Source organism: Spermophilus citellus, assembly GCF_964194105.1.
Source record: "Spermophilus citellus genome assembly, chromosome: X".
Lineage (NCBI taxonomy): Eukaryota > Metazoa > Chordata > Mammalia > Rodentia > Sciuridae > Spermophilus > Spermophilus citellus.
The window spans coordinates 64,418,383-64,562,561 of NC_138190.1; the positions used below are offsets into that span (position 1 = coordinate 64,418,383).

The 144,179-nt window shown below is 36.3% G+C and overlaps 2 protein-coding genes and 1 pseudogene across 3 annotated transcripts in view; 1 reads left to right on the forward strand and 2 right to left on the reverse strand.

The window, feature by feature from the left end:
- LOC308639703 (toll-like receptor 13) overlaps positions 1 to 3,050 on the reverse strand; it is a 22,131-nt gene extending 19,081 nt beyond the window's left edge. The window contains exon 1 of the mRNA XM_081277964.1: positions 2,944 to 3,050. Within this exon, the coding sequence (XP_081134090.1) occupies positions 2,944 to 2,983 (40 nt within the window). The 5' untranslated portion in view covers positions 2,984 to 3,050. The remainder of the gene's footprint in view (positions 1 to 2,943) is intronic.
- Positions 3,051 to 12,554: 9,504 nt separating this feature from the next.
- LOC308639770 (aldo-keto reductase family 1 member B10-like) lies at positions 12,555 to 13,490 on the forward strand (annotated as a pseudogene). The gene has a single exon. The product of its transcript is annotated as an aldo-keto reductase family 1 member B10-like (transcript).
- A 7,120-nt stretch (positions 13,491 to 20,610) lies between these two features.
- Positions 20,611 to 95,383, reverse strand: ATP7A (ATPase copper transporting alpha). Its single transcript, XM_081278020.1, has 22 exons — positions 95,248 to 95,383; positions 69,335 to 69,824; positions 68,096 to 68,827; positions 59,678 to 59,881; positions 56,237 to 56,400; positions 54,850 to 55,011; positions 53,179 to 53,255; positions 52,750 to 52,975; positions 51,301 to 51,534; positions 49,426 to 49,517; positions 47,531 to 47,658; positions 46,326 to 46,480; positions 45,960 to 46,094; positions 42,212 to 42,406; positions 40,508 to 40,690; positions 38,494 to 38,710; positions 33,395 to 33,541; positions 31,951 to 32,093; positions 27,784 to 27,987; positions 27,145 to 27,262; positions 25,103 to 25,205; positions 20,611 to 24,721 (listed from the first exon to the last, which is right to left on the reverse strand). The coding sequence occupies exons 1-22, from the start codon at positions 95,365 to 95,367 to the stop codon at positions 24,445 to 24,447; spliced, it is 4,506 nt and encodes a 1,501-aa protein (XP_081134146.1). The 5' UTR covers positions 95,368 to 95,383; the 3' UTR covers positions 20,611 to 24,444.
- Positions 95,384 to 144,179: the final 48,796 nt, after the last annotated feature.

The following is a 144,179-nucleotide window of genomic DNA, read 5'->3' on the forward strand; positions in this document are numbered from 1 at the left end:
TTTGTTTGTTTTAACCTTTATATAACCCTCAGCAAATTTCTTGTGTGAGAGTCAGTGATGACCTAGTCACAGGGGGAAGGTCTTGATGACATGGTCAACAAGGTGTGGGTGTGTCATGATTTTGAAATAAGGAGTTTTAATTAACTGTGGGTGGGGAAGATTTGGCACACCAGTTACCACTTTCCAGATTTTTGTCTGTTTTGATAAGGTTCTCTGTGGTCCCCTATATTGTGAGGTCCTCTCTCTAAGTCACCATCCTTCATTTTCCTTCTCCCATCTACTTGCTCATGGCAGACCAGCTACCTAAAAGTTCTCAAATATTAGCATGACTCAAGATCACCTGGAAGACTTGTTACACTATGAATTGCTGGGTTCCACCACGAGAGTTTTAGATTCACTTGGTCTGGAGAGAGGCCCAGGAATTCATCAAGTTCCAAGGTGATGTTGATGCTACTGGTCCCAAGGACCATACTCTGAAGAATTAGCATGACCTATCTGAGTTCAGCCTTAATTTCTAATGATTTGGTCACCTCCTCCTCTTTGTCTTTGCACCAAAGCACTACTGAGGAAATTGGAATTAGCCCCAACCCTCAGTTATCAAATCAATCTCTACTCTTGTGTCAATACAGAAAACAATCAGCTCACAAACCTGTCAAGGTCACCACAGCTAAGCAGACACTCCCCCCACAGACATACCCTTTGCCCCTGTTCTCTGAGGGGCAGGATTGGCCCAGCAGTGAACAGCAATGTTTGACCTCAGGGTTTCACTAGGGCCTAATACAGAGTGCAGCAGCCAAATCAAAATAAGTTTCCCCACAGGTAGTAAGCTTAACTCTGAGAACAGAAGTCTATTCTGGTCACTTTTACAAGGGGTATCAGACCTGAGGGGAACTCCTGAATTTCTTCTCCAAGTTCTATGATCCCTGGGGTTTTACCAGCATCCTTCAAAGGCATTCCTGAAAAGGGCAGAGACTAAGGAATTATGGGAAGCCTAAAATGTGGGAAGGAATCCTGGGGAGGGTTTTTAAAAACAAAGCTTGTAATTCTTACCAAACTTCTGACTCACACTACCAAGGAGTATAATACCCTTTCAAATAACGATCCCCTCACCATCTGTGAAAAAGTTGTCTCAGTTGGAAGCTTGCTAGGACTTCAACCATGAATAGCTTATTTTTTTATAAATTATTCTAGGCTTTGTCTGTGGAACTGATAGGACTGGATGCTTCCATTTCTACCCTTGGAAGTTTCTTTTTATTTTGTTCTGCTTTGAGAGAAAGTCTCACTGTATTGTCCAGGATAGGGTCATAACTCCTGGACTCAGATGATCCTCCTGCTTCAGCCTTCCAAGTAGCTGGGAGATCAGGAAGTGCCATAGCACTCAACTGGAAGTTTCATGACAGTGCTATCATATGAACATTAGGGTGGGATGGGGAAGATGAGAAAAGGAAATAAGCCAGAGTCTGTGCTCTAGTTAGTCTAAGGGGCCTACAGGACTTGCTGCCCAGAAAAGTGCTTCAGAATTGCTTAGAACTTCACAACTTATAGTCCTGCCACATAACTCTCCACCGAGATTTACATAAGAGAACAGGAGACCAGAGAATTATCATAACTTTGCCTTTGCGCTCAGCTAGTAATTGGTATGTATGATTGAGATTTAAATTCAGGCCTTATGCCAGCCGTGGTGGTGCATGCCTATAATCCCAGAAACTTGGAAGGCTGAGGCAGGAGGATTGCAAATTTGAGGCCAACCTCAGCAATTTAGCAAGATCCTGTCTCAAAATTTAAAAAAAAAAAAATTAAAAAGGGCTGGGGATATGGCTCAGTGATAAAGCACCCTGGTACCCAAAAAAAAAAAAAAAAAATCCAGGCAGTATGACAGTATGATCTCAAATCTAGTGCTCTAAGCACCTCAGCAGAGCTGGTGCAAACACAGTTGTAGATGCCTGCACCCCAAAAGCACCCCATGGACCCTGTAATGTGGTCCAGAGTTCTGTCTTGAATTCTGCCCCTTCTTTCTAACTGCTTGTTCCCAGAACATCAGAGGTGTAGTGAAATCCTATCAAGAACCACTGCAGTGGTCAATATGAAAATTAACTCTAAACTTGGATATAGTGTTTTAGAGACTTTATTAGACTGAACATAGAGGTACATGTTTTGTTGTTGTTGTTTTTAGTACCAGGCATTAAACTCAGGGTCACTTAACCACTGAGCCACATCCCAGGCCATTTTTTTAATTAGTTACACATGACAATACAATGATCTTGACATATCATACATTTGAATCATATGGGATATAATTTCTAATTTTTCTGCATGTACAGGTTGCAGAATTACATTGGTCATGCAGTCACGTAGTGACAAAAATCTAAAGGCATTTCCTTCCTTTTCAGACCCTATGGGTTTTTCACAGTTTAGTTTTAGTTTTTATTTTGAGACAGGGTCTTGCTAAGTTGTTTAGGGCCTCATTAAGTTGCTGAGGCCGGCTCAGATTTACAAACCTCCTGCCTAGGCCCTCCAAGTTGTTGGGATTACTGTCATGTACCACCATGCCTGACTGTGGAGGTGCATTTTAAGCACTATAATAATTTGCATAGCAGATTCTGCTCAGTAGTTACTGAAGGACCTATCTGAGGATACATGTGGGGATTCCAAATTCTTAAGTGCTGCTTAAACTATTGGGTTTAGGTGAAAAGATAAAAGCAACAGGGGGCAGGAGCTTGTTGGGTAATATAAAAACAAATGCTAGTTCACCACCATGTAAAGCCACTGTCTATGGCTGAAGTTCTAAAATGAGTTACTTTGAGGAAATAAGTTTTTTTTCATAATCCCTCAGTTTTTAGCAGTGCTATCTACCTCTTGATACTATTCTGGGAAAACAAGGACGTCTTCCCAATCCCCCTTATGTTGCTGGCATGCAATCAAAAGTCAAGGAAAACCACATACCTGTGAGAAGCTCTTTGTACATATCCCCATTGTTCGTCATCCTGTAATCAGATTTTCTCTAAAATAAATGCTTACTCTCTTGGGACTCTTCAAGACCTCAAGATGATTGCTCTAAGCTCTTCAGACATGTGACCAAAATCCAAAGGCATTTCCTTCCTCTTCAGACCCCATGGGTTTTTCACAGGCACTGGGGGAAGTTGCTCAGAAATGCCAAAATCTTTCTTAGCATTGATTACAAAAGCAAACCGGAATTTCTGCTTATCACAAATTCCTCCAGGAGCTCTTGAGTTTGCTTGGTTGGCTCAAGCTTTGTGTCTGGAGCAATTCCACCCAGAAGACCTGGAATTGCATATGTGGATTGGTAGAGAGAAGTCTTTCTCCTCTTTCTTTCTTGGAACTTGTGTGCTTTCTTTCATCAAGATAGAAGAAATAAGACTGGGGATGTGGCTGAAGCGGTAACGCGCTCTCCTGGCATGCGCCGGGGCACTGGGTTCGATTCTCAGCACCACGTAAAAATAAAATAAAGATGTTGTGTCCACCGAAAACTGAAAAATAAATATTAAAAAATTCTCTCTCTCTCTTCTCTCTCTCTCTCTTAAAAAAAAGATAGAAGAAATAAAAGAAAGAACAACAACAAAAAAAGGAGACATAAAGGAAGGACAAGGAAATGTGATTTTAATTTAAAGATCCACATGATTTTCCGGTCCTGTTACTCTCAAATTTCTGGGAAATCTGTAAATCTTAAAGTTCCATAATTTCTCCCACTTATGAAAATTACCTTGTACACTGTTCATTAGCTTAAGCAATAAATAATTGAGCAAAAAATATTTTAAGAAGCCATAATTTAGAGGATTTTCCAACATTATCTACTGATCAAATAATGGAGACCACATCAGCCAAAGAATCATCTTGTGATCACCAGACTGATGTCATTCACACATACTTTCTCATGCCTACACCTCACCAAGTTCCTGTAAAAGAAGAACTTGAGAATCCCCGAAGTGCCTCTCACTCTTGAGATGGCCTCATTCTCTCTTCAATGTGTACTCCTTTTTTTTTACTCTAAAAGGTGTCTCTCCTCGAGATAGGCCTCATTCTCCCTTGAATATGTGTCTACTTTCTTAAAACAAAACAACAGCAAAAAAACAACTCTCTGTGTCTCTGACTGGCATGGGATGAAATTCTTTTCCATCATATATGCCAAGGACCTCTCTTGCCCTGAGTCAAGTTCCCTCATCTTCAAGAACTTCTCTGGACTCTTCCAGTAACAGCCCCAAATGTGGTGAAACCTTGTGACCAGATGGCCTGACTCTGCTTCCTTCCCTTTTGACTTCTTTATTCTACCACAAACTTGGCTTCCTGATTGAAAGGATTTCCCATATTGTCCTGCATTTACTTTGGTATGGGATATAGAATAGATTTTTTTACTCCTAAAATTGTGACCAAGAGAAGCTTTACAAAGAGAATGAATCCTGAAGTCACCACACTATCAAGAACTGATTTGAAGCAATAACTAGAGGGTGGGAAGAAGAAACACCATGAAAGTTGACTTACATGACCAGCCTTTGGCAGAACTGAGAAATTCCTAGGCAGGTCTTGATGATTAAACCTTAGTATTCTAATCTTTTATTATTATTATTATTATTATTATTATTATTATTATTAGTTGTTCAAAACATTACAAAGGTCTTGACATATCATATTTCATACATTTGATTCAAGTGGATTATGAACTCCCATTTTTACCCCGTATACAGTTTGCAGAATCACATTGGTTACACATCCACTGATTTACATATTGCCATACTAGTGTCTGTTGTATTCTGCTGCCTTTCCTATCCTCTACTATCCCCCCTCCCCTCCCCTCTTCTCTCTCTACCCCATCTACTATAATTCATTTCTCTCTCTCGTTTTTTTCCCTTTCCCCTCACTTCCTCTTATATGTAATTTTGTATAACAATGAGGGTCTCCTTCCATTTCCATGCAATTTCCCTTCTCTCTCCCTTTCCCTCCCTCCTCTCATCCCTATTTAATGGTGATCTTCTTCTCATGCTCTTCCTCCCTGCTCTGTTCTTAGTTGTCCTCCTTATATCAAATCTTGTTTTTTAGGGATTGGCTAGCTTCACTTAGCATAATCTGCTCTAGTGCCATCCATTTCCCTGCAAATTCTATGATTTTGTCATTTTTTATTGCTGCATAGTACTCCATTGTGTATAGATGCCACATTTTTTATCCATTCATCTATTGAAGGGCATCTGGGTTGGTTCCACAGTCTAGCTATTGTGAATTGTGCTGCTATGAACATCGATGTGGCAGTATCCCTGTAGCATGCTCTTTTAAGGTCTTCAGGGAATAGTCCGAGAAGGGCAATAGCAGGGTCAAATGGTGGTTCCATTCCCATCTTTCCCAGGAATCTCCAAACTGCTTTCCAAATTGGCCGCACCAATTTGCAGTCCCACCAGCAATGTACAAGTGTACCCTTTTCTCCACATCCTCGCCAGCACTTGTTGTTGTTTGACTTCACAGTGGCTGCCAATCTTACTGGAGTGAGATGGTATCTTAGGGTGGTTTTGATTTGCATTTCTCTGACTGCTAGAGATGGTGAGCATTTTTTCATGTACTTGTTGATTGATTGTATGTCCTCCTCTGAGAAGTGTCTGTTCAGGTCCTTGGCCCATTTGTTGATTGGGTTATTTATTTTCTTATTGTTTAATTTTTTGAGCTCTTTGTATACTCTGGATATTAGGGTTCTATCTGAAGTGTGAGGAGTAAAAATTTGTTCCCAGGACGTAGGCTCCCTATTTACCTCTCTTATTGTTTCTCTTGCTGAGAAAAAACTTTTTAGTTTGAGTAAGTCCCATCTAATCTTCACATATCTCTGAAAGTTTTGGGGGCCCAAATTATCTTCTGCCAGGTGTGTCATGCTCTAGAAACTTGAGGATACACCTTCCTATGATAACTTAGTACACCTCACTATTAAGCCCTGGACCACAAGTAGAGGCATAGTTCAGAAAAAGAGATGGAAGCAGAATCATATATTCTGCAATAACTTTATAAAGGTGAGAAGTTGGACTATCTCTTAAGAAGATCTTTTGTTTGTGGATCTGGAAACATTCCCTACAAGGATTCCTGAAGTTTGTTTCTATGCCTTCTTGATGGGAGGACTCTCTTTTAGCTTTTTCAATACTCCCATACTATGCACACTCTCTTATTTTCTGGTAATAATAACTAATGACAAGGATTATATACATTTATCATGTGTCAGGCATTGTAATAAATACTTTATATGTATCTATTCAGATAACAAAAAACTCTGTGTGATAAATATTATTATTGATCCAGTTTTTACATGAGAAAACTGAGACAGAGAATGATTAAGTGGCCCAAGGTCACTGAGCCAGTAAGAAGCAGAACTGCTATGGTATGCTCTGTTTAGCCAGGATCCCACATGGCTTCTCTTGATCCAATGTATTTTCTGCTGGTGCGCTGGGCAAGTATCCTCTCCTTGGGATCCTGACTCTTGCACAAGGCACTGCCAGCTCTTTCTCTCTTTCTCTCTCTCTCTCTCTCTCTCTCTCTCTCTCTCTCTCTCTCTCTCTCCAGATGCGTTTCTTAAATCAATGCACAACCCCCTTGCACCTCTCCTGAGTATGACAAGAAGCCATCCAATTTTTCAATCTGTCCAATGGAGAAATAACTAGAGGTTACCTGGAGAGAAGGAGAAAAGGAGAAGGGGAAATGACAGATTTAAGATTATTTTGCTTTTGTTACTGTGGTAACTCCTCCGGAGAATAGAAATGAGTATGGGAGGTGGCCTCTTCTTCATTTCTCTCCTAAAGAATCTATAGAGAGTAAAGGGATCATTGCCTGGTCTTTCAACAACAGGGTCAAGGCAAGGGGGGGCACTTAACCACTGAGCCATGTCCCCAACCCATTTTCTTTTCTTTCTTTCTTTCTTTCTTTCTTTCTTTCTTTCTTTCTTTCTTTCTTTCTTTCTTTCTTTTTTTTTTGTTTGTGTGTGGTACTGGGGATTGAACCAAGGGCCTTGTGCATGTGAAGCAAGCACTCTACCAACTGAGCTATATCCCCAGCCTTATTTTTTATTTTGAGACTGGGTCTTGCTAAGTTGTTTAGGGCCTTCCTAAATTGCAGAGACCTGTAATTCCAGTGGCTCAGAAGACTAAGGCAGGAAGATAACAAGTTTAAAGCCAGCCTCAGCAACTTAGCAAGGTCTTGAGCAATTTAGTAAGACCCTGTCTCCAAATAAAAAGTAGAAAGGACTGGGGATGTAGCTCAGTGGTAAAGTGCTCCTGGGTTCAATAAGAAAAACTGTTTTACCATAAATCATGTAATTTAATTTTCTTTTTCAGGGACTATTCACCAAATGGATTTTGCCCATTTCTATACTGAGGTAGTAATTTAAGTTCTTTTTTTAATTTTTAAAATTTTTTTTAATATTTATTTTTTAGGTGTAGTTGGACACAATGCCTTTATTTTATTTACTTGTTTTTATGTGGTGCTGAGATCAAACCCAGGGCCTCACACGTGCTAGGTGAACGCTCTACCGCGGAGCTACAACTCCAGCCCAGTAATTTAAGTCTTAATATAATAAAGATGTTAATTATTTTTATACTTTTATCATATTGCCTGTCCAATAATTTCTGAATGAAATTTCATTCAATAATTTCTGAATGAAATTAACTTAATTGCTTTTTCTTTTGGTTCTTCTTCCACTGCTTTTATGCTTTGAGCATCCATCCTTCTGAGGTCTAGTAAATATTAACTTATATTTCCTCTGAAGTATTTTATGGTTAATATTTTTTCATTTATTTTAATTCATCTGTAAATTTACTGGCGTACAGTGTAAGTTGAGTGTCTAATTTATCCCTGTGTGGTCCCATCTTTATCATATTCTAAATTCTTTTGTATCAAGACTATTTAACCCATACCAAATATCATTCTTTCAATCCTTATATCACATCATTTTGATTACTCTAAGTTTATATAGGGATGTTTTAATATGTAAAATGTGAAGTTCCCTTCACCAATTTATTTCATAATATATAGGATTTGTAATGATATTCTCTCATGTTTAATAACTATCTTTCCTTCTCTGTCAATCTAGATGGGAATGTATCAATTCTGTCAATTATTTTAAAGTACAATCTTTCGTTTTGTTTATTCTTATTTATTTATTTGTTCTATTTCAGTTATGTCATCTTTTTTATTTATTCATTCTACTTACTTTGTATTTGCTTCATTGCTCTTTTTCTAGTTTCTCAATATAGGTCATTAATTTTAAATCTTTCCTCTTTTCTATTAACGTAATTATTTAAGTTAACTAAATTATTTAAAGTTATAGTTTTGCTCTGGCTTTGGCAGCATCCCACAATTTTTGATAAACTGAATTTTCATGATAATTCAGCTCAAAATGTTTTCTGACTTCTCTCATGATTCATTCTTTGATTCATGACCTACATATTTAGGATTTTTCTAGATATCTTATTATTACTGAGTTCTAATTTAACACACTCTAATTCCAATGCTTTTAAATTCCTTTACTCATATGGCCCATAATATAGTTGATCTTGGTGAATGTACTATTAGCACTTGAAAAGAACATGTATGAGGCAGTTGTGGGATACAGTGTTTAAAAATGGTGTAGGGGATTGATGCTGTATACAGATATTACAGAAGATCTGATTGTGTTGTGTGATTCTATCAATTGCTGATAAAAGGGTATTAAAAACTTCCAACTATGCTTGGAAAAAAAAGAAGAAAGGGGAAAGGGAGGAGAGGGGGAGATAAGGAAGAGGAGGAAGAGAAAAAATAATATTGTTTATTAATATTAATATGTTTGCACAGATAACTCTCTGAACTCAACATGGGAAAAACTGAGAAAAGAAAATCAAGAAACCAGTGATGAATAGAAAAGAATGGCTCAAAGACAGAAAATTCATCAGAAAAACTGAAGCTTTGTTGAGACTTATAAAACTAGTTAAAGGAAACAAAAGAAAATAAAAGCCATTTTACTCTACAATCTGAGCTACCAGAGAAAGAGAGGGTACAGTGTAATATTACTAATGACAGCAAAGAGAAGACTTGCTCAATTTCTATTCTGTTTCTACATTGTTGTTTTCTTTTCAGTGCTGGGATTGAACCCAGGGCCTCACAGAGGCTGGGCAAGTGCTTTACCGCCAAGCCACAGCCCTCTACTTGTTCTACCAAAAGGAATATAGTTTTCTTAGAAATAAGGAAATGGAAATGCAATAATTTCGGGGAGAAGAAACAGTTGATCAAAGACAGGAAATGTCCTAATACTTAAATGTGTTAAGTGGCTAATTTGGCAACTGAAGTGTAGAAAGTGGGTAAAATTGAGGGGCTGGAGTTGTGGCTCAGTGGAAGAGCACTTGCCTGGGATATGTGAAACACTGGGTTTGATCCTCAGCACCATATAAAAATAAATAAATAAAAGGTAGGTATTGTGTCTATCCCACAACCCCCCAAAAAGATGTCTTATAATGAAGTTAAGCTCATGAACAACTTGTTAAGCTGTCAATGTAGTGATTTTAGTCTGGGAAAGTTTTTCCCCAAATAAGCTTTTTTTTTTTTTTTTTTTTTTTTTTTTTTTTTTTTTTTTTGGTACTGGGACTTGAACCCAGGGATGCTCTACCACTGAATACACCTTCAGCCCTTTTATTTATTTATTTATTTATTTATTTATTTATTTATTGACAAAGGGTCTTGCTAAGTCGCTTAATTTACTGACACAAAGCTGAAAAACATGGCAAATATATTATGCAATTTAATCCAGATAAATTTAAAAGTCTGAATTTTGTTATTCCACAATTTTGTTTAATTTTTTTAAATTTGTTCTAATTAGTTATACATGACAGTAGAATGCATTTATGTGCTTTGACATATCATACACAAATGAGGTATAATTTCTCATTTTTCTGATTGAACATGTTGTAGAATCACATTGGTCATGCAATCATATATGTACATAGAGTAATAATGTTTCATTCTACAATCCTTGTTATCCCCATATCTCCTCCACTTCCTTCATTCCCCTCGACCTAATCTAAAGTAACTCTAATAACAATATATTCTAGTGAAAATGTGAAATCCAGTGCGACTAATCTTGCTTTTAAATGATTTATTTGGAATATTAGAAGTTAAAATGGGTTTAAGTGTAAATAAGTTGTGGACTTAACAGTTGGATATCAGAATCTCTAAGTAAATTAACAAAATGGGAAATGATGAAAACAGATATTCTCTTGTTCTTGTTAATAATGCAGTCACAGATGGGCTGGGGATGTGGCTCAAGCGGTAGTGCGCTCGCCTGGCATGCGTGCGGCCCGGGTTCGATCCTCAGCACCACATACCAACAAAGATGTTGTGTCTGCCGAGAACTAAAAAATAAATATTAAAAATTCTCTCTCTCTCTCTCTCTCCTCTCTCACTCTCTCTTTAAAAAAAAAATAATGCAGTCACAGATAAAATCACCATACAAAACTCTACATCTTTTACATGAAATGATTGGAAAATACAATGTAAAAATCAACTAATAATTATTAAAAACATAGATATAAGTCCAACAAGAAATATGCAGTACCTATGCAAAAAGATATCCAAACCTTAACTGAAGAAAATTAAAGAAAGTTAAAATAAGTGGGTCAAAATACTATATTCTTGGACAGGAAAGCATAGTGATATAAAGTTCTCAAATTCCTTTAAATTCATTTATTAATTCAAAAAAACATTCAATTTCATCTCCTAACAATTTTTTTATAACAAAGTGATTCTGAAGTTCAGTGGAAATGTAAACTATGAAAAATCGCAATAACATCTTTGAAAGAATATAATTATGAGGGATGTTCTGCTACCAGATATCAACTTATACTTCAAAACTACTGTAATACAAACTGGATTTATTGGCATGGAAATTTAAAAAAATCAATCAGTGGAACATAATAAAGGCTTTGGAAAGAGACTTAGTATATATATGGAAATTTACTGTTTGGTTAAGTGAGTACATTAAATGGGTGGTGAAGGAAGTAAGTTGTGTCTAACTTGTGCCATTCTCTGATCCAGTCCCACCCTAATACACAGTTCAACAAAGGTTTTGACTGCCTTGTTCAGAGCTCCTCATCCCAAGTGTGTGCTGAGTATCTCTTGCTTTGCCCTGGAGCCTCTCTGACTAACCCACAGAAGTCCACCTGACCCTGATACATGTCCATGAAGGGAAACAGGAGCTAATGGATGAATGCTTCACTCTTTTGAGACTTGCATGAATGGTTCTGAGCCAGATGTTGTAAGCAACTGCCACATTGGGTCACTATAGTGGTCACACACTAGATAATGCTTGTCATTCCACAATCTTGCTACTGCAAATAGGTTCACTTTGCTTGATGTTGATAAGCATGTCATAATGTCACCAGATGAATACAACGATGTTCTTAGAAGGGAAAAGGAGATCTCAACTCTGTACTGGCAGGTTTTTGACGTATCCTGCAGAAAGTAATTTCAGAATGTGTTAAAAAAGGCACAAGCAAAAATTTAATCAGAAAAGCAATAGAATATATACTCAAAGGGAGAGGGAGCATGGGCACTGGAAAATGAGATGCATTTTTAGGGTCTCAGGCTTCTTATTTTTTTTAGAGAGAGAGAATTTTTTTTAATATTTATTTTTCAGTTTTTGGTGGACACAACATCTTTTATTTTTATGTGGTGCTGAGGATCAAACCCAGCGCCCCACACATGCCAGGCGAGTGCGCTACTGCTGGAGCCACATCCCCAGCCCAAAGGCTTCTTCTTTTAAAGTAAATTTTGTAAATGGCAAGCATAAGATGTATGTGAGGTGGTGTCAGTCTAATGAGCTTAATACTTTTGATCACGAAGCACATAGCAGGTCACAGTGTTCTGGTTCCTAGAATCTTCAGGTTGATGTTATCTAGTTAATAGTGTTTAGAGTGTGCCCATATTATAAGTTTTAACCATTACTTCTCTCTCTAGGTTTTGTTTAATCAAACTAAAAAAAAAAAAAACATTTTGTAAACTCACAAGGTATAAAGGCACTAGTTATCTGGACTTACAGTACTCTTTTGTGCCCCCAGTACTCTGATTGAATCTGGGGGCACTCTACCAGTGAACCCCAACCAGTTTCATTCTATTTGAGACAAGTTCTCACTAAGTTGCCCAGGGCGGCCTTGAACTTGCAGTTCTTCTGCCTCAGACTCTCAAGTTGCTGGGAGGATTTACAGTACTCTTCAGATTTATTAGATCTTCAGTGGATTCAGGCCTGGAGGAAAACAGGCCTGGAGGTTGAAAGTGAATTCATGGGATTTTTAGATTTAAAGTTACAGTCCCTTTTTCCTTCCCTGCCTCCTTTATATCAATCCTTATCTTACCTCAATAATTTTGAGGGCCACATTTTAAGACAGACTTTACCAACATGGGCTTTTCAGGAAATCAGGCAAGATGTTAAAGAGTATGGCAGTCATATCACATGATAAACACTTGGGAGAATAGGACAAGTTCTGCATAAAAATGACCTGGCATCACACCAGACATCTATTTGCTCTCTCAAAGCCATTTCTGCACCAACCATGGCCACCTTTGTGGAGCTCAGCACCAAAGCCAAGATGCCCATGTTGGGTCTGGGCACCTGGAAGTCTCCCCCAACAAAGTCAAAGAAGCCGTGAAGGTGGCCATTGATGCAGAATATCGCCACATAGACTGTGCCTATGTCTCTCTGAATGAGAATGAGATGGGAGAAGCCATCCAAGAGAAGGTGGTAAAACGGAAGGACCTCTTTATTGTGAGCAAGTTGTGGTGCACCTTCTTTGAGAGGAAGCTTGTGAAGGAAGCCTGTCGGAAGACCCTCAAGGATCTGAAACTGGACTATCTGGATGTCTGTCTTATTCATTGGCCCCAGGAATTTCAGGCTGGGAAGGACTTATTCCCCAAATATGATAAAGGCAACAACCTCATCAGAAAAGTAACATTCTTGGATGCCTGGGAGGTCATGGAGGAGCTGGTGGATGAGGGGTTGGTGAAAGCTCTTGGCATCCTCAACTTCAACCACTTCCAAATTGAAAAGCTCTTGAATAAGCCTGGACTCAAATATAAACCAGTGACTAATCAGGTTGAGTGTCACCCATACCTCACCCAGGAGAAACTGATCTAATACTGCCACTCTAAGGGCAACACTGTCATAGCTTACAGCCCCCTAAGTTCTCCAGATAGACCTTGCACCAAACCAGAAGACCCTTCACTACTGGAGGACCCTAAGATCAAGGAGATTGCTGCAAGGCACAAAAAATCCCGGCCCAGGTTCTGATTCAGTTCCATATCCAGAGGAATGCGGTGGTGATCCCCAAGTCTGTGACATGAGAACATATTGTCGAGAACTTTCAGATTTGACTTCAAATTGAGTGATGAGGAGATGGTAACCTTACTCAGCTTCAACAGCAACTGGAGGATCTGTGTCCTGGCTGACCAGGCTCATTTGCCGGAATACCCCTACAATGCCGATTACTGAAGCTGAATCTCCTGATGAGACACCTGGTGGATTCTTTCTCTTCACTGAAGTGGAATTTTCACTCCCTGAGGCCCATTTTAGCCAAATTTATATGAAATCATATTGTGCCTGATCTTGTCAGAATCTAGGCAAAAACTTTTTTAAAAATTTATTAGTGCATTATAATTGTGCAAAATGGGATTTTTAATGTTCTAATCGTCCATGCACACAACATTAGTTGCTCAATCTCCTTCTCAGAACCTTCTTTCCTTCTCCTCCTCCCTCCCCTTAAGCAAGATTTTATTTAGATCCATATGTTGAACCAGGAAAAGACTTGTCACAGGGAAGTATGACTCAGATGAGCAAATGAATATTTCTTCCACTTATTTGATCTGAACAAATGTTTGTTAAACAACAGGATGCAAAAATAAAAAGAATAAAAAAATAATGAAAGTTTAAAAAAAAGACCTGGCATGTGGAGAGAATTAAAAAAAAAACAGTTTTCAGCCAGATATAGTAGTGCACAACTATAATCCCAGTGACTTGGGAGGCTGAGGCAGGAAGATTGCAAGTTCAAGACCAACTTCAACAACGTAGTGAGGCCCTAAGCAATTTAGTGAGACTTTGTCTCTAATTTAAAAAAAAAATCAAAAAGGGCTGGAAATGTAACTCAGTAGTAGAACATTCCTGGGTTCAATCCCCAGTAACATACACAGAAAAAGCAGTTTTCAAATATTCTTGGAGAAATTACTCTCTTGGTTAAGAGATCAAATTCTACTTAACAAAGTCAAGACTCACAAAAGAGCCAGGTATAATGATGCACAATTGTAATCCCAGTGAACCAGGAAGCTGAAGTAGGAGGATTGCAAGTTTGAGGCCACCTTCAGCAATTTAGTGACACTGTCTCAAAATAAAAAGAGCTGGGAACATAGGTCAGTGGTAAAGCACCTCTGGGTTAAATTCCCAATACAAGAAAGAAAGAAAGAAAGAAAGAAAGAAAGAAAGAAAGAAAGAAAGAAAGGAGGGAAGAAGGGAGGGAGGAAACCATCTACTCATTACATTTATTTTTCTTAAAGAGAGAGAGAGAGAGAGAGAATTTTTTAATATTTACTTAGTTTTTGGCGGACACAACATCTTTGTTTGTATGTGGTGCTGAGGATCGAACCCGGGCCGCACACATGCCAGGTGAGCGCGCTACCGCTTGAGCCACATCTCCAGCCCCCTCATTACATTTATTAACCAAATATTGTGCAGATGAAAGGTACAAGCCTATGACTGGAGCAAAGATCCCTTTCTTTCCAAAAAGAGGTCAATGGAAGGTTCTATGATGTCTCAACACTCATCTCAACCACTAGGCACAGAAGAGAAACACTGAATTTTAATCCGCTTCTACATAGTTTGTTGGATGCTAGCCAATTTGTTTCCTTACAGAAGTTCTTTGGCTTTGTCTCTAAAAGTTGAATTCCTTTTAAAATGATTTTGTGCCCAGAGGTTTGGTTTTGCAATGTTGGGGATGGAATCCAAGGCCTTACCATGCTAAGTGCCTGCTCTACCTCTGAGCTACACTCCCAGCCCCGAGAATTATTTTTTCATATAAAGAGCTACAGCTAAGCCAATGAATTTCAGAGGGTAAAGTTCTCTTCATAGGTTACTGTTTTCAGAGTTAAAAATTAGTCACTGCTTATTTACATGTTCCTAATCAGTCACAGATTAAAAACCACTTCTGTTGAGCACAAATAAATATATGCAAAGGAAAAAAACTGAAAGGAAACATGCCACAATGTTACCCAGTAAGTGGGGAATTACACAGGTGGCTTAATTTTGAAAAAAGAAAAACAATAAAAATTGGGCTGGGGTTGTAGCTCAATGGTAGAGCACTTGCCTAGCATATGTGAGGCGCTGGGTTAGATTCTCAGCACCATATATAAATGAATAAATAAAAAATAAAGGACCATCTACAACCAAAAATCTTTTTAAAAATCACTGGACACTTATTTAAATGTCATATCCAAATATGAAATTCTCCCAACAGCAGCTTAAATAGAATGACCCCTGGATTCTGTCTTTCCCAGAAATTACCTTCTTCTCCCATACTATCTTTCACAAACTTTGATGACAGCCAAAAAACTACAGTCCTCAAGCCCAGGGTGTTAAAGAGAGATATGACTACTCACAGGGTCTCTAGAGCTGCTTGAGAATGCAATGGGCCTTTGGCCGTTTGTAATCAGGGTGACCAGTGGCCTCCTCTAGCATTTATTGTTATTTCTTTTGTTATTTTTTGTACTGGGGATTGAACTCAGTGGCACTTAAGCACTGAACCACATCTCCATCTCTATCCCTTTTTATTTTTTGAGAAAGGATCTCGTTAAGTTGCTCAGGGCCTCACTAAATTGCTGAAGCTGGCTTTGGACTCATGATCCTCCTTGTCTCAGCTTCCCTAGCCACTGGAATTACAGGCATGTGCCACCATGCCCAGCCCATTATTGTTATTTCTAGTCACCAGATTGCGATATTTTACCTAGTCCAGTAGAAACACTCTGGACAGGGCCAACCTGTTATGGGTTTTACTCAATGAGTCACCTTACATCCCTTGTCTTCCTACTACCTTGATTTCTCCATCTATGTCCATTAAAGCTCAATCAGAGAATCAAAACTGCTTTGAGCAATAAGGAATAAAGGATATAAGGGACTCATTATAGGGGTCAGACATTACCCAACTGTGGAAGTTGGTGAGGCACGTGGTGCAGGTTGCCATCTCTGAATCTAGTGTTCAATCTGCAGTGGCTGTAAGTTGGCCAGAATGGCAGTCAAGGAGAAAAGCTGGTTGTTAATGAGAGCAAGGACAAGCTCGAATCTATGAGGATGAATTGAAATCTATGAGGACAACTAGAACACAGGAGAAAAAAACAGAACTCTTATCTCTCTCCTCTCCAGCCTCAATGCTGTGGGTGACCACTGGGAAAATTGCACTTGTTCCTTGTCCTGGCCTTAGAGAAGCTGAAAGCAGAGGTGCAGTGGTAGCTAGGGAGTTGCAGGTGTAGGTGTTGTTCCACACCCACAAAGTGAGCCAGCAGATCAACAACAATATGAACAAGCCACCACAGTGCCCAGAGCGCTGCACTGGCTATTCAAGAGTTAAATCAATGTGTGACTGGTGCTTCACTTATGCCTTCCAAATTTCATGAGAAATGAATTTTTAGCTAATAATAAGCAACCCATACAGGGAAGCGAATTCTGTGAACTATTGTTTCAGTTTACCAAAGTTGGCACAATATCAAGCCATTGGGTCTTTTATGAACCAGGAAATTTGGTTTCCTTTAGCTATAAACTGCAGATTACATGGATTATTGTGAGAACAAGAGATGTCAGAAAGTGTTGCAGATATGGAAAATAAAACCTTGCCCATTTAAACTGAAAAAATGCATTTTTGAAACACTAAATTTATAATTTCAGCCTATTTTCCATGAATTTGAATTTCTTATATCCATCTGCCAATTTGGTATCTCCTCTAGGATACTTAATAGATATATCAGAATTGTGTCTGAGAGTGAACATTTGACCTTTCTCCCTTTTCTGCCTCCAAACCAAACCATTCCTATAGTTTTCTCCATTTTAGTAAATGGCAACCCCAGACTTATTATTTAGGGTGGGGGCAGTACTGGGGATTGAGTCCAGGGATACCATACCACTGAGCTACATCCCAAGCCCTTTTTATTTTTGACAGAGTCTCACTAAATTGGCCTGGAACTTATGATCCTCTTGCCTGGGCCTAGCCTCCTCCCCAGTATTCCCTACATTCTTCTCTCTGCTCATCCCCCACCCCCGTCATTAGTTGCTATAGTTAGCATCTGAAATGTTCCTCAGAGGTTCATGTGTTAAAGTCTTGATTGTTTATTTGGTCTGGGGTATAGCCGGAGAATTTACACTTCTCACAAACTCCCAGGTGATACCAATGCTTGGTGGCCTGGAGACCACCCTGGGAGTAGCAAACATGCCAAGGCATTACCCAGCATGATCTCATACAATAAAACCAAAATGTGATCTGCTGGGAAAATAGTTACTGCCAGTGGTTCCACTTAATAAAGAAAAGAATAATTTATTTTGCTTGGTACAGTGGTGCACACCTGTAATCTCATTCCAGAGGATAAGACAGAAGGATAACAAGTTCAAGGCCAGCCTGGGCAACTTAGTGAGACCCTGTCTCAAAAAAAAAAAAAAAAAAAAAAAGAAACCTAAACTAACCAAAACAAAAAGAGAAAGCTGCTGGGGATGTTGCATAATGGTAGAGTGCCTGTGGGTTCAATCACTGGTATCACTAAATAATAATAAAATAATAATAATAATAATAATAATAATTTAAGTAGAGGGAGAAGGTTCATTGTGACTATTTAAAGCAAGCCCTTTGCCCTAAGATCTTAAATATAAGAACAGACTCTTGGCTTGACTTGTTCTTGGCTATGCCTCAAAACAGGAGTATATTAGTTGAACTGGTGCAAACATGAACAGCGACAATTACAGAGGAAAAGGAAAGGCTATCAGTGCCAAATTTAAGGACCCAAAGAGATATTCTTAATGCTGGGAGCATTTGAGACCAGTAGGCTGCTGTTTTGGTGCTCCTCAAATCATGCCACTCGGGGACCTCATAAAGGCAAAAACAGCTCTCTTCAAAATATGAAATTGGCAATTAAGGCAGCTGCAGACTAATAACTGGCCTACACAACCAAGTGACCATGGATAGTTTGTCTTTCCCTATGCCCAGGCCAAAAAAACAACAACCATTTACCACTGTGTCTTTGGTATTTTGGGAACATCTCCCTCATTATTGTTAAGCCTCACAATTCAGTAAGGTAGGTATTATTGTCTTCATTTTGCCCTTGAAGAAACTGAATTTCAGTCAGGTCAAGTTAACTTGTCCATGTTCACTACTGTAGGCAGAATAATGCCCATGACTTAATCCCTAGAAGCTGTGACTACGTTACCTTTCATGCAAAAAAGACTTTGCAACTGTGATTAAGTATGAACATGGGGAAATTACCCTGGATTATCTTAACAGACCTGATATAATCAATCATTATAAGAAGGAGGCAGGCAGCCAAAGGTAAGAGAGTGTGACAATGGAAATGAGAGGCTGGAGTAACATGATGAAGGGGCCAAGAGTCAAAGAATGCAGACAGCCTTTGGAAGTAGAGAAAGACAAGGACTAAAATCTCCCCTATAGCCTCTCAAAGGAATGCAGCCCTGGTGACATCTTGATTTTTGCCCTGTGATCCATCACAGATTCTGACTTCCAAATTGTAAGATAACTTTGTTTTAATAACCTAAGTTTGTTTTCACTTTACATGCAATAATAGTCACCCACCCAGTTGGTAAGTAGCAGAATTTTTATTTTGCAACTAGGTCTAACAGTCTCCAAAATCAGTGATCTTTCCATCATTATGGGGATGTAGGAGTTTAAAAGAAATCTTAGACGAAAGAGTATAAAGTTAAAAGCTACCAAAACCAAGAACAGCCTAGGAGAGCTGATCCTAGGTCTACTTACCCCAAAATGACCTCTTTTACATGGCCTGATATTTTTCATTTTAGTAGTTATAGTCATTTGGATTGAAAATCACTCTTTTCAGATTATTGAAAATAACTCCGGCAAGCACTAAAGGTCTTTGGCACCTTAGGGTGGATTGCATTAATCTCAGTTTTTCTATACTTGGTGATAATAACTGCAATAAAGAAATGGAATTTTGACTAGGTGAGGAGAAGCAAGGAATTCTGAAGTCTCAGTAGCATTCCAGTTTACAGACATCTTTCGGGGCAGACAGGGTGCTGACTGTGAAAAGCTTAGGGTCACTTGAGGGCAATAGGTACACTATGCCAAAGACTACTCATCGTAATTCAAACTTTTCCAAGTTTTCAGGATTTGGGGCAAGTACTGGGAATTGAAACCAGTGCTCTACCACTGAGATTTCACCCCCAGCTCTTTTTATTTTTTTAAAAAAATTGATACAGGGTGTCCCTAAATTGCTGAGGCTGGCCTTGAAATTGGGATCATCCTGCCTCAGCCTCCCAAGTTGCTGGGATAGTTTTCAGATTTCTTAAACTGTGTGGCATTATATACAAGCAAGTTTATTCAAACCTTGTCTTAAACAGCTTTGCCTTTGAGTTGTATGCAGTGGAGCAATGCCTGTAATCCCAGACTCTCAGGAGGTTGAGGCAGGAGAATGAAAAGTTCAAGGTCAGCCTCAGCAACTTAGAAAGACCCTGTCTCTAAATAAGAAATTTTAAAAGAAGTTGTGGATATAGCTCAGTGGTAGAGCAGCTCTGGATTCAATCTCCAGTACTAAATAAATAAATAAATAAATAAATAGGCTTTCATATCTCAATTGCAATTTATTCCCATGAATAGTTGGACACACCTGTGAAGATAAAGCCATTTAGCAAGTAGGGCTGTTAGGCCCTGGCAAATCTGTGAAAGAGACAGCTCCATTTCTTTCATCTCTATTTGAATTCTAGCAGGGTCTTCAATGCCTTCACCTAGCAAGCATTCCTCAACAGGAAGGTTTTGTGGATCTGGAAAGTTTTGAAATCTTACCAGCTGCAATACTGCAATCACTATACATCCTTCTCTAAGATTAGTTCAGGAAACCAACAAAAAGGAGACCTTTGTCCTATCTATCACCTTGAATAATCCCACAGATTTGGTGAGAAATGGAAATTAATTTCTCAGATAAGTTTGAAACCCTTAACTCAAAGGAGTGTTTGATATGGGACTGTATCTTGGGTAGGATCTTCAAACACACTGTATAAGGTGCCCCAAAAGCAAGAAAAGCTCTTTTGTCTGTTTAGCTCATTTGGGGTAGGTACTCTATTATAGAGACTGTATTAGAGACTACTAAAACCAGGAGAACAATGATTCAATTCTTTGTTTCTCATCCTCACTAAATGATATGGCAGGTTGAGTGGAATCTGAAAGAAAATAGATTTCCTCTCTCCCACTCTTACCAAATGTGTAGTGCTGTCTCCAATCCTGCCACATTGTAGATTAACAGTTGGGGGGGGGGGGCAGACAAACAAACACAAAAACACAAGAGTAATTTGGAACTGCTGGTAGAGAGAGTTGGATGATTTAACAAAAGAGAGACTGACAAAAATACATTTTTACAACACTATAATTATAAAGTTGAAGGCACATCCTTGGCAGAAACAAGATCAACTACATGCTTATGGAAAAACAAAATACTATCTTGACTACAGTAGATGAATATTGCACAACATCGTCCACTGCTGTTTTGGGTATCAAACAATGTTTAACAATATTTAGCAAAACATTTCTTTAACTAAAAACATAAGGTTGAGACGCCTGGTTTTGGCTACAAAAGGAATTTATGATCAATGTCACTAAAGAAGCTCTTTTGACTGAAGAACAAGAATTCATGCTTTGTGCTTTATCTAATTGCTCATACCAGATTGAGGGACTGAAGACAGCGTAAAATAGGCATGAATCCGTATTTTGTGGGGTGAGGGTACTGGGATTTGAACTCAGGGGCACTCAACCACTGAGCCACATCCCCAGCCCTATTTTGCATTTTATTTAGAAACAGGATCTCACTGAGTTGCTTAGTGCCTTGCTGTTGCTGAGCTGGCTTTGAACTTGCAATTGTCCTGTCTCAGCCTCCCTAGCCACTGGGATTACAGGCATGCATCACTGCACCCAGCATATTTTTTAAAATATTTGGTAAAATAATACTTTTTTTAAAAAAATATAGGAAAGAAAACAAACAAAAAAATGCCCCAAAGGGAGTAATAACAGGAATATTTTTATTCTTTTAAAAATAACCAGTAACCAGATGCCTCACCCAAAGAAAATAACAAAATAAAGTAAAATAAATATCCAGAAAAATCATTTTAAAGCAGGATCCACAATCATGGAAAGAAAATCATCTTACACATATTTTGATTTGAAGCTGTGTACAGAAAATGTATTCACGCTTAAATTTTTGGAAACATCTTGTCTACAATACTATTTTAAGCATTCTGTATATCTGAATAAAGTATAATTTTTAAAAAATTAAAGCACAATATAAAATTATTTGTTCACAAAGCATCAGATTTAACATTCTAAAATGTTGATACTAAACTAGGAAAAAATAACATTTCTATTTTCACAACTGACAACCATACTTTTTAAAACTCCAACACTAAATACTCTAGTTGGGTTTTAATCTTTGAAATTCAAAAGGCATCTTTGGATATTTATGTTAAGGTTCCCCATAGCTGAGTCTGCACCAGCACTAGATATCAAAGTGTTCTTGTTATCTTCAGACTGAGGGCATGGTTGCTGAGTGAATACAGAAGAGTGATAAAGAAAATACAAATAAAGAACTTCAAAATATTCAAATGTCGAATTCAAATATAAATCCATTTTCCTTCTGGATGATAATATAGGTGGATGTATATGTGCATGTACATATAAATTTGCATATGTATGTGAATAAATACGTAGATACACACACTTATAAAATTTCTCACTAGTAACTAGTCACTTAGTTACTAACTGAAAGCAATGATTTTGATCCCCTCCATAAATTGCTTCTCTCGCCTGTGAATATAGCATCCTTCTGTAGCTAATAGTTTAAGATTTTAAGAGACTTGTGGCAGAGAATTCAAGTGTGGCTACAGATATCTAAAACAGGACTCTTCCTAAACAGCATGTTTTCTGTTCTTATAGTAAGAATTGAAATTATATCCTGATTACTTCCAGACCATAAGTTATTGCCTTTCACATCCTATGACCTGCATATAGGGCCAAGAGATTGACACACACACACACAATGAAAGTACTAACTGCCTATGTTCAACTGTGTGTGAGGGGAGGGCTTCTTTTTTCAATTTGGCTCCAGAGTAAGAAAAATCTATTATACATTTGTCATACCAACTGTTTCTTATAGAAGAAATGAGTCATGTTATGATGTTCCACTGGAATTATAGAAATGAATATTCAAACTCAAACTGTAAACATGGAAGATGGCATAAGATTGGTCTAAAAAAGAGCCTAAACATACAAACTGATTCATACATTATTAAAATGGGTTGCCTTTCTAGATTAATAGCACCTTAATCAAAAGTTTCTGTTCTATCTTTAAGACGGGTATAGAAATTACATCTTTTCCAAATGTGAAAAGACAGCATGAAATAATGTTGTAAACTGTGTGTATGTGTGTGTGTGTGTGTGTGTGTGTGTGTGTGAGAGAGAGAGAGAGAGAGAGAGAGAGAGAGAGAGAGAGAGAGAGAGAGGATAAAAGAGAAAAGGGATAGAAGAGGAAGAACCTTGTCTCCTACCTGATTTTAGACTCTCATGTATAAAAATGATTTTTCATATTTAGTACTGACCTCAAGGGAAGAAAAAAAAAACCCTAACATTTACTGAGCACAAATCCTATGTGTTGGGTGTTATTCTGGCAAAGGGAACAAAATGTTGAGAATTTACTATGAATCACCTTCATTTACATATTCTGCATCTGAAATCCACCTTGCAATTAACAAGGAAATTTAAATGGTCACGTAAGTACCATATCTCTGACTAGTATATTAGCTCCTGGGTGCTCACTCTGGAATTTCCATGTGACAATAGGAACAATTTCCTAAATTTACCAAGAACACTAACTATATAAGTGCAAATGTTTTGCTGTTGTTTGTTTTTATGGCACCAGAGATTAAACCCAGGGTGCTTTATCATTGAGCTACAACTCCAGCCCTTTTTATTTTTATTTTTTATTTTGAGGCAGGTTCTCATTAAGTTGCTCAGGCTGGCCTCAGACTTGCAATCTTCCTGTCTCAGCCTCCCCAGTCACTGGGATTACAGGCGTGTGCCACCACGCATAGTAAGTGCAAATGTTTTAAACAAGAGAAAAGTATATATTTGGCTAAAAGATATTACAGCCTAGGAAAATTCTAATTTCTATATTACAAATTTACTGTAGTTTTTGGTACAATCAGCTTTTTGTAATAGCATTACTTTAAAGTCATCTTGACAGCCTGTATGAAACAATAAAAGATAATTAAAATCTATTAAATTACATATATCAGCCAAGAAATTGTATATATTAAATATAGTAGTGTTAATCTTTGAAAATATTTTGAATGAAAGAGGCTCAAAATGTTAATTTTCTGAAATGAACAACTTGGAGCTAAGCTCAGCAGGAGTGAATTGAAAGCTAGCACAAAGCTAGGGAGATTGAAGGGAGAAGGTAACATTTCTTACAACAATGGAAAGATGGGAGGCAGGGATTCCTACAGACCCTTAAGGTCTTTTTAGCTACAAAAACTTTTAAAAAGGAACAAGGTATTGGAAAAATTGTCAGTTATTTTTATCAATGAAACAACCACCGAAATTTGGCTAACTTAAAGGAAGATAACGAAAGAAGACATCTTGGAGAATCCAAGAAAGCAACTGCAAAGACAAGGATGCAGGGAGATAAGGGGGAAAGAAAACTACAATAAATAAGGCACATCTATTTTTAAACAGTTTCAACTGTTTCCCTTCTAAAATTAGTGCTTTGAGAGTCATTGCTCCCCAGTAGGGCAGCATTACAGACTCAAAAATATCCTTAAAATCATGCTCTCAAATCTTCAAATTTTTAATTATCCTTTTCTTGCCCACCCCCTCCCCTCTATTTTGGTAAAAAAAAAAAAAATTCTATCATTTTAGCAGCAATTCAGCAACCTCTACTTGTAGGGTTTGTTGTAAACCTCACTGCTCTTCCATATCTATCACTGGATAAAGCAAAAAATGCTGCAAATTAATTTGAAATAAAGCTAGGTTCAGAGCCCATGCCCTGAAACATGCAACTCAAATTGAATCCCTCATGTAAGAAGAGCATGAGACCAACATAAAATCTTTCCACAATATTCTGAAAAGCTAAAGTAATAGCATGAACTCTGTATCAGTGCATAACAATTTCAAATAGCAGTGCTCTCTATTGCCTTTACAATGTGGTGTCTTCATCTTCCCTGAAGTCTGCCACCAGGAGTGAGTGCTTGTCAGGTTCACTAGTAACAACACTGTTTAGGGAACGTCTATCAGACAGTAGTGAGTTTATCGAGGCTCTGCTGTAATTAACAATCCGGTCCAGCAAACCCAGTTTAGGAGAATTTCTTGAAGTGTCATCTATTCCAACATGAATGCTGATTTCTGAAGAACTCTTCTGTCCTATCTGGCTCCGAGAACGCAGTTCATAGTTCTCATAAGTTGGTTTCCTATAACTGGACACATGGAAAAGGATACAAGTTTAAAATAACCAAGTGATGAATAAGGTGCTTGTTACATGAACAAATGAAAGAAGATGTAACTGGTATGAAATGTACAAAGGTTATCACTGCTAGGAAGGTAGCTTGAAATGATCAGAGATTCTATTCTCCGAACCAGATTTTAGCCAGACTAGATTCTATCTCAGTGCTACTGGTTACTGTGCATAAACTACATGAAGTGACAATTACATAGCTAATTATTATTGATTATTATTGCATAATAATTATTATTAAGAATGGCTTGAGTTTATTATTGATCCATGGTCAAGACTGACCATGGATGATAAAAGGTTTGTAAAAAAAAAAAAAAAAGAATGAGCAAACCATTATACTTACAGTTTAAGAAAGAGAGACGAAAGTACCACAGAAACAGATGAAGCAGCCATTGCTGCAGATCCCATCCAAGGTTGCAAAACCAAACCAACAGGCATAAAAACCCCTAGAAAATGAGTTTGGATTACAGTAGGCAGTACTAAACAGATCATCAGTGTGCTTTTTTTTAACATTTTATTTATTTATTTATTTATTTTTAGTTGAGATGGACACAATACGATTTTGTTTGTTTGTTTATTTGTTTAATGTGGTACCTCACCCATGCTAGGCAATTGCTTTACCACTGAGCCACAACCCCAGCCCCCATCAATGCATTTTTCTCTCTCTCTCTCACACACACACACACACACACACACACACACACACACATGATTTCTTTGATATTTCTTTAGCATTTTATCTTCTTTGTGGTAAGGATTTACGTTGTCAATTTTTCTTTTTTTCTTTGTTTTCCAATTTTTCATTAAAATTGCTGTGAACATTCCTGTATGTCTCCTTGTATCCATGTTTGAGACTTTCTCTATGGTACATCCTAGGGGTAAAATTGCTGGGTCATGATAACATAATCCAGCTTTAGGTGGATATTCCTTGGTTCTCTAAAGGAGCTGGACCAATTCACAATTCCAACAGTGTATGGGAGTTCGTGTTCTATAAACTCATCCACACTTGGTTTGACAGACATTTTAATATTTGCTTATATAATGGAGATAAATATAGACTTACTATACTTTAAATTTTTATGTGCTTATCTGGATTTTTCTGCTGTTTCTACAGTGATCATATATTATTTGTATAGTTTTTTAAAAAATCACTTGCTCCATGAATTAATCTTACTGGGCTGAGGTTGTTCTTTTGCTCTTTGACGCTTTAGCATTTGTTATGTCCTTGTTGATAAACAGCTTTGTAATTGTTTTCATGTCATTTTATGACTCAAAACCAGAGAGAATAAGTAGAAATGGATAGCTATTTCTCCTGTCATTACCAACTCCTACCAGGCCTCTAAATTTAGGAGATTCTCAGATGCTTATTAAATGATCCTAAATTATTATTTCTTGGCCACTTACCTTTAATCCATCTCATTTGGTCTCTGAACCTAAAATAACACCTATTGACTATAATAGAGTATCAAGAACTGAAAATTCTGTGTATGCTACAAATCACAACTATACTACTAGACCAAAACTGACACAGAGTAAAAAAGACTGGAAGGAAATATAAAATGCAAACAATGGCTATGTTTGGGTAATGAAATTAAAGTATATTTGTGGCCAGGTATGGGGATACACACCTATAATCCCAGCTACTTAGTAGGCTGAGGAAAGAGGCTCACAAGTTCATGGCCAGCCTCAGCAATTTAGTGAGACCATGTCTCAAAATAAAGAACAAAAGGGGCTGAGGATGTGTAGCTCAGCAGTAGAGCACTAATAAGCATACTCGAGGCCCTGGAGTTCAATTCCCAGCACTGTTAAAAATAAAAAGCAAATTTGTTCTTGGGCTGGGGTTGTGGCTCAGTGGCAGAGTGCTTGCCTCACACATGTGAGGCACTGGGTTCGATTCTTAGCACCACATAAAGATAAATAAACAAAATAACGATATTGTGCCCATGTATAACTAAGAAAATTTTAAAAAGCTTTACAAAAAAAGTAAATCTGTTCTCTTTGGCAGAAAAATAAATGAATGAATAAATAACTGTGTATGTGAATATATGGAAAAAGAGATGACACTATGCAGCAAAATATCAATTTTTAAGCTTAGGTAAAAGGTACACAGATTTTCATTGTATCATTTTTTGATGTTAATGCAGATTTGACAATTTTCAAAATGTAAAGTTGAGAGGAAAAGAAACCTGTCAGAATGCTCATACATTCTTACACTATAAAGACCACCACTGAAAAATGAAAAAAAATATTGGCTTTAACATTACTTCTCACTATGGCAGCAAGTTATATACAAAAACTAAGCTAAAAACTAATAATACTAAATCATCCAATATAATAGGTTTCTAATGACTTTAGTAAAAACAATAATAGTTAAGAGTCACATACCAGCAGCTATGGGAATTCCAACCAGATTATAAATTAGAGCAAAGACAAAATTTATCCGAATCCTCTTGACTGTCTTTCTTGATAAGTCAATACTTGCCACTACATCCAAAAGATCATTCTAAGAACAGAAATATTTATGATGTTAGTGAGAGACTAACTTTACTAGTAACTTTTATATTTGACACTGTGTATACTGACGACTATGTATACCTTACAGTAATAGGTGTATTAACCACAAATCTCAGACACTGCTAAAACTTGAATCAGACTTGGAAGATGTTTTACAGAAAATTTTCCCAGGGTTCTGAAAACACTTTTAGGGTTGTGTGCTGGTATAAGAATTAAATATAATTAAAATAACCTCAACAAATATTTACTGAAGATAACTGTATTATAAATATATTCCTAAATCTTATTCTTCACATTGGAAGCTTAGAATTCTCACTCACATTGCTGCATTGAGAAAGTCAATAGGTAATTGATAAGATTTCCCATACTCCCACCTCAAATACTCATAGTCTTAATAACTAAGAACATGGGAATTAAGGCAGAAATACTGTGTTCAATATATTTTATGACATTATCATTGACCATGTAGGGTAGTTTCATGTTCCTCAGAGGTCAGGCCATTGGACTTACCCTTATCAGAACCACATCAGCTGCTTCAATGGCTACATCTGTGCCTGTGCCAATGGCAATTCCAACATTTGCCATTGCTAGAGCTGGAGAGTCATTGATTCCATCTCCTACCATTGCTACACGTTTCCCCTCCTCTTGAAGTTGCTTCACTTTAGCAACTTTGTGGGAAGGTAGAACTTCAGCAAATACCTTAGTAATGCCAACCTACAGGAGGAAAATAAATTCAATTAATTTCAAGAAATAATACTGAGTACCAAAAGAATAACTGGGTAATAATGAGTCCTCTTTTTTTACACACCAGATGTCTACGTTTTATTTTTTTTTATTTTTTTTATTGATTGTTCAAAACATTACAGAGCTCATGATATATCATCTTTCATACATTTGACTCAATTGGGTTTTGAACTCCCATTTTTACCCCAAATACAGATTGCAGAATCACGTCTGTTACACACTCACATTTTTACATAATGGCATATTAGTGACTGTTGTATTCTGCTACCATTCCTATCCCCTACTATCCCCCCTCCCCTCCCCTCCCCTCCCATCTTCCCTCTCTACCTCCTCTGCTGTTGTTCAATTCTCTCCCCCCTTTTTCCCCTCCCCCTTGCCCCTCACAACCTCTTATAATTTTGTGTATCATTGAAGGTCTCCTACCATTTCCATATGCTTTCCCTTCTCTCTCCCTTTCTCTCCCCCCATTTGTCTTTGTTTACTGTTAGTCTTTTCCTCATGCTCTTCCTTCCTGTTCTGTTCTTAGTTGCTCTCTTTATATCAAAGAAGACATTTGGCATTTGTTTTTTAGGGATTGGCTAGCTTCACTTAGCATAATCTGCTCTAATGCCATCCATTTCCCTGCAAATTCTATGATTTTGTCATTTCTTAGTGCTGCATAATACTCCACTGTGTATAGATGCCACATTTTTTTTTGTCCATTCATCTATTGAAGGGCATCTAGGTTGGTTCCACAGTCTAGCTATTGTGAATTGGGCCGCTATAATCATTGATGTGGCCGTATCCCTATAGTGCACTCTTTTAAGGTCCTCAAGGAATAGTCCGAGAAGGGCGATAGCTGGGTCAAATGGTAGATCCATTCCCAGCTTTCCCAGGAATCTCCATACTGCTTTCCAAATTGGCCTCACCAATTTGCAGTCCCACCAGCAGTGTACAAGTGTACCCTTTTCCCCACATCCCCGCCAACACTTATTGTTGTTTGACTTCATAATGGCTGCCAATCTTACTGGAGTGAGATGGTATCTTAGGGTGGTTTTGATTTTCATTTCTCTGATTGCTAGAGATGGTGAGCATTTTTTCATGTACTTGTTGATTGATTGTATGTCCTCCTCTGAGAAGTGTCTGTTCAGGTTCTTGGCCCATTTGTTGATTGGGTTATTTGTTATCTTATTGTTTAATTTTTTGAGTTCTTTGTATATTCTGGATATTAGGGCTCTATCTGAGGTGTGAGGGGTAAAAATTTGTTCCCAGGATGAAGGCTCTCTATTTACCTCTTTTATTGTTTCTCTTGCTGAGAAAAAACTTTTTAGTTTAAGTAAGTCCCATTTGTTTATTCTTGTTATTAACTCTTGGGCTATGGGCGTCCTATTAAGGAATTTGGAGCCTGACCCCACAATATGTAGATTGTAGCCAACTTTTTCTTCTATCAGACGCAGTGTCTCTGATTTGATATCTAGCTCCTTGATCCATTTTGAGTTAACTTTTGTGCATGGCGAGAGAAAGGGATTCAGTTTCATTTTGTTGCATATGGATTTCCAATTTTCCCAGCACCATTTGTTGAAGATGCTATCCTTCCTCCATTGCATATTTTTAGCCCCTTTATCAAATATAAGATAGTTGTAACTTTGTGGATTAGTCTCTGTGTCCTCTATTCTGTACCATTGGTCCACCTGCCTGTTTTGGTACCAGTACCATGCTTTTTTGTTACTAATGCTTTGTAGTACAGTTTGAACTCTGGTATCGCTATACCTCCAGATTCACACTTCCTGTTTAGAATTGCTTTTGCTATTCTGGGTCTTTTGTTTTTCCATATGCAGATGTCTACATTTTAAATGACTGATAATATTCAGTGATAATATGGGAAGTGAGCATTCTTATATACTGTTGTTGAGTGTGTAATTGGCACTATCTTTTGGGGGGGGGCATTTGGCAACATTTATCCAAGTGTACACATCATTTGGTACAGCAATTCTACATCTAGATGTATTTTGGACAGACTTGTACATGTACAGAGATGTTTATTAATGCCTGTTAAAACAAAAAAAAAAAAAACTTTCAAATTCACCTTAATGTCCATCATTGGGAGAATGGTTAAATAAATTTTGATAAATCCATACCATGGAATTCCATGAAACAATATAGAAAGAATGAAATAACTCACCATCTCTAGCAGTCAGAGAAATGCAAATCAAAACCACCCTAAGATACCATCTCACTCCAGTAAGATTGGCAGCCACTATGAAGTCAAACAACAACAAGTGCTGGCGAGGATGTGGAGAAAAGGGTACACTTGTACATTGCTGGTGGGACTGCAAATTGGTGCGGCCAATTTGGAAAGCAGTTTGGAGATTCCTGGGAAAGCTGGGAATGGAACCACCATTTGACCCTGCTATTGCCCTTCTCGGACTATTCCCTGAAGACCTTAAAAGAGCATGCTACAGGGATACTGCCACATCGATGTTCATAGCAGCACAATTCACGATAGCTAGACTGTGGAACCAACCCAGATGCTCTTCAATAGATGAATGGATAAAAAATGCGGCATCTATACACAATGGAGTACTATGCAGCAATAAAAAATGACAAAATCATAGAATTTGCAGGGAAATGGACGGCACTAGAGCAGATTATGCTTAGTGAAGCTAGCCAATCCCTAAAAAACAAATACCAAATGTCTTCTTTGATATAATGAGAGCAACTATGAACAGAGCAGGGAGGAAGAGCAGGAAGAAACGATTAACATTAAACAGAGACATGAGATGGGAGGGAAAGGGAGAGAAAAGGGAAATTGCATGGAAATGAAGGGAGACCCTCATTGCTATACAAAATTACATATAAGAGGTTGTGAGGGGAATGGGAAAATAAACAAGGAGAGAAATGAATTACAGTAGATGGGGTAGAGAGAGAAGATGGGAGGGGAGGGGAGGGGGGATAGTAGGGGATAGGAAAGGTAGCAGAATACAACAGTTACTAATAGGGCAGTATGTAAAATTGTGGATGTGTAACCGACGTGATTCTGCAATCTGCATTTGGGGTAAAATTGGGAGTTCATAACCCACTTCAATCTAATGTATGAAATATGATATGTCAAGAGCTTTGTAATGTTGTGAACAACCAATAAAAAATATAAAAATAAAAAAAAGAATGAAATAACTTTATATGTTCAGACATGAACAAAGTTCTAAGGAATAGTTATATTTAAAAACCAAACTAGTGAATAATCCTTATAAAATGATCCCACTTGATGTTCAAAATACCAGAATTATACATTTGTATATGAACATATATATGCATTTGTAAGCGGAGGGGTAAAACTAGACATACGAGCAACATTTCAAAGCATGGGAAAAGGGTGACAAACTCTTTACATCCTTCTATATTTTATATAAAATGTATTCATATATTCCTTGTATTATTTATTAGAAAAGGAGAGAAGGTATTCCCAAGTAGAAAAGATTGAAAAATGTTAGAGGTAAGGCACATACAGGGGTCAGCAGAAAAGTGGTATGTCAAAGTGGTGCATTAGGAAATGGTTCCATTAGTGGTGTTTGGGACTGAACAGAAAGGAACCTGTCTGGTGTTATTGCCATATTTCAGGCAAGAGATGATGAGAACCTGGCTTAAGCTGACAGCACTATGAAGAAAAGAGCAACATTTCAAAGGAAGCATCAACAGAAACTGGTGTATAGGGTCACTCAAGCATCCAACGAGCTAAGCAAATACCCTTTTACTTATACTAGGAACACACAAAGCTAAAATCCTTCTAGCATAGCACGCTAATCCTTCTTTAAGGAACCAACTAAATCTATTTGGTGATAATGAAAATAACAGATCATGTGAATTTTTTAGTATCTGAATACAGGAAATAAAATATATATGAATAATTATAAGTTACTACATGCCCACACCCCAACAACTAAGTAAACCAGTTACCTGAGAAGCAATAGATCTAGCTGTTTTACTGTTGTCTCCAGTCATCAGAACTACTTCTAAGCCCATAGATTTCAGAATATGGACAGCCAATTCTGCTTCAGGCTTCACAGTATCAGCAATGGCTATCAAGCCACACAGCTCATCTAATAATAGAAGCAGCAGAAGACAGTTTGGAATATGGTGAAAAGTAGAATAATATTTTGAGAGAGAGAGAGAGAATTTCAATATTTATTTTTTTTTAGTTTTTGGCAGATACAACATCTTTGTTTGTATGTGGTGCTGAGGGTCGAACCTGGGCCGCACGCATGCCAGGCAAGTGCACTACCGCTTGAGCCACATCCCCAGCCGTAGAATAATATTTTAATGTAACATTTCAGAAAGAAATAAATTTTGTAAAGTTGTTCAGGGCTTGACTGAACTCAAGACGTCTCTGAACCCATACAGACTTTATACCACTAACCCTATAATCAACTTTCATATCTGGTTATGAAAACTTCACAAAGTAGTGGTAACCAACAAAGGTAGTAATAGGAAAACAAAAAGAGAGACCTTACTGGATATTAAAATAATCTTTTCCTTTCCTTAAATAGTTATTTGCCAATAGCTATAAACACTTCTTAGCTAATTTAAAAGCAAATGAAACTGACAACTAATACTTTTTTTTTTCTTTTTAGAGCAAAAGGGGTGTGTGAATGGAGCTAAAACTGGCATTTTAATATAGGTAAAAAAAAAATACTGCAAAATACTTATTTTATTCTATTTAAAAGACAAAAGTAAGCCAGGCATGGTGGTGCATGCCTGTAATCCCAGTGGCTCAGGAGGCTGAGTCAGGATTATGAGTTCAAAGCCAGCCTCAGCAACAGTGAGGCTGTTCTATATTTTTACCTACACTGACTTACATCCCCAGCTATTTTGGGTTTTTAAACAAATCCATGATTGGCTTTTATTTATTTAAAACAGGCTAAGAAATAAAATAATAAAAGTTGGCAAATGAAGAGGATTTTTAAAGAGTTTTTCCCTTCTTTTTTATAGTACTGGGCCCTAGCCCAGGAAATTTTAATTACTCAGTAAAAATCATGTTATTTAATGTTTTCACTTTGTATCCAGGGGCCTGGTAAATAACCCACATAGTTCAGAAGTCTCTCAAAAATACACAAGAAAGCACTAGGTATGGTGGCTCACACTTGTAATCCCAGAGACTTGGGATGCTGAGGCAGGAGTATCACAAGTTTGAGGCCAGCCTTAGCAATTTAGCAGGATTCTCAGCAACTTATCAAGATCTGCTCTCAAAATAAAAATAAGGGCTGCAGATGTAGCTCAGTAGTAAGCACCCCTGAGTTGAATCACCAGTAACAAAAACAAAAAGACCTCAAAATACCCCAAACACACATGAAACAACTGAGATTACAACAGTGAATCACAACATACTCATGGAAAACCTTACCGTCAACTGCCACCAATACAGCAGTCCGACCTTTTCTTTCATGTTCAGTCATGGAATCATCTACATCATTATTAATGATGAGACCATTTCTAATCATCCATTCCCGGTTACCAATGAGGACTTTATACTGCTGAGTATTAAAAGTATCTGAAAGTAAGTACAGAAATAACATTTGGTGAGCTCATGTAATCTTTATAGCAACTCTATGAAGCCAGTTCTTCCTGTCTAATCTTGTAGTAACTACAGCATATTTTTGGTAGAATACAACCTGGAATAGCAATTTTCAAATTTTCTGGGAATATATTCTGCTCTTCTATGTCTCTGGGCCTTTGTATATTTTGCTACCTTAACCTGAATATTTTTACCTCCCTACTCCAAATAGTAAACTTCATTGTATTCTTCAAGAGCCAATTCAAATGTCACTTTCTTGGTGAAGCTTTCTGTTTGACCTTCCATAGCAATTCAATTAAGTTCAAAATATTTATTGTGCATCAGTAGCTGAATGTTGGACATAAATATGCCACCATGCTAATGTTTCATTTTAAACTTGTGACCACTAACTTTAAGTGAGCCCTTAGTGCTGTCTTGAAGTTCATCTATATTTCCTTAGGTCATTCATTTTCCATTTCTTCTAGGTGACTATTTTACACCTTCTCCTCTCTTTTCAAATCTCCAACTTCTCCTCTCCCATTCTCATACTAGATGACAACTCTGGCTCCTACTTCAGAAAGAAAATAGAAGCAACTGAAAGACAACTTCCACAAGCTCTCATTATCTAGCCTAGTGATCTGCACCTCCTGTGTCCATATAACTTACCATCCCTTCTATTCTTATAAACTGACTTTGTTCCAAATTTTAAGACCAACCTCTCCATTTGTGCATTAGATCCTCCTCTTTTGCTTATTTCAGAACACCTCTCCAACAATTCTCCCCTCTCCTTTTCTATCTCTGCTGCACATTGTCCTAACTTTAAAAACCCCTCTCAATATCACCTACTGCTTTAGCAACCATATTTCTCTGCCTGTGTACACAGCAAAATTTCTCAAGTGTTCTTTATTGACTGTCTTCAATTCATATTTTCCATTCTTACATGAACCCACTTCAATAAAGTTTTCTAGATTTTTTTTAGTTCTAGATGATACAATACCTTTATTTTATGCAGTGCTGAGGATTAAACCCAGTGCTTCACATGGGCTAGGCAAGTGCTCCACCACTAAGCTACACCCCCAGCCCCTCCAATAAAGTTTTTGCCTCTCCTATTCCAATGAATCATTTACACCCTACACCAGTGACCTTTACTCTAATAAACCTACTGGTTAATTCTCAACTATCATCCTACTTGCCCTATTAGTAGCATTTAACACAGTTGTTTACTCCCTCCTTCTGGAAATGCTTTATTTGCTTGGCTTCTAGAACTCCACATTCTTGGGAATAACTCCTTGTTCAGCACTTTTCAGTCTTTGCTAATCCCTCCTCATCTCCCTGACCTCTTAATTGGTTGTGCATTGGGGTTCAGACTTTAGCACCTCCTTTGTGATTTTATCCAGTTTTGTGTCTTTAAATACTACTCATATCAGCATTGTCCAAAGAACTTTCTATAATTATGGAAATGTTGTGTATCTGCTCTGTTTAATATACTAGCCACTAACACACATATCTGACTATTGAGCTCTGAAATGGGGCTACTAAGATTGAAGAGCTAAATTTTAAATTGAATCTTAATTTAAATAGTCTCATATAACTAGTGGATACTGTACTGGACATCACAGATCTATAAGCAAATGACTCCCAAATTTATACATATGACTCAGGCTATTTCTGACTCCTGTAGCCAGAAATTTTCATTTATACGACATCTCCACTTGAACATTTAATAGGTACTCAAATACATGTACAAAACTAACTTCTGATCATTTCTCCAATACTACCTCTCTTGTGGTCTTGCTCATCTTATTTAAAGGGTAACTCCATTCTTCCAACTGCTTAGGCCACAAACCATAACACAAATTCTGACTCTGGTTTCTCTCCTACCCCAGATATGCAACCTGTGAAAAAAATTTTTCAATTCTTCCTTCACGACACATTTAGAATCAGAACCTAGATGATGGTAACAGCCCAGCAACTCATTTTCCAGCTTCTGCCCTTGCCCCCAACTCTTACCTCCATAGTATATTTTTACCGGAGCATCCAGAGTGACAATGTGAAAACATCAAGTCAGATTCTGTCTCTTCCTCTACTCAAAACCCTTAAATAGCTTCCTAAGAGTAAAAACCAAACTCTTTATTTTTAGTGGTGCTGGGGATTGAACCTAGGGCCTTGTGCATGTGAGGCCAGCACTCTACCAACTGAGCTATATCCCCAGGCCCCAAAACAGTCTTTTCAATGTCCTTACATGATCTAGTCCCATACTACCTCTCTGATCTTGTCTCTTACCCCTTTCCAATTCATTTATTCTGCTCTTGCCATACTGTTCTTGCCACTCCTCAAACAAATCAAGTACACTCCTGACTTAAGGCTTTCATACTTGCTATTCCTCCTCTCTTGAATGCTTATGTCATGAATATTCACATAGCTTTATACCTCAACCCTTTCAGGTATCTGCTCAAACACCACCTTCTCAGTGAGGCCTACCCTGATCAGCCTATATAAAAATGGTACCCATGGGCTGGGGATATAGTTCACTCGGTAGAGTGCTTGCCTCATATGCACAAGGCCCTAGGTTCAATCTCCAGCACCACAAAAAAAAAATGGTACCCACTAATCCCAGCATTCTCCATACCCTTTTCCCCGCTCATTTCCTTCCATAGCACGCTATCTCCATCACACTATATTTTCTGATTTCTTTTCTATTTTCTGTTCTCGTGTGTGTGTGTGTGTGTGTGTGTGTGTGTGTGTGAGAGAGAGAGAGAGAGAGAGAGAGAGAGAGAGACAGAAATAGATTGAATTAGAAATAGAATTGAACCCAGGGCCTTGCACATGTTAAGCACAAGTTCTACCACTGAGCTACACCCCCAGCCCTCTCTGCTGATTCTTTAGTGCCTTGAACAATCTGCTCAACAAAAACTGTTTCCTATGTATCCGTGCTCTTAATTTCAGAAGTCCACAGACAAATAATAAAGAAGTCACAGACTAGTAGAGGGCTGGTGTATAAATAATTATTGTGCAGTCTATCTAGTGCAACAATGGATATTAAGTACAATTATTATTTAAGAAGAACAATTCTCTCTGTCAATATATGTCAGTCAGTGAAGAAAGAAGTGAGCTTGGTCTTGAAAGGTAATTGTAATTTCACCAGGTAAATGCCATTTGTGTGTAAGAATATTACATAGAGGAAATAGTAAATGAAATTATCTAATAATCATGAAATGACACACTGTAAGGAGGAAACTAAGTAGTTAGGTATGGATGGAACATAGAGTACATGTGGAACAATGGAAAAGACAAAATGAGTGACATAGGGAGGCAGGAGACATAGCACACACAGGGAATAGATCTTGAACAAAGTCCAGAGACTCTGACCTAAGGAGAGAAAGAACCATTGAATCTGGGATCCTGGGCTGGGTATATAGCTCAGTTGGTAGAGTGGAGTGCTTGCCTTGAATGCACAAGGTCCTGGGTTCAATCTCGGGCACCACCAAAAAGAAAATTTGGGCTGGGATTTAGCTCAGTTGGTAGAGTGCTTCCCTTGCATGCACAAGGCCCTGTGGTTCAATCCCCAGCAACACACACACACACACACACACACACACACACACACACACACACAATCTGGGATCCTTAACCAAGATCTATGGATGGGCTTCAAGGATACACATGAACCTCTTATAACAAACATATTGTAAAGGATAGATCCATAGCTTTCATTACATTCCTCCAAAAGATTCATAATTCACAAAATAGGTCATAAACCACTATAAAAGAGTCATGGGTCAGAAAATGATATGATCATATCTGCATGTTAGCAAAATCGCTCAGGAATAAATGGGTGGAGAAGTAATGGCACACTTAGATGGATAGAACATGTTTTAGAGGCAGAAAAAAGATCAATGGGAAGCTCAGGAAATAGGCCTTGGCCAAAGATACAGGTTTTATAGTGGTAGTGAAAGCCTGTAAGTAGTAAATAATAGGCACAAATGAGACTGTACAGAGAAAGTATAAAAAATGAGAAAAATAAAAACAAATACATTCCTGAGGATATCCAATATTTGAAAGCAGAAGAAAAGAGGAATTAAAGGAGGATTACAAGATACAGCCAAGGATGTGAGAGAGAATCTAGAGAAAGCAGGGTCATGGAATAAAGGGAGGAAAGAGTGTTAGAGAGGAATAAACATCATCAAATGTCTTAGTGAAGTCACATGGGATGAAGATGAAAAGTGACCACTGAAGAGGGCTCTGAGTGACCTAGAAAATATAGTTTCAGTAGTATGGATGGAATGGAAGCCAGATTACAATGAACTAAGGCATGACTCTGTATTGAATAAGTGAATTCAATGAATGAGCCTACTCATTCTCAAAGCTTAGATACAAAGGAAAGGAAAGAGTCTAGATGGGAATATAGTGATTTTGATGGGAGGAATATTCAAAGATACAGATTTTGGAGTGGTAATGGAAGCCTGTAGACAAGAAGCTACTACAGAAAAAGAGCTGGAAAATGGAGAAGCAATGGAATATGACAGAGAAAGGTAAGTCCCTAAGGAATTAAGAGAGCATAGAATCTAGAGCAAAGATGAAGGAATTTGCTAGGCAAGACAAGGGACATCTCTTCCTATGAAAAAGGAATAATTTGGGCAAAAATAGAAAGAATGCATGCCGAGAACCATAATTTTCTATTTGATAAATAAAATAATTTGCAGTGGGGAATAGTCATAGTGAGAAATAAAAGAAGGATCACAGAAGATCAACTAAAACTAGACCTCACCACCCTATAGTGGTGTCAATGAAAACAGTTGGGAAGTGTTCTTAAGTAAACTGAGTGAAGATAAAGAGAGAATGAAATCATGATGCCAATTTTTGTTTCTTATATAACAGTTCAGGGTTATAAAATCAGCCATTTGTTCATAACTGCACCATTATTCATATTACAAAGAAAATTAGCTTACTTGAGAGCTGAGCATCAATAATCATGGAAGACGAAGTTGATGACTGTTCATTTCTTGCACCAATTTGAACCAGGGATGCATTTTTAATGTTATTTTCCTCTAACTTCCAGTTATTCTTATGTAACAAGCCTTCAATATTGGTGACTTTACAGCTAATACCACAGCCTGGTACGACCTGGAAATCTATGCAGGTACCCAAGGTTTCAGTGTCCAGCTCCTAACAAATAGAAACAGAAGAATTTCCTCTGTTGATCTGATAATCCAAGGTCATCCATTAGCAAGATCCAAGAATACTCCTGGTGAATTCTAAGTATTTTGAACAAAACTGTCATGTATCATTGCCTACTTGATAGTGGATTTTGATAAGAATAAAGAAACAGCATTGAGTATAAAATACAAAGTTACAGGAGAGTCTCAAAATCCTTTGTTTTAATTTTACTGTCTCAAATTTGTAGAAAATATGGAAGCCCTGCTATTCTCTGCCATTTCCAATAGAGAATCACAAGTTAAATTTTTAATTCGCAATCAAGTCAGGTTTTCTATTCAGTGCAGGGCAAAGGGTAACAAAGAACAGTGCCTTTAATTACCAGAGTACACTATCATCTCATTCTGTGTCCTTAGTAAGCCCAAAGAATTCTGGGGGCCACCATTGTTTCCTGGCTCTTTATATCTTCATCCTGTCTTTTGTTTGATTTGAGTGTAAAGAAGCCAGTTAGTAAGAATTAATAAGAGGAAAGAACAAATGAAGAAATGGCAACACCGGTGATAAAATTGTCACATTTTAAGTGTAAAGTGAATGAGAGATAATTAATAAAGAATTTACACAAATCAATGAGAAAAAAAACAGACCTATGGGGAAACAGGCAAAAGATACAGACAGGTTAGAGAAAAACAAATTCAAATGGCCAATAAACATAAAAAGATGTTCAACCTTACTCATAATTAAAGAATGCAAAGCAAAACATCAACAAGTAAATGTTTTTCATGTTAAATTGGAACAAAAATATTGGTAAGAATGTAGGGAAATGAGCAGCCATAATTTTGGGTGCTGGTATAATCTGGTAGAAACTCTTATATGGGCATTGGTAATATTCATCATATAGGTGTTTCTAATATTCATCAAAATTTAATTGCAAGCATCCTTTGATCTAGCAATTGCACTGAGAGGCATTTAACAGAGACGGACTTACAAAAGCTCATGAAGATGTACAGTGTACATTATAAAAGCCAAAAAATCAATCATACAACAGAATAGTCATTAAAAACAATATGATACAGAAAATTCATCTAACCAAATAAAAAGCAAGGTATCAAAGACTGGTCATTGTATGGCCTTTGTATGTAAAGTTTTGAAAAATGATAAATATAAGTAGGTTTGTTTATGCACTAAAAATGGTTAATGAGCCCAATGCAATGGTCTGTATGTATATACTCAGCTACTCAGGGGCCTGAGACAGGAGGAGCACTTGAGCCCAAGAATTAGGAACCAGTCTGGGAATCACAGGGAGACTCCATCTCTTAAAAAAAAAAAAAATGGTTAACAGGTGCACACCTTTGTAAATAAACCCAAAATTATTAACCATGTACTTTAAAAAGATGAATTTTATACTATATGATTTATCTCTTAATAAAATTGTCATTAAAAATGACTGGAGGAGATTAACAACTGTTAAATTTTGGAGAGAGAAATTATAGAAGGGGGAAGGAAATGAGGTTTTCGCTTTTTATTATATAATTCACTGAACTATTTGAATTTTCCTATCATAAATATATATTACTTCTACTTTAATTTTTAATGTAAACAGGGGTTATCTATGTGGTAGGATTATAGTTGAGTTTTGTATTCTTCTTTATATGTGACTGTGTGAAGAAATAAGACATGTATGGTTAAATGAAAAAATACAAGTCTTTTAGCCTCTTATCAACTATATAGCTATACTATAGCCAAACACCAGTCTAGATTTGGCTTGTGTAGTTTCTGCAGGAGATGACTGTAAAAGAGAAAAAACCATACCTGCTTGCAGTATTTGGTTACAGCTGCTCCTATAGGGTGTTCACTGTTACTTTCAGCAGTCCCCACAATGGCTAGGATCTTATTACGTGATATCCTATTACTTTCCACTAGAACCTTTACTTGGTTCACTACTGGGGTTCCATGGGTAATGGTTCCAGTCTTATCGAATACCACTACCTTTACCTGTAAGAAAATTAAAAATACAATGCATCTATGACTTGATAATCCTTAACATCACCTTTCCAGAAATGAGAAAATACTTACTTTGACAAACAGATTACTATTTTGTTTTGTATAGACTGACTTTTGACTTAATTTGACTTCATGGTCTTTGGGAAAACAAAAGGAAAAGAAAAGGAAAAACACTCAACAATTTAATACTGCTAAATGTCTGAGAATACGTGATTAAACAATCAGAGCTAATTGTTAAGGGTTGACTGTTAATAGGTAATTAAGAGGCCTCTGGTGCCTCCAGGGAAAACACAAAGGCTTTCAATACTAATAAATTATAGATCCATTGGGGAAATCTGGGCAGTATACAGATGATTATAAGAAAATAGTTAAGTAATTACGCTGAGATGAGTGCCAGTAAAGACTAGCTGTGTTGCTTTGGCTTGATTTGAGACCTGGGCTGAGAAGAGAAATCTCAGGGAACCAAAGTGGGAAACTCCGCCCACAATGGAAAAGGGAAGAATCTGGAATTCCAGAACACATGCACCCCACTGTAAACCCAAGATAAGAATCTTGAAAAACAATAGCTCAAGGAACAAAGATTAAAGAGAAATGAATATTAAATACAAAGCATGATTCTGGACAAGAAAAAATATAGCTATAAAGGGCATTATTGAGACAATTGAGGAAACTGGAACATGGGTGTAGATAATAGTATTATATCAATATTAATTTCTTGATTTTGATAATTGTACTGTGGTTACATAACGGAGTGTCTTTGTTCTTCAGAAAGGTGCCCATCACCTGCAGCAAAGGTTGTATGGTTCTCTATCCTAGTCCTGCACCTTTAAATTTGGAATTATACCAAAATAAAAACATTTCTGTGAAAATGGCCTGTATTCACTGGCTAGATACAGTTCCAGATTTCTTCTATATTTATTGCATGCATCTGTATATACTTTATATCCTCATATTAGTAGAAATGTGTGTATTTATTTATTTATGAATGAAATGTGGTTTTAATTGAAGTCAAATAGCCTTAATTGAGATTATGAAATCCTAATATGAGACAGATCAGGGACACAATTATATTTCTGAAGTCATGGCTTAGAACTGCCAGCTGGTGGCAGCAAAGGCAAAGAAAGTGCATTGTAAAGGCAAGTGCAAGTTAATGCTGAAGAACATAAACAGGGAGTCACACACAAATGCATTAGAAGCCTGCTCATCTTTGGCAAATTTTCCCAAGTAAATATTTATTCCATCTTCCTGCCCTAAAGACTTGTCTAGACTGAGCTACAGGTTTCCCACATCAGTCTGCTCTAAGAAAATAAATCTGAAGTATTTTTTGAGATCTTCCATAACTAAAGCCAATCTGAAGCAGAACCAAAACACTTTTCTACCTCAACCATCAGAAAAGTCCAAGAAAAAAACTCAGCTTATGAACTACGTGGAAATAATTTAGGACTCTCTTCTCAAGAAGGATGCTATTACAAGTTTGGATGGGGCAATATGTAGTTCTGGGAACTGCCTTACCTTATGAGCCATCTCCAATGGCTCTCCACCTTTGATAAGTATGCCATTTTGAGCACCTACTCCTGTACCCACCATCACAGCAGTTGGAGTGGCCAGTCCCAGTGAACAGGGACATGCAATACACAAAACTGTGATAGAGGCTTGGAAAGCAAAGCGTATTATCGTTTCTGTTCGGGAGATACTTCTATTGTAGCCCTTTAGAAGAAAGGTATAAATTTTGGTTAATTGATTTAAAGCTGTTCAAAAGAAAAGAAACAAAGCTTAGCCCATTTAAATAAGACAACAATGTTAAAGTTACATATCCTACCTAGATACCAACATATATGTTTTGGTTACTAGTAAGAAATTTTTTCTTTCATGAATATAATAGTGACATAACTGATAAATAAGTACTAAACTCAAGATTTCATTTTTTATTACTCCAGCATTACAAACTATGGAGTGAATATAAAAGGAAGACAAAACTCCACTTTTTTTCTTTTTTTTTTCTTCTTCTTCTTTCTTTTTTCTTCCCCATATGAAGACTGAGTGTTCATACTATGAACTTTCAGGAATAGCTATAAACATGGGGCATGATTCTCAATAAATGTGATTCTGAACAAATAGAATTCTAGTCCTCTGCATGCTAAGATCATAAATCTGGGGCTGGGGATATAACTCAGCTGATAGAGTGATTGCCTTACATGCACAAGGCCCTGGGTTCAATTCCCAGCACCACACACACACACACACACACACACACACACATACACACCAAAAAAAAAAAGATCATAAATCTGCCTTTTACACTATTCTTTAAAGACAATGAAAAAACTCACCTGGCATGTCAAGGTATTTAAATCATATTTCAACAAAATTCTTTCAGATGTAACAATGTGAACTGAGCTTATGCCCTAGTTGAGCTCCTAGTAACTCTGAGTGCTCATGTGGGGAAATATGATTAGCAGTTTTAGGCAAAATCTCTGAGGACCCATGGAATTCATGAGAAAAATTCTTGAAGAACACACATTCTAAAATATTTTCCAACAATCTTTTTTTTTAATTTTTTAAGTTGTAGTTGGACACAATACCTTTATTTTATTTATTTATTTTTATGTGGTACTGAGGATGGAACCCATCACCTTGCATGTGCTAGGTGAGCACTCTACCACTGAGCCACAACCCCAGCCCCCTTCCAAAAATCTTACTGTTAATTGTGCACTTAACCAAGATGGATAGCTTAAACAAATATTTTCATATTATGTACATATATGTTATACTAATAAATGATGTACGCATATGATGTACTAATGACTGAAACATGAAATAGATACACAGTTATTATGATTCTATTTTTTTGTTTTGTTTTGGGTTGGTTTTGGTACCAGGGAATGAACTCAGGGGCACTCAGCCACTGAGCCACATCCCCAACCCTTTTTCAGATTTTATTTAGAGACAGGGTCTCCCTGAGTTGCTTAGTGCCTTGCTTTTGCTGAGGCTGGCTTTGAATTCTCAATCCTCCTGCCTCAGCCTCCCAAGCTGCTGGGATTACAGCCATGTGCCACCATGTCCAGCTATTTTTTTTTAATACCAGGGACACTTAACTACTGAGCTATACCCCCAGCCCTTTTTTATTTTGAGACAGGATCTGAGTTGCTCAGGACCTCACTAAGTTGCTTGAGTTCATAAACCTCCTGCCTCAGCCCCCTGAGTTACTTGGGATTTCAGATGTGTGCCCCCACACCTACTTTCTACTTTTTCTTTAACTGAAGGAACAAAAAGTATAAAACAGTGTACAGCATGGCATTTAAAAAAAATAAAACAAAGTAAATCTTTCTTAAAGTGCTAGGGTTTTTACTAAGTTCTTAAATATTCAACCAACAATAGATCTATATAGAAATGAAATTGGAAAAGATTTTTACAGATATCCAGTGTTACGCTTTCATGTATATCATATATGTATGTTTTCACATATGTTATGTTTTAACTAATACTAATTATAATTCTATAGTGTAGGCATTATTATCTCTATTGTATAGCTAAGAAAATGGAAGATTACAGAAGTGATTTAAATTTATATATCTAATTTGAGGCACAGAGCAAGTCTACTTTATCACTTTACAACAACAAACTTTAGAGATCATCTGAAGTTTTTCTAATGTATCTATATAGTCTTTTGTGAAAACAAAATCATGCCAGAAACAAGACTAAGTATAAAATGCAAAAGTTCAATACTTCCTTTTGGAAAAATCACAAAGCATAATGAAAATTTTTTTCCAAAAGAAAATCTTTTATTTTTACATAAAAGCAAGTTTATTCTCATGAGTCTCCCATTCCATCCCCTTAAAGATACAGTAGTTTCCAATTATCTGTGGTTTGAATTATTAGCAGTTTGAGAAAACTGTGGTCCAAAAATATTAGGTGGAACCAGGCATGATGGCACATGCCTATAATCCCAGAGGGAAGGAGGATTACGAGTTCAAAGCCAGCCTCAGCAACTTAAGAACCCCTGGGTCCCCTCCCCAGTACCAAAAAAAAAAAGATTATATATATGAAAATTACAGAATAAATAATTTGTAAGTTTTAAATTGCATGCCATTCTGAGTAGCCTGATGAAATTTCATTCTGTCCCACTGGGATATGAATTATCCCTTTGCTCAGCATATTAATGGTAAATACTACTCACCCATTAGTCACTTAGAGCTTTCTCTCAGTTATCTGAACAACTGTTGAGGTATTGCAGTATTTGTGTTCAAGTAGTCCTTCTTTTTTTAATATTTATTTTTTAGATTTAGGTGGACACAATATCTTTATTTTACATTTATGTGGTGCCGAGGATCAAACCCAGTGTCTCATGCATACTAGGTGAGTGCTCTACCTCTGAGCCACAACCCCAGCCTAAGTAGTCCTTCTTTTATTTAATAATGTCCCCAAAGTTCAACAATATGATGTTGACAATTTGAATATGACAAAGAGATGTCATAAGTGCTTCCTTTAGGTGAAAAGGTAAAAGTTCTTGACAATAACGAAAGAAAAAAATTATGCTCAGGATGCTAAGATCTACTATAAAAATTAATCATCTACTAGTGAAACTGTGAAGGAAGAAAAATAATACAGGCTAAATTAGTTGCATATCAAACTGCAAAGTTATAGTCACAGTACACGATAAGTACTTAGTTAACATAAAAAAGGCATTAAATTTGTGTGTGTATATTATATATATTCACACACACACACGCACACACACACACACATATATATATATATATATAAATGAATGAAAATTATATATATAGTGTTTGGTACTATCTGTGCTCTTTCAGGCATCCACTGAGTAGGGTCTTAGAACATGTTCCCTGGAAAGAAGTAGATACTAGAGTAGTGGTAATTTTTTTTTTTTTTGAACTGGGGATTCAAGATTCAACCCACATCCCCAGCCCTATTTTGTATTTTATTTAGAAAAAGGGTCTCACTGAGTTGCTTAGTGCCTCAGTGTTGCTGAGGCTAGCTTTGAACTCATGATCCTCCTGCCTCAGCCTCCCAAGCTGCTGAGATTATAGGCATGTGCCATCATACCCAGCCAATACCCTTTACCCAATTTATTTTTTCTTTTTGGAGCCAGGCCTTATGCATGCCAGGTAAGCAAGCATTCTACCACTGATCTGTACTCCCAGCCCATACTGGTAATTTTATAAATTATGTCCACATAATTACTTCTGCAAAAGACTCACAAATGGTTTTGCATAATGAGTTGTTCCAAGTCACTTACAGGAAAGTAGGTTTCCACAATTTCAAAATTCAGAAATCCAATTATAATCCATACCAAGAGGGTAGCAATGGAAACAAATACGATAAAAGGAACAAAATAGCCACTGAGTTTGTCTGCAAACTGCTGGATAGGAGCCTAGAATTAAAAATCATAACAATAATAATTATTATTTTATCTCAAAGTCTCCTTTCCTGATACTGAATACAGAAGATTTTTTCAGTAGTTAGCACAGATAGAAATATCTTAATAAACCCCATAATCATTCAACAAAAATAATTAAAGAAAATATAAAATCTTGAACAAGATTTACTTGGAGAAGGCTTTAAGGAAAATACTTTTCTTTTTCTACTGGGGGGGTTAAGCTACCTTTGATGTTTGTGCCTCCTCCACAAGTTTGACAATTTGAGAAAGGGTTGTGTCTGCTCCAACGTGGGTTGCTCGGATAAGTATGGACCCATTCTGGTTAATGGAACCAGCAATCACTGTGCTGCCAGGTTTTTTAGCCACAGGCATTGCCTCCCCTGTAGGAATAGTAAAGACAGATTCAGGCAGCATAGATGATCACTACTTTCAAACATACTACCATTGGTTGACTGCCAAGAAATAAGGAAACTACTGGCATGTATAACTAAAAAGAACAAATTTTTTAAAAAGAAACTAGAGAAGATTCTCCCTTTATGAAATAGATACTGGACAAATGCCTAGGTGAAAGTTGCCTTCCCCTTTTCCTCATGTCAGTTCTAGGACAAACCCAGGGATACAGACTTCAACTGAAAACCCTAATATGTTAGCTCTTGCTAAGAGATACTTTTGGAACTTCACCCTAGTCCTAGATCACTGGTTCTCAACTTGTTCTCAAGGAGCACTTAGAAATGTAGGCAGGAGTTTTTCTTTGCAATAAAAATGACTGGAATGAAAGGGCATGGGAAAATGGACCAAGGTCAGGGACACTAATTTGTACTACAGTGAATAAGACAGTCCCCCTGAACTAAGACTTTTCCCATCCAGATTGGAAAAGGCACCCCTACAGAGCATCAAATTATTTCTCCATGGTCCATAAACTGAGCCCCTTCTGGGACTATCTGGAGAGTTGAGGAGGAAAGAAGTTATTTTAATTCTGCCCCTAATTGGCCTTAATTATCTAAGACCTCTAAAAATACTCTAGGCCTACTCTCTTTTAGAGCAGACCCTGATACAAAAACCTTGTATTTGTAACCCAGATAAGACTTGACCAGTCTTTTGGGCAAGAAGAGAGAACAGATAATTTTCCAGAAAAAAAATTTGCCAAAGCCTATCTGGCTCTAAAGGAGACTAAGACAACTTCCTTTGGTTAGGAATTCGGGTAATTAATAATCTTCAATGAAGAGTCTCCAATAGCATAACTAAAACCACAAAGCAAATCTGAAGAAACTCATTTAACACAATCTTAAAAGTAATTCATATTATCTTTGCTCATAATTCACTTATGTACAGATTCTACAAAAAGTGCTTCATCTTTAGTGCCTATATTCATTAACACTTTGGATTCAGTTCACTTTCATATCACGAGCCTCTAATAAAAGAAACATTACCTGTGATGAGGGACTCATCTACCATAGAATGTCCTTCAATAACTCGACCATCCACTGGAAATTTGCCTCCTGGAACAACTTTAATGATATCTCCACGTTGTACAAGTTCCACATCCACTTGTTCTTCACTGAATGTAAGTTAACATAAAAAGTATCATAACAATATAGTTTTTACCCTGACCTACCCATGTAAGCTTTGTAGCTCATGTCAAGCTTCAGGCTCCATAATTACTACCAACGGAAGCTAAGATCTAAGTCAGAACTACCACATTGGTCTTGCTCACTGTTAGCACAAAATATTTGTTGAATAGTCATTTAATGAATATTTACTAAATATTTGTTGAATAGTCATTTAATAGTGAAAGATTTAAAAATAATGTTATGGGTTCTATTTAACTGAAAAATTTATTGTGCAAATTTGTCTAATAATTTTACGAGTATAAAACTGACAAATACAAAGGAATGGAATCTAATCAAGCCTTTAGCTCTAATTTCCAATTTATAAGTAACATAGGAGTTACAGAATAAGTTAAATGAACCAAGTGTGGAGGCACACACCTGTAATCCTAGTGATTCAGGACTCTGAGGCAAGAGGATTACAAATTTGAAGCTAGCCTCAGCAACTTAGCAAAGCCCTAAGCAACTCAGTAAGACCCTGTCACAAAATAAAAAAGGTGAGAAATGTAGCTCAATGGTAAATCACCCCTGGGTTCAATCTCCAGTACCAAAACAATAAAAATAAACAAGTTAAATGATACCACAAGAAAGCTAAGAGACAAATTTAGATAGTGGAATATTATATAGAACAACTGATGGATGCTTCTTCAACAAGTCAATTATATTGGGGGTGGGGAGAAAGAGAGGAAGGAGATATTCTAGATTAAAAGAAACATAAGATACATGATAGGGATGTATACATGAATCAAAACATCACACTGCATCTCAAATATTTACAAATATTGGGTGTCAATAAAAACTCAAATAATGTTTTTTGGTATCAGGGATTGAACCCAGTGGGGGCTTAACCACTGAGACACATCCCCAGCTATTTAGAGAAGGGTCTCACTGAGTTGCGTGGGGCCTCAATAAGTTGCTGAGACTGGCTTTGAGCCACTGGGATTACAGGAACATGCCACCATGCCTGGCAAAACTCAACTAATTTTTAAAAACTGCAAATGATACAGTGATGTTATTTGAATTCTATTTCAAACAAAGATACTTAAGACATTTTGGAGACAAAAGGAGAAATGTGAATACGGATTGATTATTAGAAGACATTAAGTAGCTGGGCATGATGGTGCACACCTGCAATCCCAGTGACTTAAGAGGCTGAGGCAGGAGGAGAATTGCAAATTCAAGGCCAGTCTCAGCAATTTAATGAGACTCTTATCTCAAAATAAAAACAAATAAAAAGCACTGGGGATATGGCTCAGTGGTAAAGCACCCCTGGGTTCAAAAAAAGAAAACATTAAGGAATCATTGTTTACTTTGATAGATGTAAAATGGAATATGTCCCCCTTTTTAGAAGTATTTATACAGAATTTTAGCAATAAAACAATATGGTTTGGATATGCTGTTTTTGGGAAGTACTGGTGATTGAACCCAGGGGTAATCCACCACTGAGTTACATCTCCAGTCTTTTTTGTTTGTTTGTTTGTTTGTTTTTGAGACAGGGTCTCACTAGGTTGCCCAGGCTGGCCTAAACTTCTACTATAACAACAGAAAGAAAGATAAAATGACTAGATGAAGTAAAGCGTGGCAAAATATGGAAAACTGTTAAGTCTGGGAGATGGATTATGTGGTCTTATGAAACTTTTCTCTCTACTGCCGGGTATATTTGAAAATTTCTGTAAGAAGTTAAAAAAAAGAGAAAGGAAAAGAATGAAGATAAATACCTCAGGAGGATATTTTCAGAGTTAAGAGTTACAATAGTTGCTTCTGTAGCTTGTAGTGAAATCAGCTTTGCAAGAGCCTCTGATGTTTTGCCCTATAAATTAAAACAAATACATTAGCAAATACATTAGCAATGCTAAGAAATAGAATGTTCAGATCTTAATTAAAATTAAGATATAACTTTAACATTTACCAAAAAGTCAGCTTTGGAAATATTAATATGTTCAAACGAGAAAAAAGTTCATATCAAAAATATGAAGTAGGGCTGGGGCTGTAGCTCAGTGACAGAGCACTTGCCTAGTATGCGTGAGGCACTGAGTTTGATCCTCAGCACCACATAAAAATAAATAAATAAAATAAAGGCATTTTGTCCATCTATAACTACAATAAAATATTTAGAAATGAAGCATACAAAATATTGAAAGTATTAAATATATTTTATGAAAAGTATACATTAAAAAGAAAATATTAGGAATTCAATAAATACATTGGAAAAGGACATAATAGGCAAATCATTTAAAAATAAATATAAATATCCACTGCATGGAATAGTGTGTATTACTAATGGAAAAAAAAAATATAAGCTAAAGCAACCCATTAATATCATTTAATGCCTAATAACTTTGCAAAGATTTAGATAAAATGCAATGCTGATTAGGTTGTAGTACACTAGTTCACTGACATACCCTTGACGGCAAAACACTTCTGGCTACAACTTATAGCAAGAAACAGAGAAAGTTTCATGCCCTTTAACCTGGTAATCACATTCTTTATAATTTCAATAAAGATACTAGTTCAAAGGAAATAACTATTAGACATGAATATGTTCAATGCAGAATTATCTAAATTTTTTTAAAAATGGAAACAACCTAATTGTGAACAAAAGCAGAATAGTAAACTAAAGAATGCTGACTTAATATGCTATTATTCAGAAATATTAATAATTGCCAGGTGCGATGATGCACACCTGTAATCCCAGCAGTTGGTAGGCTGAGGCAGGAGGATCACAAGTTCAAAGCTAGCTCAGCAAAAAGGAGGTGCTGAGCAACTCAGTGAGACTCTGTCTCTAAATGAAATAGAAAACAGGGCTGGGGATGTGGCTCAGTGGTTGAGTGCCCGAGTTCAACCCCTGGTATGCCCCATAAAAAAAAAAAAGAAAGAAATATGAAATAATTCTCTAGACTGCAAAAACTGGGGAAAAAACTTTATAGAGTTAAGGATACAAAGTGCTAAATATACATTATGTTTGCAAATCTTAAATAGAAAGGAATTAGAAAGCAACTTAAATTATAACATGGGACCATGGATGAAATTTTTCCATCATTATTTTAAACCATGTGGTTACATCAGTCTTTTAATTAGTAATGTGATATAAATAAGTGTTTCTCAAATATCTCCCTCTTAAAATAACCATGTACATACTTTATTCTATAAATTTGTTAAATCTATTAAAGTACTATTCAACTTAAATATTACCAAAACAAAAATACTTCTTTCATGAAAGGGAATCAGGAGAAAGGGGAGGGAAAACTAAAGGAAGGTAATGGGGAAGTAGATAAATCAGAGTATGTTATTGGCATGTACTTATATGTCACAATGAAACCATTCAAATGCACTAATAAAAAATGTTCAAAGGGGAGGTACTGGGGAATGGAATTAACCAAATTACATTATATGCATATATGAATATGTAACAACAAATCCCATTATTATGTGTAATTATAATGCACCAATAAAAGTAAATTTTAAAAACCAATTTTTCCCAAAACCTACTTATTGCAGTAAATGGTTTACTATATAATAATCAATGTAGAAAATACTGTGGTCATTTATCTGATACCCAGGATTTTAATAAACATCAACCTTTATTACTTTACCTTTGCTATATGTTCCAGCCATCGGCCTAGTGCAATAAACACAAACAACATAGGAGGTGTGTCAAAGAAAGTAATAGGGTTCACTTTGGCTCTCTCATACATTGCAACCAGAAGAATAACCAAAGAGTAGGCAAATGCAATGGTGGTTGCCAGCACAATCAGTACATCCATATTTGCTGTCTTATGCTTCAATGCTTTGTAAGCTTGAATATAGAAGTACCAGCCTCCAAAAAACTGTAATATAGGAATGATAATCATTCAGTATTTAAAAATACCAAAATCCACATGTACACTTCAACAACTTAAAGTATCAATATCTACAATTCCTTTGGCTTTTAACTGATACACAAATATAAGGGAAGATTTTTAAGCTGAGGCAAGTTTATATTTTAGCAGATGTGGATGTAGAAAGAGAGATTCAAATTGCTGTACAAGTCCTTGAGGGCTATCTTTTGTGATCCAATGGATATTTCACATTATAAGGAAAGATAGCTAGTTCTTGGATTTTTCTTTTTGATATTAACAAAACACAACAACAAGGACAAAAATTTACATTTTGGTCAGGATTTTAAAATGTTTTTGTTATACATGTTAAATGTTATAATAACAGTAGAATCTATTTTGATACATTTATATGAGCACGGACTATATCTTATTCTAATTAGGATCCCTAATTAGGATGTAATGTTAGGATTCACTGTGGTGTATTTATATATGTATGTAGTAATATCAGATTCATAAAACTCAACCCCTTCACCTAGTACCATTAGTCATCCTAAGTGGTATTTTACAAGCTATTGGATCTATTGGCTGCATTTGTTGGTAAACATAACTGGAAAGCTCATTTTCATTAGTATGAGAAACATACTAAGATGTTTTTAAAATCATTATTACCTTTTATAAGGATCAAATAAAGGAATAAATTTATTAAATGGAAGTGTTCTATTCCACAAAGTTCATCTCAAGGGCTGGGGTTGTGGCTCAGTGGTAAAGTGATTGCCTAGCACGTGCAAGGCCCTGGGTTTGATCCTCAGCACCACGTAAAAATAAATAAATAAAATAAAGGTATTGTGTCCAACTAAAAAATAAATATATATATATAAAAAGTTTATCTCAAAACAAGGGTTGAAAACATATAGAAAGTAAGAAACCGAAGTGCCAAGGAAAAATAATAAATATAAAGCTATATTCAGAAATAGATATGAATATCAAATCCAAAAATCTGAATTCTTGTTCTCTGCTTTGTCATTAACAACATTCTTAGGAATTAAATGACATCTTTTATGTACTTCAACTAACTATTCAGTTTAAAATTAGTTTTGTAAAACATCCAACATAAAATGATCAGATATCTCACTAATACCTGTTTTGCAATCAGAAATAACTTCCCCGGCCACATTTTGGATATTTTTGCATTACTACCAAATATGCATGCTATATTTCACTTGCCTGTACAGGTACACATAATAAAAAAGACAGCAAATTCATAATGGACAATCCTGGCAGGATCTGGCGCTCCAGGAACATAGAAGAATGAATGTTGATCATTTCCTCATTACTAATGTTCCGATTATGGTGAAGAGTTGTAAGGTGGTGGTCCATAACCATCATATATATCATCAGCCCCATTACAGGAATACAGAAAAATAGGCTCACAAGGAAGGACCGTCTCCATCTTACATGGAAAAAAGTAAGAAAAGAAACATAATTTATTAAGTAACTAATGGTTAAAGATGCTATATACTATAAAGAAATTCAAATTGTAACCTTTCTACCTAGTATAAGGATGACATAAAAACTCATATGCTATCAGGAAGTTAAATTTTCAATGAGAGTCAAAATCTGTTTTTTTTACTGACATCCCAAAAAAGTACTTACTGTCTTATTTCTCGTTTATGGTCTAGGTGACTTGCTGACCGATCCTTCTTGACCAAAGAAGCTTCAAAACCTAAGCTCTAAGGAAATTCATGAGAAAACAATTATTTCACTCAACATATAAATATTATATAGAGAAATTCTAAGCCATGATATTGTTATTTAGAGCAATTCAGTTCAATTACTGAGTGTAAGTCCCTCTGGGAAATATGTAGATTATGTGCTTCCTGATGTTGATTACCTTTGTTTCTAATATTTCATCAAATAAGTTAATATTTCCTTAATTTTAGTTAATGTCTATCTTTCTTCTCTCAAACTAACAATTTAACTCAACTGCAGTTGTCCTCAGTAGAGGTTCTCACTAATAGTTCACAAAAGGGCTGGGGTTGTGGCTTGGCGATAGCGTGCTCCTCTTGCACGTGGGAGTCGCTAGGTTCAATCCTCAGCACCACATAAAAATAAATAAATAAAATTAAAGTATTGTGTCCAATTACAACTAACCAAAAAGTTTTTTAAAAAATAGTTCACAAAAGCTACCACCATACTAAATACATTATTCAAGGCCTCATGTATGCTAGTCTTGATTCTGATTCCATCAGAAATAGAACTTAAATGAAAATCATTTCCCCCAATAAAACAAAGTGTAAAAAGGAAATTACACCTAAGTGAGACTCACATGAGTTTAGATACTAACATACACTATATTTTTAACTGCTAGGAAAACTGTTGCCATCTTACATCTCGGTAGTGTAGTACAGAGAAGAGAGTCAGAGTGATTAGGTTCAAATCCCAGTTATACTTACCAGTTATGGACAAGTAACTTCTCATAACCTGAGTATCCTCACCTCCAAAATTAAGATGGCTATGCTGCTATGGGAATTAGGAATTGAAGCTTTGCAATCTTGCATTATTGAGTACCTTCATGTCAATATGATACCTTTGTGTCATAGGTACTCAATAATTCTAGCTTCACTAAGATGTTAATGGTATTGTTACCTTTACTAATTGGATCTTCTCTGAATTATTAATATACTTCAGATTATTGGAAAATCAATTTTACAGCACACTGAAATTTTTAAAGGACTTTCCATGTATTATTGCTTAAAATTTGCCAAAGAACACAGGATAAATATGGTGCAAAGAAAAGGGCTTGTCTTTTTAATTCTTTTACTTTAACTTAAAAACAGAGTTTTTGCTTTGACCTAACAATGTATCTAACATGATGCTTCATCTGCTTAGTGATTAACAAAAATCTTACTCATAACAAATCTGATTTATTTCCATTTTCTATAGCTTATGGTATACTTAGAGTATAGCTTATGGTATAGCTTATGCCTAACATGTGTGAAGCCCTAAGTTTGATCCCCAGCACCACACACATAAAAAGTCTTCACTTCCATTTTCTAAATATTTTAAGTGAGTTGTAGTTCTAACTTAAGTCTGTTTGTAATTAATAGTGCTTTAAATGTACCTTTGCTTAAATTTTCCTAACAAAGACCAAAGAAAAAAATCAGAAACATTTGCATTAGATTTTGAGATAGAGAGATCTTGTCTGGAATATCCAAAGGGGTCAGATTTTTTTTCATTATCTCTATCTGAAGCAAAACAGATGTAATATACTGAGGTGTTGGTTAAGTAAGTAAGAATACAGAGGTGCAAAGCCTTGGTACTTACTTCAATTGTATGGATAATATCTCTGGGACCAATAATTTCTGGATCATATTTAATATGTGCTTTGTTTGTTGCCAGGGCCACAGAGCAGTAGAAGACCCCTCTGTGTTTTGTGAGAGTAGACTCTATTTTATGTACACAAGAGGCACATGTCATTCCTCTTACCTGTTGAAGAAAAAGCCTTTGTTATTAAGAAATATTCTTTTTCTTCCATTAAATATGAGTTAGTACTTTTAACTAAAAGGACTCTTATGAAAAATCTTATCTGTCCTGTTAGTATGCTTCAGATATTATCATTAGAATATCATTTTTATATTTTATATTAGAATATCATATTTATATTACATGAAACAAAGATATATAGTCCTAACTACTATAGGTTAGATAAAATAGTATTTCATTAAAAATCTATCTCTTCCTGTCCCTACTACTAAGTAATAGAGGATTTGGTATCTCTCATTGTTTCTCATATCTAAATGCCTTGCTTCTCTCTAGATTTTTTTGCATCCTGCTGAAGTATATAGCCTTTAATATTACTTTTAGTGAAAGTTAATAGGTGACTAAAAAGTTTCAACTTTGTGTCTATAAAGATATGGTTTTCTCTACATCTTAAGTTGGGTTATTGTTTAGTTGTGTATTAAAATTTAAATTGAATGGGCAGGATTTTCAGAATGACTATGTGAGGACCTCAGCAAATCCTTTCCTCAAAGAAAAACAATAGGCCAGGCCTATCACAGGTGCACACCTTTAACACTGGCAACCTGGGAGGCTAAGGTAGGAAGATAGCAAGTTTGAGGCCAGCCTGGGCAACTTAGAGGGATTACAGGCATGTGCCACTGTGCCTGGCTGTATTGTTATTCTTTTAAATAGCTGTATTTTGTTCCATAACATGTCTACACTTAATTTATATAGCCATTTCTTATTAAAAGTCATTTAGGTTGGATCTAAATTTTTGTTCTTAAAGTTTTATAACAAATATAACTTTATATATGCTCATATTTCTATAGGAAAGAACCCTAGCAGCTGATTTTCCAGGTTGGAGAACATGATCTTTTTTGGAAAATGACCATTTGAAACCAGTATGCCCTACATCTGTTCTGTAAATTCATTTATAAAATTTAAATCTTTAGTGTATCTGGAATTCATTCTTTACTAGATAGAAATCATGCTACATTAAAAAGTTGATTTTCATTTACTCATTCAAACCTAATTCTTAATGAACATACAACAATTATATTCTATGCTTGAAGACCACCACAAACTCATATTTTATCTTTCCTTTATTTCATTATATATCTTATTTTCCCAGCCTTTATCTTCAGAACTTTTCTATGAACCCTCACCAAGTTTCCCTGGAAATTTTATTAACCATACAAAAAGTCTTACTTACAACAAGTTCCAAAACACCATCCCCTTCATCAGCATTTTCTATCAAAGTGGCACCAAATCCAAGGTCTCGGATGAATTCTGCTATCAATGGTGGTTGTATAACAGTAGGATTATATCTTACTTCTGCCTTGCCAGCCATCAGGGCAACAAGTACAGAATATATTCCTAGGAACATTCATAGAGAGAATAAAACAATAGAGATAATAGTCCTTCTAAAAAAAGTAATGTTATAATTATATTTTTGTATTTTTTCATTTAACTATAAAGGATCAAAGTAAAATTAATTACTTAACTTTATACAAGTCTTGAACCCAAACCAAATAAAACTCTTTGTCCTTCATAAACCTTTTATGGAAAGTTTCAGTTATATACCCATAAGAGAGGAAAAACACAAATAACTTGATGCAAACATCACCCAGATTCTACAATTATCAACACTACTTGGCCAATTTTCTTTTTCTTTTAAGAGACAGGATCTCCCTATGTTGCCCAGACTAGCCTCTAACGCATGGGCACAAGTGATCCTTGGGAAGTAGCTAGGACTACAGGTATGTGCCACCACACCCAGCTTTTATTTATCTATATTACTACTCATGGTATTCCTCGCCCTCTACCTGGATTATGTTGAAGAAAATCCCAGATGTTATATCATTTCATGTGTAAATATTTAAATATGTATTTCTCAAAGATAAAGACCCCAAAGATAATCAAAATAGGGTTGGGGTGTATCTCAGTTGTAGAATGCTTGCTTATCTTGCACAGAGCCCCAGCAACGCAAAATATAAATGAATAACCATAATACCATTTTGCACCTAAAATAATTCTTCATTATCATCAAATACTCAGGAAGTATTCACATTTCTACAAATTGTATTATAACTATTCATTAGTTTAACAGTTTTTTGCTTGAATTGGGATCCAAGTAAGCCCTATGGATTGTAATCGGTAAATTGACTATACTTGTAAACATAAGCATTTTTAGAAGCTAATAAGATAGATTTCTGGAGATAGGAACTTAGACAATCATCACAATTGTAGCAAAGAATCCAAGAATATACCAATGTACATATTGTAATATTATTAAATAATAATCATTTCTTAAAATTCTTCAGTTTCATTGTCTAGCACACACTAAGCTAAAAGTCTCTTATTCTTTGGGGAAAAAAAAGTGTCATACAACTTGCTAACAAAGCAATCAACATGACTGCTGTTTGTTGGTACAAACTTTTGTTAAAATCCATTTCAGGGGCTGGGGATGTGGCTCAAGCGGTAGCACGCTCGCCTGGCATGCGTGCAGCCCAGGTTCGATCCTCAGCACCACATACAAAGATGTTGTGTCTGCCAAAAACTAAAAAATAAATATTAAAAAATTCTCTCTCTCTCTCTCTCTCTCTCTCTCTCTCTCTCTCTCTCTCTCTCTCTCTCTCTTTAAAAAAATCCATTTCACTTATGTAGACTAGCTACTGCTATCACTGCAAGAAGATAATTAACTCCACACAGCAGAATAGCAGCCCTTTCTAGGAATCTGTGGTACTTGGTGGCTATCTGACAGGAAATGGAGCTAATAGTTCATAGGTCAGCTCTGCAGTTTGACAGGAAGGAAAAAAAAATACTGAATATTAATTTAATAATAGTTTCAAGTTTAAAAGTACCTAATATACAAACTCTATGCATTTTGGGCTTTATGGGTACCAAATAATTGAGATGATCAGTTTACAAGAAGAATATCAATAGGAAGAGAAGGGTATACAGAAAGAGGGAAAAAAATCTTTTTGCTTCAGTTGATTGTAATCTATAGCTAAGCAGAAACAGAAAGGAAATACAATTTTTCAATTTCAAAAATGTTGAAACTTATGTTCAGGGGCTGGGGTTGTAGCTCAATGGCAGAGCGTTCATCTAGTATGTGTGAGGCACTGGGTTTGATCCTCAGAACCACATAAAAATAGACAAATACATTCTGTCCATCTACAACTACAAAAAATTAAAAAATATAAATTAAAAATATAAAAATTCAATCACTTATATAGTTAATTTTTAAAAATTCCTCTAACTATAATTGGAACTCTTTCGATTATTTTCTTTTTCTTCTTTTTGGTAGTGGAAATTAAACCCAGAATGAATTTTTTTTTAAAAAAGCACCTGCTCTACAACTGAATTTTACTTTCGCTGACTCTATTCATTTTTAGAAATATAATGCACACTTAATTGAGTAAATGCTAATGCTACTTAGTTTAAGAAAAGTGAATATAGTGACCCAAGCAAGGGTAGCAATATACCTAATTGGGCTAAGAGGTGATAAAGGGTACAGTATATAGTAAATGGAACAAAGTGCTGAATGAATTAAAAAAGTTTTGTAAATGGTACAGGTATTGCTTGTTTCATAAAAAGCCAATTTCTGAATTGCCCCAAAATATTCAGTTCTCTAATTAAACAGGAACCTTGCTAGCTTCTTTTTGTTCATTTGCTTGGCAACCTCCCTCTTTTTTGAAATAATCAAAATAACTTAAGAGTTTACCACATCCAGTTTAAAATCATGGGGGGCTGTAATGAAGGATGCAGACATAACAGAATGCAGATAAGATAGTATTAAACTGAAGATGGCTCTGTATATCATATATTTTGTTGAAATAATGTTTTCACCTTAATACATAGATGTTGTGATTATTACATACACTTGGAGTTATTTACACAATGATGAGGGTAAGTTTACACTCATCCTTATTTCCTTATCCAACCCTTGTGAATGTATGACTGAGATATTTTGTAGGTTAGGACAACCTAAGTACCAAAACTAAGACTTAGATCTCATTAAACATAATACATAATCAATATATAATAACTGTAACATCTGAATGGTTAAGAAGAATCCTGTTATACTGAAAGTCTATAAGTATGAATGTATATAATAAGCTAAAACATCTGAGCATGATTGAATTAAAAAATTGTGGTATAGATGTTCTAAAATTTATAACTTAAAATCTGGACACAATATTAAGCAATTTTGCACAGTTTTACCATAAGCAAAGATCAGATATCAAACTGTTAGAAAAGAACAAATATAGTTTAAAAAAATATTGTTTTTGATCGACTGCTTGATCCAGGTATGGTAACACTGAAACCCTGATGGATTCTAATTTTCAGTTTTAAGCATAGCTTTAACAGAAAATTTGTTTCTTAAAATCCATTGTCGCCATGATTCATAAAGAAAAGTAATCCTGTGTATTTCCTTCTGCTATTTTTTTCTGTAATTGTCATTGACATTAAAATGTAACCATGAGGTAAACGAGATAACACTAACAAAAACTGGCTATTAGGACATCAGGGTGGTTCAGCATATCACTGACAGTATTTATGAAGAATCATAAATGTGGTTACAAAACACATAAGAGAACAAAAGGAAAAGAAAATTAGTATACAAAATATCAAGCATTAAGTGCCTTACCTTCTTCACGCCTTAAATTCCTTTCAATGTTTGCTACACAAGAAGCACAAGTCATGCCGGTAACCTGTATGTAACACTTAGATGAAGTCTTCGCCTCCTCCTTATTATGAACTGGTGTCATTGTCTTATTAAATTCAATAGTTGATGACAAAGGTGGAATTTCTGATGAGGGCTGAGCTATCACTACTAATGGTTCATTTGTATCTAGAAGAAAGGGAAAGATTCTTTTAATTTGTGATATTGATTATTCTCCAACTGCCACCTTGTCACATATTACAATCCACATCCCCAAACACTGCCAACCCATTTATTTAAAACCAAAAAGTCCTACAATCCTCAGCAAATATGTAGTCTTTACACTTTCCCAGCATTAACTTCCAGTTTCAACAGTGCCCAATATACTGTACTGAAAGCTATGCAAATACAGTCTGTCTTTCAGCCAGGTATGGTGGCACATTCCTGTAATTCCAGTAATTTGAGAAACTGAGGCAGGAGATTGTAAATTTGAGGCAGGAATGGGCACCTTAGCAAAATCCTGTTTCAAAAAATATAAAAGGCTGGGAAATGTAACTCGGTGGTAGAGTGCCCCTGGGTTTAATCCCTATCACAAAACGACAACAACAAAACAGTATTTTCAGACTGTGACTGAATCCAGGTAAGTGAAAACATGAAAAGTGAAACCCTGGACAAGGGAAGACTATTAAGTGGAACAAAAAGCAGTTTATAAAACAGCATTGCAATATGATTTCATCTAAAATGTTGTGGGCATATGCATAAGAAAGCATGGAAAGCTATATAACAAATTTAACAGTGACTACTTCTGGAGTGGGGTTAAGGCAGGGATAGAATGAGAGAAGAACAAATTCCCTCTACTGATGCTCCTTATAGTTTGAATTGTTAGCACACATTTAAAATGTCTTTGTGGACAGTATAAGAGGCAAGGAATAAGAAGTAGTCTTCATTTTGCATAAAGGAGTATTCAGAGAATCTCTATATAGAATATTTATAAACCATGGAACAATTGTCATCCCAGAAGCTCCCCTATAGTCTCAGAAAATATGTCCTAGTTTAGCCATTGAGGTATTAATCGCTTCCCCAAAAGGGAAAGATCATTCTAATACATTTCTGCACCTATAAAAATGCCAAAATTTTTCCTCTCCTGTTCATGAAGAAGTGATATGAAAATTTCTACTGACCTATCTAAGTTGTTCTTTCTCCCACTTGGACCAAAAAAAACAATGCAATTCTATTTGGGCTAGTGCACAAAAGAACCCTTGCATGCACAGTTTCCAGGATGTTGAAGAAGAGCATCTTTGGAAGAAACTTTAACAAAAGCCTGATCATTTCCCCAGATTTCTCATATAAGGGGCTGGGGTTGTGGCTAGTAGTAGAGCGCTCGCCCAGCATGTGCAAGGCCCTGGGTTCAATACTCAGCACCACATAAAAATAAATAAATAAATAAAGTTACGGGGTATAATCCATTTATGTATAATATGTCAAAATACACTCTATTGTCACAAATATCTAAAAACATCAAATAAAAAATGCAGATTCTGGTTTTGTACACTGTAGTTGGGACCTGGGATTCTGCACTTCCACCAATCTCCCAGCTGATGGCCATGCGGCCCAATATGGGTACAGCAAAAGACAGTTTCAATAGTAAAGGACCATATTCTTCCCCATTCCTAAACTTGTCAATATTTGATCTTTTTACACACACACACACACACACACACACACACACACACACATTTTACTTATAGTTGGATACAATACCTTTTATTTTTTTAATGTGGTGCTTAGGATCGAACCTAGTGCCTCCAACATGCTAGGCGAGTGCTCTACCACTGAGCCACGACCCCAGCCCCCCCCCCCATATCTAATCTTAAGTGAATCACTTTGGAAAACTATTCATTCATATTATAATAATGTTATTTAGAATACTGAAGGAGAAAGTTTACCAAATAGTACCACCCTTTTTGTTTTATTTGTTTGTTTACACTACTCAGGATTGAAACCAGGGCCTTATCCATGCTAAGAAAGCACAACTGAGACAGATACCCAGCCCTTTAAAAAAATTGAAACAGGCTGGCCTCCAACTGGCAATCTTTCTGTGTCAGCCTCCAGTGTAGCTAGAACTACAGACATGAGCAACTTCACCCAGCTTCACTGTTATCTTAAAGGACTCAAAAAGTAGGCTCCTTCAGCAAAAGGTAATAACTTGGGCTTTGAATAAATCCATTATTCTAATATAGCCAGAAACTTCATTCATTCTCTCATAATTACTACTGAATCTTAATCGTGAACTTAGACAATGAGAAAAAATGGTTTGTAGTGCCCATCACTGTAAGTCTTGTTTCAGAGTCATTTAGTTATTTTAGGTACCAGAGGTAACCTTGAATACCATCTGCAATTTTCACACTCTGGAAGTACAGTATTAAAGTCACGGAGGTGGACCCTTCAGTTACTGAGACATGACTTCTAAATAAAGAGTCATAAAACTGTGACCTTTAGTCCTGTGAGTGTGGCAATCAAATAACAAAAGCTTCTACCTTTCACAAAGACAGTGAAGTACTAAAAGGTCACAATGAACAAATGGTTGATGTATGTCTGTCTTTTTTGGGTGGTGGTGGAGATTGAACCCAGGGCCTCTGTGCATACTAAGGAATCACTCTCCCAACTGAGCTATATCCCCAGCCCCTGGCTGGCTTGTAATTAGCTTTTTTTTTTTTTTTAAAGAGAGAGTGAGAGAGGAGAGAGAGAGAGAGATTTTTTAATATTTATTTATTTATTTTTTTTTAGTTCTCGGCAGACACAACATCTTTTGTTGGTATGTGGTGCTGAGGATCGAACCCGGGCCGCACGCATTCCAGGCGAGCGCGCTACCGCTTGAGCCACATCCCCAGCCCAGTAATTAGCTTTTCTACAACACTTCTTATGCTTAAATAAATTAAAAGGAAAGTTGTTTTTCCTATACTTGAGACAATAATTAGAAATTATTAAAAAATCTGAAGGATTTACAATCCAATACTCAAAAGTGGAAGGGGCTCAGGGTAATGTAACAAATACATAATCTAAAAATGGCTGAAAAACAATGATAAACATCATGTTTGCAATTTACTCTCAAATAGTTCACACACAAAATAATATTCACATATGTATATATGTATATACATAAGTGTATATCAGAGAATGAGAAAACAAAGGTAATGAAATATGAACAACTGGGGATATAAATGAAATTGATAAACAGGATTTCTTTGTACTGTTCTGACAATTTTCTTGTAAGTTTGAAATTATTCAAAAAAAAAATTACAGCCTGGTGCAGTGGCACATGACTGCAATCCCAGTGATTCAAGAGGCTGACATGGGAGGATCACAAATTCAAGGCCAGCTTCAGCAACACAGCAAGAACCTGTTTCCAAATAAAAAGGGGCTAAGGATGTAGCTTAGTGGTAAAGCACCCCTGAGTTCAATCCTCAGTACTGAAAACATAAAAGTTATAAAAGGAAGAAACTTAAGAGTATTTTGTGTGCTTTAATTGGTTAATGAAAACTTCACATATTGCATGTCTTTTTACTTTACTAGAATGACAATAGTGATGGTTGTGATAAAAGGCGTCTCCCATTTTTCTCACAACCTCCTTTAACATTTATGACCCATGCAGGACACAGAAGCAAAAGGCGTTGATCCCTTCATCAGAGAACAAGTCACAGGGGCAGACTCTGAGTAGAGGATTAGCTCTGACACTGATACTCAGAAAATTAAAATGGTTAGCCACAATTGTGGTAGAATCTTGAACTGATTGATCTCTAGCAGAACCACAGGTTGAAGTCATTTGATATCAACCTTTAATCCCAATAACATGGGTCACTGTTGTTGCAACTCTAATTGTTTTAGAGTAACATTCATTGTGCCAGGGTTTTGTTTCATTTTAACCTATCATATCTATTAACATATTTTTATGAGCCCTAACAGATGCAGGCCATATAACCAGTTTCTGATAATTATTTTTTGAATAATTAATTCATAGGGCCCTTGACAGTAATAGGTTGAAATTTTAAAAAATGTTAAAAGTTACTGAGCATGTTGTATTGATGGTTCCCGAGGACTAGCTGGATCTCTATATGGTGTCAGGGACTGAACAAGTACTCTTGAATTCCAATTACTAGTCTGATCAAAATTTCTCCTATTGGGCTAGGGGTCTAGCTCAGTAATAGAGCACTTGCTTACCATGTGTCAGACCCCAGGTTTGAGGAAAAGCATCACCAAAAAAAGAAAGAAAAAAAGAAATTCTGTTGCTCAAGTCCATCTTTGAAAACACCTAAGGAAATTGGGAAGTTGCAGCTCTGCTCTCATTTGTTATACAAGATATCATAAAATGGTGGCTATTTAAATTATATTATTTAATATTATTATTTTGGGTACCAGGGGTTGAACTCAGGGACATTAGACCATTGAGCCACATCCCCAGCCCTTTTTTGTATTTTATTCAAAGACAGGGTCTCACTGAGTTGCTTATCACCTTGCTTTTTGCTGAGGCTGGCTTTGAACTCATGATCCTCCTGCCTTAGCCACCCGAGCTGCTAGATTATAGGTGTGCGCCACCGTGCCTGGCTAATATATTTTTATTGGATTAAATGAAGATTCTGGACTTTGTGTAAATAAGGCTAATATAAATTCAATTCATTTTATTCATAGAGATCAACAGAGCACATTTTTTAGACCAGTGTTCTCAAACTTTAATGTACATAAGAATTACCTGGAGAGCTCATTAAAATGTAGATTTGGGTTCAATAAGTCAGCAGTGGGCTAGAGAGTCTGTATTTCTAACATGCTGCCAAGTGATGCTGATGTTGCTGATCTGTGAACTACACTTCAAGTTGCAAAAATTTAGACTCAAGTAAATAGGAAAAACTTCCTTTTTGAGTCTAGTCTGAAAGTTTATGGGGCCCTTGCTTAATGTAATGACAAATACCAGATCTGAATGTGAAAAATACTTCAGTTTTATATCATATGTGATATAAATTAATTATATTTGGGTTCCTATGTGTAAGATGCAAATGAATATTATAAGCAACTTGTTTTAATAATACTGATATAAACGAAACTTATTTAGGTGGTATTCCTCATCGACAAAATAATACTAAATATATGCCAAAGTATTTTGATTTTATAGAAACTCTGAAAAAAAACAACATTATGAATTATTGAAATGCAAATCAACATAATTTCAAATTCTGTCATTTTGAAAGTTTTTCAAAACTGTAAGTAGTAAAAATAAAAACACTGTAAATGGTAACAGATAAAATTAAATTTTGCTAAAATTAATTTTAGTCATTTTTATGGCTACCTGATATAGTCTCACTTCCAATATATCTATCCAATTTAAATTTTCTTTCTAGTTTCATAATTATTCCCTTTTGCAATTATAGATTCCCTAAATGTTTTTCAGTCTTTTGGTACTGGAGACTCTTTAACTTTAATATTTTGTAAAATTTTCTAATAAGGAATTATGTGTCACATTTTTAGAGCACAGTTATATTATTCATAATAGCTAACAGTAGAAACTCAAATTTCTATTAACTGATGAATGAAGAAATAAATGTGGTATATATCCATACAGTGGAATATTATGAAGTTCTGATATATCCTACAATATGGATGTACCTTGAAAACATTATGCAAAGTAAAACATTCCAGACACACAAAAGGACAAATATTATATGATCCCATTTATATGAGATGGGGGAGGTGGGAGAGAGGGCAGAAGAAGGGTAGATGGACGTGATCAGTGTATGACATATGCATGTATAAAAACATCAGTGAATCTCACAAATCTGAATAATTAATATGTGTTATTAATATGTTAATATAATAGTGATCACAAAGAACAGTGGTCACTAAGGGCTGGGAGGAAGGAAAAATGGGGAGTGCTAATGCGTATAGGATTTCTTTGGGGGATGACAAAAATGTACTAAAATTATATAATGTTGATGCCTGCAAAACTGTGCATATACTAACAGCAAATTAAGTTTGTACTTTCAAAGGGTGAATTGTATGGTATTATGTGAACTACAGGTTGAGTAGCCCTTGTCAGAAATGCTTAGGGTCATTCAACAGATGAATGGATAAAGAAAATGTGGTATATATACACAATGGAATATTACTCAGCCATAAAGAAGAATGAAATTATGGCATTTGCTGGTAAATGGACAGAATTGGAGGATATCATACTAATTGAAATAAGCCAATCTCCAAAAACCAAAAGCCAATGTTCTCTCTGATATGTAGATGCTAACACACAATAAGGGGAGAGGGAAGAACAGAGGTTCATTGGATTAGACAAAGGGGAATGAACGGAAGGGAGGATGGGAATAAGAAAGACAGTAGAATAAATCAGACATAACTTTCCTATGCTCAATATATGGACACATGACCAGCGTAACTGCACATCATGTTTAACCACAAGAATGAGATCCTAATTAGAATACATTATACTCCATATATGTACATTATATCAAATACATTCTACTGTCATGTACAACTAAAACAAAAAACAAAAAAAAATAAATGCTTGAGGTCAGGAGTGTTTTGGATTTTTGAACATTTGCCTAAATGCAATGAAATATATAGAGGATGGGACCCAAATCAAAACATGAAATTCATTTGTGTTTCGTATACATCTTATCTGCAAATCTTGAAAATAATTTTTAAAAATATCTTTGGTCTGCCTATGTTTTGAGAGCAACCCATCACATGTGGTGAAGTGTGGAATTTTCCACTTAATGGCATCATGTTGGCACTCAAAAAGTTTTGAATTTTGGGGCTGGGGCTATAGCTCAGTGGCAAAGCACTTGCCTAGCATTTGTGAGGCATGGGGTTCGGTCCTTAGCACTACATAAAAAAACTAAACAAATAAAGGCGTGCTGTCCATTTACAGCTATCAATTGTTTTAAAAGTTATGAATTTTGCAGCATTTTGTTTTTCTGGAGCATTTTGCATTCTGGATTTTCAGATTAGGGATATTCACTATGTACATGTCAACTTCTAAATGTGAGAATTATATAATTTCTACCATTTGTCATCAATATGAAAATTAAGAATGCTTTTTATTCCTCAGGGTCCTCTCCCACTGACACTTATGTACCATAATAATCTAGGCATGTGTTTACTAAAAGCCTTGATTCAGTCTGAGTGAGCATAAAAAAGGACTATTACTATTTGATATCTTTCATTCTAATCAGAATAGCAAAGGTTAATGACATTGTCTGGAAAACATTTGTATTTGTTTTAGTCATTAAGGCAAGAAATTTCATTAAGTCAATTCTTTAGTTTAATTCAAGGCCAGGTTCAATTCTGGTTCAAAACAACAAGTTCACATAGGCAAATTCCACTGGATATACGTTTTTGTTTCCAGTTAAAAAGTAAGAGCTATCAGGAAATATGAAAAATTTGAAACAGGTCTGGAATCAGTTTAATTTGGATGTCTAAATTTAAAGTCACAGTTTAAATCTTTTTTATTTATTTATACCATTTCTTTTTTAAAATAACATTTGGCTCCCCCATTATATAAATACATGCATACATCATTTTTTTTAAAGAGAGAGTGAGAGAGGAGAGAGAGAGAGAGAGAGAGAGAATTTTTAATATTTATTTTTTAGTTCTTGGCAGACACAACATCTTTGTTGGTATGTGGTGCTGAGGATCGAACCCGGGCCGCACGCATGCCAGGCGAGCGCGCTACCGCTTGAGCCACATCCATACATCATTGATGTAAAAAATGTATAATACACTGGAAAGCACAATGAAAACAAAAAAAAAATCACTCTTATCCTACCAATCAAAGAAAACCACAATTTGGGGGGAACAGGGACTGAAATATAGCAGGTCAGATTCCATGCATGTATGATTTTATTGGGATGAACCCAGCTACTATGTATGATGCTCGTTAAATAAATAAATAAAATATAACCACTATTAAAATTTTGGTTCATGTCCTGTGGAATTTTATTCATTTTTATTCATTACAGAAATGAATTCATATATATTTATTTATAATTTTGATTGCAGTACATATGTGGAATTTTAGCTTTATTTTTCATTTAGCAAAATAGCTCAGACATTTTCCTATAGTATTACTTATCTGTAATACCATCATTTTTTATGGCTTCACAGCATTTCATCACATGGTTATACCATGATTTACTTATTGTTTATAGTTTTTCAAATACTATAAATAATTATCCAAACATCCTTAGGCATCTTTGTATGTGCTGCTGGCTACCTCCCTAGGACTTGTTAGTAAAAAGTGGAATTTCAGTGCCTATAAATCATTTCTCATTGCTGAAAGCCAAATGAAGTGGCAAAATAAAAATAAAAGAACATTAGGGAAGTCAAAGAAAAAGTGATAGTTACCTGATAGGGCGGCATGAAATCCCATGTCTTCTATTGCTTCTCTCAAGGTTTCCGGAGAGGTTAGTAGAGTGTCATACTCAACAGTTCCATTGCTATTTGCAAGGGAGACTCGTATGGATTTTACACCTGCCTTTTTTGATATTACACCTTCAATAGACTGTACACAAGAATTACAAGTCATACCATCAATGTGTATCACAGTTTCTTGAGTCAGAGGCTGGCTAACTATGTTCAAAGGCATCTTTTGAAGGGATGAGCTGGAGGGAGAGGTGGAGGTACTCTCAACTTCACTTGCAATCCTAACTCTATATTGCCCTGGTGAAACAGCTTCTATTGCTTTTCTCAGCATTTCTGGAGTGACTGAGCTTGCATTGTACTTTACAACGGCAGACCTATTCTCTAAAGAAACTACTATGCTGCTTACATATTGGAGTGTAGATAAAGCGCTTTCAATATTTGACACACACGATTTACAATGCATGCCATCTATGATGAAAGTAGCTGTTGTATCATTGGTATATGATGATGATGGACTTCTTTGCTGTGATCCTTCTGGAGATTTCACTGGTGTGTTCTTTAGACGTTCTACATCAATAGCTCCCAATTTAAGGTACTTGGGCTGTTTTTTGATGTATGCTGGAAAGCCTGCAGCTTCGATCTGCTTCTTTATTTCCTCTACTGTGATAAGATGAGGTTGGTAAACAACAGTGGCTTCTTGGTTGTCTAGGGAAACTAGTTAATAAAAAGAAACATGAATATTATTTAAGTCAGTTATTCCTGCACCCCTTCAGAATCAATAATTATTTCTCTCTCATTCTTCTCAACATCTGTTCTTAAAATAATTTTGTTCTTTTCATAAAATGTGATTGACATGAAGTGGAAAGAAATAAAAGATATTATCACTGTTGCTATGGTCTCTAAGTTTCTATAAACCTGCATAGAAATATATTAAAGAGTCCCCCAGGCATGTTGTGGTAAGAACCCTGAACTCCAGGAATCACTACCCCAGCTGCCCTTTCTGCCAAACTAAAGTTCAAGACTCTCATAACCTTTAATTATAATCATTAACTTTACTGACATTAATGCTGGGAATATGCTATGCCTCAAACTTCAAAGAAGTGGAAAGCATTCTAGTCCCATGGATTCAAAACCCATGCTTGGGAAGAAAGCAAAAAGTTAAAAGATCAAACCCGAAAACTAAGCTTTATAAAACAAGCAAAATCATATTGGAACTATTACCTTTAATTCGCTGAATACCTTGCAGTTTCCCAATTTTTCCTTCAATAGTGCTAGTGCATGAATGGCAGGTCATTCCTTCCACTTTCATCTTCAACATGACTTCCCCTGCTGGAGCCATACTGTGGTCTTCATAAGGTCCTGTTTTTTTCTCTACAGTTCCAATATCTAAACTGAGGTCTGGAACCAGCTCTATTATCTGATTGGCATTCACTATAGAAGGAATGATTGTCACTACTGCAGCTCTTTGCTGAGGGGAAATTTTAATGTCTGTCACACCCTTGGTCTTGAGCAATGTGCTTTGGATATGGTCCCATGGTGGAGCCAGTGAATCAGTAACAGTCAAAAACACAGTATCGGTTAAAACTGGAAGAGGGTTAGGATTATGGAGAACAGCATCAAAGCCCATGTCATCGATAGCTTCCTGTAGGGTCTTTGGAGTCTGCAGTTTAGGGTCATAAATAATCGTTGCATTTTTCTCTTCCAGTGAAACCTTTTGGAAGGAAATTTCAGAAGTTAGTTTAATTAAGTGATATGACATTGGGTTTTATTTATTTATTTGGTTCTAGAGATTGAACCCAGGGGCACTCAACCATGGATTCACATCCCCAGCCCTTTTTACTTATTTATTTTTTTGTTTTGAGACAGGGGTTTGCTAAGTTGCTGAGGCTGACCTTGAACTTGTGATCCTTCTGCCTTAGCTTCCCAAGTTGCTGGGACTATAGGCATGTGCCACAGTGTCTGGCTCACATGACAGAGGATCTTAAAAATGTCAATAATTATTATCACATTCAAGAAGAATAAAATAACTCAATCTAATTGGAGTAAATAATAATAAATAATTTATTATTTTTCATTATACTATTCTCATTGGAAAGGAACATAAAATGTCTTGTCTATTTAAAAGAAAGGTAAAGCCTATGTGACTATGGTACCAGACAACTATCTGAAATATGTACATGGACAAATATACCCTAGAATTTCACAACACAGCACAAACTACTCTTTCCTACCATCTCCTTTCATGACTATTCCAATACTTCACAGTCTACTAATTCAAAAGGTTATATGGGAAGCAGGATTAGCTATAGAAAATAAAAAGGTAACATGAATTTTGCTCATATAAAATGTTCAATTAAGATAACTGTTGGCAACGGAGAGAGAAGGGAAAGCACATGGAAATAGTAGGAGACCTTCAATGATACATAGAATTATAAGAGGTTATGAGGGGCAAGGGGGAGGGAAAAAAAGGGAGAGAATTGAACAACAGCAGGGGAGGTAGAGAGGGAAGATGGGAGGGGAGGGGAGGGGAGGGGGGATAGTAGGGGATAGGAAAGGTAGCAGAATACAACAGTCACTAATATGGCATTATGTAAAAATGTGAATATGTAACAGATGTGATTCTGCAATCTGTATTTGGGGTGAAAATGGGAGCTCAAAACACAATTTGAGTCAAATGTATGAAAGATGATATATCATGAGCTATGTAATGCTTTAAATAATCAATAAAAAAAGAAAAAAAAGATAACTGTTGGCAAGAAAAGACACTAACCTGCCAGTTTATGAGTGAAGGTAATATTTATAGGTTTTTGTAGCATATACTCCTATTACTCTTAAGTCACTACAGCATAGTATTAATTTTGTTCAAAACCAGAACACTTTTAATGATTCTTTTATGGTTCATAAACATGATGATTGGGTTTTCACATTTAAGTGTAAGATATGCCTCACTTAATCCTTGTTATGACACTAGCACATTTTCTGACAGAAAAAAGGAACTTTTGGTGTTTTGCCTGATTAGATTATAAAACAATGGTTGTATTAGTTAAAATATTTTTAGTTGTAGATGGATATAATTCCTTTATTTGTTTTTTATGTGGTGCTGAAGATCAAATCCAGTGCCTCACACATGCTAGGCAAGCGCTCTACCACTGAGCTACAACCCCAGCCCCCAATGGTTATATTCTTTTTAAAAAAATTTTTAATGTTTATTTTTTAGTTTTGGCAGACACAATATCTTTGTTTTGTATGTGGTGCTGAGGATCGAACCTAGGCTGCACGCATGCCAACTGAGCATGCTACCACTTGAGCCACATCCCCAGCCCCACAATGGTTGTATTCTTAAAGTTCAGTTACAGCATATAATTTAACTACTGTCATGACTGCATCTCTTTGGCTAACATATTACAAAGATTTATGATGAACACACACATTCACAAATACTGGGTTAAGAGAATATTTTAATTCCAACTATAATTCTCTACTACTTATTAGCCAACCACCCTCTATTAGTTCCATCATCTAAAAAAATGAGAAAATGGGCCCTGTGTTCTTATAGGGTTTTTTTATAGTGATCATATAAGTAAATAGATAGGAAAATTCTTTGTAGCAGCAACAAGTTATATAAAAGTAAGCCACTAATTATTATCAAGAACTTATTGTATATGCCTGGAAATGGGATGCTCAGGATACAAAGTGAACATGGCATAATCATTAGGAGCAATACTGGCACAGAGACTCTAGAAAAAATGGACACTCATTCATCCCTAGGAACAGAGGTGAGGGAAGATAATATCTGAGCATTAAAGGACAAACAGGAATCAGCAAGGATGTATGAGGCAGGGAAATATAGACAACTGGAAGCACAAGACTAGTGAGAGATGAGAAGCTGGGGAAATAGACAACTGCTCAATTATGGGGTCTCACATAACAATATTGTTTTGTAATTTATCTTTTAGTAAGTGGGGAGGCATGGATAAGTTAAGCAGGGAAATGACATGATTAAATTTGCATTACAGAGAAGAGTCATTTCAGGGGCTGTGTGGAATATGATAAGGTGGGGTGGAGTAATAAAGGAGGAAGGAAGATCAAAGAGGAGGCTACCACAATTACAACAGTGGTGCAATAGATTCTGAATTACAACATGCACACTGGAGTAAAGAGAACAGAGGCAGTTCCAAGATACATTTAGTACAGCAGGGCCTAACTAATCAGATGTAGAGGGTAAGGAATGACTAGGATGATTCATAAATTCCTGGCTTGGGCCAGTGGATAGATGGTAATGCCATTAAATGATATTAGAAAGAGGGGAAGAAAAAAAGAAGAAGTCAAGAGGTAAAAGTAGAGCAAAAGGAGAGGTAATGAATATAGCTCTAGGGATCCAACATGGCGGCCGGCAAGGAAGCAGCACTCTCAATATCTCCACATTAACGGGATCAGAAAGACCCATTAAAACAGCTACATTCTACCTACTGAGGAACTTCTAGCAAAATTCCGTTAAAAGGAGACCTGCCGGGAATTAGTAAGTTTATTAGAAGTGACAGTTTGTCTCAGACAAGTGAATCTTGGCCGGCCACGCGGGCGTAGAACTCCAATCCCGCAGCCACCGGCCGCTTCTGCAAGCAGCCGGCGGCCCGGAGCAGCGCGGCAAGAAGGGTCCCCACCCGACCTGGCAGAGGGCCCCCGCCATCCCGGCTCTCCTGGCGGCCCCGCTCTCACTCTGCGAACGGCCACCCCACCCCCCCGGCTCTTAGCCACGCGGCCGCAGCTGCCCTGCTCTACAAGCGGCCCCGGCAGCCCGGCTCGACAAGAAGGGTCCCTGCCAGGCCGGCAGACAGCCCCCGCCATCCCAGCTCTCCTGGAGGCCCCGCCCACTCTGAGAACGGCTACCCCGCCCGCCTGGCTCTTAGCCACGCGGGGCCCCCAGCGGCCTGGTGCAGCGAGAAGGGTCCCCGCCTGGCCCGGCAGACGGCCCGCGCCCTCCCAGCTCTGCTAACGGCCCCGCCAACCCGGCAAACGGCTCCCCCCCCCAGATGACTTGAAGGGAATCTAACCAAGCCTTTATGAAATAGTGAACTGGGAACTAAAACCAGAGATTGTGTCAGACCAGAGACAAGCCAGTTCCACCCCTCCCTTCGGACACTCTGGCAAGGAGTCAGGGGCCCGCCATAGCAGAGAGGGGAAGTCACCAAAGTTCGGCCAAAGAGATTCCTTCCCAGCAGAATCTACTTTAGCAGGTGTGTGACTCCCACCCACATCAGATACCAACAACCAGGAAACTTCAAAATCTCTCCGTGGGCGTGACCATAAGGGCCAAAGGACTCTCGACCCCCAACTCCCCCTACTGCCAGTGACTTGGATGTGACTGTAGGGGCAGAGGGAAGCAGAGAAGACTCCCCACCCCCAACTCCCCCAACCGCCAACTGAGAGGGCGTGACGGTAGGGGCGGAGGGAAACAGAGGACACTCCAGACCCCCAACTCCTCCTACCACCAGCGGAGTGGTCATGATTGTAGGGGCTGAGGGAAGCAGAGGGGATCCTCGACCCCCAACTCCCATTACCACCAGCGGCGACACCAATGGTCTTAGCCACCAGATTCCAAAGGTGTGCCCACCAAAGGGGTCCGGAAAAATTTAACTATTGACTCCCAGACCACAGCTCCACAGCACTGGGGCTTAGATGGATGACAGAGAGAGTGCTCAGTCGTTAGGGAAATAGAGCACTCGGTGGGGCTGAAAGTGTAACCAAATCCTTGGGGAACTGTCTCCGGTGAGCAGGACATGGCTAGCTGGCAGGAGGAAGGGGAGGAGGGGCCATAGAAGTGAAACAGCTCTGGACCAACAGGATTGAGAGACTCCCAGGAGCCGCCTTACAGGGATTGCTGTTGACACATTGAGGGCAAAACTCAGCCCGGAGGGCACAGCTTTGCCTACGGGAAGAGAAGCAAATGGATCTCTAAGACCTAATTTTATTTCTTATTTCATTTTATTTTTTTCTCTCCCTTTTTCCCTCTTTCTCTCCCCTTCCAAGTTTTATTGTTCTTTCCATTCTCCTCTATGCTATCTATCTCACTCTCGTTCTTTCTTTTCAAGAGCACCTTCCTTCCCCTTCCCCCCAACTTTCATCCCAAGCATTACATCCTCCATTTCGTGTAACTGTCTAAATGCAAATAGGTGAATGTTTCGAGGCCGTCTATAGTGCTCCTAAATACCTAGCTACTACCAACACCCTGATCCAATCGACGGTTAGTATCCCCCTTCAGTAGAGCAATCTTCTAAAGTAGCCAAGACATACTAACCCTTATACCTGCATAGCACCTAACGTAAAGTCCTAAGAACAAAAAACAAACCACTATATGCATACAAAATCCGGAAGCCCTTTATATATTGAATGAATCAGCTGTAAAGTACAATAAAGCCCAACATCTATAGGCATAATCTCCCACCACAAAGGAGAGACAACAGAGATAAACAAAGCCAAAACAAATGTATAGGAGAAAGCAGTTACAAAGCAGTCAAACAGAGCTGGAAAGTAACGTAAACAACATGAAAAAGCAAGAGAAAAAAGGATTACAGATAATGCAGGACAACTTAAATCTACAGGAGGACCTAGAAGCATCAGAAACATGGACAGGGAAAGAAATCAAGGCATACCTAACTCAGATGGAACGGAATTTTAGAGAAGACATGAGACAGCAAGTCCAAGAATTGAAAGTATATTTTGAAAACAAACTAAACAAACAAATTCAAACTGCAAAGAACGAGCTTTACCAGGAGATAGAGATCTTAAAAAAAAACAAACAGTAATTTTAGAAATGCAAGAAACCATAAACCAGATTAAAAACACTAACGAGAATATTACAAATAGACTAGATCAAGTAAAAGTCAGAACATCAGATAATGAAGACAAAGTTTATCAACTTGAAAAGAGTATAGTCAACACTGAAAAGATGCTTAAATCTCACGAGCAAACTATCCAAGAGATATGGGATCTCATCAAAAAACCAAATTTGAGAGTCATTGGGATAGAAGAAGGCACAGAGGTTCAAACCAAAGGAATGGACAACCTATTAAATGAAATAATCCTAGAAAACTTCCCAGAGATGAAAGATGGAATGGATTCCAAATCCTAGAAGCCTACAGGACCCCAAACATCCAAAACTATAATAGACCAACTACAAGACATATAATTATGAAGATAGCCAACATACAGAACAAGGAGAGAATATTAAAAGCTACGAGGGAAAGGAGGCAGATTACATTCAGGGGTAAACCAATTAGGTTAACGGCTGATTTTTCATCACAGACTTTGAAAGCGAGAAGATCCTGGAACAATGTATTTCAAACACTGAAAAATAATGGTCTCCAACCAAGAATACTGTATCCAGCAAAATTAAGCTTCAGATTTGACAATGAAATTAAAATCTTTCACGATAAACAAAAGCTAAAAGAATTCGCAGCCAGAAAACCAGCACTGCAAAGCATTTTGGGCAAAATTCTATAAGAAGAGGAATGGAAAAATAGTGCCCAAAACCAACAGTGGGAGGTATCTCAGTAAAGGGGGAGGAAAAAAAAAACCAAAAAGTAAAAACTAGCCAAACTAAAATAAATAAATAAATAACCATGACTGGAAGTACAAATCATATTTCAATTGTAACCTTAAATGTTAATGGACTAAACTCACCAATCAAGAGACATAGGCTAGTAACCTGGATCAAAAAAACAAACCCAACAATATGCTGCCTTCAGGAGACTCATATGATAGGAAAAGACATACACAGGCTGAAGGTGAAAGGATGGGAAAAATCATACCACTCACATGGCCCTCGGAAGCAAGCAGGAGTGGCCATACTCATATCGAATAAAATCAACTTCAAACCTAAGTTAATCAAAAGGGATAAAGAAGGACACTATATACTGTTAAAAGGAACTATACACCAACAAGACATAACAATTATCAATTTATATGCACCAAATAATGGTGCAGCAACGTTCATAAAACAAACTCTCCTCAAGTTCAAGAGTCAAATTGACCACAACACAATAATTATGAGTGACTTCAACACACCACTCTCACCATTAAACAGATCCTCCAGACAAAAGCTGAATAAAGAAACTGTAGAACTCAATGACACAATCAATAACCTAGACTTAACCGACATATATAGAATATATCAACCATCATCAAGTGGATACACATTCTTCTCAGCAGCACATGGATCTTACTCAAAGATAGATCATATATTATGCCATAGGGCAACTCTTAGTAAATATACAGATGTGGAGATAATACCATGCACCATATCTGATCATAATGGAATGAAACTGGAAATCAATGATAAAAGAAGGAAGGAAAAATCCAGCATCACATGGAAAATAAACAATATGTTACTGAATGATCAATGGGTTACAGAAGACATAAAGGAGGAAATCAAAAAATTCTTAAACGACAATTCAGACACAACATACCGGAATCTATGGGACACAATGAAAGAAGTTTTAAGAGGGAAATTCATTTCCTGGAGTTCATTCCTCAAAAAAAGAAAAAACCAACAAATAAATGAACTCACACTACATCTCAAAACCCTAGAAAAGGAAGAGCAAAACAACAGCAAATATAGCAGAAGACAAGAAATAATTAAAATCAGAGCGGATAAAAATGGGAGTTCATAACCCACTTGAATCAATCCGTGAAATATGGTATATTAAGAACTATGTAATGTTTTGAACAACCAACAATAAAATAAAAAAAAAATTAAAAAAAAATAAAATAAAAAAAAATCAGAGCGGAAATCAACGAAATTGAAACAAAAAAAAAACATTGAAAAATTTGATAAAACTAAAAGTTGGTTCTTTGGAAGAATAAATAAGATCGACAGACTCTTAGCCATGCTAACGAAGAGAAGAAGAGAGAAAACTCAAATTACTAACATACGGGATGAAAAAGGCAATATCACAACAGACACTACAGAAATACAGAACATAATTAGAAAGTATTTTGAAACCCTATATTCTAATAAAATAGAAGACAATGAAGACATCGATAAATTTCTTAAGTCATATGAGCTGCCCAGATTGAGTCAGGAAGACACACACAATTTAAACAGACCAATAACAAAGGAAGAAATAGAAGAAGCATCAAAAGACTACCAACCAAGAAAAGTCCTGGACCGGATGGGTATACAGCGGAGTTTTACAAAACCTTCAAAGAAGAATTAATACCAATACTTTTCAAGCTATTCCAAGAAATAGAAAAGAAGGAGCTCTTCCAAATTCATTCTATGAGGCCAACATCACCCTGATCTCAAAACCAGACAAAGACACTTCAAAGAAAGAAAACTACAGACCAATATCTCTAATGAACATAGATGCAAAAATCCTCAATAAAATCCTGGCGAATCGAATACAAAAGCATATCAAAAAAATTGTGCACCATGATCAAGTAGGATTCATCCCTGGGATGCAAGGTTGGTTCAATATACGGAAATCAATAAATATTATTCACCACATCAATAGACTTAAAGATAAGAACCATATGATCGTCTCGATAGATGCAGAAAAAGCATTCGACAAAGTACAGCATCCTTTTATATTCAAAACACTAGAAAAACTGGGGATAACAGGAACTTACCTCAACATTGTAAAAGCTATATATGCTAAGCCTCAGGCTAGCATCATTCTAAATGGAGAAAAACTGAAGGCATTCCCGCTAAAATCTGGAACAAGACAGGGATGCCCTCTCTCACCACTTCTATTTAATTTAGTCCTTGAAATACTAGCCAGAGCAATTAGACAGACAAAAGAAATTAAAGGCATAAAAATAGGAAAAGAAGAACTTAAAATATCACTATTTGCGGATGATATGATCATATACCTAGAAGACCCAAAAGAGTCTACAAAGAAACTACTAGAACTAATAAATGAATTCAGCAAAGTGGCAGGATATAAAATCAACACGCATAAATCAAAGGCATTCCTGTATATCAGCAACAAAACTTCTGAAATGGAAATGAGGAAAACCACCCCATTCACAATATCCTCAAAAAAAGTAAAATACTTGGGAATCAACCTAACAAAAGAGGTGAAAGATTTCTACAATGAAAACTACAGAACCCTAAAGAGAAAGATAGAAGAAGATCTTAGAAGATGGAAAAACGTACCCTGTTCATGGATAGGCAGAACCAACATCATCAAAATGGCAATATTACCCAAAGTTCTCTACAGGTTCAACGCAATCCCAATGGCATTTCTTGTAGAAATAGATAAAGCTATTATGAAATTCATATGGAAAAACAAAAGACCCAGAATAGCAAAAGCAATTCTAAGCAGGAAGTGTGAATCAGGCGGTATAGCGATACCAGATTTCAAACTATATTACAGAGCAATAGTAACAAAAACAGCATGGTACTGGTACCAAAACAGGCAGGTGGACCAATGGTACAGAATAGAGGACACAGAGACCAATCCACAAAATTACAACTTTCTTATATTTGATAAAGGCGCTAAAAGCATGCAATGGAGAAAGCATAGCATCTTCAACAAATGGTGTTGGGAAAACTGGAAATCCATATGCAACAAAATGAAGCTGAACCCCTTTCTCTAGCCATGCACAAAAGTTAATTCAAAATGGATCAAGGAGCTAGATATCAAATCAGAGACTCTGCACCTGATAGAAGAAAAAGTTGGCTCCCATCTACATATTGTGGGGTCGGGCTCCAAATTCCTTAATAGGACACCCATAGCCCAAGAGTTATATACAAGAATAAACAAATGGGACTTACTTAAACTAAAAAGTTTTTTTCTCAGCAAGAGAAACAATAAGAGAAGTCAATAGGGAACCTACATCCTGGGAACAAATTTTTACTCCTCACACTTCAGATAGAGCCCTAATATCCAGAATATACAAAGAACTCAAAAAATTAAACAATAAGATAACAAACAACCCTATCAACAAATGGGCCAAGGACCTGAACAGACACTTCTCAGAGGAGGACATACAATCAATCAATAAGTATATGAAAAAATGCTCACCATCTCTAGCAGTCAGAGAAATGCAAATCAAAACCACCCTAAGATACCATCTCACTCCAGTAAGATTGGCAGCCACTGTGAAGTCAAACAACAACAAGTGCTGGCGAGGATGTGGGGAAAAGGGTACACTTGTACATTGCTGGTGGGACTGCAAATTGGTGCGGCCAATATGGAAAGCAGTATGGAGATTCCTAGGAAAGCTGGGAATGGAACCACCATTTGACCCAGCTATCGCCCTTCTCGGTGTATCCCCTGAGGACCTTAAAAGAGCATACTATAGGGATACTGCCACATCAATGATCATAGCAGCACAATTTACAATAGCTAGACTTTGGAATCAACCTAGATGCCCTTCAATAGATGAATGGATTAAAAAACTGTGGCATTTATACACAATGGAGTATTACGCAGCACTAAAAAACGACAAAATCATGGATTTTGCAGGGAAATGACGACAAAATCATGGATTTTGCAGGGAAATGGATGGCATTAGAGCAGATAATGCTAAGTGAAGCTAGCCAATCCTTAAAAAACAAATACCAAATGTCTTCTTTGATATAAAGAGAGCAACTAATATCAGAACAGGGAAGAAGAGCATGAGGAAAAGATTAACATTAAACAGAGACGAGTGGGGTGGGAGAAAGGGAGAGAGAAGAGAAACTGTATGGAAATGGAAGGAGACCCTCATTGTTACATAAAATTACATATAAGAGTTTGTGAGGGGAAAGGGGAAAAAAAACAAGGGAGAGAATTAAACAACAGCAGATGGGGTAGAGAGGGAAAATGAGAGGGAAGGGGAGGGGGGGATAGTAGGGGATAGGAAAGGTAGCAGAATACAACAGTCATTAATATGGTATTATGTAAAAATGTGGATGTTTAACCGATGTGATTCTGCAACTTGTATTTGGGGTAAAAAATGGGAGTTCATAACCCACTTGAATCAAATGTATGGAAGATGATATGTCATGAGCTTTGTAATGTTTTGAACAACCAATAAAAAAAAAGAAAGTCACATGAAAAAAAATGAATATAGTTCTAGACCTATCGATTTTGAGACAGCAGTAGAATATTAATGTTCAAAAGGTATCTAAAATATAGGTATTACTATTTTATTAATTTAGAGTGAAAGCTTTGTTTCACACAACAAAAACAACTCTAAATAAAGGTAAATATAATTTAGAGTGGGAAATACCATTTTAAATTCTCTACAATGATTATATAATTAAAATTTTCACTTATTTTCATGGACTTCACTCTTTATTTCTTCCTTTAGCTTGATAACCAATGACTATGTATTTGATGAAAATTGAAATTGCTTATGGCATGGAAAGTTTATATCACTCAGATAATTCTAGTTGGTTAGCTTGTTCTTGTTATAGAAGAGATCACTATCACAAATGATCCAAAACAGAACTGTGGAAAATAATTTATATTGGATTTGGATTACATTATGTAATTTTCCATGTGAAAATTCAGAACAGTAAACCACATATAGTTCAGACACAGATTTGAAAAAGATACAATATTATGTGCAATATTATGACAATCGCTATCACATGGAAGCTTTTGTGTCTGTTTTCAAAGAGATCCTCTTTTAAACTTTAATCTCACTCCTCTGAGATCAATGATTTTCTTATTTAAAAAAAATGACTAGGGGTGCTGGGGATGTGGCATGTGAAACCCTTGGTTCCATCTCATCCATGCAAAAGAAAAAAAAAAAAAGACTTTATGACTGGGAGTATAGCTCAGTGGTAGAATGTTTACCTAGCAAATGCAAGGCCCTGGGTTCCATCCCTGCAACTTGGAAAAAAAAAGAAGAAGAAAGTGACATTCAATAATGTAGACATGATAACTAAAGGGGAAGTTGGATCAGTGGTTTTCAGGGGCTAAGGGTGGGGGCCAATATCACAACAGAGTTTTTAGGGGTCATGAGACTGTGCTATCCTGGTGGTATGAATCATGTATTAATATTCACAAAACTAAAAGAATTCAAAGAACTCTATACCAAAAAAGTCAATACTACTGGATGATGATTTTTGAAAACAAAATTAAAAAAATGAAAAATTCAGTTCCTCAGCTGCACCAGCCACATCCTAAGTGTTCAACGGTCAACATGACTCAATGTAGCTAGTGGCTGCCATATTTGATAGAGCATATTCAGAACATTACCATCAGTGTGGAACATTCTTGGACAGTACTATTTTAGGTAATACTACATTTTTTCTGGTAAAGTGACAATGTAAAGAATTATTTTCCCTTTAGGTTTGAATATATTATGTCTTTTATCAAGACTGGTTTTGAGCTAAATTCTCCCCTTAACAATGTCACTTTACTAACATACACAATGAGAAATTTGTCTGATTTTAAGAGCAAAAATAATTTCATCACTGGATGATTTGCTATACTTTGTATTGCCTTAGCCCATATTTTATTCATAAAAGATATAATGAGACTATGTATAATATACTATCCAAAAGGTTATATTACCCTGTGCTATTTATGCTGCAGAAGGGGAACACACTTCCTTACTTATTAACTTCCTACTTCTTTCAGCTGGCCATCTATACTCAATGTTCCCCTTTAGGGTAATAGCACTTAACTTTCCCTGTAATTATTAATATCAAAAAAACTTTTCAAACCTACGTTTTCAAAGTAAAGTGAATCTTATTTCGTTTTAAGAAGAAATTTTCATAGTAGCTGATAATTTTACAATACAGTTTGGGGTGCCAAATCCTTGGGCAGGAAGCTAAATGGCATTTATCTTGTCAACAAATATTTGAATGCCTATATAGTGCCTGGCCCTGTGCTAGCCTCCTCGAAGTCCTCATATTGTTTCAGAGTTTCAAAAGTTTCTTTTTCTCAGAATCTTTCATTAGAAACCAATACTATTATTTTTATTTTCAGAGAAACTATTTCCCATTAGTTCCTTATTAGTTCCTCTGGAAAGTAAACAACAGCATACAACTATGAACATAGGAGGTACTTAAGATGAAGGACTTTTCAGTATTTGGGAAAAGGCAGTAGTGGGAGAGGAAAAAAAGAAAATAAACCAAATTTTGTATAATCTGTAGCCTTTATAGCTTTATAACAGTAGAGAGGGTGCTGACAGAAGTTGTAAAGGATCCATTATTTTAATGTTTACGTGGTGTTCTGTGTCTCCTGAAATGTCAAAGGTGAAATTCAGGCACAGTATACTTTTTGAATACAATTTCTGCATAATTTGCATAATACATAAAGGCTGCATCTTATATTCTTAGGCAATATGAAAGCTAAAGGCTTGGACAAATCAACCCTATCTCTGAGGGCTTCTACTTCCTGACAGACTGGACAATATTCCTTTTAAGCTCTAACATTCTATAAAAGCTAAAAAAAAATGTTGTTAATATCTCTTCTTGGGTTTTGTCATTAGTACATTTTACTCTTTTGCATTCTTCCTCATTTGATAATGAAAGGTGCCAGTCTGAATGTGTCCCCACAAAATTCATGTTGAAACCCTAACCCCCCAGGAGGGGTTTTGGGAGGTGAGGAGGTCATGAAGCAGAGCCCTCATAATTAGGATGAATTATCAAAGAGGCACCAGAGAGCTCACATAGATGGTTCTACCATATGAAGATACAGGAAGAAGACACCTTTAAGGACCAGAAGTCAGCCCTTGCCAGATAGTGATTTGCTGTTGCACGGATTTTAGAACTATAAGAAATAAATTTTTATTGTTTATAAGCCACCCAGTTTATTCTATTTTGTTATAGCAAGTAAAGAGACTAAGACAATGGCGATCCAATTCTGTATGTATAAAAAGCTAGGAAACTGAAGAAACTGCCCAGAAAACCCAGCAAGAAAATGAAACAGCTATGATTCAAATGCAAACGTTAAGTAACTCCAAAATCCATGCTCTTTCAATCTATAAATGATTAGGTTAGATGATGTCCAATTTCTTTTTTTAATACATTTAAAATTTTATTCAAAATAAATGATAGACATACAAACAATATGAAAAAGCAAGAAAACAAACTATCCCAAACAAAACAGATCTTAGACCTAAATGTAAAGATTTCTGAGAATATAGGCTGGTAAATCACAATGATGTCCAATTTCTTGAAAAACTAAAATCATGTGCCTGTGATTTGAACAATGTATGTTTTACAAATAAAAAATAAACCTGAATAGCATTAAATATTTCTAGCGTTTGAACCAAATTTTACTTCAGTTTATTGTTCCCCTCTACATTTCTTTGCTTCTCCCATGCTAATGTAAATTAGAAATGACTTAGAGAACAAATTAATTTGTGTTTTTAGCAAAATTTTAATATTTCCCCATTTTAAGTCATTTTGGGAAAGGTTCTTGGCTAATGTTTTAGCACAGTAAAATTTCTTTTTATCTTCTAGGAAGCAATTTATATATCAGGTTAACAAGCTACTCAGTGTAGGAATCTCAGAAGATTTGAAGCCCACTTTTTTTCATTTTCATCTAATGATTCAACACAGAGGTGATCAACGTTTTTTATGGTTGGAAAGATTCTGCCATTTTACACATACAGAAATTGAAGTCAGAAAAGTGAAGTGATTCAACCATTATCCTGAATTTCTAATATGTTTATATCACTCATGTATTTTTGAATCAAGTAAAAACTAATTACAATAAATAAGATATATATATATATATATATATATATATATATATATATATTAGTTATAATACAAACTACATTATTGTTTATTGAAAAAGAATACATGTACATTAATAGAGTAACACTCTGCTTTGGTGCTTCAATATAGTATACTAAAAATTAAAATATCATAAGAGGATGCCATTCAGCTCTATTAACTGAATGGCATCCTCTTATGATATTTTGGGGGGGTACCAGAGCTGCAGTTCATTGATAAGAGTTCATGCTTAGCATATGTGAGGCCATGGGTTCAAGCCTCAGCACCAAAAGATAAAATTATCCTTTTGACCAATCTAAGTAAAGGTTAGCCTTAAAATTATTAAATCAATTTATGAATTGGCAAAAGACAATTGTTAGAAACTAAGACAATAGTTCAAAATTGATCTAAAATTTCAAGAAAATCGAATGTTTGAAGATGAGAGATGTGTATACATTTTAGTTTTTAAGTTAAACATTGTTTTTCATAAACTAAGCTTCCTGTAAATTGAGTGCTTTTCAATTTTCACTTTTAATACATTTTCATTTGCTTCAGAAATTATACAATATATGATTATTAATTATAAAAATTTAAATACAACAGTATAAAAAGGAAATAGTGAAAGTCCCCTTCACACCATTTCTCCACTGCTAGGTTTTATCTTGGATTTATTTGACATTTCTTTGATATTTGGAATAGAGTGCAGAAGCCTAAGCCTTTGTGAAAAGCTGATTCTACATTTTAATGGATGTGTGATTATTATCTGCTAATTTATAACAATCAAAATGCCTATATTACCCTAATATAGAGTAAGTAAAAGAACATTAATCTGAAGAACAAAATGTTGAATACACTATCATTTGCTATAGGAAATTTTAAAAATCTCAAAGAAATAAAAATATCAGATGGGTTCTTTATATAATGATATGGAAGAATATCTAAAATGTATTTACTAAGTGAAAAAAGCAAGGTGCAGAATGATATGTACAGTATGCTTCAATTTTTATAAAGAAATTATATATATATATATATATATATATATATATATATATACACACACATACATACACACACACACACATATATTTGGTAGATATACATATATACATAATTTTATATTTATTGTCTTTCTGGAAGAATACACATATATAGAATAACTTGTTTCCTATAGGAGTAGGATTTTAATCTATGAATGTGTTACTTTTACAATAATAAAAAATTAGTTAATTTTAAGGGGAGCTAGGAATGTATTTATTGATTCATAGAAGAAATTTAGTACTGATAGCATCTAGGTAGTCATTTTTCCACATTTTATTGGTGCATGATAATTATACATAATAGTGGGATTCATTTTATGTACACAATACAACAATACAATTTGGTCAAAGCCATTCTTTTCCCTTAGATAGTCAATTTTTTTCTGTAGTCCTAAGTATTGAACCCAGGGGCACTCTACCACTGAGATACACCCCCAGCCTTTTTTAAATTTTTGTTTTGAGACAGGGTCTCACTAATTTTCTGAAGCTTGCCTTGACCTTGTGATCCTCTTGCCTCAGCCTCCTGAGTCATTGTGATTACAAGCATGCACCACTGAGCCTGTCTAGGTGGTCATTTTTATAAAAGATAGTCTATATAAAGAGAACAGGTACCAGTGTTTATCTGAGTAAATGTTAAAAGCACTCAAAAAGTTAGCATTATAAGTTTCAGGGACAAAGTAATTTGTTAATAAGACATTAACCTTTGGAATCATTCAGTACTTATATCTAATTAAATTTGTTTTTACATTTTTACTTCACAAAGGCCAAACGATCCCAGAGAAAGAACTTCACATTATCTGCCCATTTTATTTTTCCTTTGAACAGACTGCTGGGGTGATTAAATTAAACTTCAGTTTAATCCCTTTAAAGTCTACTCTTAACATTGGCAGGAAAAACAAAACTATTATATTCATTTAATGTATAATTTAAGATACAATTCCCAAAGTGTATTCACATGATAAACCTGCAAAGAGAAATTAATCATATTCTTTCTGTTCATTCAAAAATTAGAGACGTCTTAATAGAAGTTCAGTGGACTAGACACAGAGGAATAAAGGGAAGGGAGGAGGGACAGGAATAAGAAAGACAGTGGAAAGAATCTGACATAACTTTCCTAAGTACGTATATGAATATACCACAGTGAATCTCCACATCCTGTACAACCAGAAGACTGGGATCCTAATTAGAATGATATACTCCATGTTTGTATAAATATGTCAAAATATACTTTGCTGTCATATATAACTAAACAGAACACATTTTTAAAGGGAAAAAAAAGAGACTTCTTGACTATTCATGCTCCTTGAATTGTTAAAACTTTAATCTTTTCCACTGTTGCATTTTTCAATAAAACAATCATACTTGACTGAATAATCACAATTGTATTACTTCAATCCAAACACTACCATGAACTTTGTTTTTAAATATTTTTTAATTGTAGATGGACCTTTATTTTATGTATTTATATGCAGTGCTGAGGATAGAACCCAGGGCCTCACACATGCTAGGCAAGTGCTCCACCACTGAGCCACAACCCCAGCCCCCAAGAGCTCCTTTTGGGGGGCTTGGGGTACTAGAAATTGAACCTAGAGTGCTTTATTACAGGTATGCGCCACTGTGCCCAGCTTACCAAGAGCTCTGATTTAGTTAAAACACTGCTATCCTGAAATCTGGTTTCTAAATTGATTGCACATAATTTTAATTGTAACTTTGGAAATTATGACAGAAATTTTAAACCTTAATATTCTTTAAAAAGTGGGTAATGTATTATCATGTTGACCTATTTTCTGAATATAAATTATACTTGGACAAGAACAATTTGCTCTATGGTGCCTAGAAAGAGGCAAATCCACATTTTATGGCCTCTGAAACTCAAATAACAATAAACAACTTTATAAAATATTTATTTTATATCCACATAAAATAACCATATAGGATTATAAATAATATTCTATATAAAAGTAAGTATACTGAATATATAATAAAAATCACACTACAAATTTGTTAAATCATAATATCATAAACATCCATAAAAATAACATTTTTATTAATAATATCTGATACACCTCTTTTTTTTCCTACACATCTGGCTGTACATTGTTTCATGCTTCCTTTGACAATGACTTGATAAAAACATTTTCTGTACAGAGAAGACAGATAATTTGGTCTTTCCTCTAAATAGAATGTTGTTTTTGTTTGCTCTGCAGCACTGGGGATGGGAAACTCTACCCAAGAACTACATCCCCATCTCTAAAATGTTTTTGATTAGCAATAGTTTAGAAAATTTCCTTTCAACATTAAAATTCATCACAATTCACAAAAACTGTTAAGTTTTTAGAGCTATTCTCAAATTTGGGATAACTATTGAGTTTCTTTCCTATACAAACTATAAGATTTCAGGGCATTTCAAGCTTACTTATGCAGTTTCTAATCTTATGTAGTCTTTCCCTTGATAGCATTAATTTACCAGTTTTACACTGAGCCCTACACCTTCGTGTCACAACTCTGTTGGTGCCTCCGATGATAGGGGTTTGGGAAGTCATTCCTATACCAGAATATTCCTAGCAAAAATCTTCATCATATACAGAAGTAACCAAGACTCACACCTAGCTAAAGAGTCTACTAACCCCAAACTAAAAATATCTCCAACTTAACCTCCTCTGAGATCCCCAAAATACTCATGGCCACTCCAACACAAAGGGGAAGCTCTAAGAGGGATTAAAGTGGAAATGAACAGGGGTTTTTAAAGACTGTGGTTAAAATATTTTACTTTTATAAATAGTACAAAAACATGTGACCATATGAATACATTGCTAAAACTCCTTCCAGGGTTGTAGAAGGAGGTCAATGCAAAGGAGAGGCTCTGAAACATAAGCTTCACTAACTTCACAATAAATCTGTCCCTGGGCTTAGAAGACTTAACACTTAGTAAAATATTTTCTAAAGGAAGAAAAAAAGAACAGTCAAAAATATATCCTATTTTACAAGGGTTTTTGACAGATGGAGGGCAGGAAGAGCTGAAAAAAGCAGAAGTATCTTTCTTCGTATGTTTAGCAATCAAATTGTGAATGTGCCCTGGAAAGTATAGGCTTGAGTATCTGTTACTGGGATTTGTGTAAATCACTACTGGTAACACAGACTGCTTTCACATTACCTCACTGCTATTCTTCCTTTACAATTGAATCAAAATTCAATTGCATTTGTCTGACCTTAAACAGATCTTATTAGGCAGTGGTGAATTCTGGGAAGATGCAGAGGCAATAGTAGTCTTAGATATGATTGGAGTGCGAGTAGGCTGTTGTGGGAAATAACAATGTACTTGCAAATATCAAAATGGAATTTAGCCTTATAGTTATATATGAACATGTCAGCACAAACAAATGATCACCCCAAATAGTTTGCCAGTCATGGAGTTGGGGGTTTCAGAAAATACATTAGTTGTCTGTGAAGAGTAAGTACCTAAATCACTTGAAGAACAATTATGTGAACTAGCTTCCAGATGGTTAAAATAGTTTTACTACAATTAGCACAAACACTACTATATAATTAGTAAGCTTCAGCCTCTCTCCAGCACCAGCCCCACCTTAAATCAAGTGGAGGAGGTTTAATTGGTTTCATTTGAGGATAAATCAAATACATATGTCATATACATTACTCACTGAAATTAAACAACTCATTTTTAAAGTCTTAAGACTGAAGTTTGCAGAGCTCCTTTTGTTATCCTCTTTCCTAATCAACAAACTCTAAGATATTTAACTAATTTTTGCACAGTTATGATTAGTGAAAAATGTTACAAATGTTTTTATAAATTTGGATATTATAAACTCATTTGGGAAAACCTGCAGAACAGTAAAAAAAATAAGTACCTGTAACCTCCCATCTTTTCCAACTTGGCTCTCTCTCCAAAGAAAATTAAAGGCAACTGTAGCCTCGTTTGGACTGCAGAAGAACAAAAGTAATGCAGGAGCCTCTAACATTGGAGTTATGCCAAGGTAGAGAGTGAATACAAATTAAATCTACTTTTGGAGCATGTGAAAATGGAAAATTCATATTCAAGTATTTACATGGATGCCTCAGAGACAGAAAACTTAGGAGAAGGCATATTATACTATGTAAATAAAGCTTTTCTTCTTTTTTTTTGTTTTTAAGTTTTTCAAAGTTTTTATACTTTTTTAAGTTTTATTAATTTTATTTTTTTAATACACGACAGTGGAATGCATTACAATTCTTATTACACATATATACCACAATTTTTCATATCTGTTTATATATAAAGTATGTTGACACCCAGTTCGAGTCTTTATACATGTACTTTGGATAATGATGTCCATCACTTTCCACCATCCTTGCTAATCCCCTGCCCCCTCCTTTTCCCTCCAACTCCTTTAAATAAAGCTTTTCTAACCACAACATCAATACAGTGTTAACTAATCAGATTATATAGTCAACAAATAAGAAATAATGCTTTTCCCCCAAATAGCTGCCCATATATTAGTATCACATTTTACATAATTCTTAAACTAAGGAAATGTATCAATCTTCATAAAGAATCATGATGTGCCAATTAGTTGATTTTTTTTGTAATGAAAACAAGGCAAACTGAAGTCAATCTACTCAAGAATTTATGAGAAGTTAGACAAGAATATTATAGAGACAAGAAAGTATGAATCCTGTATTTCATTGAGAAGCCACAACCACTTTGAAATTGAATAGGTAAAAATTAATGTTTAGATTAATGATAATTATAAAATCAGAGCTCCCATAAATATCTGATTTGGATATACAGAAAATGTTCTAGTCACAGTATGATTCATACACTTAAAAATATAATGAGCGGGCTGGGGATGTGGCTCAAGCGGTAGTGCGCTTGCCTGGCATGCGCGGGGCGCTGGGTTCAATCCTCAGCACCACATAAAAATAAAGATGTTGTGTCCTCCGAAAACTAAAAAATAAATTTAAAAAAATTCTTTCTCTCTCTCTCTCTCTTAAAAAAATATAATGAGCTTCTAATAATTAGAAAGAATCCACTGGATTCCTAATTTTAAATCTTGCACTAAATCTGATGTTCATTGAAAGAAAGCTCCCTTTAGAATATTAACATCTGCTCTGAGTACCATGGCAAAAAATATATCTTTGCATGAGGATCTCAACTTGTCACAGGAAAACCATTCTCTGGTTAAAGCAATCTGATCAAATTCCAAAATGGTATTTACTTTCACCATCATTGCATTAAAGCAAAATTGTAGGAAATTCCAGCAAACAGATCCACCATCAATATAAAGATGACTTAAAGATGATAAAAACCCAAATATTAAAATGATAAGTACAAATGAACACTAAAATGGCACATCTGGGGATTGACTCATTAAGCCCTGGCAGTGAAAATAAACATGTTAAATACTAAGCAATTTGTAGCATAATGTTTAAGAAAAAACTTTCTATCCATTATTGTTATTATAGTAACAATCCTCAAAATTTTAGCAAGAAAGAGATATTGTTAACTTCTTTGGGCCCTTAGATGCAAGTTAGAGAGAAATGGGGGAGAATGGGTGCAAATCAAACTTCATGAAGTATGAGAAAGAGGGCTTAAGCTAACTATACTACTATCAACACTGAGAATCTCAAAGAGTGATAAGGGAAAGGGGGAGGGCAGCAAAATGCTTGGAATGGCAAGTAACTAGTGTGGAGATATACTAGGTAATTCCAAACCACAAACTCTTAGAAGCATCAGAAAAACACCTTAACAAATTCAGCTGCTGAGATTCTCATGCAAATGAATAGCAAGTATTCTCCTAGGTGATGGGTATAGGGAGGTTTCTTGTACTAGCCTCTCCACTTTGGTGTATGTTTGAAATGTTTCATTAAAAGTAAGTATTATGGGCTAGGGTTGTGGCTTAGTGGTAGAATGCTTGCCTTGCACACGTGAAGCCCTGGGTTCGATCCTCAGCACCACATAGAAATAAATAAATATAAAGATATTAAACAAAAAGTAAGTATTATTCCAAGCCAGGCACAGCGGTGTACACTCCTGTAATCCCTGCAGCTTGGAAGGCTGAGGAAGGAGGATCACAAATTCAAAGCCAGCCTCAGGAAAGGCAAGGAGCTAAGCAACTCAGTGAGACCCTGTAGCTATATAAAATACAAAACAGGGCTAGGGATGTGGCTCAGTGGTCGAGTGCCCCTGAGTTCAATCCCTGGTACCTCCCCCCCAAAAAGAGTACGTATTCTTTAATCAAATGGGGCTTATCCTAGAAAAGCATGACTGTTTCAACATTTAAAAATGAATGTAATGTGTCATAAACTAAAAAAATACATGATCCTATCTAAATTCAGAAAAAGCACTTGACAAAATTCAATATCCATGATACAATTGCCTATGTAGAAAATTCCAATGAATCTACAAAAAGACTAATAGATTTAACAAGTCAGTTTAGCAAGATTGCAAGATACAAACTCAACATACGAAAATTATTGAACTTCTATAAGCTCATCATGAACAACTCAATTTGAAATTGAAATTTAAGAAACAATACCATTTACAATAGCATTCAAAAACATATAATACTTAAATATAAATCTAACAAAATAAGTACATGAATTACATAGAAGACTACAGATCCCTAATAAAAGAAATCAAAGAATATCTAAATAAATGGAAATTAAACCATATGCATAGACTGGAAAATTCCATATTGTTAAGATGTTAACTCTATCCAAATGAAACTATAGGATGAACAAAATCCCAATAAAAATTCCAGCAGACATTTGTGTAGAAACTTATAAGCTGATTCTAAAATTTATATGGAAAGGAAAAGAAACTAAAAAAGCCAAGACAATTTTGGAAAAAAAAGAAAAGAAAAAGTTAAGGAATCATATTACCTGACTTTAACACTTATTATAAAGCAGATTTTTGTATTTAGTTAGCTCAGCCATAGAAACAACTTTTCTTTACCTCATCAAAGGGGAAAAAAAAACTTTTTCCTAATTGAATTAACTTGTACATATGGTTGGGTATGAGTGGTTAATTTTGTTTATGAATACAGATGTTCAGTTTTTCCAGCATTATTTCTTAAAAAGTTTATTCTTCCTTCACTGAATTGCCTTTGTAATTCTGTTGAATATCAATTGACCATATTTATTGGTTTATTTCTGTACATTCAGCTGGGCATGGTGGTGTAAGCCTGTAATCTCAGCAGTGGATGGGAGACTGAGGCAGAAAAGCCATGAGTTCAAGGCTACTCTGGCCAACAGAATGACAACCAGCCTCAAGAAATAATCATCTTAGGGGCTGGGGATGTGGCTCAAGCGGTAGCGCGCTCGCCTGGCATGCGTGCGGCCCGGGTTCGATCCTCAGCACCACATACCAACAAAGATGTTGTGTCCGCCGAGAACTAAAAAATAAATATTAAAAATTCTCTCTCTCTCTCTCTCTCTCTCTCTCTCTCTCTCTCTCTCTTTAAAAAAAAAAAAAAGAAATAATCATCTTATTTCTGCACACCCTATTCAGTTCCATTAATTTGTGTATCTGTCCCTTAGTCAGTATCACACAGTTTTGATGATTATTGCTAGCACTTTGGGTTCTTCTGTTTAGGAGATGCCACCAAACTATTTTGCTGCTTGTATGTATGTATGTGGTACTGGGGATTGAACCCAATGACAATCTCCCACTGAACTACATCTTCAATCCTTTGTATTTTTTGAGACAGGTCTTGCTGTTGCCCAAATTGGCCTCAAACTTCTGACTCTCCTGCCTCAGTCTCCCACGTCACTGGAATTACAGGTGTGCACCACCACACTGGGCTCTTATTTCTTTATAAGATTTATATTAATATTTCATGTAAGTTGTATAAAATTAGAATATCCATATAAAGATGCTTGTATTATTAAGTAAGATCCTGAAATAAATTATAGCAAGAAATGTGTTAAAATGTGTTAAAATTACCAACTGGGCGCAATGGCACACACCAGTAATCCCAGTGGCTTGGGAGGCTAAGGCAGGAGGATCTCGAGTTCAAAGCCAGCCTCAGCAACTTGGCAAGGCCCTAAGCAACTCAGTGAGACTCTGTCTCTAAATAAAATATATAAAGGGGCTAGTGGGGCTGAGGTTATGTCTCAGGGGTAGAGTGCTTGTCTCGCACATGTGAGGTACTGGGTTCGATCCTGAGCACCACATAAAGATAAATAAATATTTTGTCCTTCAATAACTAATATATACAAAAAAATGAATAAAATAAAAGTCCATATTTCTCTTTTAATTTCTTTTTTAACATGATATACACTTGTAATAAAAATAAATGCTACAGCAAAGATCTCTTTGCTTTATAGTGTGGCAAGCAGCAGTATAAAGCAATGAAAGTGTCACATAGAATCTTATTCACAAATATTCAACTGTTGCTGTAGTGACAAAACAGCCATAAATAACACATACACAGACAAATGAGTATAGTTACATTCTAATAAAACTTTACTTACTGACAAAGTTGAATTTTATATAATTTTCATGTACATAAAAAATTAAAAAGATGTTTGTTTGTTTTTGTACTGGGAATTGAACCCAGGACTGCTTAACCATTGAGCCACATCCCCAGCCCTTTCTATTTTTAATTTTGAGACAGGGTCTCTCTAAGTTGCTTAGGGCCTTGATAAATTGCTAAAGCTGGCCTTGAAGTACCTTAGCCTCCAGAGTCACTGGGATGACAGGAGTGAGCCACTACTCCCAGCTCAAAAGAAGATACTCAAGATAATCAATCACAGGCAGGCTGGGTTTGTGGCTCAGTGGTAGAGCACTCACCTAGCATGTGTGAGGCCCTGGGTTCAATACTCAGCACTACATAAAAATAAATGAATAAAGGCATTGCATCCAACTACAACTAAAAATAAATAAATATATTTTTTAATATTTATTTATTTATTTATTTTGGTTTTTGTTTTTTTTTTTGGCAGACACAACATCTTTGTTGGTATGTGGTGCTGAGGATCGAACCCGGGCCGCACGCATGCCGGGCAAGCGCGCTACCACTTGAGCCACATCCCCAGCCCCAAATAAATATTTTTTAAAAAGATAATCACAGGCAACTCATGCAGTCTTCAGGAAGTTCTTTTATAACCTAAACTGTGTCTTTAAACCATAGTATACTTAGAATGTTCTTAATGCTCAAAATGTAAAATAGCAATGTATTCTTCCTTGGGCACATCATATAAGGTATACCAGTCATTTTCTAGACATTTTCCTATTGATTTTAATTGCAAAAAAAATCACTGTCACCATATAAAAGATAAAAAAAAAAGGAGCCGAAGATAGCTCAGTGACAGAGTGCTGCTTGCCTAGCATGTACAAGACCCCTAGGCTTAATCCTCAGTACCAAAAAGAAGAAAAAAGAGAAAGAAACCCCCCTAAGCCATACTATGAGAACATATATTTTAGTTCAGTATGACATTAAGAGTAATAAAAAGCATAGGTATGTTAAGTATTTATATACTTATAAAATATAAATCTATAAATATACAACCATAGTAATGCTAAGATTCCATGTTCCAACGTTTTTAAATTGAAAAATAAAATTTTTCTTTTTCTTCCTTCATTTTTGGTTTGTTTTTACTTTGAAATGGGCTCTCTCTATGTTGCACAGGATGGTCTGGAACTCCTGGACTCAAGCAATTCTCCTGCCTCAGCCTCTGAGGTCCTCAGCCTCCCAAGGAGCTCTTGCCACCACACTTAGCTTCTCCTTTTTCTTTTTAATGAGGAATTAATGGAATTAACAATACTTATTTGGCATCGGTGTTAGAAGTGTAGTAGTCTTTACTGCCAAATGTCAGTGTGTCTGCTTCTATCCCAGTGTTAGAAGTAATTTCCTAACATGATTATAGTCAATTGCATTTATTTTACTTCATTCATTTTAAACAGTAATTTTTTTCATTTGCAGTAATGGGGATTGAATCCAGGAATGTTCTACCACTGAGCTATATTCCCTGCTTTTTTAAAAAATTTGATTCTTTGGGCTGGTGCTGAAGCTCATTGGTAGAGTGCCCGCCTCACACGTATGGGGCACTGGGTTCGATCCTCAGCACCACATAAAAACAAATAAAGATATTGTGTCCAACTACAACTAAAAACATATATTTTAAAAAATTTGATTCTCCTGCCTTAGCCTCCTTAGTTTCTGGGATTACAGGTATGTGCCATCATACCCAGCAAGAGTAACTTACTTTTTAATAATAATAATATTATTATTTTGGCACTGGGGATTAAACCCAGGGGTACTTTACCACTGAGCAATACCCCCAGCCCTTTTTATTTTTAATTTTGAGACAAGATCTTGCCAAATTGCTAAGGCTGGCCTTGAATTTGTAATCCTCCTATCTCAGCCTCTGGAGTTGCTGGGATTACAGGCATATGTATGCCACCACACCCAGCAAGAATAACTTACTTTAATGTGATGTACACCATTCACTTTTCCAATCTGCTGTTCAATGGTCCAAACACAGGAATTGCATGTCATTCCTTCAATAGAGATGGTAACAGAATTCACACCCGTACTTGGATCCATTTTTTATTTCTTCTTTACATTCCTGTTGAAAATAAGAAACTCATTAATTTCAATTATGGAAATAATCTTTGCTAAATTTTTCTCCCATGTCCCCAATTGAAAATGTGTCAGTAATAAAACATACTCAACATTCTTTTCTACTTTCTTAGGTAAATATTTTCGTTGCCTCCAATAAGACAATGGAATACTATTTCTATGGCCAAGTTAACTAAAAACAAAAATGCACGATATTCAAATAAAAGTAACTAGCCTTTATAGATTGCTTTCCTGATTTCTAAACATTTTTCCACACACAATCTCATTTAATATTGGAAGTGGACAGAATGAAAAGCTAATTTAAAAAAATGTCAGAAGTCCTTAAAATGGCAAATAAGTTCCTACATGATTTACAATTCTTGCCAACCTCAAATTAACCTCTCTGACCTCCTCTCCTAAAACTTGCCAAACCTTTCTCTTGTGTCAGTCATGGTTGTTGTCATACCTGGATGACTAACACCTTATTCCCTTAGTTTCAGATTTTCTCTTAGATATCTGCTTAGCTAACTTCCTTATCTCCTTTCAAGTGTCTTTGATCTAATCTAAACTTCTTTCTTTCCCTTTTTTTTTTTTTTTTTGGAACTGGGGATTGAACTCAGGGATACTTTACCACTGAGCCACATCCCCAGCCCTTTCTTTTTTTTTTTTTTTAAGTTTGAGGCAGGGTCTTCCTAAACTACTAGGGCCTCTCTAAATTGCTGAAGCTGACTTTGAACTTACTATCTTCCTGCTACAGCCTTCTGAGTCATGAGGAATCCCACCTAGCTAATCTAACCTTCTTATTGAACCCTATGTTGACCACTTTATTAAAATTTCAACCTACTTGGGAGTTCATAACCCAATTCAATCTAATGTATGAAATATGATATGTCAAGAGCTTTGTAATGTTGTGAACAACCAATAAAAAATTAAAAATAAAAAATAAAAAAGAAACCATTAAATACTTAAAGAAATATGAAAAAAAATAAAATAAATAAAATAAAATTGCAACCTACAGTCTTTCCATACATACATAACCTGATTCTCCTTCTGCTTTATTTTTTATTTTTCTCATAGAACTTACCACCTTCTAACATATTCCATAATTTGCTTATTTACTCTGTTTATTGTCTGTCTTCCTGTGGTGGTTTGAAAAAATGTTAGTAAGCCAGGTGCAGTGGCACATGCCTATAATCCAGCAACTCAGCAAGTTTGAGGCCAACCTCAGCAATTTGGGGAGGCCTTCAGCAACTTAGTGAGACCCTGCCTCAAAATAGAAAATAAAAAGGGCTGGGGCAGTGGTAAAGCACCCCTAGGTTAAATCCTCAGTACCAAGAAAAAAAAACTAATAAATTCTTTGTCACTCCTTCCTCCATGACTTTGCATGCACACTTTGTGTGCCCTGAACTTAGCAACTTGCTTCTAGTGAACAGACTATGATAAAAGTGCCAATGTGTGATTTACAAGATTAGGTCATAAAATGCATTGAGGAGGATTCCTCCTGGCCTTCTCTCTTGAATCACCCAATTCAGGGAAAGCCATTTGCATGTATGAGGACATGCAAGCAGCTTTTTATTGGGAAGTTCATATGGTAAGGAACTGAGGCCTTATTTCAACGACTGGGAAAAACCTGAGAACTCCAGACAAGAGAGAATGGTCTTAGAAACTGCTCCTTCAGCCAGGCAAGATGGCACACACCTGTAATTTCAGGTATGAAAAGAGGCTGAGGCAGGAGGATCACAAGTTTAGGACAGCCTGGGCAACTCAGTGAGATCCTATCTCAAAATTTTAAAATAGTAAAAAGTTCTAGGGACAAAGTTTAATTGTAAAATACCCTGGGTCCAATCTCCAAACAAACAAAGAACAACAATAACGACACAAAAAAATATCCTGCTCCTTCAGACCTAAATTAAGCCTTTAGATGACTATAGCCCCAATCAATATATTGACTACAATTTCATGAAAGACCTTGAAACAGAACCATTCAGCTAAGCTGCTCCCAAATTCCTGGCCCATAGAAACTATAAGATAAAAATGTCTCTGATGTTAAATCAGTAAAATTAGGAGTAATGTATTACATGGCAAAAATTATCAAATATACTTCCTAATAGAATTAAAACTCGATGAAGTTAGGATTCAGTTTTTCACTGATATTAGGTTGAACCACATTAACTTATCATGGCTGCATGTCAAAAATACTAAAATATTGGGCTGGGGATGTGGCTCAAGCGGTAGCACGCTCGCCTGGCATGCGTGCGGCCCGGGTTCGATCCTCAGCACCACATACCAACAAAGATGTTGTGTCCGCCGAGAACTAAAAAATAAATATTAAAAATTCTCTCTCTCTCTCTCTCTCCTCTCTTACTCTCTCTTTAAAAGAAAAATACTAAAATATTGGCAATTTATATAAATCAACCTGATATATCCCATGGAAACAGTGATTTTCTCTGGTGAGAGGAATTAAATTGTTAGGGGATAAGGTTGAGAAAAAAGAATTTTCAATATATAACCTTTTGTACTTTTCATTCCAAATGGTAAAACAATGGCTTCAGTTTTGCTAAGGTCAGAGAAGGCTTTAACAGAAACTACTTTTGAACCATGTCTTCTGCTATTTACAAAGCAAGATGATTAATGGATTCTTGTCCAACTCACTTTTGTGGAGCTCTGAGCAACACAACAATTGAGTCCAGCGTATTTTGTTACACCAGCCTGAAATTTTATATAAATGTGTATACATTTTATACATATGTGTATACATTCTCTTTAAAATTTGAGATGTAATTCACAAGCCAAAAAATCTATCCTTTTAGGTATTATAGTTCAGTAGTTTTTGTATATTTACAAGAATGTGCAACTATAATGACTATGTAAATTGCAGAAGTTTTTTTTTTACCCCCAAAAGAAACCCCACACCCATCAGCAGTTGCTTCCTATTCCCCTCTTCTCACAGCTGCTGGTAAATGCTAATTTACTTTCTACCTCTATGGTTTTGCCCATACTGGTCATTCCATATAAATAAATTCATTCAATATGTGTTCTTTTATGTCTAGATTCATTCACTTAACATGTTTTCAAAGTACATTGAAAAGTTGAAAGTACTAGTACTTGATTCTTTTCAGAGTCCTGATACTGTTCATTGAAGCATGAAAGATTTTAGTTTTCCTAAAGTCTGATATATTTGTGTATATGGTGGAGTCACTGGGGGACAAATCCAGGGCCTCGTACATACTAAGCAAGTGTTCTATCACTGAGCTACATTCCCAAACCCCAACTTACATTCTTTTACATATGGATGCCCAATTCTTCCAGCACCATTTTAAAATGGCTTTACTAAGAAATAGTTCATTTATAATTCATATATTTCAAGTTTAGAATTCAATAGTTATTAGTATATGTGTAGATATGTGCAGCTATCACCACAGTCAATTTCAGAAAATTTTCATCACTTCAAAAGAAACTCTATACCCTTTACTATCACTTTTTATGTCCTAAACCCACTACCCTCAGTCCTAGGCAACCACTACCTTCTGTCAACATAGATTCCTCTTCTTGGCTATTTCATATGAATGGGATAATATAAAACGTGGTCTTATGTGACTGGCTTCTTTAATTTAGCATTTTTTCAACATTCATCTATGTTGTAGCATGTGTGATTTACAAGATTAGGTCATAAAATGCATTGAGGAGGATTCCTCCTGGCCTTCTCTCTTGAATCAATACATTATTCCTTTTTATGGTTGAATAATTTTCCATTGTTTGTATATACTATATTTTGTTCATCCACTTTTCAGCTGCTGAACATTTGGGTTGTTTCTATTTTGGTCTATTATGAATAATTATGCCATAAACATTCTTGTACAAATTTTTGTGTTTTCATTTCCCTCGGGAAATACCTAGGAGTAGACTTGCTATGTCTTATAATAACTCTGGGAAACACTGAGCCACGATCGGCTGCGGCGGCAGCATCGGCCCCTCCTCACCCGAACATCAGGGCCCTCCAGACCCAGGCGCCCCAACAGATCACTAGGCAATGCTGAGCTGACGTGGATCTGGGGCGAACAGTCTGGGCCTCTCCTCTCAGAACACACACTGAGCCCGGATCGGCTGAATTCAAACTCCCGTTCGCCTGCTTCCCGCAGACAAACACCTGTGACTCAGCATTAATCCATCCGGCTGAAACAACTGGTCAGCCCTTCTCATCCTACGTAAGTATATGCCTACCGAGCCACAGGTTTGAAACGGGGCTTGGGAGAGACAGTAAGGACCCACCCGTTGCATTGGTCGCCCGGCAAAGGGAAAAGAACTGTCACCATTTGCAAGAGACACCACTATGGCAGAGAACTGACGTCATCAGACTGCGGCGGAGGAGATAACTTCATTGAAACCTGCGGATACAGGTTTGTAATCCCCTAGCCTTCCCTCGCCACACATCGGGGAAAACTTAAGGGCCCCTCCCAGCTCTCCCGTGAGTGCGACAGCCAGCCCGAGGGAATCAGAGGTGGCGCGGGACCCTCGGCGTGGGACTACCGCTCCCACCAGGGCTGACTGCTGAGGTCTCTTGCACCAGCTACGGGGGAGTGGCTACCGGAGGGCAAGTAAAATTCACTGAGGATTCTCAGCCCCAAGCTCTACAAACTTACGGGCTGAGGGAATGGCAAACAGGGAGAGTGTGCCCAGTCGTTCATGAAAACAGGGCTCCCGGGAGCAGCAGACCTGGCGTGTAGCCAGTATTGTGATGAGCGGCACCCGTGAGAGGGGCCTGGCTAGAGGAAAAGTGGGAAGTGACTAGACAAAAGAGGAGGCCCTAGACACTCAGGATTGGAGACTCTCGCCCAGTCTGGGAGGAGCTGCTGCACAGTGATTGGTTCCCGCGTATTGACAGTAGAAACTTGACCTGGTGGGCACAGCGCCACCTACTGGAAGAGAAGTTAATCAAATTCTAAGACTGCATTTATTAGTTTTTATTTTTCCTTTTTTTCGTTTCTCTTTTTTTTTTTTGATTTGGGTTTTTCTTTCATTTTCATTTTTCTTTCTTGTTGTTTTTTTAATTTTTTTACAATTTTTTTAATTTTTTTTCTTCTAATTTTAATTTTAATTTTTTTATTATTATTATTATTTTTTAATTTTTTTTTCTTTTTTTATTTCCTATTTTTTTCTTCTTTTGTCTTTTCATTTTTCTTATCCCCCTTCCTTGAATTCTACCTGCTTACTCTCATTTTCTTTAGTGACTTCTTCCCTTCCCTTCTAATACCTTTCCTCCCAAGCATCTAATAAATTTATAGGAGTAAACAGTAACTCAGCAGTCAAACAGAACAAGAAGTAACATGAGCAGCTTCAAAAAGCAAGGAAGAAAAGGAGTACAAACAATGCAGGACAGCCTAAATATTCAGGAGGACCTAGAGTCATGAGAAAAATGGTCATATAAAGAACTCAAGGAACACCTTAGACAGATGGAATGGAACATTAAAGAGGATACAAGACAGCAAATTCAAGCAGCGAAAGAACACATTGAGAATGAATTACATAAACAGATAAAAGAAGAAGTTAAGCATCTTTATCAGGAGATAGAGATTATAAAAAATAATCAAACAATAATTCTAGAAATGAAGGAAACGATAAACCAAATTAAAAACTCAATTGAGAGTATCACTAACAGAGTGGAGCAAGTAGAAGCCAGAACATCAGACAATGAAGACAAAATACATCATCTTGAAAAGAGTCTAGCCAACTCAGAAAGGCTGGTAAAAAATCATGAGAAAAATATCCAAGAGTTATGGGATAACATAAAAAAACCAAACGTACGGGTCATCGGGATAGAAGAAGGTACAGAGATTCAAACCAAGGGAATGAGTAACCTGCTGAATGAAATAATTACAGAAAACTTTCCAGAAATAAAAAAGGAAACAGATATACAAATTGAAGATGCATACAGGATACCGAGCACACAAAATCACAGTAGACCAACGCCAAGACACATTGTTATGAAGATATCCAATATACAGAACAAAGAGAAAATATTAAAAGCTACAATAACCTAGACTTAACTGACATATATAGAATATATCAACCATCATCAAATGGATATACTTTTTTCTCAGCAGCACATGGATCTTACTCAAAGATAGATCATATATTATGCCATAGGGCAACTCTTAGTAAATATACAGATGTAGAGATAATACCATGCACCATATCTGATCATAATGGAATGAAACTGGAAATCAATGATAAAAGAAGGAAGGAAAAATCCTACATCACATGGAAAATGAACAATATGTTACTGAATGATCAATGGGTTACAGAAGACATAAAGGAGGAAATCAAAAAATTCTTAGAGATAAATGAAAATACAGACACAACATATCGGAATCTATGGGACACAATGAAAGCAGTTTTAAGAGGAAAATTCATCGCCTGGTGGTCATTCCTCAAAAAAAGAAAAAACCAACAAATAAATGAGCTCACACTTCATCTCAAAGCCCTAGAAAAGGAAGAGCAATACAACAGCAAATGTAGCAGAAGGCAAGAAATAATTAAAATCAGAGCGGAAATCAATGAAATTGAAACAAAAGAAACTATTGAAAAAATTAACAAAACTAAAAGTTGGTTCTTTGAAAAAAATAAATAAGATCGACAGACCTTTAGCCATGCTAATGAAGAGAAGAAGAGAGAGAACTCAAATTACTAACATACGGGATGAAAAAGGCAATATCACAACAGATGCTACAGAAATACAGAAGACAATTAGAAATTATTTTGAAAACCTATATTCCAATAAAATAGAAGATAGTGAAGACATCGATAAATTTCTTAAGTCATATGATTTGCCCAGACTGAGTCAGGAGGATACACACAATTTGAACAGACCAATATCAATGGATGAAATTGAAGAAGCCATCAAAAGACTACCAACCAAGAAACGCCCAGGACCGGATGGGTATACAGCGGAGTTTTACAAAACCTTTAAAGAAGAATTAATACCAATACTTTTCAAGTTATTTCAGGAAATAGAAAAAGAGGGAGCTCTTCCAAATTCATTCTATGAGGCCAACATCACCCTGATTCCAAAACCAGACAAAGACACCTCAAAGAAAGAAAACTACAGACCAATATCTCTAATGAACCTAGATGCAAAAATCCTCAATAAAATTCTGGCGAATCGAATACAAAAACACATCAAAAAAATTGTGCACCATGATCAAGTAGGATTCATCCCTGGGATGCAAGGATGGTTCAACATACGAAAATCAATAAATGTTATTCACCACATCAATAGACTTAAAGATAAGAACCATATGATCATCTCGATAGATGCAGAGAAAGCATTCGACACGGTACAGCATCCCTTTATGTTCAAAACTTTAGAAAAACTAGGGATAACAGGAACTTACCTTGACATTGTAAAAGCTATCTATGCTAAACCTCAGGCTAGCATCATTCTGAATGGACAAAAGTTGAAGGCATTCCCTCTAAAATCCGGAACAAGACAGGGATGCCCTCTATCACCACTTCTATTCAATATAGTTCTCGAAACACTGGCCAGAGCAATTAGACAGACGAAAGAAATTAAAGGCATAAAAATTGGAAAAGAAGAACTTAAATTATCACTATTTGCAGATGACATGATTCTATACCTAGAAGACCCAAAAGGGTCTACAAAGAAACTACTAGAACTAATAAATGAATTCAGCAAAGTGGCAGGATATAAAATCAACACGCATAAATCAAAGGCATTTCTGTATATCAGCGACAAAACTTCTGAAACGGGAATGAGGAAAAACACTCCATTCACAATATCCTCACAAAAAATAAAATACTTGGGAATCAACCTAACAAAAGAGGTGAAAGATTTATACAATGAAAATTACAGAACCCTAAAGAGAGAAGTAGAAGAAGATCTTAGAAGATGGAAAAATATACCCTGTTCATGGATAGGCAGAACTAACATCATCAAAATGGCGATATTACCAAAAGTTCTCTATAGGTTTAATGCAATGCCAATCAAAATCCCAACGGCATTTCTTATAGAAAGAGATAAAGCAATCATGAAATTCATATGGAAAAATAAAAGACCCAGAATAGCAAAAGCAATTCTAAGCAGGAAGTGTGAATCAGGTGGTATAGCGATACCAGATTTCAAACTATATTACAGAGCAATAGTGACAAAAACAGCATGGTACTGGTACCAAAACAGGCGGGTGGATCAATGGTATAGAATAGAGGACACAGAGACTAATCCACAAAGTTACAACTATCTTATATTTGATAAAGGGGCTAAAAGCATGCAATGGAGGAAGGATAGCATCTTCAACAAATGGTGTTGGGAAAACTGGAAATCCATATGCAACAAAATGAAACTGAATCCCTTTCTCTCGCCATGCACAAAAGTTAACTCAAAATGGATCAAGGAGCTTGATATCAAATCAGAGACTCTGCGTCTGATAGAAGAAAAAGTTGGCTCCGATCTACATATTGTGGGGTCGGGCTCCAAATTCCTTAATAGGACACCCACAGCACAAGAGTTAATAACAAGAATCAACAAATGGGACTTAATTAAACTTAAAAGTTTTTTCTCAGCAAGAGAAACAATGAGAGAGGTAAATAGGGAGCCTACATCCTGGGAACAAATTTTTACTCCTCACACTTCAGATAGAGCCCTAATATCCAGAGTATACAAAGAACTCAAAAAATTAGACAATAAGATAACAAATAACCCAATCACCAAATGGGCCAAGGACCTGAACAGACACTTCTCAGAGGAGGACATACAATCAATCAACAAGTACATGAAAAAATGCTCACCATCTCTAGCAGTCAGAGAAATGCAAATCAAAACCACCCTAAGATACCATCTCACTCCAGTAAGATTGGCAGCCACTATGAAGTCAAACAACAACAAGTGCTGGCGAGGATGTGGAGAAAAGGGTACACTTGTACATTGCTGGTGGGACTGCAAATTGGTGCGGCCAATTTGGAAAGCAGTTTGGAGATTCCTGGGAAAGCTGGGAATGGAACCACCATTTGGCCCTGCTATTGCCCTTCTCGGACTATTCCCTGAAGACCTTAAAAGAGCATGCTACAGGGATACTGCCACATCGATGTTCATAGCAGCACAATTCACAATAGCTAGACTGTGGAACCAACCCAGATGCCCTTCAATAGATGAATGGATAAAAAAATGTGGCATCTATACACAATGGAGTACTATGCAGCAATAAAAAAGACAAAATCATAGAATTTGCAGGGAAATAGATGGCACTAGAGCAGATTATGCTTAGTGAAGCTAGCCAATCCCTAAAAAACAAATACCAAATGTCTTCTTTGATATAATGAGAGCAACTATGAACAGAGCAGGGAGAAAGAGCAGGAAGAAAAGATTAACATTAAACAGAGACATGAGATGGGAGGGAAAGGGAGAGAAAAGGGAAATTTCATGGAAATGAAGGGAGACCCTCATTGCTATACAAAATTACATATAAGAGGTTGTGAGGGGAATGGGAAAATAAACAAGGAGAGAAATGAATTACAGTAGATGGGGTAGAGAGAGAAGATGGGAGGGGAGGGGAGGGGGGATAGTAGGGGATAGGAAAGGTAGCAGAATACAACAGTTACTAATAAGGCATTATGTAAAATTGTGGATGTGTAACCGACGTGATTCTGCAATCTGCATTTGGGGTAAAATTGGGGGTTCATAACGCACTTCAATCTAATGTATGAAATATGATATGTCAAGAGCTTTGTAATGTTGTGAACAACCAATAAAAAAAAGAAAAAAAGAAAAAAAAGAAAAAAAAACAATATCATGCTTAAAAAAATAAAATAAAATAACTGTGTAACTAAGCAAAGGCAAGACTGCTTTCCAAAGCAGCTGAATCATTTTATATTCTAACCAGCAGTGTATGAGGATTCCTATTTCTCTGCCTCCTCACCAACACTAGTTATTATTTGACTTTTTTATTCTAAACATCCTAGTGGGTATGAAGCGGCATCTCTTTGTATTGTGCATTCATATTTCCTAGTCACCAGTGACGTCAAGCATTTTTCATAATCTTATTGAGTATCTGTATATCACTGAAGAAATATTTCTTGGGTTTTGGGGTTGCTAGGGCTTGAATCCAGGGTCTCACACATGCTAAACACATTCTTTGCCACTAAGTTACATCCACAGCTCCCTGAAAAATGTTTATTCAAGTCCTTTACCTACATTTTAATAGTATTGCTCATTTTTTGGTGTTGAGTTGCAAGAGTTCTTTTTTTGTTTGTTTTTGAGGTACTGCACATTGAAACCAATGGCACTCTACCACTGAGCTACATTGCCAGAATTTCTTATTTTTTATATTGAGACAAGGTCTCATTAAATTAAAATCCTCCTACCTCAGTCTCCATAATAACTGGGATTACAGGCATGTACCACCTCAACCAACAAAATGGTTTTTGATTGTTTGTTTTGCAGTATGGGGGATCAAATCCAGGGCTTCACACGGTCTAGGCAAGCACTCTACCGCAGAGCTACAAAAGTTCTTTATATATTCTATGTTAACCCTTATCAGATATATGACTTTGAAATATTTTCTCCTATTCTGAGAGTTGGTTTTCTATTCTCTTGATAGTGTTCTGTTAAGCACAAAACTTTTCAAGTCTGAAGAATTTATTCACTTTTTCTTTTGCTGTCTACATTCTTTTTTTTTTTTCTTTTGACAGCACTGGGGATTAAACCAAGGACCTTTGTGCATGCTAGGCAAGTGTTCCACCACTGAGCTATATCCCCAGCCCTCCATTCATTTCTGAAATACAAATATCTTACAAAAGCTAGAAGAAAAATCCATCCCTAGACCCACCACTATTGGTCTGAATTTTAACCAGCACTACTTCTAGAACGATGATTATTTATAATGTTACCTGATCTAAAATAGTATCATAGTTATTGAAGGATATGAAAAATAACAACCCCCAAGTTAAAAAGGGAAATAACAATCCCCAGGGAGAAAGGAGAACAGTGTGACCTGGGGTAATGGGGGGGAGCACTGGGCTCTGGACATTCATTCTCTCTTTCCCAGCAACAATGGGTTTTGAATTTTTGCAACTGTTTCCTGATTTGTGCCTTGAACTTGCATAACTATTCCTCGTGACTGCCCATCTGATGCATTTTACAAATGATTCAAATCTTGTTATGAATCAAATCTCATTTATTGTGAATCAAAACTCGCTCAAACTTATTAATCAAATCTCACTCAAACCCTATAACAAAAAAATCAGACCCCTCCTGTAATCAGTTGGCATTTTCTCTCCTGAAAATGTGCCAATCTGCTGCTTAATAAAAAAAAAATCTTGCTGATTCATTGAGGTCTGTTTCCTGTTTTGGTCATTTTTGCTTTCAGTTATTAGTCTATTTATATTATTTGCTTTTATAGTTATGGCTATAGCTATTCCAAAAGCAATACTTACCAATTCAGGTATGTTCACTAATTCTTCTTAAGAAACTAGTGTTAAAGTGTTACCTGTTTTTACACAAAGATTTACATTATTTATTCAATATAAATATATTTTGTCTACTTTTTGGTTCTAGTGTTTTTCTCATGGAAAAAAGTCATAACCTTTAATGAGTCACACTGACAAAGATTTTTACCTTTTAGTAATCTATGACTTGCAAATAATCTCTATATAAAAATAAGCTATCATCACTCTGAGAAACTCCATCTTCCTTCCTCTAGCCAGAACAGCTGCTACTACTATTGTTCTCTAGAACAAATCTGAATCTTAACTAAATCTTTATTTTTTAATTTTTTGGTACCAGGGTTAGAACCCAGGGGCACTTAAGCACTGAGCCATATCCCAGTCCTTTTTATATTTTATTTAGAGACAGGGTCTCACTAAGTTGCCTAGGGTCTTGCTATATTGCGAAGCCGGCCTTTAATTTGTAATCCTCTTGCCTCAGCCTCCCGAACCTCTGGGCATGTGATTATAGGAATGTGACTGAATCTTAAGAGGAATAAGGGGGAAAATAGTAAAATGGAATTAGTTTAAGGAAACTAGAACTAACTGTTTTAGTTCAAAAAATTTTCTCTACACTGCCTTAATTTTCTATTGCACAAAATTTCATGATTTAAAGATTGTTTGTTAATTGGTGTCTTCTTTTTTTTTAAGAGAGAGTGAGAGAGGAGAGAGAGAGAGAGAGAGAATTTTTAATATTTATTTTTTAGTTCTCGGCAGACACAACATCTTTTGTTGGTATGTGGTGCTGAGGATCGAACCCGGGCCGCACGCATGCCAGGCGAGCGTGCTACCGCTTGAGCCACATCCCCAGTCCCAATTGGTGTCTTCTTGATTTTCTGAATTAAAACAAAAAACTTCAGCAATACTTACAAATTAAAATAGTATAATGAGCTGGGCACAGTGGCACACTCTTGTAATTCCAGCAGCTTGGAAGGATGAAGCAGGAGGATCGAGAGTTCAAAGCCAGTCTTGGCAACTTAGCAAGCCACTTAGCAACTTAGTGAGACCCTGTCTCTAAATAAAATACAAAATAGGGCTGGGGATGTGGCTCAGTGGTCCGGTGCCCCTGAGTTAAATCCCTAGCACCCCCCACCCCGAAAAGGGTATAATGTACTTCTACATATCTTTTCATTAACTTAACAGTTGTTAAGATTCTGCTATATTTGTTCTATTCTTTCTAAATTACTTCAATGTAAGTTTTAGAAACCAACATACTTCACTATGTATTTCCAAAGAATAAGGATTACTACGTAATCACAATAATTATCACAGGTAAGAAATTAACAATTACACATTACATAATATTCATTCTCTAAATGACCCAAGAGAAGTCTTTGTAGCTTTTATTTTTCCCAAATCAGGATCCAGACAAGATTCACACATTACATTTGGTTGTTACGTCTTTTCTTGCTTCATTTAACCTAGAAAAGCCCCCTTCATATCTCTTTTCCCTCTACAAAGTGACTTAAGAATCCTGGTCAGTTGTTTTGACAGCCATCATACCTTCTTTTTAAATATTTATTTTTTTAACTGACACAAAATAATTATCCATATTTATGTGGTACCAGACTATATACAAACAATGCATATGCTGTGTAATGTTCAAAATAGAGTAGACCAGCTATCTCCTCAAATGTTTAACATCTTTTGGTGGTTAAGAATATTCAAAATCCTTTCTTCTTGTTGGATGTGGTGGCACATGACTATATTCCTAGCAATTTAGGGGCCAAGGCCAGAGGATCACAAGTTCAAGGCCAGTCTCAGCAATTAAGCAAGACCCTGTCTCAAAATTAAAAATAAATAAATAAATAAAAAGACCTCAGAATGTAACTCAGTGATGGAGCACTCTGGATACAATGGGTACAACCCCTAGTAACTAAGACACACACACACACACACACACACACACACACACACCCTTTCTTGCCTTTCTGAAGTCTACATTAACTATAATTACCCTACTGTGTAACAGAACAAACTCTTCTTTGACAGGTGATTGCCCATGGGTATTACATGTCCTGATGATTAAGATAAGGTCAGTTACTACAAAAGAACAAAAATCTAGATAAAGCAGAAAGGTAGTAATTGTGAGCAAAAGATACTTGGGACAAAGAGAATAGGACTAACCCCAGTGGAGAGTCCAAGGTTTGGGACCCAATGCAAATGTGGAAGAGTCTCTGGGAAACAGTAAAAGAATATGAAAAGTGAAATAGAAAATTTAAAAAACAGATCTTATCAAAATTCTACCCAGGGCAGGTCCTTTGCCTTTTAAAAACGAGGCACTTTTAGTTTGCAGCACATGGCTTCTGCTTGCCTACAAGACAGACTACTCAAAATGCTCCAATATTTTATAAATCAAATAAGGTTTATGAGGGTTGATCAAGAAACATGGTTTTATGGGAAAATATCAAGTTCAAACAATGGAACTGATAACAAACTTTTGGAATATAGTACATTCTGTAGATCAAGGCTAGTTTGCCTTTTTAGGTAGAAATGGAAAACTGAAATATATCTGGGCATGGAGGCACACACCTGTAATCCCAGCAACTTGGGAGGCTGAGGCAGGAGGACCACACATTCAAAACCACCCTGAGCAATATAGTGAGGCCCTTAGCAACTTAGTGATACATTGTCTCTAAATAAAAAATCAAAAGGGCAGAGGATGTAGCTCAGTCTTCAAGTACCACCAGTTTCAATCAACAATACCCCCCCCCCCACACACACACACACACAGACTAAAATACAGTTGTGACTGAGCATTGTGGAGAATTGGTTCCAGGACACCCCACAAATACTGAAATCCATGGATTTTCAAGTCCCTTATATAAAATAACATAGTATTTGCTTTAATCTGTGTACATGTCCCATATACTTTAAATTGTCTCTAGATTATTCATAATGCCTAATATAAAGTAAATGTTGTATAAATAGTTGTTATACTGACAAGAAAAAAAAAAGGTTATACATGTTTAGTATAAACACAACCACAATTGACCTAACTATGTTTTTGATCCACTGTTGGTTAAATCTATGGACATGAACACTAATATATGGAGGGCTGACTGCAAAGTTTTATTATGAATTATGATCCATACCACATTATAGGATTATCTTTTAGGTTTACTGAGAAACTGTGAGAGACTAGTTAAGCAGAAAGGCACTTTTAAAGTAACTGGGTATATTGGGGCAGATAGAATACCTGAATACAAAACTAAAGTCACATTGACACAGTCACTTTTCCCACTACATCCTAATTTAAGCATGCCAATTTATTAACTATAATACATATGTATTTCCTTTTGCTTCCATAATTCACCTGAGTTGTTTTTAACTATTTAAATTAGACCTTACACACAAAACCTCAGATGAATTCCATCTTACTATTCTGTTATGTGTATATACACTTCTAATTGATTTTGTAATATGCCCCTCTTTTATATTTCAAATATCTTAAGATAGGTACAAAACCAGAAACATTTACTATAACCCCTCCACACACAGCAAAATGACTAAAAGTAAAATGACTCAGAAAGCAGAGAAAAGAACATAAACAATGTCATATGGTATGGAAAAATGCAGGCTTTGGGGAAATCACAATATCAAAGAGAGAAATTTGATATATAACTACTAGTAATGAGTGACTCTGAGAAGAAGAGCATCCAACATCACTGAGGGAAATAACTTCTAGTTATTAAAGTATTTTTAGCCAATCCCTAAACACAGATGGTCATCACCATCATTAATACCATCTCTAGGAGGAAGAACAATATTATGACTAAATCATTATCTCTGGTTTGGAAACAAACTGTAGAAGTTGAGTATAAAACATGGCACAAACAGTCTAATTGCTCAAAATCACTTCTTAAAGCTGATCACACCAGCATAAACATCATTTTTAAATTCCCCTAAAATAATTAGTCCTCACAATTTGGGGAAGGATTCTGGATTCTAACATAACATAGTAAAATTTAATTCTTTTGTGGATACAATTTTATCTGAATAATTCTGGGTTCTTGTGATAATCAAGGAAATAAAAATGAAAATCACAAATAAATATCACTTACCCCTATCAGCTAGATAAAAACATTAAGTTCTGATGGCCAGATCATTCTTATTATTAGTGTGAATGAGTACAATTATAGAAACTGGAAATATCTGGTGAAGGTGAAGAAATGACTATAGAACTTGACATTTTACTCCTCAGCATTTTACCCAAAACAATCTCACATATGTGCTTAAGGAAACATGAAAAAAGGTGTAGTACTGACATTTAGTGGGTAGATGGCAAGGACATTGCTAAAAATCCTAAGATGGACCAGATAGCACCACACAACAAAGAACTATCTGACTCCCAAATGTCAATAGCACTAAGACTGAAAAACCCACCCTGAACAAGAGGCACGAGTAGCAACAAGGATAAATCCCACAAACATAGTTGAGGAAAAGAAGTTTCAGAAGTTGAAAAACATTAAAAATGCCTTATGTTGATTTTTGTATGCACACATATGTAGTAGCATTAGTGAAAATATAAAAATGTTAATAGGAATAATAAATTCCAAATTCAGGAGCTGGGAGAGGGAGAAGAGAATACAACTATTGAGGAGCACAAAAGGAAAATTGAACTACACTAGTGTTTAACTTTGGATGGTGGACACATGGATATGTTATCGGACTCCCTATGTTTTTATAGTTCTAAATTTTTCATTAAACTAAATTTTTTAATATTTATTTTTTTTTAGTTTTAGGTGGACACAATGTCTTTATTTTACATTTATGTGGTGCTGAGGATCGAACCCAGTGCCTTGGCATGCTAGGCAAGCGCTCTACCACTGAGCCACAACCCCAGCCCTTAAACTAATCTTTTAAAAGAGAAAAATAAGTCATTCTAAGTGGAAATAAAGAAGAAAAATACAGAATATGCAGGAATTAAGAGAAAAGTCACCATCTGGGTGCAGTGGCGCATGCTTGTAAACAACCCGGCAACTTGGGAGCACTAACTGCAGCATTATAGGCAGCTCTTGCTTTACCTGAAGACTGTATCTGACAAATTTGAATTGCGCGGTTGTTTTGATGAGGAAAAAAAGCATTCCAAGCACCAAACTATCTTCTCAGAATCTAAGACTACTGTACCAAGTCTATATGTAACCCGTAACATGGTTGAAAAGCAGCTGACTTATTTATAATGTCAAATAGTTAAATCCTATTTACCTCTACCTTCCTGAGATAATGATAGCTACCTTGTCTGAAGCAAGAAAAAACTTTATGCACATCAAAAACATATGCCCCCCCCACCCATGGTCTATTATTGACATGGCAGTAACTGCTCAGGCATTCATGGAAAGAAGTGGCTGATGAAGCCCATTGCCTTTTAAAATTTTAATGTTCCTGTTCTTTTTGATCTTATTACTATGTCTTGTTATTGACTCCTAATCTTTTAGGAATGGCCCAATGAAAAGAACAATTATGTGTTAAAACATACACCTGCCTGCTCTAGCTCTTTCATGTGGAATCTTAGTTCTTTATTTAATAACAATTGTCTGATGAAAGAAAGTAGACAATGTTTTGAAAACAGATTAAGTAGTAGGATTAATTTCGTTTTAAAAGCTTACTCATGTTTTTTAAGGGTATATTATACAAAAAAAAATATAGAGAAGCTAATGCTTTCCTATTTGTTTTAATTTTAGAGGTGGTAGTGATTTTAGATAAAAGCAAATGGGTAGGAAAACTTAAATAGACGTGAAATTATTATGTAGATACCATCAAGGCAACTAGTTCTGTGTTTCTTGCATTGATGGAAATAATCCATTTATTAAACAAAGCAGGCATGTTTTTATAGCCCTGGTATAAATATAAGTGGGTGACTTGGAATGTTTTATGTGTCTGATTTATCATCAGTCTCTCTGAATTATTTCAGTTTTGGTAACTTACTTCCTCCCAGCCACCTCTGTTACACTGGGGACTGAACCCAGGACCTCATGCCAAGTGTTTTACAATTGAGGTACACACCCAGCCCTTTTTGTTTTCTGGAATAAGGAAATGTGTTGGAATTAGATCATAGTCATGATTACACAAGCTTGTGAAAATATCAAAATTTGGTGAATTTGATACATTTGTGGTGCTGGGGATGAAGCCCAGGGCCTCAGGCATACTAGGCAAATGATCCACCACTGAGCAATATCACCAGTCCCAACTATAACTTTCTTTATAAGGAAAAATCCATCTATAATTTAGTTCAAAGACAAAAGAGTAACCAAAACCACTGATGCAAAAGCATTAAATATCAATGAAAACTAAAAACAACCATAAATATTTAAACATTTTCTTGAGTAAGCTGAAAAATAAAACTTGCTTTAATTGTTTTATATTTTCTATAACTGGTTAAGAACTAGGCTGGAAATGACAACTTTGACCAAACATTTCATATATTTCATTGATTTATAAAAGCCATCACTGCAATAATAATGATGCTAATTACTCAACATTAAAATGTCTTTAAAAGTTTTAATTATTGGGACTGGGGTTGTGGCTCAGTGGTAGAGGGCTGGGTTTGATCCTCAGCACCACATATAAATAAATAAAATAAAAGGTATTGTGTCAACTACAACTAAAAAATATTTTTTAAAAGTTTTAATTATTAAAAAGTCTTATAGTAGCCACTGGTACAACCCAGTGGCTCAGTGATGGAGCACTTACCTAGCATATGTGAGGCACTGGGCTTGAGCCTCAGCACCACATAAAAATAAATAAATAAAATAAAGGTATTATGTCCATTTACAACTGAAAATATTTTTTTTAAAAAAAGTCTTGTACTGCCAGGTGCAGTGGCACATGCCTGTAATCCCAGCAGCTCAGGAGGCTGAGGCAAGGTCATGAGTTCAAAGCCAGCCTCAGCAACTTAACAAGGCCCTAAGCAACTTTGTGAGACCCTGTCTCAAAATAAAAAAAATAAATAAAAAAGGACTGGGGATGTGGCTCAGTAGTTAAGTGCCCCTAGGTTCAATGCCTGGTACCAAAAAAAAAAAAAAGTTTTATACTTAGAAAACAAACAACTTTATTCATAAATGGACCAATGACCTTACCAGACACCTCAATGAACAAAATACTTGGATGGTAAATTGGCATATGAAAAGATGCCCCAAATCATAGGAAATGCAAATTAAAACAAGAATGAGATACCATTACACCTATTAGAATGGAACAAATTCAGAGGAATGACAACATCAAATACTGGAGAGGACGTGGAGCAATAGAACTCATTTGTTGCTGCTGGGAATGCAAATTGGTACAGCCACTGTGGAAGACAGCTGGGTAGTTTCTTATAAAACTAAACATACTCTTAATATACAATCCAGCAATCTTATGGTATTTACCCAGTGGAGTTGAAAACTTATGTCCACACCAAAACCAGCACATAGATGTTTACAGCAGTTGTATTTACAATTGCTAAAAACTGGAAATAATCAAGATGACCTTCAGTAGGTGAATTGATAAACTACGGTACAGCCAGACAGCAGAATATTATTCAGCGCTAAAATAAATGGGCTATCAAACCATGAACAGACATGAAATATATGTAAATGAAGCAAGGAATGATGGTGCATACCTGTAATAACAGCCATTTGGGAGACTGAGGCAGGAGGATCTCAAATTTGAGGCCTTGGGAATTTAGTGAGACCCTATCTCAATAAATAAATAAGGCAAGTATTTAGTGATAAAGTGTCCTTGAATTTAGTACTAAGGGAAAAAAAAAAGAAAAAGAACATCGGAAATGCAATTACTAAGTGAAAGAAGCCAACCTACAAAGGCTACATACTGTATAATTCCATCTCTATGATATTCTGAAAACGACAAAACTATGTAGAACAGTAAAAAGATGAATGGTTGTCAGAGATTGGAGGAGAGGAAGAATAGGCAGAGCACAGAAGATACGTGGGGCAGTAAAAATACTCTGTACATACTGCAATGATGTATACATATTGTTATAAACTTGCCCAAACCCATAGAATGCATAAAATCAAAAGTGGACCCTAATATAAAGTATACTAATATGTGTGGGGAAGAGAGACTATGGGAAATTTCTGTACCTTCTGGTTAATTGTGTTGTGAACTTAAAATTCTTCTAAAATTAAGTCTAGGATTGGGGCTGTAACTCAATGTTAAAGCATTTGCCTAGCACGGGAGAGGCTCTGGGTTTGATCTCCAGAACCATCAAAAAATAGTCTACTTAAAAAAAAAAGTCTTGTACTGATGTCAGAATAGACAGAAATATTCTTACAATAGAACAGGAAGTTCTAAAACCAGGCATATGTGTATATGTAAGAATTTAGTATATAACAAGGACAAAATTTCAAATATACTTGGGAAATCAGTAAGTGGTACTGGGATAATATGTTAATCATTCGAGGTGACATCAGGATCTAAAATTTCAACTGAGTTAATGCCCAAAACTTAAAAAAAAAATAAGATAGAATGCACTACAAAGATATAAAAGTGAATACTTATTAACCAGTGTCAGAAGGCCTTCCTAAGCATAAACAAACTAGAAATCATAAAAGATCTTAAAATTTAATTACATGAAATTTAAATTTTTCATAGAAAAAACTACCATGTAAACACACTTCAAAAATATACATGCAGGGCTGGGGTTGTGGCTCAGAGGTAGAGTGCTTGCCTAGCATGTGTGGGGCACTGGGTTCAATCCTTAGCACCACAGAAAGTAAAATAAAAACATTGTGTCCACCTATAAGTAAAAACTAAATATTAAAAAAATACATGCATGAGTTTTTTTCTGGATTAAGGAAAATATGTTGGAATGAGATTATGGTAATGATTATACAAGCCTATGAACATATCAAAATTTGATGAATTTAATTCTTATTTTTTTTTTAATTTTTTGGTACCCAGGAATTGAACCCAGAGGTGCTTAACCTCTGAGCCACACCCCCAGCCCTTTTTATATTTTATTTAGTGACAGGGTCCTCGCTAATTTGCTTAGGGCCTCACTAAATTGCTGAGGCTGGCTTTGACCACACAATCCTTCTGCCTCAGTCTCCAGAGCCGCTGGGATTACAGATGTGTGCCACTGCACCTAGCCAATTTGATTCTTTAAAAGGATGAATTTTATGGTATGTATATAAATTAAATCTTAAGTAAAATAAATATATGTGTGTATATGCATATATGTACATATCAGAAAATTGACAAAATAAGATCCAAATGTCAATAAACACATTAAAATAATTTTTAAAATGTAAATTAAGATATATTATTTTCCCCCTACTAGGCTGGTAAAATGTGACAATTACTATGGGGCTTAAAACAAAGCAAAATCAGAAACAACCTAAATTTTCAATAATTAGTTAAATAATCGCTAGTGCCATCTATATTATAATAGATGATTGTCACATTTTTGGCTAGACAACATCCAAACACATTTAAGGAAATGTACCCCTTTGAGAATGTTGGAAACGGGCAGTAGGATTCTGGTTCCCATTACTGAAGCCAAAGCATATGTGTTGTACTGAAAGGAAAGAAGAGAGGAGATATTTCTCTTCCCCGTACCCTTGAAGCTACAATGTTGTTAAGTGATTTCTAGACTTGATGCCAGGGCAAGGAGGTAATGTGTTTTGTCCAGTGACAGCTGGCTGGACAAGTAACATGAATCCTTTTCACAGTGCCCTCAGTTCCACATCTGTCCTCACTTGGAGAGGGGTTTTACAAGTTAGGCTATGGACACAATGACACCATCAGCATTAGCTTGTTTAGTTTGCTTGTCTGACCAGGATCACAAGGAGCAACTGTTCTGGAGTACATGTAAGAAAGTAGCTTTTGACACATAACACTAACTTTTTATAGTTTTTAGTGTGAAAAAGAGAAAGCTGTTGGTTTTTAAGATTATTTGTTTCTGGGGCTGGGGATATAGCTCAGTTGGTAGAGTGTTTGCCTTGCATGCACAAGGCCCTGGGTTCAATTCCCAGCACCATAAAAAAATTTATTTGTGTCTTGTACTTTTCAGCCCAGACTTGCTCTTACTACTCCCTTAACTTGATGAGGTTTATGGGAACAAAAAGCAGGTATTTAGGGACATGATATCTTGCTATCCCCTTTTGCTTTAAGGATAATATACTGCATCCCCATGTGTCTAGATATCCTCACAACCTTTTTGTGTCCATCTTTCACACTGTCTCACAACAGCAATACAAAGAGCAGCAGAATATATTAAACCTTGCCTCGATGGATTGTTACTCAGTATTAAAAGATAATAAAATCATTGCATATGTAGGTAAATGGATGGAGCTGGAGAATATCATGCTAAGTGAAGTAAGCCAATCCCCAAAAACCAAAGGTCGAATGTTTTCTCTGGTAAGTGGATGCTGACCCATAATGGGAGGTGAGGGCATAGGAGGAATGGAGGAACTTTGGATAGGGTAAAGGAGAGGGAGGGAAAGGGAGGGGGGACTAGGGTAGGAAAGATGGTGGAATGAGATGGACATTATTACCCTAGGTACATGTATGAAGACACAAATGGTGTGACTCTACTTTGTGTACAACCAGAGATATGAAAAATTGTGCTCCATCTGTATACTCTGGATCAAAATGCATTCTGTTGTCATGTATAATACATTAGAATAAATAAATAAATTTTTTGAAAAGAATGTAATAAACCTTGCTATTAGAGCAAATAGATAGTACAACATATCACCAGATATCATAAAGAGATTGTAATCAAGTAGAAAGAGGCTTGATATAAAGTTGACCATTAGTTATAATATGGTTTTGCAACTTAAGTAAGCCAAAAACACATTAAGATGATCATCAGGGATACATACACAACATTTGCTTTAATAAGGGCATAGGTACCTCCCTGTACTATAGTTAGCACATCTAGCACCATTTTGCTCTGAAGTACTACCTTTTACATTTGAGTAGTTTTTTTAATTAAGTTAAGTTCTGGCTCTGTGAATATTATTTAAAGCAGCAGCAGTGTGCTTAGTTAAAGTCTTAACTTGCCACTCAATGTCAACTTTGTTGTTTGAGGAAGAAGTGTAGCAAGTGTGTCAAGCCACCTGGCAGCATGGGTCACTCTATGCCATCTTTTGTAAGGTCCCAATTAGTAGGGATTGTATACAAAGTGGGAAGTATGTCATCTGGTATATAAAATCATTTTCAAGTACATTAGCAAATCCAATTATGAGGAAGGTAGAGCCACCTAAAGATGCCACATGTCTATAACTGCCTCCAAGGGGAGGGATATATTGTTATATATGTTGTTTGACTTTGTCATTTTAAGCAGTCACACAGTGGTTAAATTACACTGATTGCCAGGGGTCCAAACTATATTTACAGAGGGTTGGGAGGTGTTCCTACCTTTGTTTTTTATACAAAGGGGAACTTTTTAGGTTTATCTATATTGCAGTGAGCGACCCCAAGCCATCAAATACAATATACCTTAGCAAAGGCTTAGCCATAGTCAATTGCTTTCACACCAAATGTAAGACACAATACTTGGTATCCTTAAAAGCAAATACACTTATATTTAAGTCCATAGAGCAATTGTTTATGAGCTATGAGTTTTGCTCCAGTTTAACATTTGCTTTCATTATACTAAGGTGGCTAGCTGTAGTTGCTCCAGGAGATCAGTGGAGGATGATAGAGAAAGTTCACTGTATATGCTGCAATTTATTTTATTTTATTTTATACCTCCATAATGGTATTTGTCCATTTTGTAAATAGATTAGCTCTAAGGATGAAATGTAACAGGTATTAATATAGGCCAATCTCTATTATTTAACAATACATAAGTAACCTGATCATCCCAAAATGAGAATAAAACTGCAGTATCCCATCCTCAGGTTTATAACACCATAATTTATGTCCCAATGGTACCTGAGGTTTTGACAAAGAAAAGTGTAACAACAGTAGAGTTCTTGCAGATCATAATGAAATGACATGCTTTTTTCTTAAAGATTAAAAACCTTGGGTTAGTAATCTTTTTTAACATTTATGTTCTATTTTAGTCTTTTTGCCCATGAGCCTAGGAACCTACATCATCGAAAACCATTTGCTATTCCCATACCCAATAGACTATACGGATCCCCTGTGGCAGGTCCTGTGGCAGCAGCAACAGCAAATTATCCCTGTGTTTCCATTTATGAAGTGCAGATGTGCTTTTTAAGCATCATCATTTGAATCTAAATAATGTCGGGGGTTTTGTCAACATCAGGCAGGTGTTGGGGCATGTATTTTAGTCATGATTATTGAAGGTCCTGATGGCCATCCATAATCATTTGGTCTACGCTGCCAAGGATCCAACCTCCATGTTTGGTTGTTGTTTAGGTGGGACATTTATTTGTGTAATCCTGCTGAAGCTGGATTGTAAGGCAAGTGGAAATGTCAATGTATGTCCAAATTTTTAGCCCATTCTTGCACCCTATGGCCATTAGGTGTGTTCCTTTTTTACTGCCTATGTCTGCAGGGGAGCCATACATGGTGTCAGACAACTGAAGTCCATGTATGGTTACCCTTCAGCCTTCTGCAAGCATGTACCTATAGCAGTCCAATGTACTTGTGTGCACATGATTGGGCAAACTTGTAACCTTCTGATAAGGGAAAGATTTTGATGAAGTCAACCTGCCACTGTTGTACAGGCTCCCTTTCTCAAGTTATCCATCCCATTACATGAGGCAGTGGCCATGGCTGCTTCATGGAGCAGGTAGAGAAAATAACATACACATACAATGTCTGAGTATCTTGGTGGGAGCTCTCCACTTCTTTGTTGTGGGCCAGAGAGACTTTCTCTTGTGGACTACTTCTCTTGGGGGTGGAGGGTGGGGCACCAGGGATTCAATTCTGGGGCACTCAACCACTGAGCCACATCCCCAGCCCTATTTTGTATTTTATTTAGCTACAGGGTCTCACTGAGTTGCTTAGTGCCCTGCTGTTGCTGAGGCTGGCTTTGAACTTAACGATCCTAATCTTCCTGCCTCAGCCTCCCAAGCCACGTGTGCTACTGCACCCAGCAGGACTGTCCTTTTTTTCAAATTTTTTTAGATATAGTTGGACACAATACCTTTACTTTATTTATTTATTTTATATGGTGCTGATGATCGAACCCAGTGCCTCACACATACTAGGCAAACGCTCCACCACCGAGCCACAACCACAGCCCAGGATTGTCTTTTTATATAGCCAAACAGCCACACATTTTAGCTGGAACATCTTCCAACCACCTAACTTCACTTAGGTTGTCTGCTTTTTGAATGCCTGACCAAGAAGCATGACTGTGCTGCCACATAACACACAGTCACATGGCAGTTGTTTTTAAATGGCTTTTCATTTTTTGTATCCTTTCATATCTGGGACCAAAACCCTAAGGGAAAATTCATTTATTGTACTTCTGCTGCCACAGGAAACACACAAACCCATCAGGGCATTTAAAAACATCCAATTTATGGAGCTGTTTTTTTGGACTAAAATGTTCAAGTCTTATAATCACTCTATAATAATTTTTGCTTGAGAAAAGGCCTTGAGGTGTTCAAGTTCCAAGTCACCTTTGGCCTTTCTTTTTATTAAATCATACAATGGATTTAACATTTGTGATATTTACAGAATGAGGGGATGCCTACATTTCAACACTCCCAAAAGTTCTGTGACCTTTTGGGAGTAGGGAAAACAGCAGTGCCTAACCAGATAACCCCCAAGTACTTGGCAGGCAGCCCATGTTCTTGCAATTTGGAGGAGTTGACTGCCCATCCTCTCTATTGGAGATGTGCCAACACTGTTTGAACTGCCTCCTCTAGGTGGGAAAAAGATTCAGAAATTAACATCACATCATCAATATAAGTAAACATCAATTCTGTATCAGGTTTTGTCCACCATCCCATGACATGTGGTTGGGCTGTGTAAATACCCTTGGGGAAAAACAATGAAAAGTCCATTGTTGTCCTTCCCAGAAGAAAGCACATTGCTACTACACCTTTCTTATTGGCCCCTTGTGGTTCCTTTGTCCTCTCTTCCTTCCACCTTTTGATCCATACTCCACATCCCTTGCTTTCTAATCTTTTTAGTTTCTCAAGTATCAGTTACAGCCTATGCTGCCTGAGAAACAAGAAAGCCCAAAACAGGGCTAAGGATTGATACCAGAGTCTTATAATATTGCCTCAAAGCCATTTCGAGAATGGTCCTTCATTGGGCTGGGGATATGGCTCAAGCGGTAGCGCGCTCGCCTGGCATGCGTGCTGCCCGGGTTCGATCCTCAGCACCACATACCAACAAAGATGTTGTGTCCACCGAGAATGGTCCTTCACTGTTGCTGTGAACGTTTCGTTATCAGGACCGGTGTAGTGTGCTACATAAACAACCTGCATCATCCCTAACCCTTAAGAGGTCTTGAAGTTCTTTCATGGATTGCCATCTTAGGAGTGCCACAGGAACACCCCCCATATTAAGCCAAATATTTTTATAGGAAGCTATAAACCAGGACAATAAAGAAATGGCATGGCTCTCATTAACTGCTGAATATAAATTTTACAGCAGTGTGTGGTAACTCAGGTAATTTTATGCATCTTACTTCCTGATAGGAATACGCCTTTAGCACCAGGGACCCAAAGCTGCAGCATCCATCCTGATACATTTTTTTTCTTTCTGTCTAAACTCATTCCTCAGTCTTACCAATTTAGCAGCACTATAATCTTTTGTGAAGATACACGTGTGCTGGTGAGAGGGGGCAGATCCTCAATATCTACTCCCACTGGCTGTGGCTGACCTGTCTTCACCTTTTGAGTTATGACTGGTCTGGCCCCTAGCACTAGCACCTCAATCAGATCACCCAGCCCTCATCCTCCTCTTCTGAGGTGTTGGATTTACAGGGGTCCCATTTATGCTGGTCCCAGTCCTTTTAAATAACCACATTCCTTACTCTAGTTTATGGTAAACATTTACCTTTTAGTTTAGCAATGCAGCAGGCTAGAGTTTCCAAATTTTTATCAGCACTCTTCAGACAAGCAAGTAACTTCTCAGTAGTCCCTGCTTGAGTTAAATGTGCTTGTGCTCCAGCTTTAACTCCTCCTGCAACTGCTTACTCTGCCTCCCTTACTATGTACAATGCCAGGAGAAGGGGCCACCCCACAGCTGCTGCAATCATATATAGCTCTTTATTTTTCTATAGACCCTAGTGCTTGCCCATGAGAAACATTTTCCCCAATCCTTAGAATGTCTTGGGGGCATCACCATACATACATGGTAGCCCTCAGGCATAATATCTGCCACCCCTCCCTACACCGAAGTAGAAGTTCCTCCTGGGAGTCACCCCAACATATTTCCCCTTCTAACTGCGACAGTCAATCTGCTCATGGGGGTTTCTTTGGCCACCTGCCTGACTTGCCAATTGTCTCACCCATAGCCCAGTTGTGCCAGGGCAGTGGAATATGTTGCAGACAGGCCAAAGAAAGTGCCCAGAGACAGCATGGGAGATACGCAGTTTATTGGGGAAAGCATACAAGAGATCAGTGACTGCTCCAAGAAGAGTTCAGTGGCGACAGGCTGATAGATAGCACCTCTGTCCATCACAATGCTTTGTCAAGCATTGCCTTCTCTCCCTCACAGTGTTTTGTCCTGTGGCAGCTGGATAGATAAGTGATGCGTATCCTTTCCACAGTGCCCTCAGTTCTGCTCCTCTCCCCAAAGAGGGGTTTTATATGTTAGGCTACAGAAGCTGTGACATCATCAGCATTAGCATACTAACTCTGTTTGGCCCGCACCCCAAGGAGCACTGCCCTGGTGTACATGCAAGAAAGCAGCTTTTTATATGTAACATTAACATGCCCTATAGTTCTCAGTGTGCATAAGAGAAAGCCATTGTCCATTAAGATAATATGTATCATGTCTTTCCAGCCCAGACATATTCTCATTGTTCCCTTAACTTGGAGAAGTTTGGGGGAACAAAAAGGGGGCATTCAGGAACATGGTGTCTTACTGCACTCCTTTTACTTTAGGGGATGATATACTAGAATCATCTGATACTTCTGCCTAAGATTTTGAACCCTAAGGAAGTGACCCAAATACACAGGGACATATCATAAGAATTCATGGCTAGGATGTAGCTCAGTGGCAAAGCACTTGGTTTGATCTCCAGTTCCACAAAAGAAAAAACAACAACAAAAGAATTCATGGCACAGGCAGCAGCAGGCATACAATGCCAGCAGCAGCAATAGCCAAAGTCCTAAGAAAGCTAATATCAGTAAACAAGTCCTTACTAAACTGTTCCTAGGGTATAACTTTGGTCCAATTTAGCTTCAATGGATTCCTACCCATTTTCCAAGCTTGGCTGACCATTCTTCCTATTGACTCTATAAACAATCTAATAGCCTACAAATAAATTCCTTTTATGGTTAGGTGAGTCAGAGCTGCTTTATGTTGTTTGCAAGCAAGAACCCAACCTAATACATGTAAAATAATTACCATGTGGCCATTAAAAACAATGATGTATATCTCCATTTTTAGACAGGAAAAATGTTCAGGATATAATAAGAAAGAAAAAAGCAAATTTTACGCTGCAAATATTTATCTTAAACAACCTGAAGTGGGTTAACTGATAGTCTCCTCTTTATCACTAAAATATTCAGGTTCCCACAGCATACTTGCTACTTGTGGCTGATACTTAAATGCATGCTCTTATTACCACTAGTAGAATTATTGGCACACTGAGATTCCACTGTGTTTGCCCCCAAGCTATTTGTGCCCACTGAACTTCTCATAATCATGCAACCTAATTAAATATTATAAAATCTGATTAAATAAGAACATAAAAGAGAGCTATTCTTTCTATGAAAATAAAAGTGAACACTTTAGGAATGGCTGATAAAGGTAAATAGTAGTAAAATTACTGCTAAAATAGCTGTACATGAAGCAACTTTAATGAGACTAGAATGGACAGAGTGGCGGCATCCCTGTGATCCCAACTACTCAGAAGGCTGACACAAGAGAATCACAAGTTCAAGGTCAGCCTGGGCAACTTAGCAAACTCTGTTTCAGAACAAAATATAAAAAGTACTGGGGATATAACTTTGTGGAAATGTGTCCCAGGGTTCAATCCCAAGTACTGCCAAGAGGGACTGGGGATACTCATTTAAAAATCTCTGTTTTAAATAAAAGGAAAACAAAAACTAAAAATATGGACTGAAACAATATGGGTATGGTTTATACAAGAAAAAAATGGAGTAATTCTAAAGGACCCACATGAAAAGAAATGGCCTTGGCCCTACATATAAATATTGGAGAATGAAGGAACATGTTTTAGATTTTTTAAAAATGACTAGGCTATATATTCATAATTTTTATGATATTTTTTCTTTAACTGACCACTGAATGGGTAAGAGAGATTTTACCACGTTCCCATCTTCGTAGGGGAAGGCTTTGAACTATATCAAAGAAAAAAAGGAGAAGGAATATTTGACTTCAATTTTGTTCTTCACACCATTGAATTTCCCATGTTTGTCCTATAAAACCATGAACTGAAACTGTCTACTATAAATGGATATATCCAATATATTATGCTACTATTTTAAGTTATTACCATACATAATACTCAGCAGAAATCAGAAATGATTTTCCTCACACATGGTTTTATGATATTCATTTTTGAAACAAATTTACTGAGAAAGGCAGACTCTTCTTTAACTTCTAAAAATAGTGATAAAAGGGCTGGTGTTGTGGCTCAGTGGTAGAGCACTCACCTCGAATGTGTGAGACCCTGGGTTCGATCCTTAGCACCACATAAAAATAAATAAACAAAATAAAGATATTGTGTCCATGCATAACTAAAAAATATTTTTAAAAAATATAAAATATTTTAAGTATAAAAATATAAAATATGGAGGGATATTTTATCTGTGACAAAACATAGATAATGTAAAATTTACCATTTTAAAGTCCCCCCCCTTGAAGTACTGAGGATTGAACCAATGGCTTTGCAAATGCTAAGTAAGTGCTCTACCAGCATGTTACACCCCCAACTCCCTTTTTTAAAATTTTATTTTGAGACAAGATCTTACTAAATTGCTCAAACTGCCCTCAAATTTAAGATTTCCCTGCCTCAGCATCCACAGTAGCTGGAATTACAGATGCATACCATCATTTCTGGTTCATTTGATGCCTTTTAAGTATACAATTCAGTGACATTAAGTAGGTTCACACTGTTGTGCAATGATCAGCACTATCCATCTCCAAAACTTTTCATCATCCCAAACTAAAACTCTTTACCCATTAAACAATAAGTCAGGGCTGGATATGTGACTCAATGGTAGGTGCTTACCTAGCATGCATTAGACCCATGGTTCAATCCCCAGCACTGAAAAATAAATAAATTAATAATAATAATAATAAAGGTTACTCTGAAGCCAGTTGTGGTGGCTTACCACAATAATCACAGAGACTCAGGAGGCTAAGGCAGGAGTATTGCAAGTTCAAGGCCAGCCTCAGTTATTTAGCAAGACCCTTGGGCTTAGGCTGTAGCTCAGTGGTAGAGTGCCCGCCTCGCATGTGTGAGGCACTGGGTTTGATCCTCAGCACCACATTAAAATAAATAAAGATATTGTGTCCAACTACAACCAAAAAAATATTGAAAAAGAAAACCTAAGCAACTTGGTGAGATCCTGTCTCAAAACAAAAATTAAAAAAGGGCTGGGAATGTGGCTCAGTTTACCTAGGGTAATCACCGCTGGGTTCAATCCCTGGCACAAAAAAACAGAAAACAAAAAAAAACAACAATAGTAAATCCCCATTCCTCCTCCCTCTAGACCCTGGTAAACCACTACTATTCTACTTTATATCTCTACAATTTTAACTACTGTAGGTATTATATATTAAGTAGAACCTTATGATATCTGTCCTTTTGTGGTTGGCTTCTTTCACTTAGTGTAAAGTCTTGAAGATTTGTTCATGTGGTAATGTGTCAGGATTCCATTCCTTTTTTTTTAATATTTAATTTTTAGTTGTAGTTGGACACAATACCTTTATTTTATTTATTTATTTTTATATGGTGCTGAAGATTGAACCCAGGGCTTCACACATGCTAGGCAAGCACTCTATTGCTAAACCACAACCCCAGCCCCTCCATTCCTTTTCTTAAAAAATATTTTTAGTTGTAGATGGATACAGTACCTTGATTTTATTTATTTACTTCTATGTGGTGCTGAGGATCAAACCCAATGCCTCACACTGGCTAGGCAAGCACTCTACTACTGAGCCACACCCCAGAATGAATTCCATTCCTTTTTAAGGCTGAATAATGTTCTATTGCATATATAGACCAATTTTTTTTAATCCATTTATCTGTTGATGGACATTTGGGCTACTTTCACCTTTGGGCTACTGTGAATAATACTGCAGTGAACAATGGGGTACAAATACCTGTTCAAGTCCCTGCTTTAAATTCTCTTGGGTATATACCCAGAAGTAGAATTGTTGGATTGTGTAGTAATTCTATGTTTAATTTTTTTAGGAACCACCATACTATTTTCCACCAGGACTGGACATTTCACCCTCAATGCACAAGGGTTCCAGTTTCTCTATATCCTTGCCAACACTTGATATTTTCTGTTTATTTAATAGCAGTCATCCTAATGGGTATGAAGTGGTAACATCCTTTTTTCTATATCTCAGAAATTTCAATGAAGAATTGGAAAATCAAAACTAAAATATAAAATAAGTATAAAGATATAACCTTTCATTATCAGTTATTCCCTTATTATTTCATTTTATTGATTATTGAAATATTATTATTGATATTAATATTCTTAAATTTTTCCTTGGCACTTTCCCATATTTTGATTTTCTAACAAAAACTGGTATATATATTTTAAATAAGGGTAATAGGGGCTGGCGATGTGGCTCAAGCGGTAGCGCGCTCGCCTGGCATGCATGCGGCCCGGGTTCGATCCTCAGCACCACATACCAACGAAGATGTTGTGTCCGCCGAGAACTAAGAAAAAATAAATAAATGTTAAAATTCTCTCTCTCTCTCTCTGTCCCCCTCTCTCTCACTCTCTCTTTAAAAATAAATAAATAAATAAATAAATAAGGGTAATAGTTTACTTTAAAATCAAAATTTTATATTTAGTGTATAATTTACATGTCATTAAAAAACCTACTGCTCATGCAACAACAAAACACAAATCAATGTCATGTTATATCTGTATTATAATTTTTAGGCTATAAAGTATTTTCCTGTATAATATATATATTTTAAATGAAATATTATTTTGAATTCTATTTTACAAGTGATTAGTTTATGAATGATTAACTTAGACAAGCTTATGAAGGGTTAACACAATAATTTGGAATGAGTTCAAAGAGATCAGGATAAGAAGATATAGCTGGTCATTACAGAGTGTTCTAGACTCATTGAGTGCTTATTTTTTAGAGTGGATATAAAAAATGAAATAGTGTGAATTTCCTGTATACTAGTTCTTCAAAAACCTTGCACTCACATTTAAACATATTTCTCTAATTGTCTCCTAAAAGTAATAAGAATACACTAAAGGGGTAAATACAATATTGTGCTTTAGTACTATAATTTCATAGCCAAGTAATAATAAAGTAATACTAGTCACAAGTACACAGCAAAGTAAATTGAGTAGTTATGATAATGGGAGCAATATGTAGAATCTATGAACATATTGTTCTATCATCCTGAACAACTAGTTTTTCGGTCTTTTAAAAGATAATACAAGTGGAATTGAACTCTAATAGTTACTTATCTGAATATTTGCCCTCAACCCACTCAAGCATTTTTAATAAATGCTCCCCACACAAGAATGAAATAATTGATAATATATTTTAGACCAATGAAATTAAAGGAAAACTTAAGTAGGATCCTATGCCCATTATTAACTAAGTAAATATATAAAAACAGCACCTAGTGCTAGTTATTGCGAGATGTTACTTATAAATATACAATACATACTATTACTATAACTGGTAAATTAATGACATGATCAGAAATTAATGACATGAGCCCAAAACAACATTTACTTGGTCAAACACAGACCCCCAAATAATCAGTTTGGCTTCTCAATAAGGAACCCCAACTGGTGCCAGAGAACCAGAAAGGCTGCAGCACAGATATGTACCTCTACTTTTTACCCACTCACTGAGATGAAAATTGTCTACTCTAAACCTTCCAAGTCTTAACTAGGGGAGTAAACCAGGTTGGAAAGACAGGGAGAAGGGAAGGTGGAAAGGGAGAGAAACACCCAAAGCAGATGTTCAATTAATATTTTTCTGTTGGGTGGATGGTCAATTAAATGGATGAATAAGGCAACCTCTGAATTCTCCTGTGAGATGAGAAAACTGAAAAGAAGAAAGTGATTTATTTTTTTGTCTGAAGACTAGAAATGGTGAGAAACCATTAACATTCTGATATATTTGCTAGGTACTATTTAATTTTCCATTGACTACAAGATGGAAACTCAAGGGAGCGAAGTCCATCTTAACTCACTGATCAATATTAGTATCACCATTTGTGAGACAACTAGGCATTATGTACCTCCTATGTACCACCTATGAAGTTTTTGCACCAAAAAATTTAAACTGAATCTAATTAAACATTTAGAACTAATTTCTAATTCACAGGAAATGAAAAGAAATAAAGGATAAAGTTAGAATATGAGGAAACAATCAGAAAAAAAAAAAAAACAAAGGTGCAGCAAGAAAACTGAGATGGAAATGCTCTATCTCCATATGGTCCAATACAGTAGACACTAACCATGTGTTGGTACTGAGCATTCAATGTGCCTTGTTCAAAATGAGATGTGCTGGAAGTGAGAAACATAGTAGATTTTAAAGAGAGAAGAAAAAAGGATGTAAAGTATTTTGTTAATAATCTTATATTGAGAGGTTGGGGTTTTAACTCAGTGGTAGAGCACTCACCAACTGCTCAAGGTGCTGGGTTCAATCCTCAGCACCACATAAAAATAAATAAATAAAATAAAGGTATTGTGTCCAACTACAACTAAAAAATGTTTAAAAATAATAATTTTATATTGACTAGATAATAAATGATAACATCTATATATTGGGTTACATAAAATACATTATTAAAATTAATTTCACATTTCTTCTTACTTTTTATTGTGGCTATTAGAAAATTTTAAATTGCATATATGGCTCACATTATTCTGTTGAATAGTGCCATTCTAGAATTATTATTATTTTACCTTTTATAGTTTAAGTCTATGATCCTCTGGAAATGCTTTTTGTGGGTAGTATGAGATAGTAGTAAAAGTTCATTTTTTCCTCATATGGACACTGAACTGATGTTACCATTATTATATACTGAAATGGATTTTTCTTGCAAAATTTTGGTACTAACATGACACTGACTCCATAAAAAAAAATAAGAAGCATTCATTATTTTTCAGGTTTCTAGAAAAGTTTGCCCTAGATTGTTTCAATTTCTTCAGTAAATGGAAGAATTCATGAGGAAAGCCAGGGCATTCAGTTTCCTTATGGAAAGATTGTCCTGTCCATTATAGGAAGAATGATACTAAAATCTCCACCAATTAATGTGGACCTATTCCCTCTTTCAATTCTGCCCATTTTTGTTTCACATAGTTTTAGCCTATGCTATTAGGTTCACAGACATTTAGGAACATTTTTTGTTGTTGTTATCTATTGAATTAACCTTTCATTGTGAAGAGTTCTCCTTCTCTCTAGTAATACTTTTTGATTAAAAAACTACCTTGATAATAGTACAGCCATACTAGTTACCTTTTTTAAATTTGTTTTAATTAGTTATACATGACAGTAGAATGCATTTTGACATATTGTACACAAATGGAGCACAAATCTTTTGGATATTTCCATAACGTAGTCATTATTTCCATAATATATTTTTTGATCTTCCTACCTTTAACCTTTATATTGAAAATGTGTCTCTTTTGAATAGCACCGAGTTGTTTACTATTTCTTTACAATTTTGGTGTAAGGCTGGGGAGTGCAGTACAGTAAGTGTTTAGCATATGTAAAGCACTAGGTTCAATCCTTAGGGCCACAAAATAAATAACCTTTCTTACAGTTCTGTTCTAAACTGTAGTATGTGCTCCATTTACATTTAATGAAACTACTGATATCATTGGATTTATATATCTATCATTTTCCTATCTGTTTTCTGTTTGTTCCAAGTCTTCTTTGATACTTTTTCCCTCCTATTTGGCCTTCTTGTGGACTAATCAATTTCCTTCTTCATCCTCTCTTAGCTGTGCAAGAGTTTGCTAGTTATACATTTTAAAACAACATTCTTTAGTCAAAGCAATCTTAATCAAAAAGAAACATCACCATCCCCGATCGTAAGTCATAACATAGGGCTATAATAACCACAAAAGCATGTTACTGGAATAAAAACCAACACATAGACTTCTGAACAAATAGAGATCCTTGAAATAAATTCCATCAAATCTCAACAAAGGCACCAAAAACACTGAGGAAAGACAGCTTCTTCCATAAACAGTGCTGGGAAAAACTGGATGCCTATGTGCAGAAGAATGAAATGAGTTGCAAAAATCAATTCAAAATGGATCAAAGACCTAAACCTATGATATGAAACTATTAGAAGAAAACACTAGGGAAACACTTCAAGACATTAGTATAGACAATGTTTTGTTGTTGTTGTTGTTATTGTTTTTTGTTTTTATTTTGGTACCAGGGATTGAACTCAGGGGACTTGACCACTGAGTCACATCCCCAGTTCTATTTTGTATTTTATTTAGAGACAGGATCTCACTGAGTTGCTTAGAGCCCCACTTTTGCTGAGGCTGGCTTTGAACTCACAATCCTCCTGACTCAGCCTCCCAAGCCACTGGGATTATAGGCGAGAGCCACCGTGCCAGGTGCCAATGATTTTTTGGATAAGACTCCAAGAGCATAAGAAAACATAGACAAATGAGATTATATCAAACTAAGAAGTTTCTGCACAACAAAGGAAAACAATCAACAGAGTGAAGAAGCAACCTTCACTTCTTACAGAAGATAATATATAAAAACTATTCATCTGACAAGGAGTCAATATCCAGACTATATTAGGAACTTAAAAACTCAAAACTTCAACAACAACAACAAAAAAAACAATTAAAAATTAACAAATGGGGGCTGGGGATATAGCTCAGTTGGTAGAGTGCTTTTCTTGCATGCACAAGGCCCTGGGTTCAACCCCCAATACCCCCCACACACACATACACACACAGACATACGCACAAAAAAAATGACAAATGATCCAAATAGACATTCCTCAAAAGAAGATATACAAGTGGCCAACAATTATATGAAAAAAAAATGCTAAACATCACTAGCCACCAGGGAAATACATCAAAACTACAATAAGATAGCATCTTATCCCAATCAGAATGATTATTACAAAACAGGAAAAAAATTTAAATATAAGCTAGCATTGAAAGAAAAGGGAATTCATACACTGCTGGTAGGAATGTAAATTAGTAGTCTTTAAGGGAAACAGCATGGAGAGGGCTGGGAGGTGGGGAGGGACAGAGGAAGGGCTGAGGAGTAATACTGGACAAATTATATTGTTGCATTGTGTGCATGTATGAGTATGTAACAACATATTCCATCATTATGTACAACTATAATGTACCAGTAAAAAAATGTGGGGATGGGCATGGTAGCGCACACCTGTAATCCCAGTAACTCAGGAGACTAAAGCAGAAGGTCCCAAGTTCAAAGCCAGCCTCAGCAATTTAGTGAGGCCCTAAGCAACTTAGCAAGACCCTGTCTCAAAATTAAAAATAAAAAGTGCTGGGAATATGGCTCAGTGGTTAAGCACCCCTGGGTTCAATCCTTGGTACCAAAAAAAAAAAAAAGTAGGAAAAATATCAACCTCATCCCCACCCCAAAAAAAGCAGTATGGAGATGCCTGAAAAAAAACTAAAAATAGAACTACCATAAGATCCACTGGGTATATATCCAAAGAAAATGAAATTAGCTCATGAAAAAGATACCTACACTCCTGCATTAACTGCAGTTCTAGGTACAACAGCCAAGATATGGAATCAATCAAGATGTCCATCAATAGACAAATGGTTGGGCTGGGGATGTGGCTCAAGTGGTAACGCGCTCGCCTGGCATGCGTGCGGCCCGGGTTCGATCCTCAGCACCACATGCAAACAAAGATGTTGTGCCCGCCGAAATCTAAAAAATAAAGATTAAAAAAAAAAATTCTATCTCTGTCTCTCACTCTCTCTTTAAAAAAAAAAAAGAGAGAGAGAGATTAGCGCTGTGCCTGATGTATAGGGAACAGCCCAGTCACATTTAAAAAAAAAAAATAGACAAATGGTTAAAGAAAATATGGTATAAATATGCAATGGAATATTATTCAGTCATAAAAAGAATGAAACCCTGATATCTGTGGCAATATGTATGAAACTGGAGATTATGTTAAATTACATAAACCACAAACAGAAAAACAAAATGCCATATGTTCTCTCTCGCACATGGAAGCTAAAGAAGTTGATCTCAAAGTAGAAGAGAGTAAACAGTGATTACCAAAGGATAGGAAGGACAGGTAGGAAAGGGAATACAGGGTGGTTGAATAACTGGTACAAAGATACAGTTAGACAAGAGAGATAAATTATAATGTTCTATAGCACAGGAGGGTAGCTATAGTTAGAAACAACCTATTATAATTTTTATGAAACTACAAGGGAAGAATTTCAAGGTTCCTAACAAAGAAATGATGAATGTTTAAGGACAGAGAAATGCCAATATTACCCTGATTTGATCAGTATATATTATATACATATATCAAATTATCACTGTGTATCCCATAAATATGTACAACTAAATGTCAGTTAAAATACATATCTCTTAAAAAGAAAAGAAAGCATATGTAACAAGAGAAAAAATATGTGAACCAGACTATATAAAAATTAAAAATTTTTGAGCATCCCAGGACATTATCAAGAGCCGGGTGTGATGGCACACACCTGTGATCCCAGCTATTCCATGCTTCTGAGGCAGGAGGATCACAAGTTTGAGGGCAACTAAGTGAGACTATGTCTCAAAATAAAATTTTAAAAAGGGCTGGGGAGGGGCTGGGGATGTGGCTCAAGCGGTGGCGCGCTCGCCTGGCATGCGTGCGGCCCAGGTTCGATCCTCAGCACCACATACAAACAAAGTTGTGTCCACCGAAAACTAAAAAAAAAATAAATATTAAAAAATTCTCTCTTGAGGATATACAATCAACAAGTACATGAAAAAATGCTCACCATCTCTAGCAGTCAGAGAAATGCAAATCAAAACCACCCTAAGATACCATCTCACTCCAGTAAGATTGGCAGCCACTATGAAGTCAAACAACAACAAGTGCTGGCGAGGATGTGGAGAAAAGGGTACACTTGTACATTGCTGGTGGGACTGCAAATTGGTGCGGCCAATTTGGAAAGCAGTTTGGAGATTCCTGGGAAAGATGGGAATGGAACCACCATTTGGCCCTGCTATTGCCCTTCTCGGACTATTCCCTGAAGACCTTAAAAGAGCATGCTACAGGGATACTGCCACATCGATGTTCATAGCAGCACAATTCACAATAGCTAGACTGTGGAACCAACCCAGATGCCCTTCAATAGATGAATGGATAAAAAAAAATGTGGCATCTATACACAATGGAGTACTATGCAGCAATAAAAAATGACAAAATCATAGAATTTGCAGGGAAATGGACGGCACTAGAGCAGATTATGCTTAGTGAAGCTAGCCAATCCCTAAAAAACAAATACCAAATGTCTTCTTTGATATAATGAGAGCAACTATGAACAGAGCAGGGAGAAAGAGCAGGAAGAAAAGATTAACATTAAACAGAGACATGAGATGGGAGGGAAAGGGAGAGAAAAGGGAAATTGCATGGAAATGAAGGGAGACCCTCATTGCTATACAAAATTACATATAAGAGGTTGTGAGGGGAATGGGAAAATAAACAAGGAGAGAAATGAATTACAGTAGATGGGGTAGAGAGACAAGATGGGAGGGGAGGGGAGGGGGGATAATAGGGGATAGGAAAGGTAGCAGAATACAACAGTTACTAATAGGGCATTATGTAAAATTGTGGATGTGTAACCGACGTGATTCTGCAATCTGCATTTGGGGTAAAATTGGGAGTTCATAACCCACTTCAATCTAATGTATGAAATATGATATGTCAAGAGCTTTGTAATAATGGGCCGGGGATGTGGCTCAAGCGGTAGCGCGCTCGCCTGGCATGCGTGCGGCCCGGGTTCGATCCTCAGCACCACATACCAACAAAGATGTTGTGTCCGCCGAGAACTAAAAAATAAATATTAAAAAGCTCTGAAAAAAAAGATTTAAAAAAAAAAAGAGCTTTGTAATGTTGTGAACAACCAATAAAAAATAAAATTAAACTATAAAAAATTCTCTCTCTCTCTCTCTCTCTCTCTCTCTCTCTCTCTCTCTTTAAAAAAAAAGGGGGGGGCTGGGGACTTAGCTCAGTGGTAGAATGCTTGCCTAGTATGTGGCAGTTCCTGGGTTTAATCCCCAGCACCTCCAAAAAAAAAAAGACACTATCATAAAAGAGTGAAAAGAGAACCCACAGAATGGGAGAAAATATTAGCAAAGCATTTATCTGATAATGAAGTAATATCAAGCTTATGTAAACCAGGCATGATGGTGTGCTCCTGTCATCCACGACTTCGGAAACTGAGGCAGGAGGATCTCAAGTTCAAAGCCGGCCTCAGCAACTTAGCAAGACCCTCAGTGACATAAGGAGATGCTGTCTCAAAAGAAAGAAAAAAGGACTGGGAAAGCAGTTCAGTGGTAAAGTGCCTCTGGCTTCGAGCCCCAGCAAAAAAAAGAAATATGTAAACAACCCAACAAAATACAACCCAATTCTTATGTAGGTATTTCCCCAAAGAAGATACACAAAAAGCTATCAAGTACCTATAAGAGTTGCTAGATTACCAGTCATTAGGAAATGAAAATCAAAACCAAGGACAGCCAGGCACAATTGTGTATACCTGTAATCCCAGTGGCTTGGGAGGCTGAGGCAGGAGGATCAAGAGTTCAAAGCCAGCCTCAGCAACAGTGAGGTGTTAAGTAACTCAGTGAAACCCTGTTTCTAAATAAAATACAAAAAAAAAAATGGCTGGGGTTATGGATCAGTGGTTGAGTCCCAATCAATCCCAGTACTCCTCCAATAAAACACCAAGGAGATATCACTTCATACCTATGAGGATGACTATAATTAATTAAAAAATAAACCGATAAAATAAACCATATACTTGTTGACAAGTATATGGAAAGATTGGAATCCTTGTGCCCTGTTAGTGGTAATGTTAAACAGAATTACAGTATTACCCAGTTGGTCTACTTCTAACTATACCTAAAAGAATTGAAAGCAAAAAATAATAATAAGGGAATTGAAGCAAGGAATGAAACAGACACTTGTATATCCAAGTATCAAGTATTCTTTTTAATCTCTCTCTCTCTCTCTCTCTCTCTCTCTGTCTCTCTCTCTCTCTCTCTCTCTTTTTCAATATGAGGGATTGAACCCAGGCCTGTGCATGCTAGGCCTGCACTCTATGACTAAGCCACATCCCTAGCCCACGTTTTAATCTTTTACAGTATGATTAATAAAAACATCTAATTCTTCATGTGCTTTTTATATTATTAATGAAGTTGACAATCTTTTCTTACATTTCTCAAAGACTTAGTTTTCTTCTCTTGTAAATTGTCCTCTCTGATCCTTTGATCACTTTTCTATGTGTAGTAGTAGGGTAGGTAGTATTCTAAATTAGAAATGAGCATTCTGAAGGTTCTTGACACACAAAAGTTCAATAGATAATATTTATGCTTTACTTTTAATAAAGCTTATTCAGTTGGCATTTACTGAATTCTAACTCTTCACAAGTTCTAAAGCAGCAGGTGTGAGAAAAAACAGTTCATGTCTTCAAGAGATTTACAAATCAAAAGTATTTTCCTTTCAGTACACGAAAGTATAGCTAGATGACCTCATCTATTGTATGAATATGTGCATATTTGAAATGCAAAAATCTGCCCATACTTTTTTTTTCAGCACTGGCAATTAAACCCAGGATTGTGCATGGCAGGCAAACACTCTTTTATCACTGAGTTACCTCCCCAGTCCTGAAATGCAAAACTCTAATGGAAAAATGTTTTTTAAATGTACATATAAAATGAATGCAAGAGTTGCAACTAACCATTACGTATCTTGAGGCTAAATGACTATCACTATTTTACTATACCTGTCAACGTAAGTCACACCTTTTGATAGACAGTAAATCAGAATTAAATCTATACTTGTACTTTAGAAAAAGTAAAATTTGCAGCCTTATAAATATAAAAATATAAAAATATAAAAATATAAATTCAACATATTAGTAAGTCACCAAATAAAATCCCTCATTTAAAGGCAGTATGGCACTGAAACTACTGAAGGGAAGAAAAATCTGCTCAGTTTTTGGAGTTTTCTTTGAGGATAACATCCTAGTAACTTACAACTTATCATTTCAGTGTTAACCTACTGAGATAAATTTGGCAAATTACGTTTCTTCTGCTATTTAGCTCTGTAATTTTATTGTGTAATTCTGGTCAATTTAATACATTTGCCTACAGGGACTATGGCCTATAAACACAAAATTAAGAGCTGTCATGGCAAATTCATGCTAAATAGAAGTGAGCTGAAACAGTTATATAAAATACAGGTTATAAAAGACTTATAAAGTGAAAAAAAAAACAGCCTACTTTCAGGAATGACATAATTGTCCAAAAAGCTAAATCATTCTCAATGGCAAAGTTGGGGAGAAGCCTGTTCAGCTAGAAAACAAGTGAGAGATCATACTAGGAAATAGCCACTTGGCCCATCATCTCAACATACTGAATATGAACCTGAAAATATGATCAATTTGTACATTGTTTGTTTATTCCAAGCATATGCAAGAAAAGAGGGATAAATGATCACACGCTTCCTCTAATGAGTACATTTTTTCTTGCTGAAACCTTACAGCATACACAGTAATTTACAAACATTTTTGACATAATTTAGTTGCTAAATGAAAAGATGCTCAACTAAATCAGTTAAAAATACAAATGAGGGCTGGGGATGTGGCTCAAGCGGTAGCGCGCTCGCCTGGCATGCGTGTGGCCCGGGTTCGATCCTCAGCACCACATACAAACAAAGATGTTGTGTCCGCCAAAATAAAAAATAATTAAAAAAAAATACAAATGAGGGAGATAAAAAAATACAAACTAAATAAGGACATCATGTTTTTTGCTTATCATGTTGGCAAAAATGTGAAAGGTTGATGTGTCTAGCTATTAATATGGTCAAAGGTATAGAAAAACATTTATCAGCTAGGTGTGGCAGTACACACCCATATCCCAGTTACTAAGGAGGCTGAGACAGGAGGATCACAAGTACAAGGCTAGCCTTGGCAACGTAGCATGACTCTATCTCAAAATAAAAAATAAATAAGGCTGTGGGTAGAGCTCAGTAGTAGAATGCTCCTGGGTTCAATCCTCAACACTGAAAAAAAATACTTACATAGATGTATATAAGTCTATAAGTGAATACATATTTAAAATAGGTAAAACTTGCAGATGCTCTAAATATCTATCAAAAAGGAAATAAATTGTGATGCATTCATACTACAGAACACTACACAGCTGCTAAGGACAATGAGCTAAATCTGTGCATGACATGGAAGTACATGTGTAAACAAAAAAGAGTCTAGAATAAAACTATTAACAGTGATTACCTTCTGACAAGTGACTTTCTCTTTTTACTTTATATACTTCTCTATTGCTACAGTTTCATTAAAGTAAGCATGTCTTACTTTAGTATTCAGAAAAAAATTATAAAGTAAAAGGTAAAAATGGCCATTTTCTTTGCTTGAATTGGATGCATTTTTTTTTAGACATTTGCCAATAGATTTTTTTCCAAATACAAGAAAGAGTAAACAGGTCACGTACAGTTCCTGATTTAAAAAAAAAAAAAAAGGAACCAGGAAAGAGCAAAGTTTAAAAGTGACAAAGAAAGAGGATATTGTAGAAAATAAAGGAAGTAAAGAAAAAGAATAATAAGAGAAGACCAATAGAGAATGTACCAGAAATGTACCATTATTTTACCCAGCACTAAAATAATGAACAGAATGTCATTGTTTAATCTTTAAATTTGTAAGTTTCTAATTTCATTTTAAATTTGTAAGAGAAGAAGGAAAAACTGAGATATAGATTTGTTCAATTACAGGAGAATTTTAAATAAGCAGCAGCAACAACAAATCTTACCTATACTGAGTTTTAAAAGAAAACTAAGAAAATCCAACTGTGATTTAGAAATAATAATCTCAGAGAAAAAGGAACAAACCAGTTCTCAAACTTTCTGGTTGAGGATCTTCAGAATGATAAAACACACACACACACACACACACACACACACACACAACCCACATCCTAATCTGACTTTGGGGATGAATTTGAGACAAAAGAATTTATAATATTTCCATAACCAAACTGAGTTGTCTTCTCTAAAACTAGTAATATATAAAATCTATCAAAGTAGGAATAAGACATAGATAAATTATATTAAAATCCTGCATATGAGTAATTACTGAGATTTATATGTTAAATGAAGATTCTGACATTAGAATATGCTGGAGATAAGAGAATATTTTTTTTACTCAAATTCAGCATCAAGAAAAATATCAATAAATCTTTCTTGGGCAAAATAACTTCAGAGGTCATACTGCCTTGATAAGTAAGATATTATGATTATTCCAACCTTCCTAAAAATGATAAAACAGATCACCTTTATGACCATTCTTTCTACTAAAAAGACTAAAATAACTGGATCCATACACTCTGTCATTTCCTTCTGAGTCCTATGGCATGACATTGTTTCCAGAAAACAATTTTTAATTTTTTTTTTTAGTTGTAGATGGACACAGTACTTTTATTTATTTATTTTTATGTGGTGCTGAGGATTGAACCCATTGCCTCACATGTGCTATGCAAGCCCTCTACCACTGAACTACAACCTCAGCTCCAGAAAACAAATTTTGTTTTTACAATATCCTTAATTAATAAGCAAAGAAATACAGTGATTTTATTCATAAATTTTTATAACCTTTAAAGTATTCAATACAAAGATACTTTATACTTAGATTATATAGCACGTAACATCATTTCGCAGAGCCAGTTAACAAAGCCTTTAAGGTGACTGGAAAAAAAGTGACACAAATTCATTTCTAAATTATATTCTAAACATACAAATGAGTTGGGTGTGATGGTCCCACCTGTAATCCCAGCGACTCAGGATGCTATGGCAGGAGAATCAAAACTTTGAGGCTAGCCTCAGCAACTTAGTAAGACCCCATTTCAAAATAAGAAAAAAGCTGGGTGGTTTTTTTTTTAATTTTTTAATATTTATTTTTTAGTTCTCGGTGGACACAACATCTTTGTTTGTATGTGGTGCTGAGGATCGAACCCAGGCAGCACGCATGCCAGGCGAGCGCACTACCGCTTGAGCCACATCCCCAGCCCAAAGCTGAGTGTTTAGCTCAATTGTAGAATACCCCTGGGTTCAATACCATGCACCATACACACACACACACACACACACACACACACACACACACACACACACGAGATACAAATGAAAACTTCATTATTTCCAGTGCATTTGGGGGAGGATGATGGGGAATGAATTTAGAGGTGCTTTACCACTGAGCTAAAACCCATTTTATTTTTTAATACAGGGTCTCACTACGTTGCTTGGGGCCGTGTTAAATTGCTGAGGCTGGCCTCAAACTTGTGATACTGCTGCTCAGTCTCCCAAGCCACTGGGATTACAGGTATGCATTACTGAGCCCAGCTCCAGGGCACTTTTAAAGCCTCTATAATGCCTGTTTCCTCTCATTTTTGCTCTTTACACAGATGGAACCATATTACATGTAAAATTTTGCTCTATGTATTTTTAGCATATCTTATACATCATGTATCAAGATATATAAACTTCCACCAAACAAAACAAAACTATGCTGGGAATGTAGCTCAGTGCTAGCGCATTTGCCTAGTATGCCTGAGGTCCTGGGTTCAATGTCCAGCATTGTAAAACAAAACATCTATTCCAAGAGAAGATATAGAGCTACCATTTTATAAAATTATTATGATATTCTCCATTGTGTGGACATGCCATATGTTATTTCATTAGTTCCTTTTGGATTAATATTTAGGTTGCATTAATTTGGTTGCTACTGAGGATTGTACTCAGAGGCACTTAGCCACTGAGCTATGCCCCCAACTATTTTTATTTATTTATTTTTATTTTGGGAGAGAGTCTTGCTAAATTGCTGAGGTTGGCCTTGAACTTGTGATCCTCCTAACTCAGCCTCATAAGTAGTCAATTTCAGTTTTGTGCTATTGGAAATACTGCTTCCATGAATATTTTACATAAAATTCCTAGAAGTGGGATTGTTAGATCAAAGGGCATGGAATATACTACCTAAACTTTTTTTTTTTGGTACCAGGGATTAAACCCAGGGGTGCTTAACCACTGAGCCACATCCCCAGTCCTTTTTTATATTTTATTTAGAGACAGGGTCTCGCTGAGTTGTAAGTGCCTCACTAATCTTCTGAGGCTGGCTTTGAACTTGAGATCCTCCTGCCTCAGCCTCCAGAGTTGCTGGGATTACAGATGTGGACCACTGCCCCAGGCTACTCCCTAAACTTGGATAAACAGTGCCCAATTGCCCTCCAGAAATATATCAATTAATACTCTTAGTAACAGCTTATAAAAGTAGCTGGGCACAGTGGCACACGCCTGGAATCCCAGTGGCTTGGGAGGCTGAGGCAGGAGAATGGAGAGTTCAAAGCCAGCCTCAGCAATGGTGAGGCATTAAGGAACTCAGTGAAACCCTGTCTCTATATAAAATACAAAATAGGGCTAGGGATGTGGCTCAATGGTTGAGTGCCCCTGGGTTCGTTCAATCCTCAGTATCCGCCCCCACAAAAAATCATTTTTCTTTCTATAAGACTTTTTCAGAAGAACTGATGTGAATGCTTCTCAAATTATTCCATGAAATAGAAAGGGATGGAACACTTCCAAATTCATTAAAAGAAGACAGTATCACACTCATTCCAAAACCAGATAAGGATACATGAAGAAAACTACAGATCAATAGCGCTGATAAATTTAGTTGCAAAAATCCTTAATAAAATATTAGCAAATCACATTCAACAACATATTAAGAAGATTGTACACCACAACTAAGTTGATTTCATTGCAGGGGTGCAAGAATGGTTAAACATGCAAATCAATAAATGTATTTCATCACATAAATAGAATTAAGGACAAAGATCACTTAGACATCTTGATAGATGCAGAGAAGCTTTCAACAAAATTCAGTACTCATTTATGATAAAAACACTGAAGAAACTATGGATAGAAGGAACCTACTTTGACATCATAAAAATGAATGGTTTATGAAAAACCCAAAGCCAACATCATAGCGAATGGGGAAAAACTGAAAGCATTTTCTTTAAAATCTAGAACAAGACAAGGATGTCCACTCTCACCACTTGTATCTAATATAATCCCATTCATAATATCCTTAAAAATATTTAGAAATAAATCTAACCAAGGATCATCAAAATACAAATGACATTCTTCACAGAACTAGAAAACAGCAGTCTAAAAATTCATATGAAGGTAAAAGCCCCAGAATAGTAAAAAAAAAAAATTAAGCCAAAAAAGCAAAGCTGGAGACATCATAATCTCTGACTTGAAAGTATATTACAGATTATAATAACAAAAACTGCATGATACTGGCATAAAAACAGACACATAGATCACTGGCACAGAACAGAAGACAGACAAACCCACACATCTACAGACATCTGATCCTTGACAAAGGTCCCAAAAACACATTGGAAAAAAGACAGCCTTTTAACAAATGTTGCTGGGAAAACTAGTTATCCATACATAGAAGAATGAGACTAGATCTTTATCCCTCACCCTGTATAAAAAAAAATCAACTCAAAATGGATCAAAGACCTTGTAATTAGACTAGAAACTATGCAACTTCTAGTAGAAGTCAACACTCCAACATAGAGGCGCAGGCAAGGACTTTCTCAATAGAATCCTTAAAGTTCAGGAAATAATGGCAAGAGCTAATAAATTGGTGACATCATTGGGCTGGGGATGTGGCTCAAGCGGTAGCGCGCTCGCCTGGCATGCGTGCTGCCCGGGTTCGATCCTCAGCACCACATACAAACAAAGATGTTGTGTCCACCGAAAACTAAAAAATAAATATTAAAAAAAAATTTTAACTAAATAAATATGTAAGGTCTTATCTACGTGGGTTTGATTACAGAAACTAAGTATTCTCTAAATAATGAAAAAAAAAAGAATACAAACACTGGGCTGGCATTGTAGCTCAGCGGTAGAGAGCTCGCCTAGCACATGCAAGGTGCTGGGTTCGATTGTCAGAACCACATAAAAATAAATAAATAAAATAAAGGTATTGTGTCCAACTACAACTGAAAAAAAAATAATAAACAAAAGAATACAAACACGTGGGACTGGAGTTGTAGCTCAGTGGTACAGCACTTGCCTCGCATGTATGAGGTCCTGGGTTCAATCCTGAGCACCACATAAATAAATAAATAAATAGGTAGGTAGGTAGGTGGGTGGATAAATAAATAAATGAATGTATTGTGTCCATCTACAACTAAAAATATTTAAAAAAAATAAAGAATACAAACACAACTGTGATCCCAGTAACTTTGAAGGCTGAGGCAGGAGAATCACCAGTTCATGGCCAACTTATGGAGGACCTAAGCAACTTAATGATACCTTATCTCAGAAAAATAAAAATACAAAGGGCTGAGGATATGGCTCACAGGTAAAACATCTCTGGGTTCAATCCTCAGTATAAAAAAAAAGAACATAAAAAATAACAAATTCAGGAGAGGATGTAGATAAAAAGGAACACTTTAACAATTTTGGTAAACTGTAAATTAGTACAATCACTATGGAAATCAATATGAGTGTTCCTCAAAAGAGTGGGAATGGGATCATACTATGACCCAGCTATACCACTCCTCAGTATTTACCCTAAAAATCTAAAGTTGGGCTGCTGGAGTAGTGGCTCCATGGTAGAGCATTTGGCTGGCATATGTAAGGCACTGGGTTTGATTCTCAACACCACATATAAATAAATAAAATAAAGGTCCATTGACAACTAAAAAACATAACAGCCAAACTATGGAAACAGCCTAATCTGTCAATAGATGGATAAAGAAAATGAATATATACACAAGGAGTTTTATTCAACTGTAAAGAAGAATGAAATTGTGTCATTTACAGGAAAATGGATGGAACCTGAGTACGTTAAGTGAAATAAGCCAAACTCAGAAAGTCAAGGGTCATATGTTTGCTCTCATATGTGGAAGCCAAAGGGGAAAAAGGAGAAGAAAGATAGTAGATGATCTCATGAAAAACAAAGGGAGGGCTGGGGATATAGCTCAGTTGGTAGAGTGCTTGCCTTGTATGCACAAGGCCCTGGGTTCAATCCCCAGCACCACAAAAAAAAAAAGGGGGGGGGAGATCAGTAGAGAAAAAGAATCAGAGGGAGGGAGGGAGGGAGGGAGGGAGGGAGGGAGGGAGGGAGGGAGGAAATATTAGGGAATAATATTGGCCATATGTGCATATACAAATATCTAACAACAAATTCCACCATTATGTACCACTATAATACACCAATAAAAATATGAATAAATAAATTTAAATTTCCTGACATACAAAGACTATCAATAATTATATTAAATAATGAGTCATCTTTTTATTATTTTTTTTGAAGTACCGGGGATTTAACTCAGAGCTTCATGCATGCTAGGCAAATGTCCCACCCTCAAGCTACACCCCCAGCCCTTTTTATTTTGAGACAAGGTCATGCTAAGTTGCACAGGCTGGCCTTAAACTTACAATTCTTCTGCCTCAGGCATGTGCCACCACATAATCTTACATGCATATGTATATTTGCATAGGAAAGTTTGGAAGACTAAATAGTTATATTGATATTAGTAGCACTATTATAATATTTTGCTGCATTTTGTTTTCTCCAATAAACGTACATTACTTAATGAAATAAATAAAAGAGGTGATATGAAAATTTCTACTAACCTATCTAACATATTCTTTCTCCCCCTTGGATAAAAAACTGATTCAGATCCAGTTGGAAAATCCACAAAGGAACCCCTACATCGTT

Coding starts and splice junctions, on each gene's coding strand:
- ATP7A (XM_081278020.1), bottom strand. CDS start 95,367: ATGGATCCAAGTACGGGTGTGAATTCTGTTACCATCTCTATTGAAGGA. Junction 69,825..95,247: donor ATGGTGTACATCACATTAAA/GTAAGTTATTCT, acceptor TCCTTCCAAAAG/GTTTCACTGGAAGAGAAAAA. Junction 40,691..42,211: donor CATTGGAGATGGCTCATAAG/GTAAGGCAGTTC, acceptor ATTTTCTTACAG/GTAAAGGTAGTGGTATTCGA.